We start from the raw sequence: 143,683 nt of genomic DNA, 5'->3' as shown, positions 1-143,683 counted from the left end.
TGAGCAGAGAGGGGGAGATTTTTTTTTCTTGTTCTCCCCCTCTAAAACAAGGTGCGTCCTATGGTCGGGTGCGTTCTATGGAGCGAAAAATATGGTTACTGCTGGGGGTGGGAGATGTGACCGTGTAGCAGCTTTGAAAAATCACCCTACCACCCCAGCCCCAGTCATCCCACCCCATCCCCCCAACCTCATTAATAATAATTAACATTTTCTGGAAAAGATAAAAAGGCACCACTACTGTTCATCTCAGTATTTTTTGTTTTTTTTTGTTTTTTGGCATGGTTAGAGCATTGTGCAATGAAAACGGAAATTGCTTAACCTATTGTAGTTAACCTTTCACTCTTGTTTGATTTAGCTTCTACATCAGTGTAAATATTGGAAATAAATAAGAGAAACTGGATATAACAATGGAACAGCCTAAAATGATTGAAAGTGTATTGCTGCAAATCATGGAATTATAAATGTTTGTTCTGTTCACAGGTACAGGGCTCTCACATTTGTCCTGACTTTTATGCTGTATGCTAGTTTCCACTTATCAAGGAAACCAATCAGTATAGTTAAGGTAAGTAACAAGGAAATATCTTTCTAACATATCTGACATCACACAAGGAAGTACATTTGAAAGCTACATAAAAGTGTTGTTACCATATGCGTTACAATACAGCAATAAAATGTGACATGCTGTAGAGTAATAAAAAGACATTAAAATGTTCATAGTGATTGAGAGCCCACGTGGAACATCCAGTTCTACAAGGGCTTCTGCACTGTGTGTACTATAAGTAGGTGTCTCATTGTCAAGATGCCCATGATCTGTGAAAATATACAAAGGCTATGTGTACAAAGGCAAATCAAAAGTGTCATTTATAGTGCTGTGAAATTGAAAATAAGTATGTACTCAGTCTTCAGATTTTTCCAGACTGTCTCCTCATGTTCAAAGCAGGCAATCAAATTCCTACCCAGACCATAATCATGTTGCTAAGGCTCAACATTTCAATCCATGGCAACCAATTCTATTGGGATCCAATTTGTGTCTCATCTTTACTCATCTACTCAAATTAGCTTTCTCTGTCCTAGCTAATTCACAATCTCTCTGTTTTATTATTTTGTTGTTTACACTCTCACTTCTGCCAAGGAGCTCAGGATGGTATACATAGTTTTTTCAAGCCCCTTCATCATTTTATCCTCACCACCCCCCACACCTGGTTAGCTTGCTCAGAGGGTGTGCTATTGGCTCAAAGTAAGCCAGTGAGCTTCCTGTTGGAGTAGGGATCTGAACCTGATTTTCCCTGATTCTAGTCTAATATTCTAACCACTACCAGACAAGCATGTTTCTGCAGTCCTTCCTCATCCAGCCACTAGAACTGTACATTTTAACTAGGTACAAAATGAATGGATCAAGAATAAGTATACCGTGCCCTCCAGATGCTGTTCGACTCCTAATTCCCATCAACCCCAGCCAGTGTCGCCAGTGAAAATATACTGTGAGAGTTGTAGTTCAGCTACATCTGGAGTGCACTGTATTGACAACCTCTGCTCTAATATATCATTTCTGCAGACTTGTTCAGCAATCAAATAACACTCTACGGGAACACTCACACAACCAAACCTCCAACATGGCAGTTATAGTGTTCCTGGACAACAATATGTAATTATATATATAGCCTAGACTATTAAAATAATATATAATTTCAACCTTTGAAATATTCCTCTATCACATTTCTTCAAGGCAATGGAGCAGGGCTGTCATGGATCTGCTGGATCCAAAACAAAACCATTCCAGCTAGACTGGAAATGGTACAGGAAAAAGAATGAAATACCTTCCCTCTCCACCTTTGGATACAGAGGCCAAGCCACACTGCCTCACTGCTCCTGACCGGAGCTTTGCATGGTTCTATTGTTCTATTTAAAATCTGCTTATGTTGACAACTTTCTGCCTGTATTTGATTCCTATTACTAGTCCCACTCTTTACTGTATGGAAAACTGACTCGAGGCATGCAAGTGATTGAGTTATACTCTGTCAAATTTTGTCTTTTATTGCTTATCCATAAGAAGGATGAGGCCTCATGGAAATTTGCAGTCTCTTGACATAACTAAATTTTCTTAAAAAAAAAAAAAAAAGCTTGCAAAGCTGGATTTCATTGAGGTTATTATTCAAACCTTTTTAAGGTGGAAAGAAAGCCTTTTGACTGGTAAATGTTTCTAAACAGCAAAACCTATTTTGAACAGGGCCAGTCCAGGATGTTTTGCTGCTTGAGGCAAAACACTCCAATACAGTCCCTCACAGTTCTGGGCCTGTGCTGCAGCTCTGCCTGTGCCCTCGCCTGCACCTCTGCGCCCCATGGGCACAACAGGGAGAACACAGAGGAGGTGGCGGCGGCAGTAAGCAGTATGTTCCTCGGTCCCAGATCTGCCGTCTGAGGCAACATGGCGGCGGCAGTAAGCAGTATGTTCCTCGGTCCCAGATCTGCCGTCTGAGGCAACAGCCTCAACTTGCCTCGTAGGTGGGCTGGCCCTGATTTGAAATATTCGTAAAGTAAAAATAGTATATTTGGTTCTATGCAATGAGGTGTTCTGTTAGATTAATTTTATTACTTTAATTTAGGGAGAACTACATAAGCACTGTAATACTCCACAAGTTATTGAGCATAACACCTACAAAGAATATGCCATCCAGATTCAGCCTGTTAAAAAAATTGCTAATGAGTCACGCTGTGGTTGGGAGCCATTTGGTAAGTAGTCTATCCCCCCCCCCCCCATAAACTGGAATATAATCTAAAGGAAAAAATTGTGTTGTTTTGTTCTGCAATTCCTCACAGTTCTGTGCACTCCTGCACATAACAACTGGTTTGTGGGGCAGGGCGGCTGGCAATAGGGGGAAGAGAATGCCCAAACTTTGTTATACAGTGCTAGTGGGAAACTCGGGCATGTTTGAAACTTCACCTGTGAAAATAAATCTTGTACTGTGCAAGATGTTCCACTTTTTAAATGCCTGGTATAATTCTGGAGACTATAATGAATGGCCGTTATATCAAGCTGATCCATTTATTCATGATGGTACAAACTATACAGGTATATAATTTGATTAAGCACAATTTGCTTACGGAGCAAACTATTGTTTTAACCTGCTAGAATCCCTCTTTGAAGTTGCAAAGAGACTGAATATGTATTGTTCAGACTTTTTAATGGCTATTTGTGCCTTAAAAATTCCATCTCATGAACTTTAACAAACATGTGTTCCTAGATAAGAGCAACTACAAACAGTTGTTGGGAGCCCTGGATTATTCATTCCTATGTGCTTATGCAGTTGGGATGTATCTGAGGTAAAATTCTTTTACTCTTTTAAAAATCCTTTTTCATGCTTTCAAGTTGTAAATATATGATTGCTTAATCTCTGATCTTCTACTGTGCTCAGTTGCTTACAAGCTTTTGAGGAGCAAAAGAAGGTCTCCTAAATATTATTCTCTTCAGTGTGTGCTCTAGGCTTTAGGAATGTAGATTCTAGAGTACAGAATATTCCCTATTACAGTAGCATACCAAAGTTGCTTAAAAAGGAACAAATTCAAATCCTGTCCCTACTGTGGCTGAGAAGAATCGATCGTGATTTCAGATGAGCACTATCAGCTCATGACTTCGATTCTTGTTACTGAATACAAACCAAAATGTTTGCCTTGAAATATGAAAACTGAATACAAACAACTCACGATAACTCAACTTTGTAAAGTTTCTCAAATTGTTCTTTTTATTATAGTGCTACTACAATGTTATTGGTAAACTTTGCATTTTCTGGATTTTAACCATAGCTTACTTAGCAAATGCCCATGTAATATCTTCAGATGTTACGGGTTATATATGCTCAGCATGCTTCAGAAATCAATCCCTTTTTATTTTGCCTGAATTCACAGTGGCATAATAGGTGAACGTTTGCCTATCCGGTATTATCTCACTGGAGGGATGTTTGCCAGCGGACTCTTCACTGCCATGTTTGGATTTGGTTACTTCTATAATATACACAGCCTGTGGTTCTACATTGTGGCTCAGGTAGGCACACCTATGTTTCTTTTCTCACCTGGAATTTTCAGACATGACCAAAAAAGAAAAAAAGAACTGCCTTTCTGGAACTGCCTCAAAATCCACTTAGTTTCCTATGACAACCTTTCCATAGCACCTCCTGTTCCAAAGGATACTGCAGGGGTGAGGAACCTTTGGCCTGAGGGCCAATCTTGACCTACTAGGGGTTCAGATTTGGCCTGTGAAGTTGTCTTCCCTAATTCATGCCCACCTGCCTCACATGTGATGTTAGTTGAGACATCAAGTGTGGGCCTAGTGAAGTTGTCTTCCCTAATTCATGCCCACCTGCCTCACATGTGATGTTAGTTGAGACATCAAGTGTGGGCCTAGTAGAAATGCAGCTGCCAATGCACAATCAGGAACTTTCAAATTGTTATGTACTGAACTTCTCACCCTGTTATCTATCTATACTGTAGATAATTTTCACTCAGGTTCACATATGCAAATAAGGGATTGAAAGTGATGTTCAGTGGTTACTGTTGCGTTGTAGTGGAGCTCTATATAAGCAGGCTGGCTGAACCCTTCAGTTCAGTTCTGTTCTGGCCTGTGAATAAACAAGAGCTGTTTGAAGAATTGTTGTGTCATCTGATATGTTCACCCACAACTTAACAAAAATGTGTTGGCAAGGGAAATCACTACTAAGTGTTGAACTGTTAGGAAGTCTATGACTTCTCTTTCATGCTGGCACACGAGCTGTGGAAGCTGCTCTAGAGGAGCCTTTCCCAATCTGGCACCCTCTAGGTGTGTTAAACTGCAACTCCCAGCAACTCACCATTGTCTATGCTGGCTAGATCTGATGGAAGTTGCCTTCCAAAACATCTGGAGAACAACAGATTGGGGAACGGTGCTCTAGAGCAGTAGTCAGCAAACTTTTTCAGTCCACTGTCCTGCAGACCTTGTGTGGGAGCCAGGCTATATTCTGAAGGGGGGGAAATGAACAAATTCCTATGCCCCACAAATAACCCAGAGATGCATTTTAAATAAAAGGACACATTCTACTCATGTAAAAACACACTAAATCCGCGGACTGGATTTAGAAGCCAATTGGGCCAGATCCGGCCCCCAGGACTTAGTTTGCCTCTAGAGCATTTGGGAATAAATGGATGGTCATTATTCACTTGCGATCAGTGGGACTGGCAAGTGGGGGAGGGGGGAGAGTTGACATTGCTGTCTAGGAAACAAAGCATATATAACAATGAGGATTGACTAGGCTGTGCAAGCTTTGTGGTCTTTGACTGATATGTTTAACACAACTTTGAATATTGTTTTTAACGTTGGCTTCTTGGACATACTGCATTATCTGGTGAAACAGTTGTTTCAAGATAACTATTGCAAAGTTTTTAAATTTCAGATGGCTAATGGATTGGTGCAAACTACTGGCTGGCCCAGTGTGGTTACCTGCATTGGCAACTGGTTTGGGAAAGGAAGGTAAATCTTTTATAATCTGTTTGTCTTGGGTGGGGTTGGACACATTGCAAACTAAGTGAAATAGTCTGCCTCATAACTCAGTAACTCACAGATTTTAAAAGCTATGTTTTACAGTGAAGTTGTGCCATTTAACATTCCTTGTTAGTGTAATCAAAGACAGTGACATATTAAGCGATTTGAAGTTCCTGAGGGAAAAGTGATAGCATGAGAAGTGTATATGGGGTCTTTGTTGACACATAGGCATAAAGGCATGTTAGAGGCACAACCCCCTTGATACTGAAGCACTTATCTGAGAATATAGGAAATGTCTTGGAGAATAAGGATGCCATTCTTCAAGACTGGTCACAGGTTTTGCCAGCCATACATACTGGTCATGTGCCTGTTCCTGTCTGCTGCTTTGGATTTGAATAGGAGCACTTCATGTTGAAGAAACCTGCATTTCAGGACTGCAGGGATGAGTAGCCCAGAGCAAGCCCTGAGACTAGACAAAGTGAAGCAACTGCTCCCAGATGTTTCTCTGGCTGCTTGCTTGTTGCTGACCTGGGCTGGTCTCATCTACCTGCCTTCTTCCAATATGTCATGGGGAGTGCTGCTTGGAAATGCTCTTCTCTAAGCAAGCAGGCAGAGAGGCAGACAGCATAGGTCACAAATGCTAGCAGGCACTGCTCTGCTCACATGATTCATGCAGGTGCTACTTCTGCTGCACTGTAGTTTTTTGTTTGAGCAGGTAGCAAGCGGCTGCCAGGCAGGGCGGTGAATGAATGATGGCAAGATGTTGGAGGTCAAAGCTGTGTTGTGCCACCTAGGCTGCCCTGCACCCTCTATCCTAGCCTGCTACTCTCTGGTGTGGTGGAGGACGCTATCCCAACAACAGTGCTAAAGTCAAATTCAGTTGCCATGCTGGTCAACAACATCTGAATGGGGAATGGGGAGCTACCATCTTGTCCTTCACCTTGGGCAGGCCAAATTCTTGGGCCAGTCCTGCATACATAGGAAAGCACATCAGAACCCAACACAAAATCTACCTAGACACCCCCCAACTCGAAGTATTTCAAGTACTGAAAACTTAAATGCACTAATGTCTCACCTGGGTAAAATGAATGTTGATGAGAAGTTCTAAAAGAGACCATTTTCCTTTGTTTATTATAGGAGAGGATTGATCATGGGATTATGGAACTCGCACACTTCAGTGGGGAATATTTTAGGGTCCCTAATAGCTGGCTATTGGGTGTCTACCTCCTGGGGTTTGTCCTTTGTGGTGCCTGGCGTTATAATAGCTTTAATGGGGATTGTCTGCTTCCTGTTTCTTATTGAACGTAAGTACCTGTTCCGAAATGAATTTCTGCAAAACAGCAGGTTCTGGGTTGCAATAAATGTAATTGATCAATATTGTTCATAGACCATACACACACAAAATCCTCTAGCTTGTGCTGCATTAAAAAAAGAGGTTGAGTGTGCATGCCGGGTAAGTGGATGAATGGAGCAGAAGAATGTGTATGTGATTCTGCAGTCTTATATCCTCACCTCCAGGTTTGGTTGCAAACCAAGATTATGGGTAACTTGGAGTTGACACAATGCAGTTATTAAAATTTGCATCCAGTCAGAAGCCTGCTTTCATGATAATCATGCATTTTTAGATATTGTGTGTTAGCAGCATTTTATAAAACAAACCATAAACATTTCCATGAGCGCTTGGAAGATATCCATGAATTTCTGTGTTTCTGTTGTGTTATTTCAGATCCTAGGGATGCAAACTGTACAAGTTCATCATCCAGTGTAAGTAATGACTTTTAGGGACCTCATTAATTGCATTTTCTCCATTTCCAGTTTCACAATACTAGTTTTCAACCAGCATATGTGGGGTATGGTGGGTGTACCTAAAGGAGAAAAGCAGATGGTTCAGAGTGAAAGCTGGGGGGGTCTCATTTCCCCTCTTTTTCTTGAACCTTCTGCTTGAAAGACTTCTGTACACCTCAAAGGCTTGAAAGCACTACTTTCCCGTAATAAACCTATGTGAACCCCTCCCCCCAAAAAATCTGGGGTGGAAAATAGGGAAGTGTTCATGAAACACACACACAAAAAAACCCCACATGGGCCAAGATGAATGGGCTAAATATGTTTGCCTCATGTGCAGTATAAGGGAAAGTATCTGAGTTTATGTATTACCAAGCTTTCCAGTTGTCATTGCAGTTAAAAGAGAAAAAAGATTGAAGCCTAATCCTAATGTTTATTTAGATGCCTCATTGACTTTAATAAGGCTTTCCTTCAAGTAGGATTGTTCTTAATATGTCTTATAAAAATATCTTTCAGAATTCAAAAAGTTACATGAATGGGCCAGATAGATACACCATTCAGAAACCAGAATTAAGCGCTAAGAAAACAAGCTTATCTTGGGTAAATCAAAAATACTTTCATAATTAGATTTTTCAAAGCTTGCATGAATTCATATTTAAGCAAATTACCTTAATGCTTTGAGGGAGGGGGGGATGACTGCATGAAGCAACATTTGCTTAATCACATATTTTCCAACTGTCCCTGTTTATGAGAGACAGATGTGACCTTCTGTTATCTGCCCTTGGTAAATCAGTGTTTCTATTTTGTCCCTTCTGCCTTTGGGAAGACTTGGAAGGTGTATTTTTAAAAGAATGTTAGTATATATGCACATGTGCATAAGCTTCCCTTCCAGCCCTGTGCAACTGCATATCCTGACAGTTAATTTCAGTGAATGTGTTTCAGTTTCAGCTATTTTATTGAATTAGAACCAAATTCATTGTGTGCTTAAGCAATGCATTCTCAAGTTTTTAACAGAGGACACTTACGAATACATGTGGTTTAGAAAGCATTGCAGAGAAATGTGGGTGTGCTGAGTAGCATGTAGACAGCAGCTTTCAGCAAGGAGTAATAATAGATCATTAGTATGAGAACAAGGGTGTTTTGTGTATGCAAGAGTGGCCCTGTCTTATCCTGCAAGATGTTGGAGGGCACGTAAATATGTATTTATTTGCTTCAAGTTAGCAGTGCAATAGGTATGTTTAGCAGTATCTTTCTTTCTGCAAAATTTATTGCCCAGTGGCTTATGCAATATCTTATTGATTGTAAAACTAACAGCACCACCCAAATGTGGATAATGATTTAGCTCTCTGCACACAGAGAACAGGGTACACAGATTCTATGCACAAAAACCTGGACAAGAAAGTTCATAATAGCCTGAGCAGTAGCAACTATCCTTGGCCAAGGTCTTCCACTTCTTCCTACAGACTCAGGGCTCCTCCAAGTGGCCTGTTTGTTCAGCATTCATCCTGATTTGCAGGCGCAAAGCTTATGGGGTGCTCAAATTGCATCCAGTCTTTATTGTGATTTATTTCTTTCTGATTTGTTTGTGGGTGGTTATATGAAAATGAGCATCCATCCTTCATTCATTCTGATTTGCTCATGGTGTGCTTACATGTCTTCCTATTAATCACCCTACACCAGCGGTTCTCAACCTGTGGGTCCCCAGATGTTGTTGGATTACAATTCCCATCATCCCTGAGCTCTGGCCTTGCTAGCTAGGGGTGATGGGACCCACAGGTTGAGAAAGGCTGCCTTACACTTTCAAATACATGAGATGTTGCCTAGATACTACGCACCAAAAACCCATAATCTAACGACCTACTTCCATATGAAGCTGCTATGTCCTACTGTCCAGTTAGTGTGTTTCCTCCTTTAAGAAAACACCTCTTGGAATGGGGCTAATTCTGTTAATATCTTGAGGAAAGACCTCCCCTAAGAAAGTACTAGCTAATAAGGCCATGTGGCATACGCTTGAAGAAATCCATACATAATGGCATTTTTGTCAAGTTGAATATGTCATATGAGAATTGGTCTTGCAGCAGGTAACATGATTCCATAAGTAAGTTTAAATTGCTTCAGCCATTGGTGTTTCAAAAGTAGTTTATGGTTCCAATTAACCTATTAAAATGCAAAATTATTTCATGTTAACAGTACATTAATATATGAGTGGCTTGGTTTATTACCTTCATTGAACTTGATGGGGTCTTTTGTAGGATCCAGAGAAGCACTGCCTGCTGCCTGACAATGAGAAGTGCAACAAGTCACTGAATCATAACAATGGAAGCTGTGAGGAAACTGAAAACAGGAAGTCTGCCATAAGTTTTTCTGGAGCTTTGCGAATACCTGTGAGTATACGTCGCCATCTTCAAATCTGGACTGAGGCTTGGCCCTTATCTTTTTCAGCAGATGAAAGTAATAGTAATAGCTTCTACTATGTCAGCTTCTCCAGTGACAGTAGCCATGCCATGGAAACAAAACACAATGCATCAATCGGAGGTACCTTTTCCCCTCACTGGTTGTGTGCAATATCTGAACCATGAACCAGCCTGGGCCTCGCAGTCTTCAGCAGTGGCGTAGCGTGGGGGGTGCAGGGGGGGCCAGCCGCACCGGGCGCAACATCTGGGGGTTAGGGGGCGCAAATCCACAGGTTAGGGGGTGCAAATCCACGGGTTAGGGGGCGCAAATTACTTGCCTTGCCCTGGGTGCTGACAACCCACGCTACGCCACTGGTCTTCAGCAAGGGCTTATGTGTGTCTCATCTAATGGAAATGTGGAGGGCAGCTACACAAGAATCGGCTTTTCCAGCTGTGGCTCCTCATCTGTGGAATGCTCTCCCCACAGAAACACAGGCTAAGACATTTTTATTTACAGTGGTGCCTCGCAAAACGAAAAGAATCCGTTCTGTGATTCTCTTTGTCTAGCGGTTTTTTCGTCTTGCGAAGCAAGCCCATTGAAGGATTAGCGGATTAGCGCTATTTTTTGTATAAAATGACTAAGAAACTCAATGATGAATATTGGCCTGAATATAAGCCATCGTACCTTTAAAATTGGAGGGGGGGGGAAGTATGCTTAAAAAAAATAATTATCTTCTGTTCTCTGTAGGGAGTTGTAGAATTCTCTCTCTGCCTGTTATTTGCCAAACTGGTCAGCTACACTTTTCTTTTCTGGCTTCCATTGTACATCACAAATGTAGGTAAGTATCTGTGTTTAAAGGATCATGTATATGCGATCCACATAAAGATAAACGTATTCTGAAGTAAGGTAAATGTAAAAAGGTAAAGACCCCCTAGACGGTTAAGTCCAGTCAAAGGCGACTATGGAGTTGCTGTGCTCATCTCGCTTTTCAGGCAAGGAGAGCTGGCGTTAGTCCTAAGACAGCTTTCTGTGTCATGTGGCCAGCATGACTAAACCACTTCTGGTGCAACCGGACACCATGACGGATGCCAGAGCACATGGAAATGCCATTTACCTTCCTGCTACAGTGGGAAGTAATGGCTGACAAAAGGGAGGATAGTATTATCAAGGTGGATATTATTCTTATTATAATTTATATCCTGCCCTTCCTCCCAATGGAGCCCCCTCCCTTTCACAGTGACAATCGGAGATTAAAGCAGGTAACTGGGTCTCTCGCTCACCCAAAGAGACCTCTTGTGTACCCAAAACCAGTGCTAACGATGATTGCATCCTCCTATCAGCTGATGTAATAGGAGGGCGGTCCTGCTTGATTTCGCAAGGCATCATTACTATACTTTGCAAAATGCTGCTTCTGCAGAGTATAGTAATGATGCCTTGCAAAATCAAGCAGGATACACACACCCCTTCCAACCATGTAATTGCTAATAGCAGCTTTGGAAGTTGGTGAGTTACCCTGGAAAAGAGTAAAGCACCCATTTCCAGATCACCATTTTTGTAGCCTTGAAAGTTGCCCCATAGGGCTTCTAGTTATCAAAACAAAACATTAGTCATGGATCTGCCACACCACATCTGGGTTTGCCCTGAATAACTTGGAACAGATACCTATTTTGTATGCGTTATAATATGTAACCTTAATTCTTAGTGCCACCTGCCAGCTTGTTAAACTTATATCTTGCCTTTCTTCCATCATGAACACAAGACCCCCACATATGGGGGCAGTCAGCCAGTTTTGTGGCTCCTGAAAAAAATCTAAGCAATTCCTGCTGTATTTTTTTTATTTCCTTCACTGACAGAACATATTGATGCTAAACGAGCAGGCGATCTATCCACACTATTTGATGTTGGAGGAATCTTTGGTAAGTTTGCGACTTAGTGTTTGATATTGCACACACAGAATCTATATGTTTCTGAATTGACTTGATATTCTTAAACACAGAGGCAAGAGCTATGGAGAAAAGCAGGTAGTGGGAACTGGTCAGACAAACTGAGCTGCTGAGCTGAGAGAGAGAATATTAAGCAGATGATGGTTTTTGTAGCAGGTGGAGCACAACAAAATGTAATACAATATTTAAACCAGTTCACATCTAAATACCTACATAACTAAGTCAGTACTCAAAACTGACTTCACCCATCACAGATCTCTACCTCTAAAGCCTTATGAAAGAAGTATGCAAAACAAGTACACTGTCAAGGTAAATTACATCTCAGTGGGGAGAGCGATCAAAAAGCCTATTCACAGGCCCTTGTACTCCTCATTCTGAGCAGAGACCACCAAGAGAGTCTTGCCTTCTGATTGAAATTAACAGTCAGGAATAAACAAGAGTATTATCTTTGCTATGCTCCATTTCAGACATTGGCAAGAAATGTTTTAATTTAACAAATTTATATACCGCCCTTCAAAAATAACATTCTTCCCAAGGCAATTTACAGACTATATCAACATATGGACAAAAAAATACAATTAACACTGCTTAGAATATATTGATCACCTGAACCCATTGTTTATCGAAACCAACAATACTCCAGCAAAATATAACATAGTACCAAATAATGCAACTACCAGAATTAGGCAAGATTATCAAATCTCCAGCCAAACCACAATTTATTGCAACAAGCCATGAAAAAAGGTGAGTTTTTAATGCCACTTGAAAGTGTCCAAGGATGAACCCTGCCTGATAGGGACTTTAAAGGTCAACACCAGTACTTTCAGTTCAGACTCGAGTGCCGGGCTCCAACCAATTTCTGAAGCACCTTTAAAAGGCAGCCTCATGTAGGTAGAGTGCATTATGGTAGTTTAGTCTGGATGTCACTATCACATGGGTGTCTGTGCTGAGGTCCAGTGGGAAATGACGGTGGGCATGTAGAGATTGAAACTGAAGAGGCTATGGGGAAATAGATTTGGGAGCATTCCGCATAAAAGTGGTAGCTGGAACCTTCAGAACAAAAAGGTTACTCAATGAAAGAGTACAGAGTAGGAAAAAAATGGGAATACATGAGCCCTACAAAGATTTGTCTACTCTAGCATCCTGTTTCCTTCAGGGACCAAACTGATACCTGTCAAGGCCTGTCAAGGTTTGCGCAGTGGCTGAGAGGGGCCTTACAAGGTTGGATCTCCCCCTGCGAATTCAAACTTATTTCTTCATCCCCTGAGGAGGAGATCTGAAACTTCCTAAGGTCCCTGGTACACTTTCTGAGGGACCACAGGAGTGTGTTCTAGAAGGAGGAGGAGGGCGACGACGACGACAATTTGTGCTTTTGGGTTTCCCACGGGTACCTAGTTGACCACTATGAGAACAGGATGCCAGACTAGAGGAGCCCTTCTTATTTATTACACTTTGATCAATTACACTGTAAAAATTATTGGTGATAGTATTACTGGCTTTATTGATGCATAATATATGCAGGGCACTTCTTTAAGAAAACAAAAGGATGCCCTTTATGGGTAGTGTCTAATGTAGTTGCAAACATGTCCTTACTTAAGATTCAGTTCCCCTAATCTTTTTCCACAGGTGGAATTTTGGCAGGCATAATATCAGACAGACTGAAGAAAAGAGCTACAACTTGTGGCATGATGCTTTTGATTGCAGCACCCACGGTACGGCCTGCTGTTTCAACTACAGAGATAAAATTAGATGTGTCTGCTAGCTGGTGCTGATTTAGCGATGGAGGGGTGGATTTTTAATGTTCTGCTGTTGAAACTGTTTAAGTGACTTTGTTCCCCACTGAAACATAAGATTCTCTTCCCCCTTGAAGGATTAGCCTTAACTAATGTGAAAATTACTATAAAATCCTAGAACTCGCCTTGCATCCTGCATAGCAGAGATCTATAGTCGCTTCGTCAGGCCTGTCGTCGGGTCCCTCAATGCAAAATAATGCAGATTTATTAATTGATACCCAGCAAAGACAACTGATCTTGTTATTGAAAAGTTAAAGTTTCATGATGAGTTGAGCTAACTGTTGCTTTATGTCTACTTTAGCTATACCTATTTTCAGCAATCAGTAAAATGGGCTTTGAGGCCACCATAGGTGAGTTCTCTGTTTTCTAGCGTTATTTTTTTAACCTATTTGGGATGATTAAAAATATATCTGGGAATGTATTTCATAATATATTATAAAATATAAGTACTGAACATAGGTCTAAGATGGTCGCTCCTAATGGTATTTATAGACCAGTTCTGTTTTGTTGTTGTTGTTTTCCCCCCAGTCGAGAATCATCTGCTCGTGAGAGCAGTGTAGCTCATGAAGTACAATCTCACATATCAATCACAGCAACATCAGTGATCTGGAGCCTAAATTGCTTCTCTGCTAATAGCTTGCCTTTTGCAAAAGCTAATGGGAGATAGTGGAATTAGCTCTACTCCCTTAATTCAGCGCATGTTGTCTTCGGTGTATAAATTCCTTACTGTAGTCTCAAAACATACACACAGAGGGGCTCTAGCCAACCGATAGTAATCATGTGAATGTCTGGGGGGCGAAGGGACAAAATATACTTCCATTTCTTTCTTCCTCACTGCATTTAAATATATTTCCTACTTCCTTACTTGGGACTGACAATCTGGAACTGGAAATAAGTAGTACAGATAATTTTCAGCCATAGTTTTACTTAGTATACCTAAATAGTAATTACTGCTTTGGAAGGGTCTAATATAGTAAGTAGATCATTGCAGTGTTGTTGTTTGTGAGTTGCGTGGTCACTAGTAGCAAATAGGAATTAGCCACTGAGGCTCGGGACTGACAGGCTCAGAAGTACAGCTCAGCAGCAAGTGGCTTGCAGATAGCATCCTTTGCTTGCAATCCTCTGCCAACTTATGTACATGTGAGCGGGTCCCACTGAACCTAATGGGGCTTAACCTCAGGTAGACTTGCATAGGATTTCACTGTGTGCCTCTCTTTTGCCTTTGGAGGTCTACTGGTTCTACTAAGGTCCAAAGTAAGCAGTAGCAGCAAGTTATTGCGTTCTGTGCTTGTTCTCACTGTGGGAGAGACAGGTACAAGGACCGATTGCCATCATTTGCCTCGCAGTCGGCAAATAAATGTGGCAGAAGGCAAGGCAGGGCAGATATGGCAGCAGTGTGTCTTATGCAGACTACAACACAACACTCTGCTCTTATTTGCCCCCAGTTCTTTCTGTTATCCATGCCTTCTCATCCTTTATTTCCAAGGCTGTGTTAAGTTGAATGTCTGCTCATCAGCTCAGTTTTACCAATAAGTCAAATGAGGATAAGAATGCCAGTCCCCTCTGTTACGTAACTTCTCCCATGCTTTCATTTCAAATATACACCAAGAACAATCCACTGGCTATTTATTACTGGGTGACCTTTTTTTTTTACCATATAAGGTATTTTGGAAAACAGAGCTTCCACTGTTTATAATTTCATAACTCGTCTGTTTGAAATAAATGTGCATTGATTAATAGATCTTTCACCCTCCATGTATTGTTAGAGCGAGCACAAATTCTGAAAATCTGCTTGTTGTGTTTAATCTCATTTCAAGTTATGCTGCTCATCAGTGGAGCTCTTGTAAATGGCCCTTATGCGTTGATCACAACAGCTGTCTCAGCTGACTTGGTGAGTATGTATCTGTCTTAATTGTTCAGGTTAGTTCTCATAATATATTAGTCTTTTTCGTTTTAATAAGAACAGGAACACATGAAAGGAGGAGGCATAATGTTCTAGAGAAGGACAGAATCCATAGGCCAGCTCTCCATTATCCTTGAAGTGTGTGAGTTGAATGGCCCCTTGAAGAAGATCCTCACTAATCTACAACTGGGTTTATGGTGGTGTATCCAATATCTGTATAATCCAATAGGAAACAATTTGAGAAGAATGAAGCTAGGAAAGGCTCCTGTCTTGACATAAAGCAAGTTCCAGTATATGGTTTTAAGGAGGAGTTCAGAAAATACATTTTATTTATCCTTTAATGTAAATATTGGAAAAGTCTTCTTTCTTTGCCGATCACTCGTAGCCAAGTAAGATTGTCTTCCATAAACACGGTTTTAACAATGAGTCCGTAGGTGACTGGGACACGGGTGGTGCTGTGGGTTAAACCACAGAGCCTAGGACTTGCCGAATGGAAGGTCGGTGGTTCGAATCCGTGTGAGCTCCCGTTGCTCGGTCCCTGCTCCTGCCAACCTAGCAGTTTGAAAGCACGTGGGAAGGTAAATGGCATTTCTGTGTGCTGCTCTGGTTCGCCAGATGCTTAGTGATGCTGGCCACATGACCCGGAAACTGTACGCTGGCTCCCTCAGCCAATAAAGCAAGATGAGCGCCGCAACCCGAGTCGGCCATGACTGGACCTAATGGTCAGGAGTCCCTTTACCTTTACCATAGGTGACTGTGGAGGCCAATTCTGGATCCACACGTCCTTCTACAGTGGGGACATTGGTTTCCGGGTGGGAGTTGATCATGGTGTGGATTTGCCAAGCGTACCTTCCTCTTAGCACGTTTCTACCTTGTGTCCTGAGTTTGAGTGTCTTCAAAGCCCATGACACCTTTGGTAAAGGCTGTTCTCCAACTGGAGCGCTCACAGGCCAGTGTTTCCCAGTATTGGAAAAGTACCCCAGTCTACAGTTACTCAATACAACCGTGTGTAAGAATTTTTACTTGCTGATCTGTGGTGGTAGTGGGACTACAAGATAGAGGAACATCAGAAATGGCCCAAATGCAAAAGCATTTAAGAGAAACTGTTGTAATGTCTAGTTTTGATTGATATAGGTTGAGCACCCCCAGATCCACCCATTCAGCTTTGTGAAACAAAGACTATTTATTTCATTTATATTCCACCTCTCTGTCCTAAGAGCTCAAAAAAGTGGAACTGTATAAATGAGAAATGATTGTTAATATTGCTACTATCTGTGCTAACATTATTAAGGTTTGAACATTTTGTTTTTAAAGGGTACCCATAAAAGTCTCAAGGGAAATGCAAAAGCACTCTCCACTGTTACAGCTATCATTGATGGAACAGGTTCAGTAGGTAAGCTTTCGCTCCCAAAATATCTGCCTTAAGAACAAAAGTTCAGTTGATGGGCCTAGTTGTAGAATGACTCTAAGTGTAGCTGCAGACCTGGAAATCTGTGCCCATCACCCCTCAGCTATTTTTCAATGGAAACCCAAGCACTTTCCTGGAACACATCAGAGCATTCCCCCCCCCCCCGCTTTGTCGCTTTCCCCAGAAAAATCCATCTTTACCATTTAATCAGAGCAAATGGCAAATCTGGTTTTCCACAGATGACCATTTGCTTCGATTCAGCGGTAAATAACTGGTTTTCGCAGGAAAAGCAGAGGGCCAAAAAAGAAAAGCGGTCAGACCTGGAAAGTCCAGACCTCTGTCTTGAAATTCAGAGCAAAAGTAAGTGTGGGTGAGCCCTCTGTCCTCTCCCATTTCAAGACGAATATTTGTGATTTCATGAAGCAGTGGTGACATACCTAGAAGCCACTTCCGAATATGTTATGGATGTTGAAATCTCAGGAACGTATAAAATATTATGCAGCCTGTCAGATGTGCTGCTTCTTGCACTGTATTGCTTTAACCCATGTGTCCTGTGTTTTAGGTGCTGCTCTGGGACCTTTGTTAGCTGGTCTCCTCTCTCCTTCTGGTTGGAACAATGTGTTTTATATGCTGATGATAGCAGATGCTTGTGCCTTGCTAGTAAGTCAAAGTATGGAATAGTACCATATTTCTGTGTCCTGTAGGCTCCTTTGTTAAAATGTAGAGTTCAGTTTAATGCGTTGACTGCATTGATTTCATAGAATCATCAAATTGTAGAGTTGGAATGCAGGAATCTCAACTAAACCATCCATGACGGGTGGCCATCCAACCTTTGCCTAAAAAATCTACAAGCGAGGAGAGTCACCACCTTCTGAGGGAGTCCATTGCACTGTCAAACAACTCACAACATCAGAAAGTTCTTCCTGATGTTGAGTCAGAATCTAGTTGTAGCTGTGTAGAGTTCTATTTAATACTTTTAATGTCTCATTTTCCCAAATGGCTTGATTTATATTTCCATTCAGGAGTGGAACTTACACAGTATATCACTGTTTTATAGTGCTTTTTTATCACAAAGGTACTATGCTGCAGTCTACATGATCAAATTTCCTCCTTAATTTTAATATAATTGGGTTTCCTAAAATAAATGTGATGATGTTGAGGTAACTTGTTCTGATTTTCTCAGCTCCATGGGGCGGGAGATGGACCTCATTTTTAAAAATACATGTAGAGAATGGGAGCTTTGGTCTCTACTTGTGAGGTTTGAATTGTTTTTGAGCATCTCTCATGCTATAAATATCTAAATGTCTGGCTACTGTTAATGCAAAAGTGAAAGTGGGAAAGAGGCACTTGAATATAAATGAGTTGTCCAGCCAAAATGGGTTTTTTATTCACATTTCAAGCTGATTGAAGCAATTACTGTTAGAACTTCTCTAAGTCTCCTACGTAGACACCATTAACAGATTATACACACACACACACACACACACACACACACACACCATATTTTTTGCTCTATAAGACTCACTTTTTCCCTCCTAAAAAGTAAGGGGAAATGTGTGTGCATCTTATGGAGCGAATGCAGGCTGCGCAGCTATCACAGAAGCCAGAACAGCAAAAGTGATTGCTGCTTTCACTGCGCTGCGATCCCTCTTGCTTTTCTGGCTTCTGAGCTTCAGAAATTTTTTTTCTTGTTTTCCTCCTCCAAAAACTACGTGCGCCTTGTCTGGTGCATCTTATAGAGCGAAAAATACTATATATATATATATATATATATATATATATATATATATATATGCAGGTTTTGGTGTCTTCGGGTGTCTTCCCGTGTAAGAGTTGGGGTGTCTAGGCGACGTTTCGACGAGGTCTCACTCGTCATCTTCAGGCTGGTGCTTTCGGCTTCTTGTTACTGGAACAGAGCAGGATCTCAGTGTTTGAGTTCCTATAAATACTGTTGAGGGGGTGTGGTATATAGCCTCCAACGTTCTGGGCAGAGGGGAAGTTCCCAGGTTAGTGTGTCTTTTCTTCTTTTGTTCCTTAATTACTTGAGGGATATCTTGAGTGATTTCTTGAGTGATATTCTGAGTACCACTTAGGTGGGTCATTAAGTGTGGATTAGTTGCTAAAGCTTTCGTGTCTTGACCTCTTGAGCTTGTGAAGAGTTTTTCTGAGAAGATGGCTGTACTGCACTTAGTTGTGCTCTGGCTTGGCTTCGTGTATAGGGGCGAGCTGTGGTTTTGTGCCCTGTGCCAGCCAGATCTGTGTAGGGATTGCAGAGGGGTGCAGCATCCGGAGGTGCCACTATGGTTTGGCTACTGGATGGAGTCTGTAATTTATCTGTGGAGAGGGTCTGGGTTTGGGTCTGGTGTGGTTGATTGGTGATGGCGTTCTGTGTGCCTCTGGTTCTGGTGTCGGTTTTTGTGGGGAGGGCTAATTTCCAGATGTCTGGCAGGCGGGACGTGTCGTCACGCTTGTTCATGTTGTGGGGGTGTTTCTCTATCTCGATGGCTTCCATGATTATTCTCTTGTGGTGATGTTCCATGTTAAAGAGCAATTTGGAATCTGCAAAATTAATTTCGTGTCCTGTTTCTTTCATGTGTTGGAAAAGAGAGGAGGTTTTTTCTTCTTTTTTGACGGCATTCTTGTGTTCTGCGATACGTGCATTTATTCGTCTGTTTGTTTGTCCAATGTACGTGGCTGGGCAGACTTTGCAGGGTATTTCATAGACCCCTTGGTTTTCCAACTGGATTTTATCTTTGGGGTTTCTGAGGATATTGGCTATTTTTTGGTTGGTGCAAAAGGCTGTTTTGATATTGTGTTTATGGAGGATTTTGCTAATTTTATCTGTAGTGCCCTTGATATAAGGAAGGAGGGCCATGCCATTGTTTTCTTCTGTGTCTTGGTTTTTGGGGGGTGTTTCTTTTTGGATTAGCTTCGTAACCCTGTTTTGCTGGTATCCATTGGCGATTAACACATTTGAGAGATTCTGTAACTCAGTTGTCAAGTGGTCTTTGTCAGCCAGGCGTTTGGTTCTAGAGATGAGAGTCTTGGCTACGGAGTTTATTTGTGCAGGGTGGTGGTGTGATTGTGCATGTAAGTAGCGGTTGGTGTGTGTTTTTTTCCGGTAGATAGTGTGTCCTAAGGAGCCATCAGGTTTTTTGTAGATTAGGACGTCAAGGAAGGGAAGTTGGTTGTTGGCTTCTATTTCCATAGTGAATTGTATTTTGGGGTGTAGGCTGTTGAGATGTGTGAGGAAGCTATCTAGTTTTTCTTTCCCGTGTGGCCAAATTACAAAGGTGTCGTCAACATATCTGAGCCAAAGTTTGGGTTTGTGTTCTGACTTGTCTAAAGCATTGGTTTCAAAGTGTTCCATGTACAAATTTGCGATGACCGGTGAGAGGGGTGATCCCATAGGTGCTCCTTCTATCTGTTTGTATCTTTGTCCATTGTGGATGAAGTACGTGTTGGTTAGGCAGTGTTTGGTCAGGTCCAGGATGTATTCGGGGGGATTGTATTTGTTTTGAATGGCTGTCAAGGCTTCATTAATGGGCACTTGAGTGAAGAGAGAGTGCCCATTAATGAAGCCTTGACAGCCATTCAAAACAAATACAATCCCCCCGAATACATCCTGGACCTGACCAACCACTGCCTAACCAACACGTACTTCATCCACAATGGACAAAGATACAAACAGATAGAAGGAGCACCTATGGGATCACCCCTCTCACCGGTCATCGCAAATTTGTACATGGAACACTTTGAAACCAATGCTTTAGACAAGTCAGAACACAAACCCAAACTTTGGCTCAGATATGTTGACGACACCTTTGTAATTTGGCCACACGGGAAAGAAAAACTAGATAGCTTCCTCACACATCTCAACAGCCTACACCCCAAAATACAATTCACTATGGAAATAGAAGCCAACAACCAACTTCCCTTCCTTGACGTCCTAATCTACAAAAAACCTGATGGCTCCTTAGGACACACTATCTACCGGAAAAAAACACACACCAACCGCTACTTACATGCACAATCACACCACCACCCTGCACAAATAAACTCCGTAGCCAAGACTCTCATCTCTAGAACCAAACGCCTGGCTGACAAAGACCACTTGACAACTGAGTTACAGAATCTCTCAAATGTGTTAATCGCCAATGGATACCAGCAAAACAGGGTTACGAAGCTAATCCAAAAAGAAACACCCCCCAAAAACCAAGACACAGAAGAAAACAATGGCATGGCCCTCCTTCCTTATATCAAGGGCACTACAGATAAAATTAGCAAAATCCTCCATAAACACAATATCAAAACAGCCTTTTGCACCAACCAAAAAATAGCCAATATCCTCAGAAACCCCAAAGATAAAATCCAGTTGGAAAACCAAGGGGTCTATGAAATACCCTGCAAAGTCTGCCCAGCCACGTACATTGGACAAACAAACAGACGAATAAATGCACGTATCGCAGAACACAAGAATGCCGTCAAAAAAGAAGAAAAAACCTCCTCTCTTTTCCAACACATGAAAGAAACAGGACACGAAATTAATTTTGCAGATTCCAAATTGCTCTTTAACATGGAACATCACCACAAGAGAATAATCATGGAAGCCATCGAGATAGAGAAACACCCCCACAACATGAACAAGCGTGACGACACGTCCCGCCTGCCAGACATCTGGAAATTAGCCCTCCCCACAAAAACCGACACCAGAACCAGAGGCACACAGAACGCCATCACCAATCAACCACACCAGACCCAAACCCAGACCCTCTCCACAGATAAATTACAGACTCCATCCAGTAGCCAAACCATAGTGGCACCTCCGGATGCTGCACCCCTCTGCAATCCCTACACAGATCTGGCTGGCACAGGGCACAAAACCACAGCTCGCCCCTATACACGAAGCCAAGCCAGAGCACAACTAAGTGCAGTACAGCCATCTTCTCAGAAAAACTCTTCACAAGCTCAAGAGGTCAAGACACGAAAGCTTTAGCAACTAATCCACACTTAATGACCCACCTAAGTGGTACTCAGAATATCACTCAAGAAATCACTCAAGATATCCCTCAAGTAATTAAGGAACAAAAGAAGAAAAGACACACTAACCTGGGAACTTCCCCTCTGCCCAGAACGTTGGAGGCTATATACCACACCCCCTCAACAGTATTTATAGGAACTCAAACACTGAGATCCTGCTCTGTTCCAGTAACAAGAAGCCGAAAGCACCAGCCTGAAGATGACGAGTGAGACCTCGTCGAAACGTCGCCTAGACACCCCAACTCTTACACGGGAAGACACCCGAAGACACCAAAACCTGCATTCCTGTACCCGTGAAAATCTACGAAAGCAAATATATATATATATATATATATATATATATATATAATTTTTGCTGCTGTAAGTGTGAAATCAGTAGTTATGCTAACATCCAACCTTGCTAGGGCCAAAAATATATATATCATAATTTCCTTTGAGGGAATCGTTTAAGTTCTCTGCAACAATTCCTAACTGGAAAACCCTCTTGCAAGGTAAACTTTGTCTTTGAGGATTCAGTAAGTTTTATAAAATCTTATATGTAGCTTAAATATGCAATTGTTGGCACCTAAGAATTGTTCATATTTAACCACCACCTCCCCACGAAAGCATTAGGTTACCATAGTAATATAGGTTTTAGTAGAAACTATCAAAGATAGAACCTTTAAAAGGCCGGGGTAGGAGCTGCTAGTATGCTTTGGTAGTTTTTTTGTGTCTTCACATTTCATTTAAGGAAGTGGTAGGGAACTGGAGATACTAAAATGGTTCCTTCAAGAGTTAATACATTGAATCCAATTTGTAAAATCAAGCCTCATTTATGCATAAGGGTTTCAATAATCCCTCCCCCCCCCCCCGCAACACACACATACACACCCTGAGTTGATAAACCTTTTCATCTCTGTTTGTAGCTCCATCTTCTGAAATATTACTGAGAGGACAGTCCTTCTTGGAGGGTGGCAAAATGTTGTTGTTGTTGCTTTAAAAAAAAACACTTTCTCATTGTGACTTTGCTCTGCATAATAATCCTTCTGTTTGTCTCGAGAACATTGTTTGTAATTTGAGAATTATTGCAGAAGATGCAGACGATTTGTGTACTTGTGCTCGTCAAATGAATTTAGTGCTGAGAAGGAACCACCAGCGACCATTGCATTGCTAGGTTTCAAGGAGCCTAGGGCAATTTGCCCTGAAGAGGCCTGAATAGCCAGTTACCCTGGTCCCTCCACATCTGCTGCCTGCTTTCACCTCATTCCCCTGATTGCCCCACTTTTTCTCAACACACCCACCCCACAACTTATCAGATGGTGTTGGAAGGGGAAGGGGAGGGGCCCTTTGCTACTGTTTTAAACGTTGTGTGGCAGCAGACACGCTGTTTAGTCAAGCAGTGGCTAAGCCAAATTCAACAGAGCAGGACCTTGGTGTGCCTGCCATCATTAAACTTAGTTTAAAAGTTTGCCAAAAGAAAAATAAATCCTTTCCCTTCTCAATTCCTCCTGGAAGGAGAGGGGAATGCCGTTGAAAATTCCAGGGCCACCTTTGTAGGCTCTTCTAAGCAGGAGGCATCAGGAAGGGGTTCATTTTTCTTTCTGTTCCTCTTTTTAAAACGGTTTCTCGTCGGCATCTAGCAGGCTGCTGAACCAAGTGCTTGACCTTTCCGGCTTCAGCACTGTGTACAATTTCCCAGAGTGCTAATCTCTGAGCAAAACCCTCTCTGGCATAACAAAGATGGCAACAGGGACAGCTGCAGTCAGCTCAGCAGGTGTTTTGCTGCAGAAGTGTTCTTAAATTACATGCACACAAAGCTCTTGTGTATAATAGTATCAATCAATCAATCAATCAATCAATCAATCCCCGCCCATCTGGCTGGGTTTCCCCAGCCACTCTGGGCGGCTTCCAGCAAAATATTAAAATACAATTAAAAGCTTCCCTAAACAGGGCTGCCTTCAGATATCTTCTAAAAGTCAGATAGTTGTCTATTTCTTTGACATCTTGTATCTCTAGTAGTCATTTACCCACTCTACTCTGGGGTCTCTCCAGTGCTTTTTTCCTTAAAAAAAAATATGTTTAGGGGTACTCTCATTTTCCTACTCATATTGAAATACTGCCCCTCAATGAGGGCAAACTTTGCTTCACAAAATGTTTAGGGGTATGCATACCACTGAGCGCTGCACCCCCCCCAAAAAAAAGCACTGGGTCTCTCCCTCACAGTTCCGTTATATCAGAGAGATAAACCTAGTTACTTAAGGAAATGATGGCGATACCCTTTCAGAATAGTGTAAGGACAACCTAGTTAGCACATCAATCCGTTTCCCAACAGGCTTACACTCCCTCTACTGGGCTCTTCAGCAATTTGCGGCTACAGTTTTTGCTTCTCTGCACTTACATTTACACTTGGTCTCAGACATAATACAGTGGTACCTCTGGTTAGGAACTTAATTCGTTACAGAGGTCCGTTCTTAACCTGAAACCGTTCTTAACCTGAGATACGACTTTAGCTAACAGGGCCTCCCGCTGCTGCTGTGCTGCCGGCGCGTGATTTCTGTTCTCATCGTGGGGCAAAGTTCTTAACCCAAGGAACTACTTTCAGGTTAGCGGAGTCTGTAACCAGAAGTGTTTGTAACCCGAGGTACCACTGTACTGTGCATGGTTCATTATGCTGCATATTTGGCTAGCAGATTAATATGTCATGCATTATACAGGGGCTATAGTGGGCTTTTGGTGACCAATGGATTAATTTATATGTCCAGTGCTTAAAAGGGGGCAGTTGTTTAAATTAGCGACTTCCAAAAACCTTTTGTTTGCCAAGTTCCCCATATGAAAAAATTAGATCCATTGCACATCCTGGCCCCTTTACACTAGAAGATGCGAATCTGCCACTAATCCATAAACAGCACTTTTATCCAGGTAACCCAAGTACCTCCTTTCATTTCTTTGCTTCAGGTACCTGGCCTACAGAGATGTAACCACATTAGTTTGTTGTAGCAAGAACAACAAAAGAGTATTGTGGCACCTTAAAGACTTATGTCATTATTGTGACATAAGTTGCCATGGTCTTTTGTCAGCGTCCTAAGAGAATTCATTCCCTCCAGTCTGCCCTCACTTTTGCCTGAATGCTGCCCAGTCCCTCACTTTAAGACACCATCTTTATTTACATGAAGAATTCATGTCAGGCGCCATTTTTGCTCTTGACACTGTTTTTATTTTATTTTATCTATACAGTTCTTGCTCCGCCTTATACGAAATGAACTTCGATGTAGTCTGGATCGCACCCTGTAAGTTTTGGCTTAACTTCCTGTGTGCCAATACATTATGTTTACATTATATTTAGCTAACATATCTTTCCATTCAACAACAACGTGACAATTTTCTTTCTTTTTCTATGTTTGGATTTCTGTACTATTTATCAGCTTCTCAAATAATTGTTTGAAAATGTTTTATTTGTTTATTTAAAAAATCTTTTAGTTGTTGCAAGAGCAGATAAGATGAGTCCAAATATCTCTGATACTTGTTTTCATGTTATTTGTCACCCTTTTTTAAATTGCAAGTTCTTTGCTTCCTAGGCTGTGGTCTAGAAAAGGTCTAGATACTCACGGTCTTCTTCCAGTTTGTAAAATGCCTTTTGCCAGCAGGAGTTGCTGCAGCAAACATCTCCTTCAGCACACGTCACTCTCTTTTTATGCATACACCTTATACTTTCCTACCACTAGGAAAATTACAAACGTGTGAAATTAAAGTGGAACTGGACTGTGTCCATATCTGATTCTGCAGCTGGTCTGAGGCACACTATACTGATTCTTGATAGGCCTGGACAGTAAGGAGTTTATAAAACCAATACTCTACTGCACAAAGTTTCTGTTTCATTCCATTTCAGGGTGCTAAAGATAGCTAATTAAGGAGCTTGGGCTCTAGATGATTTGCAGTATATGTAGCCACTCAGTATTGAAGAGCAACGGGAAGGGCTTTCCCTTACACTAGCCCTAATCCAGTGAGATAACATCCCCTTTTCCAAAAGCTATTGTACACCACTTTTGGGTTAGTTAAGCTTTTAGCAGCCAGGAGTGGGCATAGAAATGTCTTAGCTGTTTTATTTATTGATTATTGATTATTGATTTTATTTTATTGATTTCATTTATGAATCTATATATTAAATATGAATAAAGACCATGATGGGATGCGGGTGGCGCTGTGGTTTAAACCACAGAGCCTAGGGCTTGCCGATCAGAAGGTTGGCGGTTCAAATCCCCGCGACGGGGTGAGCTCCCATTGCTCGGTCCCTGCTCCTGCCAACCTAGCAGTTCGAAAGCACGAAGTGCAAGTAGATAAATAGGTACCACTCTGGCAGGAAGGTAAACGGTGTTTCCGTGCACTGCTCTGGTTCGCCAGAAGCGGCTTTGTCATGCTGGCCACATGACCCGGAAGCTCTACGCCGGCTCCCTCGGCCAGTAAAGCGAGATGAGCACCGCAACCCCAGAGTCGGTCACGACTGGACCTAATGGTCAGGGATCTCTTTACCTTTACCTTAAAGACCATGATAGATAATTATATTTAATTAAAACAGCTGTTCCTTGCCCTGAGCTATTGTGAGATGTCACTCGGAAAGCTAAAAGGCAATTAAGGGGGTGGTGGGGCTTCCTACTTCGAAGGTAGTAATTACTATATATCAAGATATATCAACTCTTGTTTCTTGACTGCTCATATCCTTCATTCTCTTATAGGTTTAAAGAACACTGAATTTTCAGAAACAAGTAAATTAAAATGATTGTTTTTTTGAAGACTTTGACTGTGTTCCAGAGAGCCTATTTATGACCCACTACCAAGAAGGAGGCTGCTGTGCTTGAAAATGAAGTAGGAGTGGGGAATCCCAGTTGCACATATTTCTCTGGATCCTGGTCTTTGTGGATTTTTTGTTGCTGATTTTTTTTGTTTTTTGTTTTGTTTTGTTTTTTGCATTTGAGCTGCATTTTCTGAACAGATTTGCACGATTATGGGAAGAAGGTTTCAAAATTCATCTCCATTCCTCCCTCTTTATTTTGCACATGTACCAATATCTCAGGAAGGAGAGTGTCCTCAAAGAAAGGAGCTGTTAACTATTTTATGGACTAACTGAGCCAAAGAAAATGCGCCTTGATACTAATTTTGTCTTAAGTAAGTTTTATGTTACATGATTGGTTTCATTTAAAAAAAAAAAGAATGCAAACAGATCTAAAGGAAATGGAGCTAACTTTAGATGCTTGTTTGCAGTGTGCTAAGAAGAATTAGCAAAACATTGAACAAAGTGTCCTTCATGTTATGTCTGATCTTGCTAAGAATGGCTGTTGCTGGGTATCTGATATTTATTCTGTTATAAGAAAGCAGGTTGTCCTATTATCCAGCATAATCAACTAACTTTTCACACTGTACAGTTTCAAAACGATGTTATTCTGTGTATCTAATGGGTTGGAACCTGAAGTGCCGGGTATATATGGTGGTTACTCTGCAATTGTCCAGTCCCCTGCTTCTGAACCTAATCTCATGGAGTCAGTAACTGGAGAACAGTACCCTTTCCTATTATTATTATTTATTTAATAAGCAGTACCATCTAGACTTCTGGGTAACGCTGATTAAAAAGAAGGGTCACTAGCCAATCCACTTATGGCAGGCCTTGTCTTATAAGGCTTAAAAAAAATTGTTGAGGGTGTTATCATAAGAAGCACAAGCAGTGTAGCATCTTTGGTCTCCTCTAAAATTGCTGGTCAAATTTGGTGGCCAATGATTGGTTTGGAGAGTTAAGATTGCTTTGGATCAACCATTCCAGAGTGCTCACTCTTAACTGTACAAGCCAGGATTTCCCCCTTCATTTTCTATATGCAGAAAATAATGTTGCTTGAGGCCTTAGTCACTCAACAATTGGGACCAAAACATTCTGCTGAGTATTTTCATTATGACAATTGGAATAGTCGCAATATTTTCTACAGCGTAAAAGTCTCAATTTGTATACAAATTGCATATTTAAAAATAATTTAGATAAATTAAGAAAGGAAGAAAGAAAAACACGTATATTTTATCCCAAAAAAGCACAAGTGTTAACTGTTTGTTGTAGTACTTTCCCCCCATTCATCCTTTTAAATTCCAGAGAATTCGAAGTCTGTCTCTGGTCTGCAAAGATGTATAATAGAACTATTTTATTTAAAAAGGGACTCATATTACATGCTGTTCAATTGTTTTAGTATTTTTCAATATGTATACTGCTACTGATGTATTTATTAATAAAGTTCAAAATCCAGTTTTTCCCCCTTTTGGACCATCAGGACTATGTTTAGTTTTTATTAAAGTTCATAAACTTACCTATTTTTCAAGAATTGTTTTCTTACTTAATACAGTGTACACCAAACTTGAACCACAAGGCAGAGGCTTACATGAAGATATGAATCCCATTATCAGTTAAGCCAGACAGAATTAGTGGATATATCTAAAGTCCTACATTCTGTATCCTCATTTCCCTGCTCATTGTGGCAAATTTCTACTTTAAAATAGCCATGGTTTTCGTAGTTATGTGTACAACTTGAGTAACCATAGCCATGGGAAATCTCAGACATGTAAGCCAAATTTGGCCTGGTGGAGGCCCTCCCTCACATCTGACATCATAAGATGTCATAAGATGCCTGTGGTTGAGCAGTAGATACATAGCTGCAAAGAAACAGCCTCAGAGCAGCTTTTAAATGCAGCCCCTGCTGGTATTGGTTCTGCTCAGGAGCTTTGCTTCCACAACAAACCCTTCCAAATGCAGGGCTTGCAGTAAGAACATTTACTGGAGTTAAAAGGTCACCTTTAAATATTTGTTTTCATGCTGTCTGCATCTTCGTTACCTTGCCATACCTGACATAGACTGACACAGTCTACTCACTTCTGATTTGTCCCATTGAACTCATTAAATAGTAAGCATGTACTGTATAGAATTTTTTGCCTAAATTTGTGACCAAATCAGATGTTATATAGAAGTTACATGAGCAGTCTCCCAATTATTATTTTTCTTTTGCTGAGTAGCAGCCATGAAAGGCTGCCAGCTTGAGTGGAAAAATGATATGTGATGGGGCTGCTCAATTCTTTCCTGTCCGGCTGTTTATTCTAAATTTCCCTTCCTGGACGGCTTTTTCTCCCTGCAAAGGAAAATATAGGTGCACCCTATATATTCTACCCAGTGTCACAGTGGGGGTGAGAATGATTTTGGGTAGGAAAATGGCAGAAAAGTGAAGGAATTACAAAAGAAACCCTCCTTCCTCTCCTCCCTGCCCCCCAATCAGCACACTATTCTTGTGCTACGGGGGGGGGCATGGCTAGCTGCAAAGCTACGTAAATGTCGGCATAATCTTATGTCTCTGAACACAATGCGGTGAAAATCGCATTGAGGGACAACCACAGGCTTTGGAACTAGCAAAAATTTTACACACCAGGAACGGTAATGCTTCAAGGATTTAAAGGACCTAGAAGTACGTTTGCACATTTTGATTTAAAAGAGCAAATTGAAGGCTCAATATCTGAGGCCTCAGACACTGATATGCCTAAAGGCAACAGTCTCTTGCAAAAAGGCAAGAAAGCGGCCAGGGCCATTTTAAGCATATCTGGCGCCGTGGTGCAAAGATCCCTCCAGTGCCCCCCACCCCACCCCGTTTCCCAGAGTTGACGACCTTTTCCCAAGCCTCTTCAGGGATCGCTCTCCTCCCGCGGAGGCTTGGGAAGGAAGCTGCACGTCCACCAGCTATATAGTTGACGGGGCACAGCTGGCAGGCGTGCGGGAGGGAAAGGGGAGGCCGCCGGCAAAGCTGCACAGCTCCCCCACTCGCTGGGGCGCCCCTGAGAGGCCAGCACCCTGGTGCAACATGCCAGTAAACCCAATGGGAAAGATGGCTCTGAAAGCGGCAGCAGCTATGGAGGCCGACTCAGATGCCTACATAGAAAGAATTCTCCAAGCCCTAAAGTGTGACTGGACCACTGCTTTGGCATCACTTGCACAGAAATTTGATGGCCTTTCTAATCAACTGAAAGGCATTCTCAAACTGCAAATGAAGCACTGAATCTTGCCAGCACTAATCAATCTGAAATACAGTTATTGCACAAGGCCATGGGAGATCTTGCCCTGAAGTTTGAGGAACAATCAGACAGAAACAAATGTAAAAACAAATTTGAAACGGAGGCCTACCAGAAAATCAGAAAGCGGGGGAGAGATGGCCCAATTCATGGTGGATTGGATACTTACCTTGAATATAAATACCCCCCCCCTGTCAATAGCAGATGTGGAGAGGACACATAGAGTCCCTGGAGGCCAAAGCAGAAGTGGTGAAGCCCCGTGTGATATCATCATCTGCTTCGAGCTTTATAAAGATGCCATATTTAAAGCACTCCGTAACATCAGGGACTTAAAATATAAAGGATCCAGCATCAACATATTTCAAGCCATCAGTCCAGCCACTCTTGCCCAACGATGTGATTTTTGCCCTTATACAGCTGCCTTGAAGGAGGTTGGCATTGCCTACCTCTCAAGCTTTACTTTCAAACTTATTGTCCAGCACAAAGGGAAACAGTGGATGGTAAGTGACAACCGACAAGCTGAAAATATGTTCTTGTGGTACCAATCACTGCTTTTCTTTTCCTTTGTTAAATCTATCCAATTTGCCCCCAATATTATTCTTTAATATCTCTAGGGAACAATCTGATTCCTGCTCTTTGAATTTATCCATACAAACTAACTCTCATTTGAATATTCATCTCTTTGTGATGGTTCAATTTTGAATGGTGCTGCCTCTCTCACTCATAATTAGTCATACTGGGATAATTGTAAATGCTTTAAACTAAGCCTGTTTTTATATTAGTCCTAATGTGTGAAGACCCTTTAATTGGCCTCGACTGCAGAGTCAACGAAGTCCCACTTATTTCAATCACTTGTAGCATAAAAAGCATAAAATGTCGAGCCAGCCATTCAACCTGCCAAATTTCTGCACAGCTTAATAGCATACACATTGGATAGCTTTCTCATGATAAATGCCTCCATAGAATAAAGTGGTTTGAAATAATGCTTGTCATGTTTACAGCTAACATCCTCTGTAGCCTTGTCAGTGAGCTCATGAGTGAATGTAAATCTTGCACAGCAGTAACAATTACCTATACGGTGCAACCATGTCTAAAGGTTGTTCTTCAGACACCAGTGAACAACTGTTCTTCTGCAACAGTTATATCCCTTGTCATTAAACATCCTCACTGACGAGAGCCCAAAGGTATGATCAAATTAGGGGTGAAGAACTGGTTGTCCTCCCCGTCCCATACTTTTCACATACAGATGTCAAGGCAAACTGAAGATGACTGGCAGTCCCATGTGGTCTAACATGAGATCTGTGGTGTCTGCGTGTATATCCTTTTTAACACTTAACAACATTTGGAGCACTGGGGTAAATGCAGCTCATATTTGTGGCGATTTCCCCTTAAAATGGATGAATGATGCTTCAGATCTCAGAAAGGAATTCAGAAATTCCTTTCCAAACTGATATTTCTCCCCTCACTCCCCAGATCCATTTGCTGATATATTTCACAGGCAGTTTGCTGCACCTTGAACAATTCCTCCTGTTCTTAGTCTTGGAAAAACTACATTTTTCAGGCAATTGGTCATAACTCCAGGATCAACTCAAGACCTTGAGGATGATGGTTTTAATAGACTAAAGTGACATCTCACCCCAGAACTGCATGGTGCTTATTTCCATTACCACTCCAATGCTGTCTGCCTGCATACTGCAAATGCTATTCTTAATAGGTTATGCTTTGGTTGATAGAGTCCAGCTGCGTACTTGTAAGGTAAATGGGTTTGGTGTTTTTTTCACAGAAAGCCTATGATCATAAATTGTATTCAGGCAATTCTCCTTTTAAGGATCTGGGACAGTGGCAAATAAGCTGGCAGCCTCTTTCTGAATGTGGTATTAGAATCCTCATCTGTTCTTTAGTCACTTTTGAAAATAGCTTTTGAAAAGTTAGCAGGGAACACCTTTTACAGCTAGACTGGGGAAGTTCAAGCCCAGGGCCAAATGGGGCCTTTCAGGTCTCTCTGCCTGGTCTTTGCAACTCTCCCCGGGCCAAGCTTTGTCCTCAGGTAGTTCTATCTGGCTGCTATGTGTCCTTGAACGGAAAAAGTGCTTCTCACTCGCCTGGATGAAGGGATGGCTGGGCGTGTGACTGGAATAGTCTTCAATATATTTTCACCTCTCCCCCTGCCCTTCACTGGCATGTGGCCCCCAGAAGGTTCCCCACAAAGGAATGTGGCCCTTAGGCCATAAATGTTTCCTCTCCCCAGATGATGTAATCATCTACATTTTTTAAGATGTATGAAATAGAGGCACATATATCCTTGTAACCTGCAGTGTCCATGTTTTGCAAACTCTGAAATTAGGCAAGGCAGGAGAGGGTCTCCACTAGAGCTGTGTAGTAATAATAATAATTAATAATAATAATATTTATACCCTGCCCATCTGGCTGGGTTTGCCCAGCCACTCTGGGCGGCTCCCAACAGAATTAATGATAATAATAAAAAGTGATAAAACATCAGGCATTAAAAACTTCCCTAAACAGGGCTGCCTTCAGATGTCTTCTGAAAGTCAGATAGTTCTTTATTTCCTTGACATCTGATGGGAGGGCATTCCACAGGGCAGGCGCCACCACTGACAAGGCCCTGTGCCTGGTTTCTTGTAACTTCACTTCTCGCAGGGAGGGAACCGCCAGAAGGCCCTTGGTGCCAAATCTCAGTGTCCGGGCTGAATGATGGGGGTGGAGATGCTCCTTCAGGTATACTGGGATGGGTGAAGGGACATGAGCTTGAGGGGTGTAGGGGTACAGGAAAAGAACAGCGGGTGCTCATCCCACTATGCCTTATTTGTCCCCTACAACTTTTGGTTCACTTCTATTTGACTAGTCACCGAAGAAATGAGTGAGTATCTCATCTGCAGAAAGGCTGTGTGTACTTTGGCGAAAGTGGAAGCACCACATTGCCTTTCCTCTCTGTAAGTGCAACAAGCCTTGCGCACTGGCATCGTTTGGCTGTGCGCTTCCCTGCCCCTGCTCTACCTTACTGGATGACAATGAAGGGGATGGATGTTTGAACTAGAAATGTCAGGAGGGTGCTGAATAAGTTGCAATATATACAACATGTTCCTCTGCTCATAAGTAATCCTGATTCTGCACCAAGAAGAACTGAAATCAATGAACAATATGAATTATGCAAAGAGGGCATACTTTATTCTCCTTCTGCTAGTCATGGACAGGGACAAGTCCCATAGAAGTGAATCAACCATCCAGAGCTTCAAATTGTTTAAGCTACTGACACTTACTTTCCTAGTTGTGGGCAATGAGCTCACCTGCTAACAGCACCATAGTTTTCCAAAGTACTGTAGTACTTTCCACAGGTTAATACTGTGTGTCAATGAAGCATCAACATTGGACAGCTGCTGTCTGTTTTATTGTGAAATGGTTTATTTCTTCCTTTAAGTTTCCAGTAATTTTATTTTTTCTAAAAAGAAATGACAGAGCCTCATTGTCATTGCGCTTGGCAACTGCTTAGAACAAAATAGCTGTGATTCTGAAATGTTACCTTACATTTTGATACGAAATTGCCTCGTTTTTCCTGGAGCACAGAAGAAAATGCACAATTTTCTCTGAAAAGAAAACTGTTCTCCCCTTTTTGAGGCACAAAGTGTCGCCATCAGTTCCAAATTTCCTGCCAGACAGGGTCAATCAACCTTTGGTTAATGGAGGAACTTGAGTTTCTCCATTTCTTGGCTGTCATCTCAGAGCAATCCAGCAGCCCCCCTTCAATTTAGAATGTTCCTTGCCAGCAGCCTGTAGAAAGTTCCAATTGTCTGTTAAGTCTTCCACTGCTTTTATAAAATGAGTCCAGACAATCTTTATAGCTGGGATTTCCCAGAAACACAAGGCTAGTGTGCCAAAATCCTGACCGTGTTCCCAGAGCTGGTCAGGATGTATTTCTCTTCAAACATGTCTGATTTGTGTTGCAGAAAGAGCACCATGTAGCCATTTAATTAAAGTACTCTTTGGCTCTTCAGCCAAATAATAAAGAGCTCCCAGACAAGCTTGCAAAGATTAGTAATAAGGAAATCTCTGCCATCAGCAGCACAGCAACACAATAGGGTGGTGCAGGCAGTTCCTCCACACACCCCATTCTCTTAATATATGGTGTCTCTTCCCATTGCCTATACACTGCCTATAACATCCAGCACTACCTCTCTGTTGGAATCCTGGAAGCCAAGACTCAAGTTTGGGGCAAGTACCCCCTGGTGAGAGAACCCGGCAGAGATTTAACAGTGCAAAATTTGCAGCAAAGAAGAGTGTGGAAATATGGACTATAAAACCTTCAGAATGTGCCCTTCCAGTGAGTCCCAAAATGTCACCTTTTAAAGGCTATTTCCAATCTATTCCGCTTCCATAGAACATAGATTCCATGTTTGGTAGGTCATAAAATGGTTTACTTACAAAACTCTTCATGCTAGTTGTAAAGGGAAATAGGTGTATAAAAGGAGAATTCCTGGATGTCAAGATGCAGGTTTGGGTTAAGTACTCTTTGGTGAGAGAATCCCAGCAGAGATTTACATTTTTTTAAAAAATAAATATGCAGCTTAACCACAACTCTCAGTTTGGAAGCACCCTAAGCCAAATCTTGTACAGCTGCAAATAAAACGTTTTAAAAGTGTTGTAAAGTGCAATATACAAATGTGACACTAGAGCTATGCAAAATTCGGTGTATTTTTCAAAACGTTTTCTAAAAAAGCATTTTCACAGCATTTTTAATATGTGTGTAGATTCCACCTTAATGCAGTAGTAAAACATCATACATTTGTGTCATGTTGCTAAGCCATAGTTTGACTTACAGTGTTGTGTGATCCAGCAACTTAAAAAGATTCGGATGTAACAATTTGGCAACAATACTATCTGGATTCTCCATAAAAGGCAACCAGAGTCCCACCAGAATCAGTTGGGGGAATGATGAGCAAATTCTGTAAAGGTATACTATACAAGATGAGAGACTATTACCTTATTATTCCCAATAAAATAATAATAACACAACCAGCAAAGTTGAAGGGCAGAAGTCAGATTTTGGAAGTCACGATCGCCACCAGATGATGTTATTGACCAGCTAGGGATTATGTTTTAAGAAATTGTCTACAGAAATAAATTTGAGCTGATAAAAAGCAGCTTTGTCCTTTCAAATTAGAATGTATTTACATTTCATGAAGACTGAAAACCAACATCAACACCATCTGAACCCTGAGTGCAGCTGTGCCCTAAGATGATGTGCATAAATTTCTGTAACTAAACACTTGGCTTGACTTTTTTTAATGGAAAGAGCAAGAAAAGGTGTGTTGTAACCTTGTTTTTGTCTCAGACAAAAGCTGTTTGAATCTAGTCTGAGAGAGTTTAATTTAAACTACAAGAGCAAAGGAAATGAAGCCCAAGAATTATTTGGGGTTTAAATAAGGAAAAGCCAAAGTGGCAGTAAGACAGCACCTTGAGGAGAGATTGAGAAAAGAAAGACAGGAGTATGAAGTATAATGAAAAAAGGAAATTGGGAATGGAGAACTGTAAGCGACAGAGGAAGCTAGATGACAGACAAAGGCTCCATTTCAGCAGGGAGAAAATAGGTTTGATTTATTTTTTATAATTTAGTGTGTACTTTAGCCAGAAGGTGGCTGTATGCGATGACGCATCTGAGCTTCCTGGAATCATGTGCTCAAAGGATGCTGAGCCCTTCATCTTTCTGAAAGAGGCATGCATGCTTGTATTTCAGATACTTTGTGTGTTCGGCTCATTCCTGGAAGCTGCAGCTCCAGTACAGACTTAAAAATAACAACAAGCCTTCCACTTCATGTTTTCTGCCAAAGACTCCAGTTGACTTGACTTGAAACACTCCTGAGACATTGTGCTTTAAGGTGCAAACATGCAGCAAATCCGAATCTAGAAAAGAGGTGTGGAAACAGCACTTTAATGAATGTCCCAGCTGACATGTGGCTGTTCAGTGAAAAGAATACAGGGAGACAAGTGCTCAAGTAAGAAATAACAAGATGAGGGCCACAGACAAACTTTTGTTTGCGGGGAAAAGAATCTGATAGGAAGATTGTTTGTGGCTGGGGTATGTGTGTGTGAGGGGTAGAGATAGGTGAGCTGCCCTGGTCTGAATTGAACTGGCTCAGAAGTAAAGCAAGCTATTTGGTAAAATATAAATTCTGACTCCAGAAGTCACGCACCTCCTCCCTCCAACTCAGCCCTGATCTCCAAAATGCCCTCTCAGCTGGCCATTGATCTTAAAACTGCTCCTTCTTCACTTCACACCTACAGATAGAGTGTCCTCTGCAGTCTGATTAAATGTGGTGCTGCTCTGAACCTGGGACAGGGCAGGGGGGAGAGAATAGATAAGTATAACGGAAACAACAACTTTGCCAATGGTTATGAATCATGAATGCCCAGTGCCGGATTTATGTATAAGCGAAACAAGCTATAGCTTAAGACCCCACTCTCTTGGGGCCCCAATTTTTTTTAAAGAAAAACAACAACTGGATGTACATTTCCTAAATATAAAATAAAAATAAAATAAAACCTACATACAGCAACAGTGTTGTGTTGTAGGCTCCTATGATGTAAGTAATGGGCCCCACCTGCCAACCTGCTCCCTAAAATCACTGGTTTGCTCATTTCTATATCAATTACTTTGATAAAATATATACTTTGTTATGTGCAAATGGCTTTAGATACCTATTAGGTCCATAAATCACCATATAGCATATATTCAACACAAAAAGCCGACAATTTGTTGTTGACAAAGGACAGCTGGACATATAAAGAGCCCCATTACCTTCAGCAGCTTAGGGCCTCATCAAACCTAAATCCAGCCCTGTGAATGCCATTAAATTTTTGCTTCCCTGAAGTATCAGCTATGCTTTACATAATGATTTAAGGGGACAGGGAGATGAGAAAATAGTCCTCATTAAATCATTGCATAAGGTATCTTTCTCCAGATGTTGTCACTCCCTACTCAAGATTTACTTCATGTTCACAAATCCAAGGGTAAAGAATGTTACAGGGTTGTTTGTTGCTGTTAGTAATGAATGGTTCTGACAAACAATCCTTATGGCTAACAGGATCAGGCCTTCAGTGCAGCAGCTACCTACTCTGAAGGCTCAGGATTAATTTCTTCAGCCTGCTGTCTCTTCCAATTACTGTATTTTTATGTGTATAAGACACCCCCATGTATAAGATCCTATGTTTTCAACCCAAAATTAAGAAATCAATATTTTAAACATCAAACAGATGTTTAATAGGAGCCTTCCTACAACCTTGTTTTCCAGTTGTTTTGCACAACTCCTATCAGCCACAGCCAGCATGGCTGTGCTGGCTAGGAACCATACAAGTTACAGCCACAAAGATCTAGAGGCTGCCTAGTTGGAGGCGGCTGCTATATAGGGATTGTCAACTATATAGTAGGGTTGCTATATTTCAAAAAGTGAACATCTGGACAAATAAGTTGTTGAGTGGTAGTGGTTGGGGGGGGGGGGTTTGCCAAAGTTGTTGAGCTGTTGAGCATTTTTTGTGAAATCTCAAAAAGAAAAATTGAGTTTTTCAGCAATTTTTAATGAAATTCATCAAAATCTACACTACCGACAGGGCTGCCATAGGTCCAGATTTTCCTAAACATTCCAGCGATTTCCTCCTGGATGCTGTTTATGAGGGTTGACTACCGGCTGTGTCTGGGAAATTCCAGGTGTATGGCAGCCCTATTCCAGACGTATGGCATATAGGGATCATCAATTAGACTTTGAGATCTTCAAGTCAATAAATGTACTGATTCCCCAAGTCCTTGTTGCAAGCTTGCCTGACTAGGGTGTGTTGTTTTGTTCATGTAGAAGCCAAGAAAACCAGCCTACAGTTTGCCCTACAGCTGAGCATCTTGCAGCCCACAGTCACTGTAATCTAGATCATTAGTGACATTCAGCAGATGGCATTTGGAATTAATTTGGAATGGAAGGGGAGACAGAGTACTGTATTCTATCCTGTTTGTTCCAACCTTGAAATTAAAGATAATACACTTAGATATCACTGTGTCATTTATTCCCAGGGCCCCCTTTCCTCCCAGTAGGCAGAATTATTTTAGGACACAGAACTATTTTAGCAGAAGTATGCATACAAGAATCTGTTTTAATTGGAGGAAGTGTAATGCCAGCTCCTGCTACATTGTGTCCTTATGATTTCAACAACCAATGCAGCTGGGAGCTAGTTGTACATTCAAAACAATGTTTAGACAGGTTTGCTAAAAGGATGGGTGTTGAGATTTCAGCATGGAAATTACTGACGCTAACTGTGGGATAAATGAAGATAATTTCCCCCCATCCTAAGTGGTGCTTTGTCTTCTGTGTCAAAAGCAGCTAATCAAAGCCTACTTTGCAGTACAGCATCACACTGATTGCCCAGAGGCTTCTGCAGCCAAAGAGAGTTGCTATGGGAATCAAGAGGGCACTTGGAGACGGGATCTGGGGCTTGGCTCTCTCCCGTCCATGGCTGCTGCGGGAGTCACAGGAATGAACAAAACGGAAAGGAGGTGGCAGAGAGGCACAAGGAAATGCATGCATGTTAAGAGGAGGGACTGCTGTAGGTGGAGACACTGGAATGGAGTAAAGCAAAGACACGAATGCATCCGGCAGTAGTGGCTCTGCTTGGCTTGGCTGGACCTGATTCCTGCCGTAGAGTTAACCTAGCAGAACTACAGGAAAAGTCTTGACGGTAGCAAGTCTTCAAAAAGATGGGATCCAGCTCATCTACATACCGGCCCAAGTATGTGTATTTGGATATCGGTGGAAGAATTCAGAAGGTACTTTTCACTCATTGTTTCTTTGTCGCTAGGATCACATTTGCATTAAACTGGAATCACTGTTCAGCTGCTGCTGCTGCTGCTGCTTTCCTTTTCTGTGCTGTGAGCTTTGATTGCATCCTCATTCAGCTGAAAATCTGTCACCTCTCTTTTTTGAAGCAGCCTTGAAATATGAATGAGTCCATTTCCGCACAATCTTTCATTTTGCAAATGACTATGGTAAATGGCACGAGAACTCTGAGAGCAGTCTTCTGGTTTCAGGATAGCAGAGATTTGGGGTGCCTGTGTGTATTCTTACTTGTTCGTACACTTTCTGTGTGCTCTACTAGAGATGTGAATGCAAAGTTACAGAGGAGTTTGGAGATCCAGCGCCAGTTCTTGTGCCAGCAGTTCACAATGTAAATACACAGATCCAAGCATTCGAGTGATTTTAGTAGTTTAGAGCAGAGGAAAGTGTATTAAAATTATACTGAGTTCCTTTCTGAAAATAAGGTCTGCTTTTCATGTCCTTTAATACTCTCAAGGTGACTTGTATGCATATTCATGCACGTGCATGTGTGTGCGCACGCACGCACACAGCAATAATCTTCTATCATAACTTCAAATATTGATTTAGTTGTGGTGGCATTAGCAATGTGTCAAAGTTAACAAAGGAGCTGAATTTGCAAGCTAACTGGGGCAAAATTACAGTCCATGGTCTGCCTTACCTGAGATGCCAGAGGGACCCCAAATTCTTTACAAGAAGCAATGATTTGAAAAAGCCAAAATGTCTTATTTTTTTAGCTGTGTACTCCAAGTCATTATGGAAAGAGGGAATTGCAGACGGATTGTTCGCCTCTTTCCTCTGAATATCTAATTAGCTATGAGGACTAATTTTAGGATAAGCATCTTCTCTTCTATTCTGCCTTAATATAGCCTACAGCAGGAGTCAGCAAACTTTTTCAGCAGGAGGCCGGTCCACTATCCCTCAGACCTTGTGGGGGGCCGGACTATATTTTGGGGGGGGGAATGAATAAATTCCTATGCCCCACAAATAACCCAGAGATGCATTTTAAATAAAAGGGCACATTCTACTCATGTAAAAACACTCTGATTCCCGTACTGTCCGCGGGCTGGATTTAGAAGGCGATTCGGCCAGATCTGGCCCCCGGGCCTTGCCTACCCATGGTCTACAGCTATGCCACTTGGGGGGGGGGGTCCAGAGATAGCTTTGTTCATCAGACTAGCCCTTTTCTATAGTTTTATAGAACCCTTGCCATGTAATAGAATGGGTTTGGGGCAGCTTTGCTCTCAGGAGAAAGCCTTGCTGCTGGGTCTATAGTGGGGGGAATAGCAAGGGTGCTAGTGGCAAGGGATCATGGAAAAATAACAAAAAGTGAATAATAATAATAATAATTTAATAATAATAATTTATTATTTGCACCCGCCCATCTGGCTGGGTTTCCCCAGCCACTCTGGGCTACTTCCAACAAAGATTAAAAATACATTAAAATGTCACACATTAAAAACTTCCCTGAACAGGGCTGCCTTCAGATATCTTCTAAATGCCAGGTAGTTGTTTATCTCTTTGACATCTGATGGGAGGGCGTTCCACAGGGCGGGCACCACTACTGAGAAGGCCCTCTGCCTGGTTCCCTGTAGCTTTGCTTCTTGCAGTGAGGGAACCGCCAGAAGGCCCTCTGCGCTGGACCTCAGCATCCGAGCAGAACGATGGGGGTGGAGACACTCCTTCAGGTATACTAATAATAATGCCTTGCCTTTTAAAATTGCAGAGAATAGGTGAAGAATGACTTTTAGCAACCCTGGCAGTGATGCAGTGCATATTCATACTTCTCAAGCGGTTTATACCAAATAAGGTGTTATGATGTCACAGGTTCCAAGCACAGGACACTCGCACAACCATGGTGATCCACATTCTTAAAAGGTGTTTGAGACTTCAGTTGAAGCAAAATACACCTAGCAGGGCCCATCCTACAGAACATGAGACTCTGATTTTCACGGGCTTCCAGTCCATTTCCAAGGACAAGAAGTGCTGGAAATTACCTTGAAAGCTATAAGTGGCTGTGGTACCCAGGAAAGCACCTCCCCCACATGATTCTGCCTACTGACTGTGGTCATCAGAAGAAGCCCCCCTCTCCTCAACCCATCACCATCATAGTTTCAGTTGGTGGAGATGCAGGGACAGACTTTTCACTTTTTCCAGGAAGACCAGTTGGCCTGTTTTTTGTTGACATGCTAGCATATCATCAACAGCATTTTTGCTTTTACTTTTGGTTTGGTTTAATCACAACCACTACTCCTGCGGTGCTATAGTGTTGTGTGATTGCTGCTTTGCAGTTTGTGGGTGTTTTTAAATGATGTTTTCCTTTATTCTTTTGGTGTCTTGTGAGTCACCTCGGGGACCCTTTGGCCCAAACGAGAGGGCAGAAGTATTTTGATTAATAATCACAAACCCTATTAATTACAATATCTGCAGTAAGCAGCGAGGTTTCATTTTCCCCAAACAACTCGGCATGGTTTTGACTGAAGAGGAAATGCAATTTCTCACTGTTAGGGGATATCGTCTGGATTCTCCACAAATAACACATTTCTCAGATGAAGGGAAGATACAATCTGGAAAGATCCTAAGGGTGTTTGACAGCATTACTATATCCCACCAGTATCAACTTTCTCTTTCCTGCTTCAGTTTTACCAATGGTCATTATAATGGGTTGTCTCAGCTGTTTGTGTCTTGGCTTGTCTGCTTGAGGCCTACCGAATCCAAATGAAGTCTGCTGAGGATAGGCTGGAACTGCAAAGATAAGCAGACAGCAGCAGGTAGCAGAAACCAACAACTGGGTGGTAGCAGGAAATCTGGTGAAGGACAGCTAAGAGGAGTATCTAGGTTATCAGGATAATGAATTTGCTGAACTGTGGATCAAAGTAGGCAACTTGCTCCATCACATGCCAGAATTGAACTGATTTCCTGTATGTTGATACAGACCACGGTATCTGAATTAAGCTCCAGCCCTCCTTGGTAAGGAAGGAGTCCTTAAACAGTCTATGCCCTGGTCAAAAGGAGCAAAAACTTCTTTGGTGCTCTGTGGTTTGTTGAGGTCCCTCTGGCATCTCAGAAAAGAACTGTGAGGCCCTGGACATTTGGTGAGGTAGATCAGATGGCAGGAGCCTGATTGTATGGTCAGGGCTGCTGGCTCCTTGGTCCCTTTCCAACAGTGCTTCTTCCTGTTTCACTGGGCTGCAGAGGCAACATGGTATCTGTGTCCACTGGGGACTAGAGATGCTTTCACGCCTTTCTCTGAATTAGTACGCTACCTGTATCTGGCAGATTCTGATCATACACAGAGAGATGCAGCAATTTTGCATGCTCATTTAAACCTTCCAAAGCAGGATGAGAAGATGCAAAATTGTAGGTTCTGCTCATGAGAAACAATTCAGATGGCCCATTTGCCTCAAGCATCTTTGGATCTAGAAACGAACTTAAGCAGCCAATTATTAGCATGCTGGTCATGTGATTTGGCCCTAGTTGCCCTCATGAATACATTTTAAGCATCCCACAAACATGATACAGTGGTACCTCAGGTTACATACGCTTCAGGTTACAGACTCCGCTAACCCAGAAATAGTCCGGAACGAATTAAGTACTTAACGTGAGTGTCAGGGAACTGACATCGGAGCCAGAGGCGGAGGGAAGGCTCCCAAGTGATGCTGGAGAGGGACCCAGCAGGGAGAGAGGCAGCTCATCAGCTGGGGAAGGAAATCAGCGCAACACCAGGGATAAAGGTGGGCAGATGAGGGAATCGGCGAGAGGGCTCCAGGACTCTTCGCCGAACACCAGCGGGGAGAGCACGGGTCCTCCGCTACCCACACCCTCCCTGCGCAGAAGACTTCTGCGCAGGGAGAGTAGGAGGAGACTTGGCGTCAAACAGCTTTTATGCTGGAAAAGGTTTAAGAAACGCCCACTGACGGATTCTGCTAGCGACTGAAACAGCCACGAAGTGAAGGGCTGTCCAGACAGAAAGGTTTAACCAGGCAACCTAGCCAGGAGTGGCGGCAACTTACGCACGAGCAACCCCTATTATTATTACAGCGAGGTACCACTGTAGTGGGACCGAGATAGTGTCCCCTAAGTGCAATTATTTAAAATTAAAATTAATATCTGGAATGGTTAGCTTGATGTTATGGCTATGGCTTGCAAGCCATAGCCAGGTCTATGTGAGGGCAGAAGTACTGCTTGTCCTTTGCCCTTGGATCATCCTTCATTCTAAGCATGTATAATATATGTTGATGCATATAAATTTCTTAATCATTCTTTTTGACTAATATGTACAAGGCTTCCAAAAAGCAAAATGTCAATCCCTCTCTAATGTTTGGTCTTTGTATCTATAGTGATTTCTCTGTGACTATCAGCTCCTTATCATGAGCAGAGAGAGGTATCTGAATTCAATTAAAAAGAACGACCCTGGAGCATTAAAAACAACTTATTGCCGGCTTATTCCAAAATCTTGATTCTATGCCTCCTACCAGGTACAAAATGTCATATACTTTGAAAACCCTTCATGCAACACTTTCTAAATTGTCTCCCCACCCCACAAAAGAAAATAATAATAATTTGGAGTGAAAACACACACAAGCATCTGGCTTTATCCCAAGACTACTCTCTGAAGAGCACTTATATTATTGAAGGACTTGGAAGATAGACAGCTGCCTGAAATTCTAATACAAGAACTTGCTGTCTAGATGTTATCCGTTTCATTTATCAGTGGTGAAATTCTATCTGTATGATGCTTGGGAGGGGGGAGCAGAATCTGGGAAGTCAGGAGAGGCAGATTCTATCTCATTTAGTCAGGGTTCAGTTAGAGGTAATGCTGGAGATTATTTTTCTCCCTGCATAAAGATATAATTAAAATAACTTGAACTTTCATCTCCCAAAGAATGTGGTTGCTGGTGGGAGCTCATTAAATGAATTCTAAGCTATCCTTCGACTTGACCCCACAGGGAGGCAAAGTCCTCCTTGTGCCATTGTCCCATATATTTGAAAGGATTTCACTGCAAACTGCAAATCACAGCACTTCATACATTACAAAAGACATGGGCATAGGAGCGTGTGAGAGGGCTACAGATGAGTAATACCATATATAAAACCCCTATGAATGCATGGATCCAATTAGAGGAAACAAAATAAAATAAATAAAATAAAATAATTCCTTCCAGTAGCACCTTAGAGACCAACTAAGCTATTGGTATGAGCTTTTGTGTGCATGCACACTTCTTCAGATACACTGAAATAGAAGTCACCAGACCCTTATAATATAGTGAGAGGGTGGGGAGGGGTATTACTCAGAAGGGTGGTGGGAATGGGTGATTGGCTGATAGGTGTGGTAAACCTGTTGATGACTGTTAATGACTGCAATTGGTCTTACAGGAAAAAGCAAGGGGTGAGATGGCTAAAAAATAGCTTCTCCTACTGGTTTCTTTGTCTTGTGATTCCTGATATCAGATTTATGTCCATTTATCCTTTGGCGTAGGGTTTGGCTTGTTTGTCCAATATAGAGAGCACTGTTGGCATTACTCACGGACCAATTAAAATGGTGTTGTTAAATTACATACGGTATTTACAAAGGGAATGTGGCATTCTAATAGGAGTAGGGGTGTTCCCCTTTTCCATCAGAAGGCCCTGCCTATTGGCCCCACTGCTAGCCTTCATTTAAAAAACAATAAATGGGGGTGTTGGGAACTCTGGACAGGTATTTAAGAAGTAGATTTTTGGGAACCAACAGTGGAAGATGAGAATGTAACTGGGTGTATTGACTGACTCTTCAGTGATACATCTTTGAGAGTTGACCAGACAAATTGTATCTACCTCCTATCAATATGGGGTGCAAAACGTGAGAAAAATATTCCCCCTCTGCCCCCAAAATAGGGGAGTATGGGTTAGATGGCAGAGAAGAAAGCCTGCATGATAAGATGTTAAATAAGAAAAAAAGCAGTAACCTCTAGAAGCAAATAAGCAGAGGGGTTGCCTTCCTTCTGCCATTAGAAGGGAAAAATAGGTACATTACAAATACCAGTAAGAAGGCAAGACTGGTGGGAAGGCGGGGGAATAGTGTGCTAAATAGTCCTCAATAGCCACTTGTCAAAACAGAACATAAATACCAGGAGTGGAATTAGAAATGCAGACATGCATTCATTAAGTGATTATCCAATGAGGGAGAGCAAAAGGGTCTATGGTACCATTCAGCAGGCGCCTTTTGTTTTAACCTTTAAGAGCCTGCTGAAAACTATTCTTATGCTTATGCCATCAATTAAGAAAACATATTTCCAAAACAGTTAGTTAGTTGGTGGCCTCTGTTTTTAAATTTTGATGTGGTTTTTTATTGTATATGCCTATTCTTCTTATAAACCACTTTGGTATTTTTATGATATAAAGGTAAAGGTAAAGGTACCCCTGACAGTTAAGTCCAGTCGCGAATGACTCCGAGGTTGCGGCACTCATCTCACTTTAAAGGCCGAGGGAGCCAGCGTTTGCTTCCGCAAACAGTTTTTCCGGGTCATGTGGCCAGCATGACTAAGCCGCTTCTGACAAAGCCAGAGCAGCGCACAGAAATGCCACTTACCTTCCCACCGGAGTGGTATCTATTTATCTACTTGCACTTCATGCTTTCGAACTGCTAGGTGGGCAGGAGCTGGGTCTGAACAACGGGAGCTCATCCCGTTGCGGGGATTTGAACTGCTGACCTTCCAATAGGCAAGCCCAAGTGGCACAGTGGTTTAATCCACAGCACCACCCGCGTCCCTTTTTTATGATACAGCAGTATATAAATACTTTCATAAATTTATTTATTTCATAAATACCACTTGACTATAAAAAATATAAACTGAGTTTAACTAGGCTCTAAAAGGCTAGCAGCATTCTTTCAAAGCAGAGCTGGCCTGCCAATGAGGCAAGGTGAGGTGACTGCCTCGGGTGGCCGAATCCCCAGGGGCTGCAGATCCGGCCTCCAAGGAAAGTATTGCCTGATGCCACCATGCATTCCTAGGAGGCCAGATCTGCTGCCTCTTCAGCAGCCTCCCCCCATCCCATCTCCACAGCATCCTCTCAGCAAATAGGAGGTGCCATTAGTCTCCTCCCATCCCTAGGGAGGGGATGGTGAGGGCTGCCCCCTGGGACCTCCAGGGTTCTGCACCCACCTATCACGATTAAAAGAAAACCCCTTTCCCCTTGCTACAGCCTTTGATTCCCAGTTCAGCCATCAAGTAAGGTTGATTTGATCCGCAGTGTTGATCTTCACTCTGCCTCTGTTTCTGATGTAGATTCTTCCCTGGTGGGCGGCAGGGTGCGTGTGTCATTTTGTGGTTTGCCTCCGGTGCATTGAGCCAGCCCTGCTTCAAAGGCATATTTTTGGTGCGATTAAAACTGAATTAAACAATGTGATGCTTTAGGTATTTGATGTTTTCAAGGAATAACAAGTGATAGCAGCATGGCTATGTAGCTCAGTGAAAATGGAGGCAATGTTTCCAAGGCTGGGCACATGAATAATCTTAACCAGTAAAAACTGAAATGTATTGTCTCTCCAAACTAGTAAAATGCTCTTAAGTTGCCTGGAGATGTGCAGCACGCTCTCTTCCCATTTCCAGCCAATTTGCAAGCTTAAAGAGGCAATGAGTGTATAAATAATAATTTAAAAAATCCTTATGTGAGTAATTGGTAAGTGCCCCCACACGTCTGCAGCTGTAAGATGCAGAGATGCAAGAGGATGCTGTGGAGATGGGATGGGGGGAGGCTGCTGAAGAGGCAGCAGATCTGGCCTCCTAGGAATGCATGGTGGCATCAGGCAATACTTTCCTTGGAGGCCGGATCTGCAGCCCCTGGGGATTCGGCCACCCGAGGCAGTCACCTCACCTTGCCTCATTGGCGTGTGAACCCAGAATGCAAAAGGACATGCCAGTCTCTCTTCTGCTTGCATGACGAAGCTGTTCTGTGTATCCTGTTTCTAAGTAGGAAACATGAGGAAGCCCACTGTGGAGTGGGATGGATTTCTGAGATTCCCTTCTGAAAGGGTCAAGGAACAACTTTTTAACTACCGTAATTCACACTCTATAGGACGCACCTTTTCCCCTCCAAAAATTAAGGGGAAATGTGTGCGCGTCCTATGGAGCGAATGCAGGCTCCTTGGCTTCAGCAATAGCAACGTGAAGCCTCCGAAGCGCAGAGGGAGCGCTCCCTCCGCGCTTCGGAGGCTACGCATTGCTCTCGCTCTCCAGGCTTCAGGGATAGCCACCTGAAGCCTTTGGAGCACAGCGGGACCTCACGCTACGCTCCAAAGGCTTCGGGTTCCTTTTGCTAAAGCCGGGAGAGCAAGACTCTCCTGGCTTCAGCAGAGAGGGAGAGCTGCACAGTACCCCTTCAGCAAAGCGGGAGGAGAAATGGAAGGGGTTCCGTTTCTCCTGCTGCTTCGCTGAAGGGGCGCTGAGCAGAGAGGGGGAGAATTTTCCCCCCCTTGTTCTCCCCCTCTAAAACAAGGTGCGTCCTATGGTCGGGTGCATCCTATAGTGCGAAAAATACGGTGCATTGGGACCTATACATATAAAGTGGGTCTACACTGAACAGGGAGAAGAACCATGTCACCTGCCCAGCTTCCAGTGTTGTCCATCTGGATTAGTCCTGCCCCAATGCACTGAGTTGTAGACATCTGACAAGGATGACTGTGCTAATGGGTCCTGGTTGTATGGAGCACTTATGCTTGTAGGGGCAGCTCATTAGATGCCTACACCTAATAGCAAATGCTAGGGGATTGGGCAGAGCCCAGCTGAATGACAGGGGGTGTGTCCAGTTGTGTGCCCCTCCCAATGGTCACTTGATAACTTCATGTGCTTAGGGCGACATGTTATGAAAAATTACCCAAGTCCACCTCTGATTGTGGTTCACACTTCCTAGACCAGTCTGCAGTATAGATGCTCATTTTGAAAAGAAGTTGCAAGGCTTTATTTTTCTTTGGGGTCAGCTATGTACTGAAAGTAGCACAGCAACCTTTCCAGGTGGGTGCTTCCTTTTTGGGAATATAACAGCCCCTTTACAGCAGATTGCTATTATTTTAAAATAATAATAATAATTCGGCAGTTCATATCCTGAGATGCTTATCAATTGCTTTATGAATCATGCTGCTTACCTGGGCCATTTGCAAAACCCCAGGGTAGGATAAGGCAAATGAACTTTCATTAAACTGCACTGTAGCATCACATATATTTATTACATGCCTTGATTTGGCTTAGCTCTCGCCTCTGAATGCTTGGGGAAAGAAAAACAGATGCTAAGTTTATTATGTCCTCCAGTTTTGGTCTTAATTAACCAGGATAACTATCTGACTTTCATTTGTTCCCAATTATATTACCATATCCCACTTATATTGCATTAATTCTGTTCAATGGTAATTGATTTCAAGGCTCAGTGGCCCAGTACATTTCAGAAGTTCATTCTAAGTTCAACAGCAATAACATCAGATCCCAATTTATTGCATCCATCAGCCATTAGCAGATTGGTAACATTCGGTCTGTCTATTCATTTGCTCTGTCAGTCCCTCAGACCACTGTCTGCTGGGATGTTTCCTTCTGCTATGATTGCAGGAAGATTTGTATTTGAGTTATTTAAAGAAAAATAAAACATTTCTTTATTTCTATGACTGTAGCTAGATAGGAAATATCAAAAACCTGCCTCTGTAACAACCAGAACAGCCCATTTGTTCAAAATGGGGTTTTGCTTTTTTAAAACCACCTTCTGTTGAGAAAGATGCGCCCCTGAGAGATGGGCTGTCCTGAATAAATTGATTTTAAAAAATGAAGCCCGTGTGAGCTTTTATTTATTTATTTATTTTTACATCAGAAATGTTTTAATGGGAATGAAAGGAATGTGTTCAGGCAGGCACAAGATGTCACTGCTATTGTTCTCGTTTAGCTTCTTAACAAGTTTATCCAGTGTTTCTCCTCTGAGGGGGAAGGGTGAGAGGAGGTGTTGAAGGAAATTGGAAGATGAGATAAAAGTTTAATATTAAATTATAATATGATATTGATAATAATTAAACTTGGAATAGAAAAGGGGATAAGAGGCGAAAGCTATTGCAGGAAGGAGAAAGAAAAGAATGTAAAAGGACCTTGGAGGAGGAATGGTTTGTTTAGGGGGAAGGGGGAATAAGTTACAAGTTGAGGGTGAAAGAAGAATGGGAGAAGAAATTACAGAGAATGGTAAGACATTCTGAGAGGCATGAGGAGACAGGAAGGGAAATGTTTTTGTATTTTTAAGGCTTCTCTGCTTAGTACCTCTGGATAGCAAATTCTGCCTAAAATGGGGACTGGACTGTCACAAAAGCTCCAGAGCAAATGTCTGTAGATAGCTTCAGAAAAACTGATTTTTAATTATAATGTTCTCTCCTGAACTTCTCAGTGACTCACCTTCCTCACCACCCACCCACTCCACACACTTTTGAGGCCCAATCCAGTACAGAAGTATTATAATGTTAAACCCAGGGCTTTTTTTCAGGGGGAACTTACCAGAACTCAGTTCCGGCACCTCTCAGGTAAGTTCTGGCACCTGTCATGTAAGTGCCATTGCCATTATAAGAGAAACAGGGACGTGTTCATGGCACTTTCCCCCCTAGAAAAATAGCACTGCTAAACCCCCTTCAAGGCTATTGGTACTTCCCTTTTCATAGCAGCTATAGCAGCACTGCTGTTTCTTGGCAGCACATAAAACCCTCAACTGTTTTTTACCTCAGAAGCTTAACTAGTTTTATATTGGCAATCTTCTCCACTAAGCCTCTGACTGCCAGTTCCCGAGAATCACACGAGGGGAGATCTCTGTTCCACTCAGGTCTTGCTTGTCGGCTTCTCCCAGGCATCTGGTTGGCTACCATGAGAACAATATGTTGGAATAGATGGGTCATTCGACTCATCCATCCGTCTCCTTTTCTCAGGCTAAACACTTCTGCCTCAGGATTGACTGATCTTTCAAACTCTTTCATGCAATTTCCCTCTTCAGCATGGCTTCACTTTACACATAGGCTTCAAATCTTCTGGGAACAAAAGGACTGAGTTAGTGGCCTGATATCTCTGGTGGTGCTAATCTATATCACAAAAACACTGCCTTGTCTGTCACTGGTGCTTTTTTGTGAGCCTATATGAAATAAAATGATTTTGTTTATTTATTGCATAGATAAAAACCAACTTGCAAAAATTACAGATTGCTTCTGTGTCCTCTAGCAGTTTACTGTGTCCAGCTTGTGTGCACATGCAAATTATGCAATTCAAGTTGGTGAGGCTCAAATGCACCAACTTAATGACAATTTCATCAACTTTACTCTCCTGTTAATGTTATTTCTAAAGTTTGGCTTGGATTATCAAACTGCCCTATATTTACTTCTTCTCTTCTCAGACATAACCATATAAAAGAACTTGAAAGGCTTGCAAGAGTAAAGAATAGGAACCATATCATATTCAGTCTTATGAAAAATCAAATAAATGAAAAAATGTTAGGTAAATTAATGCTTTATCTACAGGGTATAGAATAAGATTGCCTTTGGAAGTTCTCTTTCTTCATTTTCTCTTAATTGCTTCTATTTCCTTTGGAAGGTGGCCTTCAGTAAATACTGTAACTCAAGAGATATCATGGAACTCTTCTGTATTGCAAATGGTTTACCAAGGTAAATATTTTTCCAGCGCAGTTCTATTTTTTATGAATGCTACTTGTGTTACTTTTCCAAAGGGCTTAAAGTGACCCCAACTGAGTATGAGTATTCTGAGGACTACTATGAGTGTGAATTGGTTGGGTATCTTGCTAGCTATGGCCTTTTCATAATAAGGAAGAAAATAGGAATCTCACAATGAAATTACAGCATGGAAAATATAATGTAAATATATCGCTTTGTTTGTTTCATTTGAAAACACTGTAATCTTCTCCTTTTGGTCTGAAAAATGGTACCCACAAGCAAAAAACATCTAAGTAACAACCACAAATAGAACAACATACCTGCATAAAACTCCAAGGAGACCAAACTCCTGATATAGCTCTGAGCAAATGTCCATTGGGATAATAGCATGATGTCAAAAAGCAGGAAGAGAAGTTCATCTAAATGCTGAAAATATGATAAAGAGATCAAATTTGTCATTAAATTTAAGTGTCTTGCTATTGTCTACAAGCACAAACATGAAAGATAAAACAAAATAAAACAATCAAGTATATAATATACAGCAATCCAATACATTCATTTATTTATATTTATATAAAAACATTTTTATACCATCCTCTTAAAGGTAAAGGTAAAGGACCCCTGACAGTTAAGTCCAGTCGCGAACGACTCTGGGGTTGTGGCGCTCATCTCGCTTTACTGGCCGAGGGAGCCGACGTTTGTCCGCAGACAGTTTTTCCGGGTCATGTGGCCAGCATGACTGAGCCGCTTCTGGCGAAACCAGAGCAGCACACGGAAACACCGTTTAGCTTCCCGCCAGAGTGGTACCTATTTATCTACTTGCACTTTGATGTGCTTTCGAACTGCTAGGTTGGCAGGAGCAGGGACCCAGCAACGGGAGCTCACCCCATCGCGGGGATTCAAACTGCCAACCTTCCAACAGGCAAACCCTAGGCTCAGTGGTTTAGACCACAGCGCCACCTGCGTCCCGTATATCATCCTCTTACAAAATGTTAAATGAATATACAAATAACTGCAAATAACCAGAAGCAAAACAGAAGCACCTTTACTGCATGCTTGATAGGAGGTAAGGAGTCAAATGCACCTGACGGGAGTGACAGCTCCACCACTTGGGTGCTATTATGGATGCTTTTCAAAGGAGCCCTTCCTGCCTTTTATACCTTCCTTGAGCTCCTCCAGATGACCTGTTAACTGAGCATTCACCCTGTTTGCCTGCACAAAGTTTACATGGAGATTATGCAATGTTTGACCTTTATGGAGCATTTGTTCTGATTTGCTTTTATGGAGGTTATATGTCTTCCCACTAATCAGTTGTCTATCCCACACTCTTTAGTACATTTGCCTCTCACTTTTGTAACCACAAAAAAGTTGGGTGGGGAGTTAAGTGGCTCTGTTGCACCAGAGTGTTTTAATTCATGTTTATGCGCAAATCTACATTTCCAGAATGCGATTCAATCCCTCCCGCAAAACACTGACATCCTGGAAGCAACTCTTGACTCTGGATCTTAGACATGTTTGTAACTTTCATGTTCAGTAATATGCATTCTATCTGAGCTTCTGGTATTATGGTTTGGAATAATTTTAAAATTAGAACAATGCCCTCTCTCCCTCTTATTCACTATCCAATCCTGCAGCTTCTCCTGCCTCGTAACTCTCGTCTCCCGGCTGTTACAGGTTCCTCCAGTTCATTTATCCCTGCCTGCTCCACCACCGGTGGAGAAGTGGCAGTGGCATAAGCGCTGATTTGGGGTGAGATGGTGCTAATTTCTCATGAGATCTCACTAAAAACATGCAAGATCTCTCACATTCCACAAGATCTCACATGTTTTCAGTGCTGCTTCACCACCGGTGGCAGAGAAGGTGGGGCAAATGGGTGACACCTTGTGGGCTTCCACCATCTGAAGCAGTGGCCGCAACCCACCTAATGGCTGTGCTGGTCCTGTCTGGACTGTCTTGTTCCTGCTCATGTGTCTGCCTACTCCCCTTGAGAGAAACTAACATTGCAATTTTTATTATAATCAAGTGTTATATAAAAGTTGTGAAATAAGTAAATAAATTTAAATCTCTCTCTCAAGCACAAAAGCAGGGGTGAGACAAAAAATTTCCCTCTCTGAGAGCAGGAACATTATTTTCATCTTCCCAAAATGGGAACTAAACCTGGACCTTATTTTGGATATCAAGGACATAGCACCATCACATACTTCTGTTGGCTCTCAAACATCTCTCCATCTTCTCAACAATGTGCACAGAAGTGGGATACAGTGCCATCCATCACTACTGACATCAACAGAAGTCAGCCATCGACTTCCTTTAGATGTGGTTGCTGATCTGGCCTGTGCCACCATCATGCTCTTTGGACGGCAATGCTGGTTTATGTGGCTCACATCCCTGTATTTAGAGTAGCACAAGCAATAGCAGATGGCACAGTAGGGCTGCACTGCTTACTCCCCAGCCGAATTACTGCTGGATACCAAGACTGGGGATGACAAGGAGGCGACAAGGTTGACAGAACCACCCCATTCCTCCCCATTTCCACCCTGGTGTGGAGCAGCGACCCAGCTGAAGGGTGAGCAATTTAGCCTCTCCCATGCCATCCGCTACTGTTCACTTCAACAGAACATGCACTGATGGAACCTTTTGAGGGTTGGATCATCCAGTTAGAAATGCGTCATACTTTATCTTAAAGACTCATTGATAAACAGTATGTAAAATGTTAATAAGTAACATACGGTTTTCTAAATGACTAATAATGTTGTTATAGAATCAGGCAGGTGACTAGATTATCAGTGCTCTTCTAATGTCCTTAAGGTAGGGCCGGCCAGAGAACTTCTGGCGCCTGAGGTAAGATGTGCCACCACTGAGGAGGGAGGAAAGGCAGTGTAGCCACTGTGCAGGAATGTCTGCTTTTTTGTGAGTGTCCAAGACACTCTACTAGGGCTGCAGGGCAGACAATGTGGCACATCTTTCTAGCCACTTTCCACCTCTCAGAAATAGCTGTCTCGTTCTGCCTCATGGTACAGCCCGCCCTGTCTTAAGACATGTGCTGTTCACAGTCACCCATGTTAACCATTCATAAATTGCCCTTGCATTAATAAGTAGAGCCTTGTATAAAGCTTTGCAAGTCTGCAGTGCAATCAAGTCAACGTTCCTCACTGTTGCTGCTGTGTGTGCCTGCTCTCTGCTTCCATCAATGTAGGTCAAAGCACATCACCAACCTGTGCTATGTTGCCTTAGAGGTTTTAGTTAGCCATCTAAGCCTTTCAGGAAGAAATTCATTTTTCTCACAAACATGGATTCAATGTTTTATTTCAGTTCGTCAACTCAGAGATGCCAGGATTAACCTGCCTGGCAATTGTGAGCAATATTTGACCCAGAAAACAGGTCCCCCTGGCCTAGATATGCATGGGCTGGATGTAGCAAGAGAAAGATGCTCAGCATATGCTCAAATACACTCCTCTCTGGAGACCCTGCAAGTGCCAGAGAAAATAGTCATAATGCCATCAATTCCCAAATGCGCAGGTGCTCAATCTGTTGTTTTAAATGTGAAAGAGATCTGACTGGCATCCCAGAACACCCTCCCTACATGAAAGCCACTATATAGGGCAAGTGGAATCTGTTCCAGATCACAGTATCTCTCTATCCAGAACATTAAACCCCGTAGAGATGCAAGAGGCAAAACACTGAGAGTCTGATGTAAGGAAACTCATGCCGTGTGAAAATAGAGAAGCAAATAATCTCAAGGAGCCACCTTTGATTTTTCTGCTTCCTTCTCTTGTATTCACATGTCAGACAGGGATCAGGGCTCACCTGCAATGTCAGACATACCTTTGGCATTTTGTAAATAAATGCATCGTGATGAAGCATTCTGGAATGTGCTAGAAAAGGTGCTAGCATGGACTGGGAAATTAGCCATACTAAAACAAATGCAGTAATGTCTGACCTTGGTGGTATAGATTTTTTATAAGAAATGAAGTTTTGCCTTTTAGAAGCAGGCTTACACATGAACAGCCAGTGCAGATGCAGTGAAACTGAAAGAAGCTGAAGAAACCTTTGTCCTTGTTTATTACTAATAGGAATGCGCATAGGAGAAAGCAGCTAAGTTTCATAATAAGTGAGGGTCAGGATTGGAGCTCTCTTTGAGGCCAGCTGGGGTGACCTGAGGCCACTTTAACCCTTAGTTGCCTATCCCTCTGAGAAGACCTCTTCTGACTGTTATAGGAAGCAAGGAAAGGAAAAGCTTCAAGCTTACTCATTGCACATTACAGGGAAATGTGAAAAAAGATACGAGTCACCTGTGTTTCCTCTTTCACCACTTCCTGTATCATAAGAGAGAGTGTGCTCAGATTAACAAAACAATGCAAAAGGTATCGCTGTTTATGACAAGTATCAAAGAGACAGCACATGCCCGTTTCAGAATTTTACAGCAGGAATGCTCCATGTAATGAACCAGACTATCTCACTGGATATATATATTTGCTCACTACATATTAATTCTACCTTCTCATTTCCATCCATGTCACTAGAAGCATACAGATGAACCGTGATACAGTCAACAACTGCAGGAAGTGGCAATAGGAGCACATTCACAAGCCATGTGCCGCTTATGGAGTAGCCACACTCCCAGCAGCCATGCATTCAGTGCTAGTGCAGAAGGCAGGCTATATGCATCTAGGTGTACAGGTAGCCCCCAGTTTATGCAGGGGTTGCATTCCGAGGCACCGCACACTTTGGTGAAATCGTGTATGATTGAAACCCATTAAAAAAGCCTGGAAACACCCTGTTCCGCCCCAGCCCTCTTTTAGTGACATTTCAGTGATGTCTTTATGACATTTCCGGGTCACTTCAAGGTTTGATGCACATATTGAATGTGCTTAAATGAGGGACTGCCTGTACATGCATATGCCTCTTCCACACAATCGAGAACTCTTAAATGGTCAGGGTTCTTGTTTATGTAGATGAGGCCTGTAGGGCGTAGCTTCAGTTGGGCATTCCCAAACTAGATTTGTTCTTCTCTTAAATAATCTTAGCCATTTTCTTTCTTTCTCCCAGGTTGCAACATTTGCTTGATTTGTCAAAACAAAGATAGTAACTTGCAATTAAGTGGACGAGGTGGCACAAGAGACTGGTTAAATAAACATAGCTTTAAACATTGTTTTCCAGGAATACAACCATTTCACTTTTCACAGTAGATGACTGCATGGTATCCATTGATCCTACCATGCCAGCAAACTCAGAAAGGTATGTATGTTTTCCTATAACCAAAGCAAGTCCAGAAGAATAATGGTATTACTTATCAGTTGTCTTTTATTTTATTATTTTATTTTTGTATGTAAGGCATAGATAATATGCAATGGAAGACAGCAAACATTTACTAAGAGTTTTCCCCCAGATCAAATCTCGTCCCAAAATAGCAACAGTCACATGCAATAAGGAAAGTGATTACACTGGAAATACACTGGAAAATGTGGGATAAAAATTGCTTGATACCACGCTGTGTAACCTCCCTGCTAACAAATCAAAATGAATGCTCAACCAAGTGCCAATACCATCTCACCTCCCCACAAAGTCTGTGCAACCAAATCAGGACAAATGCTCATTTGTTGTTAACAATTTATCTGTAAGTGACCTAAAACTAATACAGCTCTAAGGTTCCTTTATTTATTTTCCCCCTTAAAATTATATGCATGATTACGGCATGTGTGGTTAGATTAGATTGGATTATTAGAGCATATATCTGTGGAACAAAATGCTGCAACAAAACAGTTAATGTGAAAATGCTTTTTTTCCGTCCCACTCAGTTTCCTCTGGAGACTCACATTTCCTAATCCTCCTTCTACTAGGAGAAGCAAACCAAAACATTATTCTGCACACAGACATTTTTGGAGGTGTGTACTCATTAATGCATAGCCCAAGGCTCTTCTTTTCCCAAAGCTCTTCATAATTTTCCCAGGCTTCTTACAATCTGCTCTGGTCGTGTTACTTCCCCCGCCCCCTGCCCCACTGCAGTTGCTTGTGCTGCGAGTTTTATTCACCGTTTTCTTCCCAGTCTATTCCTTGTGCTCAAGCAGGGAATGTGCTGCAGTGATCAATTAATGTTTGTGTGGCTGCATGTGTTGTCGACGCTGCTTGAACACAGCCAAGAGCCTGTGACACTCAAGCGGGAAGGTCTTTGCGAAATGTATATTCTTTTCCTAATTAAATTTTGAGCATAACCAGTTCTACAAGCAGCCCTTCTTCCCATGTTTCATGACGCTTGCATCATTTGAAAATGCATGCTTTAACTTCCCTTTTGTCTCTTGCAGAACGCCATACAAAGTAATACCTGTGACCACTGGACAACAAACAGGTAAACTTTATTTTGTCCAAAATCAACTTTGGCATGTTTCTCAAGTTTGTAAATCCATATTTAAATGGACTGTTGAATAATATTTCACCTACACAGGATTTAATCCAGAATAAGTTAGGTGCCTTTAAATCAACAGAAGACTTCACTTAAATCTCCTTGGTTTTAGCTCTGCTCATCAAATTTTCGCTGTGGGAGCTATGTTTTCATAGTATCAGCCCATAAATCTGCTATAACTTCTAAAGCTCTTTAGTACTGTGGTGGGAAAGGCTCTCAGAACTGGCACGCACATAAACACAAAATCTGGTTGCCAGTGTTTAAATTTTACAGCAGGTACCCATGGAATGAACTTGTGATAAAGCAGTGACCACAGCACTATTGCAACTCGTAAATGGCACCTAAGTTTTGTTGGAGTTAATGTTTGCAACTAAGGGCATGTCCAGGCTTTTGCTATTCTGTAGATAGTATTAAATCACAAACCAGGAATTCAGATTGCACAGTTGAAGTGGATTTGGTTGTCTTGCACAACGAACCAACTTCCTCCAAAATTCAGGCTTTTCCCAATCAGGAAAGTGAGTGGAAAACAGTGGAAAGTGTGAGATAACAATTGCTCAATGTAATGTGAAAAAAATCAGAACAAGTGCTCAAAAAGTAGCCAACTTTGCATATCCTTCCTGAAAACTTTGTGCAAACGAAACTTGAAAAATAGTCAGTAGACAGGTGATCTGGAAGTGATGAGGCTTGCTGGAGCATTTCTGTTTTGAACTCAAGTACAAAAATGCCCAAGTTCAAATGGCAAAAGAAACCACATCCAGTTGCATTATTTGTGAATGGCACACACATATTTAAATGGCTGCGTTTTCCATGCAAGAAGCACAGAATTTTAGCCCAGTCCTTTGCTCTGGGCCAAAGCCATTAGTGTTGAGTGCATTAGTAAACGGACATTTAAATACTCATGTGCCATTCACAATTCATAGTACCACATTGTAGGGTGTTGTTGCTATTTTTGCCACTTGAACTTGGATGTTGGTCATACATGAGTTCAAAATGTAAAGCGTGGATCAGCCCTTCATACTGAAGGGTGGGTAAAGCAATTATCTGATGATAGTGATGATGATCATTAAAACATTTGAGGGGGGGGGTTGGTAAGAAAAATTGTGTTTTACAGTACCTTGGCCCCAATCCAGAGGGGGAAAAAACAGTGAAGTCCCACCAACTTCAGTGAGACCACCAGAACTAACTTTCTGTGGATCAGGGTCATTATATTTGCTTTTGGGTGTTCAGAGGCTGCCACTTGTGTTTTCAAACTTAAGGGCTGAAAAGGCACACTTCAAGAGAAAATATGAGACTCTGGGGATTTCAGCTGAGAAAGGGAAAGAAACCTACATGCTGAAGGCTCCTAACAAAATCACAAAAGCTGGCAGGCATGGAGCAAGCTAAGAAAGAAAACAGATGGCAAAGGAGAAGGCCAAAGAGGTAGTGTTTCATAAGCAGAGTTATCATTTCAGAAGCAGTTAAATTGCACCAAGCCTTTCCACAGAACTACACATGTAAGGGGAGAATACTGAAAATGTTCAATTAAAATGGAGGCAATTCCAATGCAGAAGTACTTGTGGAATGGTTTTTTAAAACAATAATAATAGTTCCAAACAGCAGAAATGCTATTCTCCATAGTAATGCCTCCCCATATATTAAGCCTCTTTTGTTTATTTTTTCTTAGTGCTGTCAGTTATTGATTCCTTTATATTTTCACTCATTCTTTCCCATTTCTGGATGGGAGACCACATCTAGTCATGGTGAAGCAAGGGGTTGAGTGGGAAGAGCAGCAGCCATAGCAGCATGACCACTGAAACATTTTCTTTTTGGTGTCTGCTTAAAAACCTTTTTCAAGTGAGGAGCGCTGCTCCACCTTCTCACCATTGTCACCATGTGCCTCTTCAGAAGGAGAGCAGGTGATGAACAGGCAGTAACAACAAGAGTAAACAGGGGCAGGGGGCTTTGGGGGTGTGCCCCCTGCAGGACTGTGGCCTTCAACAGGTGCCCAACAGTTGCCTTAACACCAGCCTTGCTGGTGTGGAAAGCTCTGTAGGAACAGGCCCGGCTCACCCATGAGGTGGAGTGAAGCTGCCGCCTCAGACGGTGAAAACCCTTGAGACGGTACTCCTGTGAGTGCCCTACCCGCCCTGTTGCATCCACTAGCAGAGAAGCAGTGCAGCATTGGTGCTGATTTCCAGCAAGTTTTTGCCAAAATCTCATGAGATATTGTGGGGTACGATGATCTCACGAAATTTCAGTGAGATCTCACTGGAAATTGGTGTGATCTCACTGGAAATCAGTGTTGATTTCTCCACCAGTGGCACTTCCCATTTCTCCCCAAGAGGCAAAACAGGACATCCTGCTGCTGCTGCTGCTGCTGCTGCTGCTGCTTAGGAAACAGCACCTAACAAAAAAAAAACCTTGAACTGAAACATGAATAAATGGCTGTACCCTTTTTGTTCCCTAATGGGTTATGAGGTAAGAGATGGCAGAGACTGAAGTATTCATCACTGCTTCTCTATGGATCATTAGCTTCTTATCACATTGCCAGCGCATGTCATAGTCTCTTCATCTTACCTGGAAGCATCCTTGTCTACAGCTATCAGTTGTCATGTCTATGCCCTTCCAGTGAGCATGCAAAGTTATCAAATAATTGACAGAAAACAAAGACGACAACAGTTTATCTCCAGGGACCTCAATAGGAATAGGAATGTTGGATCAGTAGAGATTTATACAGCTGTTCTGGTAGGAGGCTTGTGTAAGACACTGGGAACATGGCTCTTGATAGATGAGCCAATTTATGGTGTTTACGGCGCTTCAAGGGAACCCCACAGAGTTTGTTTAAAAATTAAAGATCTGCCCTATTGCTCTTGTGCCAGTTTTGCGATCTGACACCAAGATTAAATTGTCTAATTATGTCAAGACATGACACATTTGGATTAAGCAATAATGTTTTGCTGGCAATTTCATCTCCATACAGAACACATCTCTCTCTTGTATTGACTCACAAGGCTTAAGATTTATCACAACAGTGCTGGAAGCGGGGGTGGGAGGACTGTAGACAACACTTCCATTGGCCTGGCTCCTGATTGCTCTTTTGAGTAAGGCTTTTCGAATCTCAACCCAGCCACGTGAATTATTCCCAGGGAGTGGTAAAAATGAAAACCAGAAGTCAAGGGTAGGGCATTAGTGGTATGGAGTGTTGTTTTGTGTGCTTGGTCTACTGCCCAGTTGTATCTGTCAGGTGATCATGCCAAAGTTCATTCACAATCACTGCATCTGTAATATGAATTTGTCCAGCTGGTCATGCTGTGTCACAGGTCAAGCATAATTTGCCTGAGTTGTTATTATTTGACCAGGCTGCTTTGCAGATATATGCACAAACGTCCTTGCTTTTGCCCCTTAATCTTGATGATCACTGTGAATCTATGCAAAATACAAAGGCAGTTGCGCACATATATATATTCGTTAGTGTTAACTCTTTAACCTTTGGTGAAACTCTCATAGACAGCTGTGTGGCCAAACTGTGTTGCCAAACTAAGCGGCAATTTGGTGATTAACATCTCCATATGAGCCAATTTCCCAGTCGTTTCCTGCAAAATCGAAATCTGGATCAAAAACCTTCATGTGTGTTTTGTGTAAAGTGTGGAAGTTTATATTTACAAGTGACTCTCTTCAGGAAAGGGTGTTTTGGTCACGCTGTGACCTGCAGAGTGTCATCTAGTGGTAAAGTGGAAATGGGCCTTCTCTGTGGTGGCACCTACTTTTGGAATGCTCTCCCCACCTGGTTAATTGGGAGGCATCAACTGTGGTGTGTTTTGGATGCTTGCTTAGTTTATAGATCATTAATTCTCAGTAATTTGATTTTCTGGATATTTGTGGCTATATTTTGTTTTAATGTATGTTTTAGACCAGGGATGTCCAACAGGTCGATTGTGATCTACTGATAGATCCCTGGGAGGTTTTGGTAGATCGCGGTCGATCGCTGGGTCCCTTTCCTTAGCGTTGGTAAAATCGAACCCAGCCCTGCCCCCTTGCCCCATCCTCCATTGCTCCATTCCCCAGCAAAAAAACAGGGCTCCTCCATAAAAAAAGCTCAACAACTTTGACCTGCACCCCACAAAATCGGGGGTAGATCACTGCCAGTTTTTAATTCTGTAAGTCTCTTGGGAGTTGGCCCCCTCTGTTTTTTAGACTTGCATGAAAAGAAGAGTTTGCTGGGTGAGGCCAATGGCTCATCTAGTCTAGAATCCTGTTCTAGACTATTGTAAACTGCTTCAAAATTTGTAAGCGGTCTATAAATTAATTATTTTAAGTAATTAAATGTGCATGCATGCAGCATGCATGTGCCATCATCATACGCTGGGAGAGTTTCTCAGGAAACAAATGAGCTTTTCTCCATATTCTGCAAGACAGTTAGTAAATGAAAATCCAATTCCGAATTAAGTCAAGACAAATTTGTGTTGTGTAGACGAAGCCATTTCAACAGGGATTAGTTTTTTCACTTCTGTCAACAATCCCATCTCCCACAGGACTCTTTAAAGGTGGGGAAAAAATTGTCCTCCTTTACAACTGCTTACCCTGAGCGCAAGCCATTGATTCCACACCATCCACACAGGGTGGATAACATAAGAAGCAGGGAGACAGGTTTGCCCATGAGTCATACTTCTTTCTCTTGTATTCTTGAACAGTGCAGTTCTGCACAGTCCCTTAATCAGACCAGCTGCAGCTACAGTCTGTTCCCTACAAAACTATTCCAAGTGGTTCTTTGCAAAGGTAGCTGTGAAAGACCTTCAAGAGCATTTGAGGTATGTGCCGCTTCATTACAATGCATGTAAAATGAAAACCTGCATAGAACTATACTATACAGGAACATAGGAAGCTGCCTTATGACAGACCAGGTTGTTTGTCCATTCTTGCCTATTTTCCCGGGTCTGTCCCATCACATGCTAGCTGATCCTTTTAACTGGAGAATCTGGGGGTTAAACCCAAGACCTTCTGCATACAAAGCATGTGCTCTACCACTGAACTTTCATCCCTAATTCATATTCATTGTAGCATTAAGGAGCTTGTTCAGTCAGTGCAAGCACCTCTGCTTGCCCTGCAGAGCAATCTCCCCTCCCCTCTTCCCCTACCCCATGCACTGCTCTGACGGTTACCCTGACAAAGACCCTGAGCAAATTTGGTGGAGATGTGAGGGGCGGGGGGGGGGGAGGTGGAGAACTCTTTTGTGCTAGCAAGAGTCCTTGCACTATTGAAACGGGGTAGAATCTGACCCACACTATTCTGCACTGTCTGTTGAACTTTCTGGAGCGCATCTTTATTATGAGCCGTGTTTCTGTTTGCAGAATTAGCATACATCTGAAGGCTAACGTAAGTTGGCCTTTGAGAGAGGGAGGTCAGAGAATATGCTTTGTTCCCACACTGCAGGTGTTGCATCCACAGCATGGGCCTCTGCTGAATGTTATGCACTCATTCTGGGAAGAGCTCCCATTGACGTCAGACTAGAGAGACCTTGCTGAGAGTACGACATGCACAATAGGGAGTGACTGTGCAAAAGACACCCACACTGGAAATTCTGGGTTTTCCTTTGCAGCTGTAACCTATTAGCAGGCAGTCCTGCAAATCACCCAAATTTCACTCAAGAATATTGCATAGTGGTGGGGGTGGGGTTGCATTTGCAAAAAGAAAAAGAAAAGAAGAAGCTTTTGAAAATATTCCATGCGTATATCTAAGATATTTTGGAGAAAGCAAACTGTACAACTGTGGTCCAAAAAAGTGGTGAAATAAATTTTAGGTGCACCATCGAAGTGAGCTGAAATAGGAACATTTTAAATGTAAGTCATCTAAAATTTTACTTTGTTTGTTTGTTTATAAAAAATTATTTATCTGCTAAGTCATAAGATGTATCCAAGTGGTTTACAAAGTGTAAAAAGTTGAAAAACCAATTTAAAAGTGAAAAATCATTTTGGGAGGATGAACTCAACTCTAAACTGCCTGCACAGGTCTGTCACAACAGAAAACTTTCCAGCAGGTATTTAAAAGTTGGCACAGAAGCCTTCTTATCCTTCTTTTGAGGACAGATGATGATGATGATTATCTCTAATTCTTACCCGCACTTCACTGTAGGTTACAGCAGTGGTCTGATAGATCTCAGTACTGACCTGGGGCTCCTTTCTGTAATGAAATATTTCTGTACTGCATGACATACATGCATAAGAAGTCCTAAAAGCATCACTCCTTGTCCTCCAGAGCAGAGCTTTGAACACTATCTTTGCTGGTCATAAATATTTACTGAACTCTGGGGTTATAAAAACATCCATCTTCCGCCTTACTGGGCTACAGATGGTGATGATACCAACTACTCGGGACTATATGCTGGAAAATTACTGCCGGCTACCAGTGGATTGTTGCAGTATGAACTCTCACAGACTGTTGCAAAGAAGAGGAATTTTCCCATAACAATTTCTGCCACAGTCTTGAGCAAGTGTGCCTTAGTTTCATCCAAACCGCATTACTGCAATGCACTGCATGTAGTGCTGTCATCTTGGAGAAGTGTCCAGAAACCTCAGCAGCTTCAGAACATGGCAGGCAGAAATCTTGGACTACCCTTTTTGCAGCAGCTTAATGGACCTCCTGCCTATTTCCAGCTTCAATTCAAAGTCCTGGTTATGATCTTTAGAGCCTTGGGCACCATCTCTCATCTAAGCATGACCATTCATTAAGCTCAACAGGGGGGTGCTCTCTGCGTGCTCTGCCAACATCTGCAAAGGCCTCCCTGCAAGAAGTGAAGTTACAGGGAACCAGGCAGAGGGCCTTCCCTGTGGAATGCCCTCCCAGCAGATGTCAAGGAAATAAACAGCTATCTGACTTTTAGAAGACATCTGAAGGCAGCCCTGTTTAGGGGGGGGGTTTAATGTTTGATGTTTTATTGTGTTTTTATATTCTGTTGGGAGTCACCCAATGGGCAGGGTATTATTATCATAATCATCATCTGAGGGATGTGTGACTGGAATGCAAGACAGGGCCTTGTCCGTGGTTGCACCACTCGGGGTTTGTTCAGAATGCTAATTGTCAAGGGAGGGATTTTTATCAAGACTGCAGGGAAGATTGAAACCTCACCTCACCTGCATGCTGTGCTCTGATGATTATTACACACACACACACACACACTCACACTCACACACACACACACAGAGAGAGAGAGAGAGAGAGCCCTCTGATAATTTGTTTTTAAAAAGAAGAAAACCAGAATATGATTGCTTATCATGTCATTATGTAACATGTAGTTAGGCCTTCTTTCAGACTCCTCTGAGAAGTGCTCTCCATTTGAATTGCCTGCCAAGTAGGAAGCAGGAGCAAATCTCCCACACATTGTTTCCTGTCTATGTACAGTGCTGTTTGCCTCAGCAATGATACATACTATGGTGATTTTAGAACTTGGACCGATGGCACTTCCAGATGACATGCTGATTGCGCATTCATCCTGATTCGTTTGCAGGAAGGTTAGACCACGTTGGCTGTTTAAGGAGCATCCATTTGGAACCCTTTGCCAGAGAGGTTGGATGACGTTGTGCCAAAGCATGTCTTACCCAGCACTTTCCAGTCCACTTCTCCATCCCTTTCCTCATCACAAAATAATCCAATCTTCTGCATGTACTATGTCTGAGCACCTTGAGCTCCTTGCAGGGAAGGTGGGATATAAATAAAATTTAAAAAGTAAGTGAGTTTGTCATATAACTCCTCCCAGTCACTTGTAGTTGCACAACCTGAATTTGTCAGTATGTGATTGGATTCCACTTTTTAAAAAAGCAAAAAACAGCAGGCTGTATTATGTTCTTAATGGTCAGGGTGAGGGATTTAGTCAACCATGTGTGTTACTTCACGTAATAACTGCCCTTTTGTTTTATTTTATGGAGCACCTTTGCTGCTGCGAAGGAACCTGTCTGTGCCCTAAGGCAAGCATTAGAGGCCTGCACTTTAACTATTCACTGAGACAAGTCAGGCAAGCTCGGCCCTCCAGATGTTTTGGGACTACAATTCCCATCATCCCTGACCACTGGTCCTGCTAGCTAGGAATCATGGGAGTTGTAGGCCAAAAACATCTGGAGGGCCGAATTTACCTATGCTTGTGCTAGTGACAGGGCCTTTTAAGTGGTGGCTCCTATTTTCAGTGGTGTCCCCATCCATTGTGATGTGTGCTTGGCTCCATCCCTTGAGGATCCATTTATTTGGGGCTGTCTTTGAGCAGTTTTATTAATCATGCTTCTTGCTTATACATGATTGTTGTTTAGGTTTTACAGTTTTATTCTATTGGCTTGGACTTGATAGCAATTTTTCTGCAGGCCGAAGAGTGTTTTAGAGGGTGTGTTAAGCGACTTATTGTTGCTGATCTTTCTCTTTTTGTGATAAGTTTTAGTTTTGTTATTTCAATGTCATTTGTGATTTATTGTATCGTATCTGAAAGCCACCTTGAAGAGACCTAATGTGGACAAAGACACAAAGAATTATATTTGGTGATGCTTCTTTGGACAAATCAAAGTGCACTTCCCAGCTATATTTATATGTGGGGAAGGGGGAATACATAGTGATCTAGCTCATTAAGGTTGCCAACTCTTTTTCTGGCAGGGTTCCTGTGTCTTTTAACAGGCGTAGGAAAAGAAGTAGAAATTCAGGTGGCAAAGCTTACCCCAGGCTGCACCTGCTGAATTTCCACTTCTTACATAGCTGTAAGTTGGCAACCTTAATGAGCGAGATCACGACCCCCCTCCCTTCTTTGGGAAATACACAAGTGGGACCCTGTCATGAAAATAAAAATTGGCAACCCCTATAATTCCCAGAGAAGCTTGAGAGTGATGCCAATAAAAATTGTAGAGCATTCTGCAAATAAAAAAATGATATTTTTATATAAGTAGCTGCATTCATTGGAAGATTGTTCCCATTTCACAGATAGTGATATGAGGTCTAGAAATTAAGTAAACAGTTACTGTTGATGCAAGGGAAAGGGACCTTTGTCTCTTTAAGACAAGAGGAACTGCTAGTCGTATATCTTTACTGTGTTGTGGGGTTATAAAAGCATACGTCTTCGTTCTTTTATTACATCTATAAACATCAGGCTGCAGTTGACTGTTCCCTGGATTAGAATGTCCTAGCACTTTAAGTGAGTTTTGACAGCGAGAGGGAGGGAAAGTAGTACTTCTAGGGGTGGGTTTTTTCCCTTTCTTTTCTTTTTTTTAAAGTGGATTCTTTTTATAGGAGCTTGTCACTTTCTTGTAAGCTTCAGCCGCCGCAAAAGTTCTGAGAGGCAATGAAACCAGGATATACCGGGTTCAGAGTTTGTTCTTCTTTGGCCTGTGTATAACATTCTGCTGTTTGTGAACGGTAAGCAGAAAGGAAAGTTTCGTGGTTTTGTTGAACACATTATTTATTTGAGTTCAGCCATTTGATTTCCAGCAGAGGTTTAAGCTGCTTTTTTAAAAAAAAGTGAAAGCTATTTACTTATCTAGAACCAGTCTTTCTGTTTACTGTTCTGATTGCTGCATTTTAACAAAAATGAAACAAAGTGCTTAACTTTTCAACTTAAAATGAAACAAATTGCTGCTTAACAAAAATGAAACAAAGTGAAACAATGAGGGTCTTGTATTTTAGTTGTATTTGGATCTACTTTGATTTTGTGCTTTTGAAGCTTTGCTGGATTATTCCAATTTTGAGGTTCGTAGTAGCTAAAATAGAATATTTGCAAAAAGTAGGGGTGGGGGACAGAGTGATATACCTTATTATGTGCATCAGGACAACGAGAGAAGGCATGCCTTAATAAGAGCTGTAGCCAACTGGAATATTTTTTAAATATTAGAATGCAATAATTCATCAGATATATGATAATTCAACTGTGTATTAATCTCATGAATATCTTCTTAGTATTTCCCCCCATTAAGACTAGAGAGAACAAATGCAGGAAATTGCTACTTTAATTTTATCCTTGCATTATGATCTGGGCTTAGTAGCATTCAAAATATGGTTGAGTTTTACTTGAGCTGTTAATTTTGCTCTTACATAGAACACTGCAATCTGACTTTTAATATTTAAAAGCAAATTAAAACAAGTAATTTTGTATTAAACATCACATTTTCTAAAATAAGCAGCTGCAATAAGCTATAGCAGCAGTTCCCAAACTTTCTGAGTCGTAGAGCACTTTTTGGAAGAGAAATTTGTCATAGAGCACTATCGTCGTCCTTATGCCAAAGGCACATATTTATTTAATTTTCTTTCCAATTTCTTCATAGAGCACTTGGAGATGCTTTGCAGAGCACCAAGTGCTCCACGCAACGCAATTTGGAAACTGCTGATCTATTGTCTTTGGTTTATATTAGGAAGGTATATTATATACCTCTGATTACCATATCCTGGAGGCATGAAGCTTCCCAGAGTTGGCTACTGTTAGAGATACAATGTTGTTCTGATTCAGCATAAGCATTTCTTGCTTTAAAAATATCTGTGGTCTGTGCATGATTTTGAAGCGCTTTCTGGTGGTACATCTCTTCCAAGACCAACTTGCAATGCCTTCCATGCAGACAGAAATTACCTAAGCTATTGTACAAATGCAACCCTGTTCCTAGCTTAGGAAAGCCTGCCTCTCTGAAATAGCAACTAATTTTTTGGGGGTGGGGGGGTTGATTCTAATAGATACATGCACATGAAACTGTTGTATCAGAATGTATCCTCCATATACATTTCCTCAAAGTGTCTGGCAAATCCCTCATGGCCAGCCGTGATGTGCTCCAGGAATCTGCCCCAAGTGCAGGGTAGCATATCCACAAGGGTAACTAGACCACAAGGAACGACTCTGCTGGCTGACTCCTCAGGGATGTGATGGATGCAGCAAAGTATGACTTCATTGCTGACCTCACTGCTGCACAGTGGGCACAATTATGTATCCTATTATGTGTTGGATCAGCTTCATAGCAAGGTTTCAACCTTCATCCATCCCACTCCTTCAACCGTAGCTCCTCAAAATACCAAGGAGAATTGCAATCTCCATGGTCCCAATTATGTCAGTGGCCCTAGGAATCTCACTGTTCCACAGTGAAATAGAAGCACCGAGAGGATCACTTGGTCAAGCCACTGTAATGTCCCCCAGAGCCATCAGAAATCCATTAGAATTTATCAACCTCCAAGAGTGGACCACCCCAAGCGGTCCCTTTCTCCTGCAGGATGCAAGACCAAACCTTACCAGGAAGTGGTCTGACCATGACAATAGGGCAGCATCTAGCCCTCCTGTTTCCAGACCACCACCCTTCCCACTTGGAGCAAAGGCCAAACCAAGGATGTCCCTTGCTCCGTCCTATAGGGCACATTACAGAGCAAGATTGCACTGTGTTATAAGAAAAACTTGCTCCTTTTCCCTTTTGGGGTACCCAAGAGCCCTTATAGAGTCCTTAAGTGGGTTCACTATCGGTAGGAGAAAATAACAGAGGCCAACCAGAGAATATTGAGAAGCAAGGCAGCTAGTAAGCCTGATCTTTATTAAACTGTTGCAACAGGGTGCTTGCTCCCCCCCCCCCCACGCAGGAGGGAGGAGGAACCCAGAACCATGGTGTGTAAGCCCTTATATAGACTTTTGAAATTACCACCCTGTAGCTCAAGTAGCTTAAGACTACCCCCCAATACATCAGTCATACATCACAGAAGAGGCAGTCTACAGCAGAATCCTGTCTGGCAGGAAACCAGTTAATGGGTTTACCTCAGTGGTGTCCAAACTTTTTGAAGATTTGATGAAGTGAAGGGCCGTGAGGGCCAACCAGAGGGCCAAATTAGGCCCCCGAAATGGATTTTGGACATGCCTTGTTTACCTGGACAGCCTGGCCATTCTTTTGTGATGATAAATACATAATTCCTGAGTCCAGGTCACAGGCTTACCCTATTCATACACAAATGTGCCCTTAAGGCGGGATTTGTGAGCACAGAGACAATGGGGAGGCTTTTCCCGTTTCCTTCCAAACTGCAGCGTAATATTTGAGGCCACTGAAAGTGTCAAAATGGCTTTAGGACTGTTTTCCTGTACTGCTTCAGGCATGTGGTTTATATATTTATGTATGTGTTTGCCTGGTACATTTATGAACATTTATTTTATATCTGATAAATTCTCATAACAACTGCAAGACCAGAAAGGAGAAAGCAAGCAACTGTAATATTTTAAAATCATAATATTTATGATTAATAATAATCATTATTTATAAAGGACCTCAAAAGCTAGGTGCTGTCTGATGATTGAGTTAAAAAGAAGAAATCCTACCTGCAGTCTTGCAGTCAAAGATAATATAGGTATACAATGGGGAACCAAACTTTGCAGGCTTTGCAAATGCGGTGAGGAAAATTGAGCGAGAATAAGCGTTTGAAACATGAATAAAAGCACTTCAAACCAAAACAGTACAAGCTTTTTCTACGGCATGGTAATAGATCTAACAGATAACTTTCAGACCACAGGTATTGGAAACAAAACACCAGTGCTCTGGCTTTCAGGACTGCTAAACACAACTGAGAGAACCTGAGTAGCAGCACACCTTTGTTTCCTAATCCCCTGCGGTAGACAAAGTGGCTGAGAGTGTTTCTCCAGCTGGATGCAATGAGCAAGGAACAGCAAAGGGAAATTTGGGTTCTACTGAACAATGAATATACTGATAGGAGTTTATGGTTGCTAGACCTTTCCCTGGATTCAGTAAGTTTAATAATTTAATCAAAGTTTAGGGTGTTAAAATGTGTGCCAGACCACTGTAAACCCTGGATCTAACAAGTGTTAAAAGCTAATTAAGACAGCCAGAGATTAGAGAACTGGGAGCAATGTGAGTTGGAAGCTGAGAGTAGGGCATAATGGGACGGAGAAACAAAACAACAAGCAGGAGAGTCGGAGCAACGTTTGAGAGAAATGTTCGATGTCCCTTTGAATCCAAGGCTGTGGCTACAGGAAAAACCAGACCCTTTGGGAGTGTTAATGCTATGAATCCCTCAATCGTAGGCTCAGGTTGTATATATTCATAAATAACCCCAAGATCATAAAGACTCCACACAGTCTCTGCTGTGCCTCATTCCAAAGGCAAACACGAACCCTGGGTAAGTGCCTGGAACTCCTGGGCTTTCGTAGTGGTCAGAGATTGGTTTTGACGTGCAACAATACAGAGCTCTCATTGAAGAAACTTGCACAAACACTTTTGATCCTGAGGCCTTATTAGGTATTTTTATTTTTAAATATGATTGTTACACAGTTAGGCCTTTGTGTACCTCTTTTGCAAATGCAAAGTTTTTTCCATTACTTCCCCCAAAAAAACTGTGCAGGGAGAATTTAGGGTCAGTAGGCCAGGGCTGCCACAGCAGGATGAAGTGACCTGCTTTGGGGCACTGTGATGGGGAGATAGACGGAGGCAGAAAATAGTGGCTGAGATTTGCAGCAAGATTTTATTATTAATTATTATTATTATTATTATTATTATTATTATTATTATTATTATTATTCAAGTGTTGGCACTATAAGGGACCAGAGGGCACTATTTGGGACCATTTGGGGCAGCGTGCAGTATCATCTTGGAGGCTGCAGTAAATAATAATAATAAATTTAAAAGCTGCAAAATTTTCATACGACCCGTTTTCAGAAAAACTTTCCATGTGTTTGGGTACATTCATGAGCCCAGTCTGCAGTATAGGTAACCTGACCCTCTGCTTCAGCACCACAAAAAGCACTGTATTTCAAATGCAGTTGCCCTAAACTTTGTTAAACAGCAACTTGGGGGGGGGGGATTCCCTGGTCTTGAATGGGGTAACTGTGCCCCTGAAGGACCAGGTGCGCAGCCTGGGAGTCATTTTGGACTCACAGCTGTCCATGGAGGCGCAAGTTAACTCTGTGTCCAGGGCAGCTGTCTACCAGCTCCACCTGGTACGCAGGCTAAGACCCTATCTGCCCGCGGACTGCCTCGCCAGAGTGGTGCATGCTCTGGTTATCTCACGCTTGGACTATTGCAACGCACTCTACGTGGGGCTACCTTTGAAGGTGACCCGGAAACTGCAATTAATCCAGAATGCAGCAGCTAGACTGGTGACTGGGAGTGGCCGCCGGGACCACATAACACCGGTTCTGAGAGATCTGCATTGGCTCCCAGTACGTTTCCAAGCACAATTCAAAGTGTTGGTGCTGACCTTTAAAGCCCTAAACGGCCTCTGTCCTGTATACCTGAAGGAGCGTCTCCACCCCTATCGTTCAGCCCGGACACTAAGATCCAGCGCCGAGGGCCTTCTGGCGGTTCCCTCATTGCGAGAAGTAAGGTTACAGGGAACCAGACAGAGGGCCTTCTTGGTAGTGGCACCTGCCCTGTGGAACGCCCTCCCAGCAGATGTCAAAGCAATAAACAACTATTTTACTTTTAAAAGTCATCTGAAGGCAGCCCTCTTTAGGGAAGTTTTTAATATGTAACGCTGTACTGTTTTTAACACTGATTGGGAGCCGCCCAGAGTGGCTGGGGAAACTCTGCCAGATGGGCGGGGTATAAATAATAAATTATTATTATTATTACTTAGCCCAAGTCTGATCAGTGCTGATGAGAAACAGCAATGTAATTTACATATTAATCCTGTAAGGATAAAGCAAATGTTGAGGGTGACTTGTACCCCTTGGAACCCTTAAATTTCATTTAAACAGGCACCTGCTGTTAGTTTGTCTGAAGCAAGCTAATATCCTAGTCTTGATAAATCAGTGCAGTACCACTGCTGGCACATGTTCAGTTACCATCTGTAATAATCTCCAGATCATTCTCTAAAGTGCTGTTGCTTGGTTGCTGTACGTTTGATGTGTTGGCATTATAAGTTTCCTTCTGTGTCTCTTCTTTCTGAGTTTGGAGGATGGGGTGCAGCATCTGTAGGTCTAATTATCTTTCCCTCTCCTCATCCATTTCTGCATTAGTATTATATAAACATCTGAAGTCCTGTTCAGCATCTGAAGAGCTGCCATGTTCCTAGCTGATACCTCCATTCTGATCCTATTTATTTTCATTTTGAAAGATGTTTTTCAATGAAACCAATGGCTCCTATGCACTATCTGGTTCTCTAAGCAGATTTATTCAGAAGCAAGCCCCCATTCTTTTTCCACCAGTGGAACTTACTGTGTAGCAAGAGTGATTGGGACTGAAATCCCAAATGAGCTGTAAACCTGAATGCAGTCAAGTAAACACCTTTGAACACAATGGAATTTACTTATCAGCAAACATGCATAGAATTGCACTGCCTTGGTACAGAGTGCTTCAATTTATTATTTTGTTTCTTTATTTTAGGGTTGTTGCTTTTACCCTACACTTCAAAACAAATTAACTTCAAAATGAATTACAAAGGTAGCATGCACTAGAAAATTAAAAACAAAAACAAAAGTTGCTAAAATGAATGAACAATATCCTATAAATCACCAAACAGAAGCAGCACAGTTTGTGAATGGGAAGCATCAAATCATCAGCTGAGATAAAATAAACCAAATCAAAAAGTCTGTGACAAAATGAAGTGTGGCTTTACCTTGGCAGGAAAATGGCTTCAAAGTAAGTGTCAGACAAGTTTCTTTGCAGAGAGCACTCCATGGGCAGGGTGCCACAATCAAGGAGGTTTATTTCCTGTTAGCCATCTGTTGTACTTGAAACTGGCGCTGCGTTAGAAATCTCTCCCACTTTTTGTTAATTAACATACTCCAAAAAAAATTCAAAACTGCATTAAGAAAGTGTCAGAAAGAAGATTCTGGTGAAATCATCCTGGGTGGGAGGTATGGTTTTGTACTTGCCATACTTTCAATGTTGCCAAGGGCTGTTTGTGAGGACCCCTTCTTTCATTCTATAAATGGAAGCCTCTTTTGTAGGGGAAGGCATTTTTGAGAAATCAGATGACATGTTTTGGCACACCACTAATTCAGACAGTGGAGGTACTCAGAGGAGAGCTCTGCTGAAGACCTTTGAGTACAGGTAGCGGGTAATATTCAGCACTAATCCTTCTCAGAGGAGACCTATTGAAATTAATAAACAGTGGGTCTACTCTGCATAGGACTTGGTCGAATACAAGCCAGATGATTGTTTGGGTACCCTGCAGTTACTTTCTAAAATGCCCTCATAGCATGGTGATATAGTACCTTCTCTTTTACCTATAAGCAATTCATGAAGTGGTTTAAAGTTCGTAACCAGGTCCTGTTTATTGAACTTGCCTTCCAATTTGTTTGAACAAAGCTTGTACAAGGGACACACTGTATCTACTGTTTACTGAGCATCCATGCTGATTTGTGTGCACGAAGGTTATACAACTTCCCATAAATTAATTGTTATTCCACACTTTCTAGTGTGTTTTCGCATCACTTTCCTTACTTCAAAAGTCATTTTCTAAAAAGTAGTTTTTAAAAAGAGTCCCAGACCACTTTAATCTTCTCTAATTGCACAGATCTAAATTTGCCAACGTGCGACTGATCCCCTCCTGCAATACAGTAACAGTTTGGAGGCCGCCCAGGAATTTGTCAGGTTTTAATATCGTTGTAAATTTTGATTTGTTAGCTGCTTTGAGGTTCTTTGGAAAATTTGGTGGCATTATACGTCCATGAAATGAATGAAGCGCAGACATAATATGGCCATACTTTACATTCATCTAATTCAGCCTCACAGCAATAATTTGAAGTAGACTGTTGTTGTTTTCATTTTATAGAACAACTCAATGAGGGCAGGAGAAAAATGACTTTACCAGATTCAACCATCATATACATAGTACTATGATTTGAACCCATGTCCCAATCCAATATAGTATTCACAGAACCCTGTGTGCATTTCTTTTTTCTGCTAAACTAGTTTTCTTATCTCAACAAATAACTGGTAGGTGTAGCAGATTTTGTTCCCACTCTGCCTAGTACTAAATACCTTTATTCCTACAGGTGCTTACATATGCATTACTGAGAGGGAGAGGGAGGGGGGGAGAGAGAGAGAGAGAGAGAATAATTTGAGGAACTTTATGCATTTTTCTACTCTTTCCTTCCTCCTTTCACCCTTTTTAAAAATCTAAGCATGTGTACCTATTAATGAATAAGGTCATGTATTTGCTTGAGAATGGAAAGTGTATTTCACTGACTATCAAACTGTAGTGCTTAAAAGCACATTACGAGGGTGTTTTTGAATGGAAAAGCAAAATTGATGCCCCCCACTGCATATTGGAAATTGCTGTTACTTTCTGAAATGCTCTCATCGCATGCTGATAGAGCACCTCCTCTTTTACCTATAAGCCATTTATATTTGGTTAATCAGAGGTTTGGATAAGCTTGACTGCTGCCGCATAGAGAGGTTTGGGGGAATATATGCTGAATTCAGATTAACTGGAAGATTGGCATAATAAAGGTTTGCTGATTGTGCTTTAATGTAGTTGTTTCTTTTAGGGGTAAAAAGAAAGGCAAATGCAGTTCCCACTCCCCAATAATACCTTCAATATTCATATATGGAGTAAGGGGTTTCCCCCCCTAAGGTGACTATTATGAGTCTACATTGGTTTGGTTACATTGTTGAGAATGTCATTTATAAAGGCTATCCATCTTCACAATTCAGAGCACAATTTAGGCTGCAATCCTATACCTACTTACCTGGGATACTAGACTGACAATGGCAACTTTTTGCAAGTATTGATTGGACGAGGATAGCCAAGCTTATTTTCTTTGCTAAATATGCCATTTTTAAAAAAATTCTGTCTGTGTGGAAGCTGAAATAGGTCTGCTATCCTCCATCTTACATTCATTCGTCTCCCATTACTTTATATTTTAAATAGAAAAAGAGGAACTGTTCCAGAATTTGCTGGCGCAGGTGATCGAGCAATTCTCCAGGTAATATTTTTATGCAATAGTTTTAGTGTAATTATATTTCTCCTTGCATTCATTTCAACACTGCAGTCCCCAAACAGTTTGCTTTGAGATAAATGCGCCAGCTTTTCCCTCATTGTTCTGCATAGTGAATAGGGTATGCCTGAGTCATTTAAAAGTTTATACAGGCTAGTCAAGCAGAGAAAGATGAATTAATTGAAGGCTGCAATCCAGAACCCAATGGGATTTTCCAGTGACTAAACATGCAATGAATTCACTGGACTCCCCCCCCCCCCCATCTTGTAACTGAAAGGAAATAGAATTCATCTACGTATGCTGCATTTTGTAAGAGGGATGCAAAATTCCTAGCATTGTTCTAACTAAATAAGAGTGCTCAACTCCTTAGCTCCTTAATAAACCACTTACATGATTGCAAAATAAAATACTGTAAAGTAACATAAATGAAGCCACAGAGAAAATATAATTAATGCTGCTGGAATAAAGATCAGGTTATTATATTAAGAAAGGAAACATTAATTTACACATACAGACTCTTTAGAAATGTAAAGATAGACACACCAGCCCACACACCCTGTGTGTGAAACCCAGGAAAAACAGAGCTTCTAAAATGGAGGTCAGCTACTCCATTTATTTATTTCATGAAGGGAAGCTTTACATCCCATTAAAGTAAGCAACTACACATAGATCAAGATTCCCCTTTATGGCAATAGCTTGTTAGCACAGTGGGAATTCTGCTATTTGTATATTGGAATAATTTTGCCTATAGCTGATCACTAGACCAAAGCAACAACTTATTAATGGGGCATCTGCACTTACTGGGTTTAAAATAATAATAATGTATATTTAAATGGATTCAAAGTCTGAGTTTTATATTAATATTTTCCCCATCAACAGAATTCAGGTTTGTTATAAAGTCACTTATTTGTACAGCTATCAAAGATGTGCATGCATTCCTGTTTAATTTTTTTCTCCCTCCAGGGTATTTAAAATTGATGAACTGAAAACCGACGTAGATAATCACTTGGCAATGCTGGAAAAAAGAGTTGAATGTGAGTATTTTTTTAAAAAACAAAACATAAGCAATTGAAACCTGGAATTAATTTTGTGTCAGTTTGAGATGGTGCTGAGCCCCAGAGGTACAGATATATCTCATTAGGACCATTCCTCCTGCCTTTTATCTCTTGTAAGGTACAAAACTGGTATACTGAATAGTGAGGGGGTGAATCTACAAAATATAGAATTACTCGTTAAAGTAAAAGTCTCAATTTACATTTTGCTTCATTCTGTTACAAGGAATACCTGGAAAGAATTATATAGAGACCCACCTCCTGTAATTGCACCCAGTTTGTAAATCAATCCAATCCATTAAACTGGAAAGACTCAAGTCCCCAGACCAGGTTTAGGCTCCTGTGCATGCTTGACAAATGTAGCAACCTACGACACCCATACATCCTCCTTGAATTATGCCTCCTCTACTTTTTTCTTCCTACTTATTTTTTTTTTTCGGGGGGGGGGTGATGCTCTCAGGCTTCATTCTCATGCTGCTGCTCTCCCAGATATAAAAAGGGGAATGGGAGCTGTGCTCCTAAGACGGCCCATTTGCAGCACAAAAATGCATTTTGCTCAGTCCAGAATTGCTCATGCTTCTCCTCAACATACTGCTTTCAGTCCAGATTGATTCTCTACATCCTGCCACCCAGAAAGTTTACTTGATGCACATTTGAAAATCCTCCCTTTCATTAGGCTATTCAGAAGGAAGTGGTGATTACAACATTGTTGAGCAGGTGTTATTATTGTACAGGCTGCTTTTGATCTAGCTTTATTCTAGAACCTGCCATCCACAATGGTGGGTGCAGCTACTTGATACGTGTTTGAAAACCCTTCCCTTGGTTAGGTTACCCTCATCGTTTCCTCCCTGCACTTTCCTCCAGATGAATGCATAAGATGCTGGTGGTTGCCATCTTGGTAGACACTCAGCCATAATGCCATTGGTCAAGTGTGAATACACACAAACACCCCTATTGCTGGGACTTCTTACACCTGTTTTCACCTGTTGTCAACTGGGCACACTGGGGGTAATAATGTAGATTCAATCTGTAATGACCTTTTATTTTTGGAATGAAACCAGTTTCTCAAGAAGCACTTCTCAGGGCAAAAAAAAAATATGCAGTAGATCAAGATTGATGGCTTTTGGCAAAGATATAATTCTCTTGACTCCTACCTGCATTTCATAGGCTGGCTACTTTCTGAAGCCTTCCCCCCAACCCCACCCCACAAGTGCTGCTGAAACACCTATATACTATTTCCTTTGAAGTTCTCAGTGAGCTGGTGGTAACCATTGACATGCACACGAAAGCTTATACAGTGGTACCTCTGGTTAAGAACTTAATTCATTCTGGAGGTCCATTCTTAACCTGAAATTGTTCTTAACCTGAGGTACCACGGGCCTCCCGCTGCCGCCGCTGCATGATTTCTGTTCTCATCCTGAGGTAAAGTTCTTAACCCGAGGTACTACATCCGAGTTAGTGGAGTCTGTAACCTGAAGCATTTGTAACCCAAAGTGTTTGTAACCTAAGGTACCACTGCACCCAGAACAAACTTAGTTGGTCTCTAAGGTGCTACTGGACAATTTTTTAATTTACTCCAGGTAAGTATTAGGTAGTCTATTACCTTGAATATGCAGGAGGAGGAGAGAGAGAGGCAAACAGCAGAGACAGGTTTGCAACCTTATACATCTTGCTTGCCAATGTCATTGTGGGAAGTAGGGGGACTAGATGATTATATGTACACAATGAGATAAGCAGACAGAACAGAGAGAGGGAGATTGGGGAAAGGGAGAAAGCTTCCTCAACAATCTCCTGGTTGCTAAATGTGGCATAGTTCATAGCCTGGCAGATGGACAAGAGTGGAGACAACAACCCTAAAATAGCACAACCACTGCCCACCTGAATGTACAGCCAGGATGATACTGCTGCGTTTACTCAGGAATAAGCCCTATTACACTCAGTGGGACTTACCTCTGAGTAGACATGGACTCAGATACATTCGTCACATTAATACTTTGAATGCGTTATAAGCATAGAACACCAGATGGCGCCAGAGAGCAAAAAGGAGTTTATATGGATTTTTACGTAGGCTTTTTTTTTTTGTAACGATTTATAACGATTTCTGACATATTTATAGCGTTTTTAACCAGTGTCTAGATCCACCCATGTATAGGATTGCCGTTTACATTAACAAGTCACAGAGTCTTCCGAGTCTTCGCCCACTAAGTTTATGTCTTTATTAGGAGTTGCACCAGACATCTTAGCCCCCTGAGGTATCAGAACATCTCAGCATCAGATTAATATCTGCTGTTCCATGAACTAGCTTTCTTTAAAAAATCAAACCTCTCCTCAAACGTCTAGTACACACACAGTATATATATATATGTCTGAGGGTAGGCAGGCAGGCAATTGAAGAGATTAGTTTAGCACTATGAAAAGGAAAATCCTTTGAAAACATTTTGTTTACAAACACAGTGGAGACCACTGGGTGGTATTCAGCTAAGTTTTACTGAGAGTAATCCCACTGAAATGAATGAACCTAATTTAGTTGTTGCCATTAATTTAATGGATCTGCTCTGTGTAAACCCTGGTTGAATACCACCCAATGTACCAAGAATATATAACCTCTGTTCATTTCCATATAGTTTGCATAGGAGAATCCAGTGCAAGGACATCCAGCAGACAATTTTGCATACATACAGTCCTCTGCTACTGTTATTTACATGTGGAAAGGTATGATGGCTTAGCTCCCCAGAATGAGATTGTGGGTACTTTGGTGGTTCTGCTACTTCCCTGCACTGAGCAAAGCCATGGTTTGACCTAGAGATAAGGGCAAACAGGGCTGATGTCTTCCACGGTCTTTCACAACTTGCTCTTCTTTAGTATTCCTCTTTAAAAGTGGGGGTGAGTGAAATAAGTTTCACTTCATTAAAGAGGTAATAATAATTTGTGAAAGCAGTGGATTTATGAAAAATGAATTGACATACTGATGGCAAACTTGGCTTGATAGCAATCAAGTTTGATTTCAATCAAGCCTGACTCATTAAGAAATGTTTTCCTTTTTACACACTATCATTTCTCATTTCCTTTCTTCATTCACCTATTCAAATGCAGCAATCACATTTGCATGTATTATGGAAGCTTCTTCTTTTCAGACAAATATGAAAGCTTAATGTCACCCCTGGAGCAGTTCCACTTGACTTGCATTACACAACACATGGGAAGAGCTCAGGAGGATAGTTGCCTTTTTATTATTATTATTAGTAGTAGTAGTAGTAGTAGTAGTAGTAGTAGTAGTTTATTAATGCTTGGGCCATAGGCCATTCACACATAAGGTAGATGGGCACAGTACGAAAACCAGTAGTATAAAATACTGCATAACACCTACCTAGAATCATATATAAAACCGACATCTTGTGTTCCACAACACATGGGAGTAGGAGGATATTGGCCATTTTATTATGACCAAATGAATCCCAATTAAACACTTGTAAGTTTCCTTGAGCTTCCTAGGTACCAGCTTGAGCACAGCAAGCAAGCAGGCTGTGAAATTATCCTACTGAGTATGGTGTACACTTAATGCAGTGCCATTTTTTAAAAGTCCTTCAGCAACCAGATAGCAGGAAAAAACCACTTATCTATTCAGATTGTATTAAGCTTTCAAGGCTACATGAAATGCATTTTGCCACCTGGACACATAACAAGTCAAACTTTTTGCCCTATGCCATACATATACAGGAACAGGATTTCCTGTGCTGTTTTCAAACCCTGCTTGATATTTAAAGAACAGCATCATATTTTCAAGTAATTATCAAGAACTGAAATTACTTCCCAGTTCCCAGATTAGGTTATGAATCTCACAGCTTCCTCTTTCATGTCACCTGTTCATTTAATAGGGTGCTTTAAGCCCAGCAAAGCACATTTGTCACAATACAATTACAGCTCTTCTTATTGTTAACATATCATTGCAATAGCTTTGTCAGGCGCTTCCATCTATTCATATTCTGAGAGAGACTCTGAAAAACAGCAAGACAGCTAAATATTGCTGTGTACTGCTCACAATAGGTACCATGACTGTGAGTTTTTTGGGGGGGTCTCCTAAAATCTTGTCAGTTTTAATGATTTATGATGTTTGCCGTACATGCCTGCAAAGGAATAGGTCTCGGACAGAAGGACCATTGAGTCACTGGCAAACACCACCGCTCGGTGCCTTTTGAAAAATCTGCACAGTTACTGAAATGAGATCCTTCGGGTTTCTCCATGGTAACCCCCCTGTTGTTTCACTTTGTTGACAGTGGAAGGACTGAAAGTAGCGGAGATTGAAAAGTGTAAGAGTGATATTAAAAAGATGAGGGATGAAATGGCAGCGAGAAGCACCAGGTAAGTTCTGCTTTTCTTTTCTTTTTCTTTCGTCTTTGAGGAAAACAGCCTCCTCAGAGAGATTCCTGTATTAAGACTCTTCCAGTAATCCTAAGAAAGCTTACTTGGAAGTAAATCACATTGAGTTCAGTGAGGTTTACTCTCCCAGGTAAGTATGAATAGAATTGCAGCCTAATAAACAAATTTGTAATGCTTGATGGTCTGGGGTTGTTGTTGTTGTTTTTAAAAAGCTGTATAATTATGAGTATAACAGCATGTAGTATTATGAGTTGCGGGGGGGGGGGGGAGGTAGGCTGTATGCAAGATCCTTCTAATTCAGGGGTAGGCAACCTAAGGCCTGTGGGCTGGATGCGGCCCAATCGCCTTCTCAATCCGGCCCGTGGACGGTCCGGGAATCAGCGTGTTTTTACATGAGTAGAATGTGTCCTTTTATTTAAAATGCATCTCTGTGTTATTTGTGGGGCCTGCCTGGTGTTTTTACATGAGTAGAATGTGTGCTTTTATTTAAAATGCATCTCTGGGTTATTTGTGGGGCACAGGAATTTGTTCATTTTTTTCTTCAAAATACAGTCCAGCCCACCACATGGTCTGAGGGATGGTGGACCAGCCCACGACTGAAAAAGGTTGCTGACCCCTGTTCTAAGTCCTAGATCCAGCATGGATTCCATTGCTGGAATAGCCAGGCCAGCCTGGTAATGGCCTGCTAAGTATGAGTCATTAAGGGAACAAAGGTAGTGTCTCTGTGCTGCTGGACAAATGGGTGGCCTCCCTCTCTCAACTGTCTGCTTGTTAGAAAGACAAACAGCCAGAGTGGAGAGTTGAGTGATGTGAGCTAGAAGCTGGATGAAAAAGCTGCAGGCTGGAAAGTCAGAGAAAGAGAGGCATGGCTGATTTGTGCTGGAATCCAAAGGCTGTGGCTATTGGAGAAGCAAGACCTTCTTGGGGTGTTAATTCTGTGAGCCCCTCCATCATCGGCTCAGGTTGTATATATGTTTAAATAAACCACTTATTGAAGAGACACTGCAGTCTCTGCTGTGCCTCATTTCTAAAAGGAACCACGGGACCTGGATAAGCACCAGGAACCCCTGGAATCTCGCACAACTCGGAGATTGATGGTGGTGTGCAACAATACATATATATGAATGATACTTGTTTTATTTAAACAGACATGGCGACTTAATGGTTAAACGAGCTCATGCCAGATGACTGGAAAAATAACTCTCATAGAGAGATTAACATCTTGGTTTCCCTATGTTTACCCATCCGGTAATAAAGAATTCTGGCCTTAGTTTTATGCGAACAAAAACTTATTCTGCCAAGAAAAACATTTGTTTGGTAAAGAGGCTCTCTTATTTTAAACAGACCTGCTCAGATATGAAATGTAATCTGAGGAAATATCACAATATACACACAGCAACTCCTCTTGTTATGGTCTTGTACTATGCAACGATGTGCATGCTATATTTTAACCCCAAAAGGAGGTATTTCCTTTTCAGCAGAAGAAGCAGAAGAAGCTAGTCTGCTAATCTGATGCGTTACCAAGTTTGGAGCTGCAATTAAAACAGGAGCAGAAGCAATCATAGCTTGTAATGGCAGGCTGCAACAGCTGGTACATTTCGGCTTTGCTGTCGCCGACATATCAGAGCAAGCATGTCGGCAGCCAATACATGATTAAAGTTGTTTAAGAAAAGAAGATAGAAGCAGTTCAGAAGGCTGGTACTGCTGGGCAAAGGCATGGCAGCTTTGCAAACTTCAGCCCACTTAACTGTCCAATCTTCCCCTAGGAAAGCCTGGGAATTATAGTGCTGTGATGTGGTCTATGCTCACAATACAGAGGGTGTGTAAGGTGTTTAAGGAGTTCTTCATGTCATCAGTGATGCAGGCAGCTTTTGCTAAAGTGTTACTTGTTTATATCTCACTATAGAGCTGGAATGGACAATTTCAGTTTCTTTCGCTTTCCTACTTCTCCAATCTTGAGTTCTCCACATTTCTGCAGCAATATGCCTTTTTCTATCATTAAAAAAAAAAAAATCCTCACAAAAATCCATCAGCATTTTGGTGCAGATTTATTTATAAACACGTCTAATATAAATATTTTTGCAAACAGCTTTTACAGATATAATGCATTTGTGTATGCTACTTTCACTAATTTATGCATTTTCATGTGCACTTTCCCCTAATAAATGCATGTTTGTACATTTTGGTTGGAGAACTATGTCATAAAATTTGGAGAAATGTGAATTTTGAAGGGCAACTGTGTTTTGGTTCACATATTGGTTTGAGAAGTGCAAATTAGCTACTGTCTCATTCAAATGCAAATAAAATTATATTTCTCTCTCATCCCTACTAAAGAGGTACAACATGCGTGTGTTTGATCTGGAGAAGAAGTCTTCAGTTTTCCCCTTTTGGACACTGACTTTTTCTCACTACCTGTTTTCTCCCTTGTTGCTTTTTCCCCAGAAAGAAAGAAACTAATAATGAAGATGCATCTATTGTTAATATTGTCTACTAATTCCTTTTAGCAGAAGCTAAACTCGACTCTCTAGAATTCTAAAACCTGGCTGCTTCATGATTCCACCTCAAAGTTCCCCTAACCCTTCTTCCTCCACAACTTCTTTTATTTGCATCAATGTTTCCAGGGCTTACACAGTTGAGTCACTTACATTTTGTATTTATTAAATAACAAAGCCTGTAATTCTGAGAGGCCCCAAAGTGCAAGCAGCGTGCCTCCTGAAAATTACTGACAGGATGCAGGATGGGGGGGGAGGGGAGAGAAGCGAGAGAGATGTAATAAGCAGATCCATGAGGCATCTTGAGGCAGCCACGTCTGAGGGGCCCCTCTGTGGGAACACCCACCCACCCACCTACCCATACCACTGCTGCCAATGAAGCGAGGAGAAGCCGCAGTGGCGGCTTCCGGGTTCCAGCGAGATATTGTGAGAGGCCTCCACAAGCTCTCGCTGGGGTCTCATGAGATCTTGCTGGAATCTGTAAGCAGAAGGCACACAATCCCGGTAGGAGAGGTTTCAGGTGACAAAAGGGGATGAGCTGCCCCTAGTAATGAGAAAAGAGTGTCAGGATCATTGAGCATCTGTTGAGGCCTTCACTCTAGCAACCCCTGGAGCTCTCTGCCACTCTCTCCTCCTCCTCCTTGTTGTCACTGCCTTTTCACCTGCCTTCTCTGAGAAAGTGAGCGGCGAGTGGTGGATGAAAGAGTGCAGCAGCCTCCCCTTCTCTGTCTAGGTGCAGGTTGGACTCAACAGGAGAGGGGATGTGGATAGGCAGGGGCAACATCAGAAGGTATGAGCATCTCGTACATGGACCCCACAGAATCTGGACCCCACACTGGACAATACGTGGAGAAAAGAGGTCACTAAGTGACTGAGAAGTGAACGTGGGATATAATAGAGGCTGCACCACAGGAAAAAGCAAGGGGGCTGCTAGACTGATCCAGAAAATTAGTCTTTTGCTAGCCTAAAACTGAGGGCCATCCATTCCCCTTTCATTCAAAACACCGAATCAATAGCCACAGGTTTGGCATTTCACCCAGAACTTAAATCTAGCTGGTTATTCTAAGTAGCTAGAAGAAGAGTCTTGCTCTGCAAAGATACACATGATTGCAGCTGATGTTCCTTCACCCCTAATTATTACCTGTCAAGTGGAGCGTAATTTCAGCTCAGATTCTACTGGTTCAACTTGTACTCCACCAACTTTTTTGAAGCTTTGAGAGGATGAATAAGCCAAAGTGCACACATTTGTCATACAGTATGTTTGCTTCCTCAATTGAAGCAATAAAACTTGTTTCCATTTTCGCAATCCAGATTTCAGTCTGGTTCTGAGGTGTTTAAATGGGCACATCTTGGGGATCTGGTCTGACAATGGATAGCACACAACGCCTCCCCCAAATTGGCCACTTTTGAGTATTTCTATAATCCACTGGGCCTTTCACTTAAGAAAAGAAAAAATGGTGCTGCGTCTGACAGCAGGTATCATTTTGCTTTCAGGAAAAGGTGTTAGCCTATGTCCCTCTAAACGGCATTCACCGTACACCCACTTTCACACTCCATCTTTTCTTCCTATTTCACAAAGATCAGTGTAAAACACTGGCCATATTCTCCTCTCACCTCCCCACCTTCACAGTTAAGAGCACATTCTTAAAACATCACAGCTTCTAAAGTTTGTACTGTATCCCACCCACTGCCATTTGCCGCCTAAGCAGATGGCTTTTGCATTAGCAGCTGGGCCTGAGACATTGCAACAAACCTTGTCAGTATACTCCAGATTGCTGGGGGCCTTTCATTTATTCCGTTGCATGAAAGGAAAAGGATGTGCTCTGTGTGTGTGGCATTTGTCCTGAAGGAAGACCTCCGTAGAATTTAGTGATTAAAATTACAAGTAGCTTTGAGTTTCCTAGGCAACGTGGCTCCAGCTGTTTGAAATGACGGCATAAGCCAATGTTGACTTACTGCAGAAGGGTCTTGATCCTTGAGCTGCTAAGCAAATACTCGTCTCGAGTTGGACTGAAAGACTTCCGATACACAATGCTGAGGATTCATTTTTCAATTTTGAATTCTCTTGTTCCGATGCTATCTCTGTTTTCTTTAATGCATCTGCGCTCTAATTGGGGAAGGAAGAGAAATATGATTCCGTTTGCATTTGAAGGTGAACCTAATTCACTATGTTTGAAACAATATTCAAACCAAAACACAGCCATCCTTTGGATTCTATACTTCTCCAAATTTTGCATTGCAGTTCTCCAGCCAAAAATGCATATATGCATATACTAGGGTAAAGTGTTTTTTTTTTAATGATTACTTTAAAGGGCATATATTAGTGTAAATAGCATACAAAATGCATTACATTGGGGGAAAGTGCTTTGCATACATGAGCATATTAATGCAAAATTGCGTACAAAAACATATATATTAGAAGAAATTCACACTGAAATCCTGAGATTCTCATGAGGACTTAAAAAAGAAACTGATGTGGAAAAATGAGAAACTTTGAGAAACTGAAATTGACACTTGTCTCCATGCCTAGCCCTAACCAACAGAAGATGACAAAGTTGCCAACTGCCCACTAGGTTCTAATCTGACCAACAGGCCTAGTATGCCTTCAAAGGGAACATGACAAGCAGAAATTTGAGCTGTATATCTCCCTCTCCCTCAGGTTTGAGATGTGGTGATTTGGAAAGCTGTGCCTTATAGAATTCCAGTCTCACAATTCAGCAAAAAGTCAGGAAACCCAGAGAACAAATGATAGTACTCTTACTTTTCATTCCAGTAGGCTAAATTTCAGCCACTTAAAAGTTAAAGAGGTTTCTGCACACACAACACATCTCTGTGTCCTCTATCTGGACTTGCAAGAGGCATTATCAAAGTTCAGAGATACTGTACATTCCTGCCAGGCAAAAGCACCATGAGGACCTGGAGCAGGGCTGGTGAGGGGTGTGGCCTAAGGGGAAGAGGTGTGGCCTGGGAAAAATTCAAAGGGCTAGAGACCTGTACAGTGGTACCTCTGGTTGCGAACGGGATCCGTTCCGGAGCCCCGTTCACAACCTGAGAGGAATGAAACCCGTGTCTGCGCATTCATGGGCCGCGAATCACCGCTTCTGTGCATTCGTGTGATGTCATTTTGAGCGTCTGTGCATGCGCGAGTGGCGAAACCCGGAAGTAACCCGTTCAGTTACTTCCATGTTGGCGTGGGATGCAACCTGAAAAGATTTAACCTGAAGCGTCTTTAACCCGAGGTATGACTGTACTGTCACATTTGGCCCCTTGACCTGAGACTCCTCATTGCTATATTAGGGAATAAGTCCTACTGAACTCAGTCAAACTTCTTTTTGAGTAGAAGTGCATAGGTTTGTGCAGCATGCGCTATAATGTAAGTATACATCCACTGGCGGACGAATGGGGGGGAAGCGCCCACGGTGGCACAATCCTGGTGGGGTGCCATCGTGGCTGCCCCCCCCCCGTGCTGGGTGCCCCCCGCAGGCGACATGCCGCGTCCCCAGGATGCGTGTCACGCCCCTGTGGGCAGCGCACCATGCCCCCAGGACATGCACCACGCTCCTGCGGGCAGTGTGCCACGCTGCCAGGATGCACGCCACACCCACGCCTGCACTCCACCCCTGCCCCCCCCGCCAGAGTTTGAAGCTCTGCCACTGTATACATCTCTTGATTTTTGTGGTATTTTAGGGTTTTGCTTTCTTTCACATTAAAAAATGGGTTCCTGCGTGCTCAGCGTGAGTGGGCCATGTTTTTCCTGTGACGCTTAAAGGACATTTTCATGTCTGAAAATACCTGGTAGAAACATCTCCCAAGAGCTTTGATCCCTTATGAATGGATGTGCAAATTCCCTTCAAATACAACATTACAGGAGAAGACGTGGTTGATTTAGAGTTTCAGTGTAATGTGTGGAAATGGCCAGCTTTCTCTAGATTGTGTTCCATGGTTTCAAATTCAGTATAATAGTATTTTGCACGGCTGCAGCATTTCTGATTTTGCTTTGTGGATCCAAAGGTGAAAATCGTTTGGTCGGTTGGTACTGAAAATCAATCTCACGTCAAAGGAACTAGTTTATTCATATTTGCTTGGAAAAATATATACAAAAGGTAAAGAGGGCTGGATTTTGTTTTTTTACACAGGACCAACTGCCCCTGTAAATACAGCTTCCTGGATGAAAGCAAGAGGCTGGTGCCCCGAAGGGATGTTCCATCCTATCCCAAGGTACACTGCAGCACATAAGAGTTCAAAATTCTGTTTTACAGAGCAGATAATCACGTTAGTTAAAAATATCCTTTCCATCCTTTGTTTTTTATGAGAACATTTTCTACTCAAATGCTACCTAGATTTTCTCCATAAAATCTCTTCTTCAAGTTTCCATTTACTTTTCTACAGGTGATTCTTAGATTCCATTGCTCCCATGCTGATGTAAAATATTTAAATCAACAAATTATTATTCCATTATTATTATTATTATTATTATTATTATTATTATTATTATTATTAATTAAATTTGTAAACTGCCTTTCATTCAAAGATTTTAGGGCCGTTCGCAGCATCAAATGCAGAATTAAAACATAACAAAAACAAAACTTTCCCATCACCCCCTCCCACAAACACTTTTAAAGGGACAAATCAATTACAAGTCACATATCTATGAAAGAAGGTTCCCTGATTTATTTATTTTTTAAAAAAATATGTTGAGTTCCTATTCCAAGTAGTATGTTTGGGCTGATAGATGCTCATTGGGGTATGTTTCACCATACTTTGAAGTGGTAAGGAGACACACACTTGCTATTTTATTTTAAGAACTGAGGTTCTTGAAAGACACATTTAGCATCACATCTCGCTTGGCCCTAATTCTATATTTTTCAAGCTCCTTGTAATTACTTCATGGTGAGGGGGAGGACCAAGGGTGCAGTGTCGGTTGTCAGTTCCTAGGGTGGGTGCGGGTGCGTATGGTTTCTGTGCTGGGGGGGCAGCCCAACCCTCGCTGCCACCAGAGCAACTCCACCCCCACTGGAGCAAAGTGGGGTCATCCTGAGTCGCCTGTGCAGAGGGAGAGCATGCCCAGTCGATGCAGCCCTTGCTGGACAGAGATGAGCCCTGGACCAGGCTGTGTTAGGACATCTGGTTCATTTCCCCACAAAAAATGTGCACCTGGAACCATAGCCCCCCTATACCCCCCACACTAAGTCCCTGGGACAGACAGTGCAAAACCTCGAAGACACTGTTATAATTCATATATTTGGGGGTTGTTGCCTGAACTACACCCTCAGTTAGCTCTGGTTCAAATGAAATCCTATATAGAGGGTACGTTAGTTACTTACTTATTGAATTAATTGGGCTGAGTCATGAAGATGGGTGACCTACAAGAGAAAATATGAAGCGGGTGTTGTTGAGAATCGTATTTCATAACAATGCCTCATTTTCTCTGCAGTACATGCTTTCTCAGGAGACAATAGAAGCTCTTCGGAAACCAACCTTTGACGTCTGGCTATGGGAGCCCAATGAGGTAATGCTGCCCCATGGAGACAGATTCCTGGTCCCTCCTTTCTGTAAATGTTTGTTCTGTGGGACTCTTAGGAGCATTTGAGAATTGGAACCTAGACATGGTTGTGTTACAGAAACCAGAATGAAAATGTACAGATAAATACAAAGTGCTCTTCAAATAAATGAAAACTCTAAGAAGGCTTAGTCTATAAATAAATGCAACCTAAAAAATGCTAAGTACTGGAACTAATCGGAGCAGCGGAGCATGTTAAAAGTACCATAATGTGAGTAGACACCTACTGTATCTCAAAACCAGGTCCATTTACATAATAAACAATAGGTAAAGCAGGAATTTCTTCAGACAGCAGATAAGCAAAAAGCACAATTTACTAATCGGATCAGTGTTGTTGTTTTTTTACCTTAATGTGGTTCAACTAAGAATTCTATAACAGAGGTCTTTCCCATTATCATTTGTACTTTGAAGTATACTTGGTTTTGAGAATGTCTTTTCACCCAAAAGCCTTTCTGTAGCTAATTATGGACTACAAAAAAGTGACTCACTTTGCAAATGAAAGGGGAAATCTGATTTGTACTAATTTGAATAAAAAGTTGGCTTCAGGCAATCAATGAAAATGAAAAGTCTGTATATTATTTTCACTGTATTTTATTTTTAAGGCTAGCTAGATTAGTGTTGTTTGCCTTCTTTGTTGTTGTGTTTCTAACCAGAATGACTCTGTAATGAATTTACAAAAGGAGCTATTCTGGCTAATCATCAGAATGCAAACAACTCATGGAAAAGTGGAATGTGCAACATATTTTTATTTTTAAGATCTGCAAAACCGATGTAGCAGCTTCATCATATTTGTTCATGTCTTTATAATTGCCATGAGTTTGCACGAGGATCAGTTTGCTATGACAATTCTCCTGTGACAATTTTAGTTAAACAAAGCTGTCTCTCTTTTTTATGACATCTTTTCCAAAATAGTTGGGGGAGGGGACTTTTAGATACAAAGAGAAAACAGAAAAAACCTTTTTCCTAGATTGTTTTATTGGTGGTACAGACAGCAAATCACATGATTAGATACAAGTTGCTAGTAACACAACATATGTCATCTTTATGCTCAGGAGCAATTGCATAAGCCATTATGTGAAGTGTTTCACAGGTTCATTTGGATAGGTTCACCTTTTTGTTTATTTGCAGTTTATATGAGGTGTTTCAATTCACGTTGCCACTTTCCCAGGTTTCTGTGGTGCATTTTTGACAGTGTTATAAATCACAACCCTGTTGCATCATTAAAGTGCATAGCAAGAACACAACAGCCTTCCGTAAAGTGTCTTTAGAATTAGCCCTTTGCATTCTACCCCCCTCTGGCCCTCCTAATGTGGCATGTTAAAGGACAAAAATATAGTAGTGTTGCCTGTGATGGACTGCAGGGAAGGAGATGTACTTTCAGCTCAAATGCTGGCTCACCAGAATTCAGCACTGGAAAAAAAGAAAGACATGGCCTATGTTTGTTGTCTTAATATAGTTTTTTCCTTGTGTATGTGCTGGTCTGTGCAGCTACACAGCTATGTTTGCTGCATGGAGAATGCAAGGTTAAAGAAGCTACAGGAAGACATCCAAGTTTTAGGCAAGGCTTGCCTTAGAATGCTTGTTGCCAACTGCTGCTGTTCTTCTTTGCACTTACAGCACTTGCAGAGAACCTTTCGCCCTCCAGACGTTGCTGAACTACAACTCTCCTCAGCCCTAGCAATCATGGGCAGTGCCTCAGGATGGTGGGAGTTGTAGTTCAGCAATATCTGGAGGCCCAAAGGTTCCCCTCCCCTGACTTACTGAGTGTGATTCAAAGTCTTCATAGAATTTGCCATGGATTAATGAGCAAAATGAATTATAGGTTTTTATTTCGTGTAGCAAGTGATTGGGTTGGACATTTTGGTCCTTCGGTCACAACTGAAGCTAAAGTAGGAATTGCTCAGTCTGCAGAACATGAGACTCTTAATCTCAAGGTTGTGGGTTTTGCCATGTTGGGCAAAAGATTTCTGCATTGCAGGGGGTTAGACAAGTTGACTTTCATGGTCCCTTCCACATGTAAAAAGGTAAAGGTAAAGGTACCCCTGCCTGTACGGGCCAGTCGTGTCCGACTCTAGGGTTGTGAGCTCATCTCACTTAAGAGGCCGGGGGCCAGCGCTGTCTGGAGACACTTCTGGGTCACGTGGCCAGCGTGACGAAGCTGCTCTGGCGAGCCAGCACCAGCGCAGCACACAGAAACGCCGTTTACCTTCCCGTATAAAGCGGTACCTATTTATCTACTTGCACTTAGGGGTGCTTTCGAACTGCTAGGTGGGCAGGAGCTGGGACCGAAAGACGGGAGCTCACCCTGCCACGGGGATTCGAACTACTGACCATACGATCGGCAAGTCCTAGGCACTGAGGTTTTACCCACAGCGCCACCCGCGTCCCTTCCATATGTACAATTCTATTATTCTCTTCCATTAAAAATAAGAAATACCGGTAGTCATGCCTCAGTTTTTTATACATATGGGTTTGTATCCTCTGTGATGGTTAGATTTCATTCCTAAGGGCTTTGGGTGAACAATGTATCGTTATGTTTTTAAACCTCAGGTTTTGGCCTCAGAGATAATGACTTGTTCATCTAGATTACCCAATGAATTCACAAACTAAGCATCCCATTTCTAAATTCAGCATTCTAGATGAATTCAGCAGTGCTTTTAAGTCACAGACTTAAGTGTCTGATGTGTTACTGATGTACACTAGTGAAAATTATGTAATAATAGGAGAATTCTTTCTTTTCTCCTCCAGATGCTGAGTTGTTTAGAACATATGTATCATGATTTAGGATTAGTGAAAGACTTTAACATCAACCCTATCACATTGAAGCGATGGCTGGTAAGATTTAAAGAGCAACTTGTATGGGATTTAAAATATTTGTGATTTTTTTTTAAATGGGCATATAGTCTCATATATTCAAAGATTTAAAAAAAAAATGTGTAAGCAGAGTATAACGAACACTTGTCCAACACATAAAGTATATAGAATACATATTATTCTTAGAACAAAAGGATTGCCATTCTGACACCATCCAATACTGACATCAGTCAATCCCTTCTTTAAACAAAAAACTTAAATAAGCAACCCAATCAACAGTTGTATCCAAATTAAAATGCCTGGTATCAAGTGGCAACATTTATTATTAGTATCAACAATAACAACAACAAGAAGAAGCTTATCATCAAAAGTATGACTTGTTTATCTGAAATGTCTCATATGCCATCAATTTGCATCACTTTTGCTTTGAGCTGTATCCATTAATTAAACTTAGCTTGCATTCGCAACAACATCCAAATGAGCCGAAAAATCATTCAACAATTATACTACCTAATGAGCAACTTTATAAAGATAAAAAATAATACCTGCCTGCGCCCTGTCTCACCAGAGTGGTGCATGCTCTGGTTCTCTATCGCTTGGACTACTGCAACACGCTCTACGTGGGGCTACCTTTGAAGGTGACTCAGAAACTACAACTAATCCAGAATGCGGCAGCTAGACTGGTGACTGGGAATGGCTCCTGAGACCATATAACTCTGGTCCTGAAAGACCTACATTGGCTCCCAGTACGTTTCCGAGCACAATTCAAAGTGTTGGTGCTGACCTTTAAAGCACTAAATGGCCTCGGTCCAGTATACCCGAAGGAGTGTCTCCACCCCCATTGTTCTGTAACCAACAAAGTTGTGGCCTTAATTCACCTAAAATACTGGTGCTGTCCATGTGTCTCATTATTCAGAAAATGGGGGAGGGCTCGGAGCCTTGACACACAATGTAATGGAAAGGAACAAAACGCGTGCACAAGTTGGTCTTTTCATCAATATTTTAACTCTTTACCTACATGGTGGAGGTCACAGTGCCAATGGGAGGGGGAGTGTCCAAAACTGAGAAAAACAAAAAAGTGAGCACAGCAGCAACAGGGGAGAGGGGAGAAGAAAAAATAAGAGGAAGAGTCAACCCTCTCCTTATTTCTGCAGTGCCCAGTTATCTTATTAGCATGGTATGGGCTTGTAAAGCACAGATTCCAAGGGGCTATAGTGTTGGTTGGGAGGATTACCGGTAAATGCCAAATGCTTGTTTTCCTTATAAATGTCTCCCTTTTTGTTTTTAGCTGTGTATTCATGACAATTACAGAAACAATCCATTCCATAATTTTCGACATTGCTTCTGCGTTACCCAGATGATGTACAGCATGATCTCTCTCTGCAGTCTCCAGGTGTGTCTTTCTCTGGCTGCATTGGCTTTCTCGCTCTCTAGTCCTCCCCCCCCACACACACACACACAAATTGTGAAATCAATAGTCTTCTGCCTATAATAATGTATTTTATCCAGAAGTGATGGTTGTTGATTATTGAAAGACATGTAGTTGTGCCAGGGAAACCACCATTTTTAATCTGTTGGCATTTGAGAGGAGAACCAAAGGGTGAACGAAATGAGTTGGGATAGCTCAGTAGGTAGAGCATGGGACTCTTAATTACAGGGTCATGGGTTCGAGCCTCATTTTGGGCAAAAGATTCCTGCATTGCAGGGGATTGGACCAGATGGCCTTCATGGTCCCTTCCACCCTACAATTCTATGAACTGAAACATAGATAGAAATCTTGGCAAGTTCAGGAGTTCCTGAATATGTAAACCTGGAATGCTCCACGAGAGGTTGTAGGCCCACAGCATAATTCTGATTGGGCTCCACACCTTACTGAAGCTCCCACCAGTTTTGAAATACATTTAACTCAGTGGTTCCCAACCTTTTTTTTGGCCATGCCCCACCTAAGCATCTCTAAAATCCTGATGCCCAGCCCCTGTGAACTCCTATTCAGGTGGGGGAAGCCTAAAACGCCATTTACTGTCATTCTGAAATTGCCCCCCTGTGGGGGGGGTGCCCCACCTTGGGAACCACAGATTTAACTAGATGATACCCCAAATACATGATTGCATTGTATGTTGAGAGAGAGAGAGAGATTTTTAAAATGGCAGCAGTAGTGGACCCTGATCCAGATCAGAACCATGGCATGGGAGAGGGGGATTACCGTATTTTTCGCTCTATAACACGCACCCGAACATGACACGCATGTAGTTTTTAGAGGAGGAAAATCCGTAGGCATGCCACCCGTAGGCATTCCCTCCATAACACGCACAGACATTTCCCCTTACTTTTTAGGAGGAAAAAAGTGAGTGTTATAGTGCTAAAAATACGGTAACTCCTGCCCTGTGCCATTTTCCCCAATGAACACTGCCCCCTAGCCACTGCTTGTGCCCATAGCTGTTAACTCCCAAGGCAAATAGCATAATCAATCCCATTACACTGTCCAACTCAGAATCAGGGCTTCCTGCAGCTGCTTTTTTAAAAATGACAATACTATATGGGATATTTAACTTATCTATCTTGGCTTCCTCTTCCATCCAGCTTCAGTGTGGACAAAGTGCCTTAACTTCTTCTTGCACCTAAGTCGGAGGAAGGGATACCAAGGCGGTACTTCTGCCCTTGCTGAAGTTGGTAGGAAGGTAAAGGCAAGGAACTTTGGCCTTCATGTTGTCCTCCCTTGTACAGCAAAACTGGCAATGGTGTCTAGCTAGTGACGATCCAAACCTGAACAGCTTGACTGTGGGTGGTTTTTCTCCTCCCTCCCTAGTTACACACAATATTAGGAAACTGACCCTTGCTAATAAAAGCAATATTTGGGTTCTTACCTCTGCTGGGTGGAGGTCAAATTTGCATAAACAGATTAAGTGGCCTATAATCAAGACAACCAACAGCAGTCTGTGGCTAAAATCAACTGGCATTATTAATTCAAGTAGGCCCTGGTTGTTATCCCAAGCAAAAAATAGAACCTAAGCCTTTATTCTTCACACTTCTCTTCCAAGCTCAAGTAGTGCATGAAATGCCCAAATAAATAGCTTTTTATAATTCACACAAATCTTGGCATAATTTCTTACAAGATGAGAAACCTTTGACTTTAAATTAATTTTATCCACTGTTGAGCAAACTCCAGTTTCTCTATTCCATCCTGTTGTTAATTATGCATCAGAGGCAGGGTTGACGACTTCACTGTTGTCGTCATTATAGATTTAGTCTAAGTTATTAAACTGTGCGCTGAACCCTAGTTAGAACCGCACATTTTGAAATGTTATATATGATTTCTTTATTATAAAAGCTGTTTGAATTAACGAGCTGCATTTTCTTCTTCTTCCTGCTTAGGTAAAGCTTTCTCAAATGGATATCTTAATACTAATGACTGCATCAGTGTGTCATGATCTGGATCACCCAGGATATAACAACACGTATGTATCCTTTTTGTGTGTGAGAAGAATGATTAGGAATGTAAAGTACTAGCAGGAAGTGTCCGGTGCTGCCCAGGATAGTGTAATTTGTGAGTTTGGGCCCATCACACACAAAAATTGGGAGAGTCACACCATCTTTGCCCAACATCAAAACATCAATGAAGACTGCTGCCCCCACTTCATGAATTCTCATGTCATATTTGACAGTGATGTTATAAAGAGACGGCTGAACCTATAAATAACAGGTGGACAGACAGACAAACCACTTTCCAAAATTTATAGTAGATATTCGGGCAAATGCAGACCAAAAATAAAACCTGAGAAATTTATTTTGGCATAAACTTTCCTGAGGTAGAGCTACCTTTGACATGCACCTGACAGGGTGGGCTCTGGATCAGAAAAGCTTATGCCACACATTGCTTATGTTTTTAAGGGTACCACACAAAACCCTCCAAGGTTTTGTTACAAGAACAGACTAACACGACTATCCCTTTGGAATTTGTCTCATTTAAAAAAGGCTTCACTTGGATGTGGGAGAGGCTCTCACATCTAGGAGTTCAGAATCCCACAAATTTCAAAATGCCTTCAAACTACAGATGAGCACCTTCCCTTTGGGCTGATTGTGCATTTCTTTCTATGTGTTTCCTTCACACCAGGTACCAAATTAATGCACGGACGGAGCTTGCTGTGCGCTACAATGACATTTCCCCGCTGGAGAACCATCACTGTGCTGTGGCTTTCCAGATCCTTGCGCAGCCAGAATGCAACATTTTGTCCCATGTTGATAAGGAGCAGTTCAAACGGATTAGGCAGGTATGGGTCAGAAAGATGTGGCAAAGTTCCTGTCAATGTGTATTAGTGTCAGAGAGCATCTGCTAATGAAATGCCTGGGCTCAGTCATGAGACATGTGGAGAAAATGTAAAGTACAGTGGTACCTCGGGTTACAAACTTAATTCAATCCGGAGGTCCATTCTCAACCTGAAACCGTTCTTAACCTGAGGCGCGCTTTCACTAATGGGGCCTCCCGCTGCTGCCGTGCCACCAGCGCACGATTTCCGTTCTCATCCTGGGGCAAAGTTTGTAACCCAAGGTACTACTTCCAGGTTAGCAGAGTTTGTAACCCGAAGATTTGTAACCCAAGGTAGCACTGTATAGAGTGCCTATGAGCTTGTCCAGAGTGATTGCCACCATTCAAAACCTTTACAACCAGACCCCCAAAATCTGTAATTAGATCAAATTGATAGGCAGTCTTAAACCTCAGCATCTCTTATTTTGGAAATTAAGCATTGGTTGTGGTTTGAGAAAATAAGCCAAACCTGGTGAAATAAGCACCTCCCATATCATGGTCACAAACTGCTCTTTTAAATTGTGGTGTTCTGGGGTTCTTGTTTTGATTCTTTTTTTAAAAAAAAGGATTATTTTAAAAAATGTACTTATAACTTTCTGTAAAGCTCTGAGAACCTGTTGAATGGCAGGATATAAATAAAATAAAGGATGCGGGTAGCACTGTGGTCTAAATCACTGAGCCTCTTTGGCTTGCCGATTGGAAGGTCATCAGTTCGAATTTGCGTGACAGGGTGAGATCCCATTGCTTTCTCCCAGCTTCTACCAACCTAGGTGTTTGAAAGCACACCAATGCAAGTAGATAAATAGGTACTGCTGCAGCGGGAAGGTAAACAGTGTTTCCATGCACTCTGGTTTCTGTCACAGTGTCCTGTTACGGTAGAAGCAGTTTAGTCTTGCTGGCCACATGACCCAGAAAGCTGTCTGTCGACAAACACCAACTCCCTCGGCCTCAAAGCGAGATGAGCGCCACACCCCATAATTGCCTTTGACTGGACTTAACTGTCCAGGGGTCCTTTACCTCTTATCTATAAATAAAATAAATATCTTTCCCCACCAATTTGAATATCGTATGTGCCTTGATCAAATTGCCTAAGAACACTGATACGTTTTTTCAGTGTTGCAGCTCTTGGTTTTAAACACCAAATGTTTTCATTTTTGTAAAAGCAACCTTGGGACTCCCAATTCTGAATCAGGGGCATAGTAAGGAAGGTCATATCTTTCCCTCCTTGCACCTTGGCCCCAGTCTAGAACACACACAGTAGCTATTAGCTATGGGGAAGGAAACTTAAAAGCCTGACAAATTAAGCCCGCAGGTTTCCCATTGTGTGGCTAAGAGCAGTTCTAGGGAGCATCTGAACTGAGGCTTCTCAATGTGCCTCTCCTTTCCAAAAGACAAAACAAATGTGCAGCTTGGTTTTTATCTCTAGAGTTTTCTCCTGCTCTCCAGCATCTTCCCAGAGTCCAAAAAAAAAGTGTGATAACTTGGTACAAAACTGTTAAATGGGTAAATTGTTGGAGTGGAGAGAAGCATAGGCGAAGTAGTGGCATTTCTACCTTAAGAAATATAAGCGTCTTACAATATTGTGGGTTGGTTTGTTTCACATAGGGGATAATTACATTAATCCTAGCAACAGACATGGCAAGGCACGCTGAAATTTTGGACGCTTTCAAAGAAATACTGGACAAGTTTGACTATTCAAATGAGGAGCATGTGACCCAGGTAAGACAATATTCTCTGTTTTCAGATGTTAAAGGGGGGGACAGGAACAACAGCCTGAGTCAAACAATGCCAGTGTGGAGGCACCAATGTGGGGGTGTCACAGGACATGTCATGTAGCAGGAGTAGAAGCTGAAAGTTCAGTACAAATACAGTACAAATGCACTTTAATAGCAAGAACAGCTTATTTCTGTGTACAGCCACAGCCTACTGCCAGGTTGGAGGTGCCCTTATTTTCAGTGCTGACATCTCACTGAGAAATGAAGGAAATATTGCTCGGTAATAAGTGCGGGTAAACATGGCAGATTTCTTACCACACTGTAAAATGCTCTCCTCCTTTCAGCTAAAGATGGTCCTGATCAAATGCTGTGATATCTCCAATGAAGTTCGCCCAATGGAAGTGGCAGAGCCATGGGTAGACTGCTTATTAGAGGAGTATTTTATGCAGGTAAGGGTACATACACCCAGCGGAACTGCCGTAGTAGTTCATGTTTCAATACAACAGAGCTGGAAGTTATCCAGTAACAAGGCCTGACTTTCTAGTTCCACCAAGATGAAAGACCCTTTCTCAGCAGGGTCTTGAAAGTGTGTCATTCTGATGATGTACTTTGAATAAAAGGGACTGTAATTGACTGTAATTTGTAGCCTAAAAGGGCAATCACAGCCCAGAAATGCAAATGTTAGCAGATTGCTGCCTGTTTTCTCTAACAGGGCTGTTTTTAGGAGTTAACTCAGCATGTAAACCATCTTGAAACCAAACAGGGACAAGGACTTTGTAGAAAATGTCAGCTAAATAAGCAGCACCATGTAGGTTAAGTTTGGATTATTTATATCTGTGACTTTGAACCATTCATGACTAAGCCTATTAGAACTGAAAAGTTGGGTGTTTTTTAAAAGAAAGGCGAAAAGAAAAAGAAAGAAAGCGCTGTGATCATTTCAAAAGGACAATCTCATTAGTGTTGGAAAAAAGCGCCTTATGGTGCCACATCTTTATCATTTCTTACCGGATTTCATTTGGAGATGACTGCAGGAAGTAACAACAACAAAAGTAGCAGTCCACTTGCCCTCTCAAATCCGTCAACACGATGTGTATATACAAGCTGTGGCAGTTGGCATCACACCAAGTAAGGCTTGATCGTGATAGGCAGCACAAAAAGGCAGGTCTATTACTTCTTGATTTAACATGTTCCCAGTGTGGAAAATTTAAAATACAGCCAAAAAAGCCATTGAATAATAGCAGAAAGAGGAAAAGATGAAAGAATGTTCACTTCATTCATTTGCAGAGCAATCCTACACTGTGTTCAGTGGGCCTTATTTCCAGATAAGTGTGTTTAGGGTGCACATAATCTTCAATGCTGAGAACCCCCAGAAGATGTCTCTGCCACCCTCCCACTTTTTTTCTAATGCCCCAAATTTCTGTAGGTCTGAAAATCTTTCGGCTGCATCTTTCAAATATAAAAAATCTTTAAAATAATACAGCATAAACAGGTCACACATAATAACCAATTATATCATTCCAAATTGGATAAATATTGACCATTGGTTTGAATTTGCTTAATGTATTGCTACACTTTGTCCTAGAGTGACCGGGAAAAGTCCGAAGGCCTTCCGGTGGCCCCTTTCATGGACCGAGACAAAGTGACCAAACCTACAGCACAGATAGGCTTCCTGAAGTTTGTTCTTATCCCAATGTTTGAAACTGTAACAAAGGTAAGGTCAAAGAAGTTGATTGATCAAAAGCCCTTGGATCAAGTGCATTTTCTCATAGCTTTTTTGAGGGGTGCAAGAACCCCAAATACACTTTAATTGCACAACCTGGATTTGCTGGTATGCCACTGAAACCCACCCACAAAAAAACTGTTTAGAAACACCCAATGTGATTAGCAATCATCTCATAGGTGTTTACAAGCAAAATACAACTTGAAGGGATGGAAGGCTATATCTTCCAGTACCAGCTGCAAATCCACCACAAGGAAAAACTTGTCATTAGCAAGCATAGGAGTGGGGGGGGGGGGCAGTACTAACATTCCAGGCTTTTAATAACTCATTTATACAATGCTAGCATGCTGAATTTTTCTCATTTCAAAACACATAGTTATTGGAAACCAATTTTAGTTTACGTTTCTTGCTTTGTTTTAGCTTTTTCCAGAGGTTGAAGAAGTATTGCTCCAACCACTTTGGGAATCTAGGGATCGCTATGAGGAGCTGAAGCAAATAGAGGATGCTGTGAAAGAGGTAAGGCAAGCTTCTGTTTGTGGGATTAACAAGGACAACTGCAGAGGCTGAAAAGGCAACACCCAGACTCCCTTAGATGAATCAGGATTTTGAGGTTTGGCTTGCAAGAATTCTCCTAATACAACACATTTTTATATGCCATTTTCACAAATATATGCATTTTTGCACATACTTGCCCAACTATATGCATTTTTGTGTGCATTATTTGTTTCAAGAAATGCTATACAAAATTCATATAAGTGCAAATTTTATAGAAGTGCAAATTTTGAAGGATAGCTGTGCTTCAGTCACATATTGTGCAAACTGGTAGGTTTGTGTTAAATCCTAACCAAATCAAATTTCTTCCCATCCCTATGTCCAAATAAGTATGTAGGAGTACAGCCTTAATAGTAAGTTGAGGAACAGGTCTAATGTAATGGGAACTTTTGAACCAAAGGGTATAGCTGATTCTGGCTGTGAATACACCACAGAACACGAGAAGCTTTTCTAACTTCACTTACAACTGTGCTTGATAAAACAGGCTTTGTGATTTTCACGCTGAAGCAAAGATTCCTACATTCTTATGTGTAGTGCTATAATGCCCTCTGGAAGGAAGCCACCACAGGTTCCCTTCGATGCCAATAAAACAGGGATGTACAAATTTCATGAATTAATTGGTTCATTTAAGCATAGTAGCATAGCACTTCTGGTAATAAGGCAACTAATAGGAAAATGATGCATGCAAAGCAGAACACATGCGGAGCAAATTATAGCTCTCCTTTGTCAAGTGCTTGTGGCTCCTGCTGAGGCAGTCAAATGGCCTTTGGCTCGCAGTGGCAAAGAATGAAGACAGAGTAGTCCTTCTGAGTGGCAGAGAGTAAGCTAGCCACTGACAGACAAGCCTGCTTTTAGTTTTTCAGCATTGGCCCCAAATGATGCCCAATGTTTCATCTTGTAATCTTTTCACTATGGGCTTTTCATTCTCCTAGCTTTATTGATCTGGCTTCCTTCCAAGTTAGATTTTTATAGCGATCATGTTCCATTTCTTCCCATCTCACGAGAGCTCTATGAGATCTTACCAGAAGGTACTGCCACACAACTCCAGTAAGGCTTCAGCAGTGGGGCAGGAGACAGGGGCAGCAGCTTCCCGTTTTGCCTCGGGTAGAAGAGCTTGGATTTGATATCCTGCTTTATCACTACCCTAAGGAGTCTCAAAGCGGCTAACAATCTCTTTTTCCCTTCCTCCCCCACAACAAACACTCTGTGAGGTGAGTGGGGCTGAGAGACTTCAAAGAAGTGTGACTAGCCCAAGGTCACCCAGCAGCTGCATATGGAGGAGCGGAGATGGGAACCCGGTTCCCCAGATTACGAGACTACCGCTCTTAACCACTACACCACACTGGCTCTCTTGGGTAGCAAAACGGGATGGGCCACCCCTACTCAAAAGGCAGCTCACACTCTCATGCATTCCCCACTGGTGCCTGCGTGTGTTGGGTTCCCAGAGGAAACTAACAACCAGAGAGAAAAATAATGGTTCCTGTACACCCACCACTGATGCTGCAGATCCTATGGGGCACATTGTAAGGAAACTCCACTGAAATGAACAGATTTCATGCACTGATGATGATCATATTTGCGGGGTTGTGCCAATGACTCGGTGGCTGCTATATTGACAAATCAGATGCCTCATGACTGCCATTGTTAATTATTCCATTCTACTCTTAACTAGTTACAGAAGAAGAAGAACGAAAGTTTGGCAATTGGAAGCAAGGAGAAGTGAAAAGCAAAGGCAAGGCACATCAGGGTAATTATCCCTCTTTAAAGGATACTTTCACATTAAGAAACATGGTGACAACATTTAAAACATTATATAGAAAATTGCCAATGGCATGAGGTGTTTTCAGCAAAAAGTTTGATAAAATCCAGCTAATTTCTCTGCAATATATTGAACGTATGCTTGTGAAAAACAAAATAAAATAGAATTGTAATGCATTTTTGACCAATTATTTATACAATATAAAACCAGTAATGAAAAGCAGAGAGAGAGAGAGAGCGCCCTCTCGAGTTGTTAGGAGAGTCCTAGTCCCCTTACAGAACTACAATTACCAGAGTTCCCTAAGAAAAGGGATTGATTGTTAAAGCACTCTGAGAATTGTAACCCCGTGAGGCAAATAAAGGTCTCTCAACAACTTCCAGCAGCCTTAACAAACTACAGCTTCCATAATTCCCTGTGGGAAGCTATGGCTCTTTAAAGTGGTCTCTTAGTGCTTTAAACGTATGGTGTAAATGTGGCCAAATAGGGATTAACACAGTTGCTGTGCGTGTGGCTTAAAAGATGTGCTGAATCAGCACGTCTGAGCCCTGCCAAAAATTATTCTGAGTGGATGAGACCTCATTCTTTGGGCCTAACAATGTTTGTATTTTAATTCCAGCATTATAATGGACACAAAGATCCTTTAGAGGTTTGCCAAGTCTAGCTAAGCATCATGGGATTACACAGGACTGACGGAGGATGAGACTGAACAGCTGACACTGCCACAAGCACTTTTTCCAAGTTCCTTTTTTATATAAAAAAAGAACCGTAGTATTTATCCTTATGGATGCAGACAATAAGGAATCTCTGCTGTTGTACATTTTTTTAAAGAAAAAGTAATCTTCTAAATAATATATTCTTATACCAAAAAATGGCTGCTGTAATTATTCTCTTTTTAAGATTTTATATGTCTTCTTCTTCTTCTTTTTTTAACTGCTTCTGGTTGTCATATGGAGATGTATTGGGGAAAATTGTACTTTTTAAGCTTTGTTTTAGAAATCTTTTAAAATGTAGTGTTGTGTAGCGTTAAAGTAACAACAATTTATCTCAATATGTCTGTGTACGATTTAGAAGTGTCACCTTGCCGAGGGATTTGACAAAACCAATAGCAAGCTGAGAAGCTTAATGTTCTCTTCTCTGGTCAGCAACTATTGGCCAGGAAAACCCTTCAGGAGGGAGGGCAAAATGATAGCCCAGTCGCCCTAGTCCCTCTCTGCATATGCTGTTCCCCCTTTTGTTTTTGGATCAGTAACTGAGGAGTACAGATGATGGTCCTTTAGAGAGACAAATATGGCCTACAGGTTTCCAGTTACCTTATCCCTGAGCACTGAGAGAATTGAAAAGGCCCCCAAGTACGTTATGAACATGAAGCAGTTCCTGTTGCCAAAGCTTGACAGGTCTAGCACTGTAAACTGCTTGGATAGGAACTCAAATTTCAGACGAACCAGAACTAAGCTAATCTGTGTTCCTTCTTGGAAGAGTGGAGTGATATTTTCACAAGTTTTTTTTATTTTACTTTATTTACATTTCCTGCATCATGTTCTGGTTTAATGAATGGGGCATCTCAACTAATCAGCTAACCGAAAACTCTGATAAACTGACATTATATTTGCCTACACATGCATTGGCAAGAATCTAGTCTAGATTTGACTAGATGCTATGTACAACTGAGATTTGTTTAATGGCTCTATAATTATTATATTTTTCTGTGGAGAATATACCATACACCCAGTGCCTGAGAAGGGTCTGTGATGGTGAAGGACTACTGGCATGTGTTTTCCATGCTTACAGTTTGAGATTCAGTCTCTGAAACCTCCACAATTAAAAGCGTTTTGAGATGTAGAGCTAGGAAAAACTTTTGCATGTGGCCTTCAAGACCTACTTGGGCAGATTAATACAGCACTTAAATTCACATGGCAGCTTTTATTGGACAAAAGCTGGCAGCCATTTTGCTTGGATGGGAATTGCTAAAGTTAATGCTGACAGTGTGCCCTTTTAATACTGAACAATGAGAGTTTGGGACCAACGTATCCAACTGAAATGGGCATGGGTTGTTGCTCCCAGGTTACAGAAAGGAACGTTGGGCATGAAGAAACTACAGTGGTACCTCAGTTTAAGAACTGTCCTGTTTACAAACGATTCAGTTTACGAACTCTGCAAAACTGTAAATAGTGTCCAGGTTTGCGAGCTTTACCTCAATCTAAGAACGGAATCCGAACGGTGGAAGGGCACCAGCGGTGGGAGGCCTCATTAGGGAAGTGTGCCTCAGTTTATGAATGGTTTCGGATTAAGAACGGACTTCCAGAACGGATTAAGTTCGTAAACTGAGGCACCACTGTAATCTGGTTTGTGCAAGGTCCCCTAGAAAGCCTATGGCAGGGACAGGACTTAAGTGCCAGCAACTTGGGTGCCCTGAGCATTCACATTCAGACCCACAGAAGGATTGTTGTGCAAAAAAGAGGACTGGGGAATCCTACATCTAGTGAAATTTCCCCTTCTATTCTCTTAGTTCTCCCAAAGTCTAGAGACACACCAGTATTCAAGTATGAGCCAAGGGAGATATCCTTTGGTGCAACTTATGGTCTTGTATGCCTTCCACAGCATCCTGTTGGAAATGTACATGAAAGTAAAGCACAAGACGCAAAATGAAAGGTGTGGCTTAAGAAAGATGCCTTGGATTTGCTCTGGGAGAAATGTAAGAAATCCCGTTGCACCTCTATGTACTATTCATGTACCTATGTATATGTTTTAAATGGAGTATGCACTGTAATTTCTACATATGCTTTTGTTAGGTTGCTTTTAAAGTGAGTTTATAAATCTAGAGTAATGCATAAGGAAGGCGTTGCCATCCAAGGAAGCTCGTGTCTCTGTTTGAAGGGCACATGTACCCAAGCCATATGCCTGTGAGCTGCAGAGCTGCTTTCTGAGTCTCAGTTTGGATTTTAAAAGAAATTGTGTAGGTGGGTGCTCAGACTTTCTTCCATGCAAAACAGGAGATATCTTGCTAACACTCAGGCTTCCCTTACCAAAGGATCTCAGTGACTAACACCTAGCTCTCCAGCACTGAATAATAACCGTGCCACCTTTAAGTGTGACAAAACATTTTGGAACAGCAAACCTTTACTCTTGTATTGTTTGTGTGTAGATGTTTTTTTCTTGCTGATGATAGCTCTCCAATATGTATTTTGGGAGATGGTCCATTACTGCATTTTGATCCATTTCTGTTGACCAGAAATACTGTTCGGCCTGCTCTGAAATCCACATGGGATGTGGACAGGCATCCTTAACCAGAGCTAGTAACTTTCTAAGCATTCTTCTTCCTGAGTCACACAACTGAAGAAGCAAGCCGCAGATGAAATCTCTCTAGTTTATTACATGCTGTTTGAAGGCACCTGTTCATTGAGTGAACAAAATTTATTACTCCAAACTGTTGTAATTTCTTTTTCAAACAGAAGTAGAATAAATCTGATATTGTCTTCAGCATGGTTGTATTCCTGACATTTGTCAAATGTCCCTGAACTACTGCTATTGTCATCCCAGTATACAAATCAATGTATGTGGAGAGGAGGAACTTGGGACTTCAGATCATTAGCTCAGACTTAGTGCACAGTGGGGAATTAGCTATCCAAACAAAAATCCAGAGCTGAGAATCAAAGAAAACACAGTTTATTACAAAGCAGAAAGATTGGTTACTGTTCGTGTTGTTACAAAAATAAGACGTTGGTTATTCCAGTTGAACAAGCAGTTCTGGCATTACATCTACCAAGTGGTAGAGATTGGATGGATCTAATGTCAAGTATAAAGAGAGAGAGAGAGAGAGAGAGAGAGAGAGAGAGAGAGAGAAGTACAAAAGGTGCCAGACAGACATGCATGGAGCTGATTAAAGAGGGGAGTTGGAATGCAAATACTACATACTGCAGTGCCTTGTGAGCACCTGCATGAGAGCTAAAAGGAAAGACAGAGGGAGGGAAAGAGAAGCTGAAGCACAAATATCACTTATTCCAAGGAAGTAGGTGGCCTTCCACCCTACCAGTTCAGTGGGCAGTAGCTCCCACGGGCTTCTAGTACAGTAGAAATAAAATTACCGTACTTTTCCATGTATAAGCAATGTTTTTTTTACTGTAAAATAATGTTCAAAATGAGGGGGACGTCTTATACATGGATAGTGCAGATGGGGAATGAGCGATTGGTTGCAGCCGCTAGCAGGAGCTTGTCAGCGGCGATTGTGTGTATGATTGGTGGCTGCAGCAAGGGCTGCTGTGGATTGGCTGCTGCTGTGGCAATTGGGCTGATTATTGGTGGCTGCAGCAAGGGCTGCTGTGGATTAACTACTGCTGTGGCAATTGGGCAATCCCCCCCCCAAAACTGAAAAAAACTGGGCACTCCCTGTGACATTAACATATGAAAGTGCTGGAGGTGAAATAGTTAAACAGGTTACCCAATCAGAACCCAGGGGGGTGGAGTCAGAGGGACTATAAAACCAGCTCTGGGAGGGGTGAAGAGAGTTCGTTGGGAGGTTGGTTGGAGTGGGAGTGAATTGGGATAGAGTCTGTGGGTAGGTTGAGTTAGTGTAGCGAAATAAGCTGAGTCAGGAACTAGGAAGACAAGTAAATATCTGAGAGGTGGTTTAGTGTGTGGGAGCAGGTAGCGGAAGTTATAGGTCTGGATAGGCACCCCATGATTGTAATGGACCGATACAGTTTATGAAACCACACGCTTGTTAAACTGCAATAAATAAACAGAAGTTTATGTTCCAATTTAACCCTGACTGGACTCAGTATTGTACCAGGTAGGGCCTGGGTGGTGGCAGCGAGAAATAAGGTGGTGGCACAGGGATCAATAGATGGTGAAGCGTCCGGGTGCTGTGTGATCACTCCCAATCCAACCTTTTTGCTCAACAACTCTGGGCCATCTCCCCCCATTTCTTAAATTGGAGGCCCCCAAAATAGGGGTTGTCTTATACACGGGGGCACGTTATACATGAAAAAAATACAACAAGTACAACTACTCTTGTCCCTTAGCGAAAAGGTATGCGTGCCCACAAGAGAGCCATGGAAGTCTCTTACAAACAGGGCTCATTTACTTGGGTCCCAGTTTGCAGTATGACTTGGTTGGATTTGGTTGACATTTTCCTTAATGGGGAAACATTAGAACCTGTCAAGTGGAGAGAAGTGACAGCTGTAGGCTGTGTAAGTGGCTTAATTGGGATTTCTTCCATTAATGCCCTTAGCAGACCCAATAGTGCTCCTAGCAATCATAAGGTGGCATGTAAAACATATTCACACAATTTAGTGTCACAGTAGCATGAAGAGGCCAAACAATATTTTCTCATTTCTATAATTTCAGTTCTAACCCCCCCCCCTTTGTTTTTTTAATGGATAATGCAGCTCTGCTTAAAGAAGGTTGATTTGCTTCCCAAATGAATAAGCTGATTATATCATATTATAGTGCACTTGTGTAGACAGAACTGTCAATCTGTCAGCTTGTCATCAGACTCTTATAATCTTAACTGTTGAATAGTTTGTAGCTGAGCACTAATAATGGCTTTCCCCCTCACTGAAATATCTGCATCTTAAAAAGGTTGTGCAACAAGCTATCAACAGGCAAGCTTCAAAGTTTGATATACACATTTTTGCTATCGTTTTCCCCTAATACAAAGCATTTCTAAATTATATGTGCATTTTTGTACACATGGGTAGGAGAATTACATCACAAAATTCAGAGAAATAAAAAATTTGAAGGATAGTTGCATTTTGGCTTGCATATTGGTCCAAATTAGAGAAGCGTGAATTTTGTAGTTTCTTATTAACATTAAATTTCTTGCCTATCACTACTGTCAGCTGTCTCCTGCTGCTGTTTTCTGTAGATGCAATAGAGGCGGTGAAGAAAGTCGTCTTCACCGTTGCTATCCCCACTTGGTAGGCTCGACATTGAGCTCCAACCCGTGCCCAGTCAGCTTCAGAATGAGTTATCCTCCACAGGCTCTCTAGCTATCTCAGTGATTGTTTCATTGCCCTCAGATCCACGGAAAACCATGGGGCTGTCCAGGCTCCATGCAATCGGAGAGGGCACTTCAGAGCCAAGCAGTCAATAGCCCTGGTTAACTCCACATTCCAGCTGGCCACCAGGGGATCAGCTGAAAGGCCATCAACATGGGATAAAGCATCCCCTACCACTCTTGGAAACCAATTGGATCCATTAAGTGGCGGGGGCGGACCCCAGGCGGCATACAGCTGGAAAATCAGGGTGCCTTATAGGCCCTTCTCCAGCATTGGTAACCTGTGGCCTTGCAGATGCGGCTGAACTACAACTACAGTCATCCCTGGCCACTGGCATACAGGGGAAGTCTGATGGGAGTTGAAGTCCAACAACATCTGGAGGACCACCTGTTCCTCACCACTGAACTCTGCTGAAAGTGTGGAACATATTACTAGCAACAGTAGACCTGGTCCTTTTCTCAGCTGCCCAGTGAATGTATGAAAAAGACTCTCGTTCCTCCTCAAATGGATCTGATGTACATCCTACATGCACCCAAGCCCCACAATTCACATATATACAGGGAATCACCAGCACCTACATATCCGAACTGCAGGAAATGGCAATCAAGGGGCCTGTGCAATTTGACAGATTTCCATGTACAAGATTCCCATTTTCAATATGGACAGAGAGGTCCCTGCTTTATTCACACCACTGAGGTCTGATTTTGCATTCCTATGCCAAGCCGATAACACAGGAAGCTGCTAAGCCATCCGTCAACAAGCAATGCAGGGGGGGGGGGGAGAACCAGATGGAAACGTTGTGCTTCCCCTTAAGTGGCTATTGGAAAGTGACACGTAACAGGAGATTCCTTGTAAAATGAAAAATGCTCGAGGTGTATAATGATAGCCACCTAACAGTAACATGTGTTCTTCTTGATAAGGGCTCCTTTTGTGAGGCTGAGTATCCCAATCAGTCTGAAGCCAAAGCTTTGAAATGTGCAGCTGAGGAAGCACATGGAGCAAAGTGAAAATGGGCTTCCTCAAGACTGTTTTTTTAGAGGATTTTCCAGTACTGTTTGCAAGGAGTAACACCTGTGTGATTAAAGTTCAGACTGGAGTAGAATCATGGCCAATAAAGCACTGCAAAGCTCTGAAAACAACCAGTCTTCTAAACTATTATACAATGGAATAATCAGATGGTATAATCAAATCTAGGCAATTGTTAACAAAACTTAACGTATTATGAAAAGAAGCAAAGAAGGATGAGCACTTAATTTATTCATTTTTAAATGGACACTATTTAGAAATCACCAGACTGCATCAATCCAGGATAATGCTCAGCCATAATTTTTTTTGCTTATTTTTTCCTTTGGCATATATAATTTTTCTTGTTCTTTTTTCTTGTGTTTTGTTCTTTTTTTCTTATTTTCTATCAAAGAGAGAATCAATGGACGAAGAGAATTGATATAGCTCATACTATTGAATAAACAAATATGAGCAGTCCTTGTATTTAAAAAAGTCCAGACTAATTTGACCTGCTGCCATACCTGATGGTGGCAGAAGGGCTTGTAATCAGGGAAAGGAACCAGATTTTTAATGAGAAAGTCACTCACCTATTTTTGAATAGTAGATGAAAATACACTGACATAAAAACCGACTTATAAGGCACAGCTATAATAGCTTTATTCATGATCCCACTAGGGCAGAACCACACTAAGCATTTAAGGCTTATTCACTGCACATTCCCAAAGCATCCTGGGAAATGCAGTTTGTTAAAGGTGCTGGTAATTGCAGCTCTGTGGTGGGGAAACTACAGTTCCCAGAGTGCCATGTGCTTTAAATGTGCATTGAATAAGCTTTATATGTACTTCAGCTGCTGCTTGGGGAAGCTCCATTCTGTGATCACATCTTAATTCAATGGGTGCTCTGGCCCACTCTGCAGCAGGGATTTCCTATATTATTATGAAATCTGATGTTTCTAGATCTTCCCGGTCTGACATTTCTGTTCTTACATGGAAACCTTCTCCAACTTGGTACCCTCCAGATTTTTTGGGATTGCAGATTTACTAATGCAAATTGCCTTGAGATGTCTAATGAGAAGTGATCCACAGATATCATAAATATCAATAAATAATACTAGCATGGATGTGCTAAAGGCTTGGGCTGATAGGAGTTGCAATCTGGAGGGCACCAGATTGGCAAAGCTTGTTTATGGGACCGATCCACTGCTATGAATCACCTCATTACACACAACACATAGGTAAACTTTTTAGTGCTTTAGTACATTTTATTAATGTAATAAATACATTATTTATTTAATGTTAAACCACAGAACCTAGGACTTGCCGATCAGAAGGTTGGTGGTTCGAATCCCCATGACGGGGTGAGCTCCCGTTGCTCGGTTCCTGCTCCTGCCCACCTAGCAGTTCGAAAGCACATCAAAGTGCAAGTAGATAAATAGGTACTTCTCTGGCGGGAAGATAAACGGCGTTTCTGTGCGCTGCTCTGGTTCGCCAGAAGCGGCTTTGTCATGCTGGCCACATGACCCGGAAGCTGTACGCCGGCTCCCTCAGCCAATAAAGCGAGATGAGCGCCGCAACCCCAGAGTTGGCCACAACTGGACCTAACGGTCAGGGGTCCCTTTACCTTTACATATTAAATTAAATTGCCATTTAATACAATACACTGGGTAGAAGTCAATATCATGCTATTACAACCGTTCCATCCGCCACATGCAATGATCCCCCCTCTCCTTCTCCCACGCTCTTTCTGGGGGTCCTCTCATCCTCCCCAGAGCCAATTTCCCCAGAGCCAATTGCAAGCTGAAGTCCTTACGCAACACTTCCATTGGTGTGGAGTATTAGATGAACCCTGCACAGTATGTACTTTGAAAACAATTTTTGTTTCCTGTTATCTGTTTTGTGCCTGCACTAGTTAAAGTGAACAGCGCTGCCTCTCGTCCTCCACACCCTTTCTAACCTCAAATGTATTTATCTCCCTAAGCCCTTGGGGAGATAAATACACGCCGGGCTCGAAAAGCAACTGAGGTGATGGAACCAACGCAAGTAGTTAAAATAAACTAGGTCTGCAGTTTTCTTTTCAACTGCTGCTATTGTTGTGATAGCGGCCCCCTTCCGTTCAATTACAGCATGCACAATTTTGCACCTGCAATTAATTGCCGGCATTTATCCTTCTAACTGTGGGCTAAATTGCAGCTGCAGAAGCAGAGACAGTAACTGAAATGCCGCTGAAGATCAGACTAATATATGCCTCACACATAACTACACCAGACTTAATTCTATGCTTCGCAGGCTTTTAAAAACCTATTATAAGGTAATTAATATCAAATCTACTTCTTCAGCCGTCTTTCAAGCTGAGGATACTCTCAGGGGTTCTTTGTCACCTGAACAATCAGCAAGAGCCACACCAGATCTCGAAAGTCTTTTTGGGAGCCCAATCAGATGTGTACGAGTTTGTTAAACATGAGCTGGGGTATAGAGAGAGGGTGGGATAGGTCAACTTTTAATATAAAATGGAGTGCACCTGCCTTGCTCACTATTGTGCTTTCAGCTGGTTTTCCCCAGCCTACTTCCTTTGCTGAGGGACAACAACCTTCCTCCTCTCTCCACCAGGAGGGGATAAGTCCTACTTGGGTCACTCAGCTCCCATGGAGCAGGAGTAGAACTACTGTCTCACCCCCACCAGGTATGCAGTGGGGGCACACCTGTAGAAGGAAGCCTGTCCTACACATGTAGGGTTGTTCACACAATGAGGAGAACCTGTGTACATAGATAAAACTCCCCTTTCCAGACAAGGCATGTTGGTGGGGTGCCAGCAAGGCCACTGGGACGAGGGGTGCTTGTGACAGCAGCTTTGTTTTCCAACTCCATGGAATTGTAACAGTGTGAACTGAATCCCTGACTAGGGCTACAGTATGTGCAGCCTGTTCAAAAAGGCAGGCAGCTTCGAAAACTTATTATTTCATGGACAAAAGCTGTAACTTGCATGGCAGAGTATTCCACACACGCTACTTTTTTCTGTCCAAAGGACAGTAACCAAGCCCTTGCACTGAAAAACCAGGCAACTGGCTTAGTACTGCTTCTGAAATATATTTCTGACATATTGCACCTGGGGCTCTCTCTCTCTTTTTAAAGAGAATGAATACATTCTGGAATCTTAAAAAAAAAAAATACAACTCATGTGCTCATAACAAATGCAACATCTACTATATTTCATGTGCTTTATATTCATTTAAGCACACAAAGCACTGACCTAACAATGAAAAGAACAAAGAGCACCAGCATGCAAATATTCTCCTTTATCCTTCCCAACAAAGAATCCACCTATTTGCCTCACAGAATGCGGGTGTATAACTAAGCAGTGAGTGCTTAACTAGGAAGCAGCAGCTCTGACACAAACAGAACCGTCAGAATGAGAGTGTGTGCTGTACCAAAACATGGTCACAGACTCTTTAATAGACCCTTTTAAGTTGCAATTTGAAGTTTCTTTAGAGCACAGCCTTCCGCACGACGACAATCTCATTTGGAATAGTTTGGACAAAGGAAAGGGAAGAATTACCTACTTATAACTGAACATTCTGATTACAGGCACCAATCTGCACAGCACAAAATGTGACAATTGTTTGGGTGAGTGTTCTGAGCATGGGTTTTATCTGGAGCAGGACACCCAGGCGTTTTGATGAAAACTCTTACAAGACAACAAAGGAGTCTGGGACACTCCAAGATTTAATTGTGATACCACATGGACTACTTTTTGCCAGGAGCACAGCAAATAAAAGGAATTGCAGATTGCTACTGAACTACAAGGGTTACTTGGCAGTATCTTCCATGGTTTTCAGAAAGACAATACCCAGCTATTGCTTTAAAAGTTCACAGGTTAAATCACTGTTCTCCAACAAAGTAGTTCTGTTAGCTCAAGGGTTTCCATTTATGTAATGCAACTTGTCCACTTCCCACACACCCTCCGGAGGGTTGGGGAAAACTACAGAACAGATTTAGGGAGCATGCATATATTAGCGAAAATACACTATATTTGGGGAAATTGCTTTGCAAAAATATGTATGTTAGGCAAAACATACACATCCCAAACAGTGAATACTTGGAGAAATTCACTAAAATGCTGGACTATCATGAGGGCTTTGTAAAGAAAATCACAAACTGATGTGGGAATGTGGAGAGCTGAACTTAAGACCGCAAAAGCCATCTCAGACCCTATGATCTGCAGGTAAGGCCAGGTTACCGAGGACAACCCAGCTGGCAGTGACCTATGACTGGGCCTTTTCAGTGATCGTTTCCCATTTGTAGAATGACCTTCCTATGAGGCACATCTGTCTCCATCACTGTCAACCTTCAGGTTGAGAAACACTGCATTAAATTACCAGGAATATTCACAAACCAGAAAATAATCCTATTGAGGTCAATGATTAATCAGCTCAGTAATGGTACTGGCGATCCACAGCTCTCCACTCCTGCTCACGTTCACCACTGCTTAAGATGCTGCTTGAAACTCAGGGCAAACTTAACAGGCTAAGATTCAACACTGTGTGTAGACAAGCTTTGTGTAACAATTGCAAGTTGAGTTCAGAATCTACCTCAAGGACTTGGATGGCTCCAAACCAGGAGCTGCGCATGTCCTATGGGGGTTTAGACTCTGAACATTACAAACGTCAAAATTCCCTTTGGTTTCAGAAGCAGTGTGGACGGCAATGACTTGCTGCTCGAGAAAAGGCACCGCAATGGTATGCCGCATGCAAATAACCGCTTGTGCAATTGTTTTGATCCAGGTCTGGAAACCCTGTCCATTAGACATTGCCAGCAGGAGCCTCATCAAACCTACAGCCTTTTCTCTCGTCTTTTCCTTGATTGTACTATGCGCAGTTTCCAGGTTCGTTCTCAACAGGCCTCCTGATGAGAAATACCATTCAAAAGCAGCTGGGGCAATCACTACCTGTAACTGTCTCAGTCTTATGAAATGGAATTCTGAATACCTTGAAACAGCTGAGATGCACAGGCAGAGTCTTCTAAGTGACAGAATACTGTGACCACATTTTACGGCTTATTTACAGCATATCATTCATTCAGTGATATGCCGCTTGTATGCCAGTATGGTATATACTGTATCAGAACACTTCAGTGCCTCTCACATTCTAAAACAGAATCTATGAAATAAAATCCTTTAACTTTGTATTATTATTATTTTTTAAGAAGACACTCAAGCTGGCAAGTTGCAGTCTAAATCACATCTCAAAAGTATGGATACTTTTTCCCATAGCAAAAAGGTCGCCTTAATTTAGTTCAAAAACAAACAAACCAACCCACCCATCCAGCTATCAATCAGAGATTCCTTCTAGAGAAAATTGTCCCATTGTCAAAGGACAACTCCAGCAATAGAATCCCATTTTTGGTCCGGTAGGTCACCAGACTCATCCTACACTACAAAGTAGGGTAAAAGGTAAAGGAGCCCTGGATGATTAAGTCCAGCCAAAAGCGAGTATGGGGTTGTGGCGCTCATCTCGCTTTCAGGCCAAGGGAGCCAGTGTTTGTCCACAGACAGTTTTCAGAGTCATGTGGCCAGCATGACTGAACTGCCACTGGTGCATGGAAGACCGTGACGAGTGTCAAAGTGCCTAGAAATGCCATTTACCCTCCTGACGCAACGTTACCTATTTGTCTACTTGCACTGGCGTGCTTTCGAACTGCTAGGTTGGCAGGAGCTGGGACAGCAGGAGCTCACCCTGTCGCAGGGATTTGAACTGCCAACCTTCCGATCAGCAAGCCCGAGAGGCTCAGTGGTTTAGGCTCATTGGTTTAGACTACAGCGCCACCCACGTCCCAACACTACAAAGTAACTCATTACCTTCACTGTGAAGATATTGTGTTTCCACCAGTTTAAATGCACTGGAGATCTGTGGTTATGCAGGGACTCCACAGTTATGATTTGTTGCACAATGAAGTCACATTATGAAAGGTGAGCTCTGAGAATTATCCAAGGATATTTTGGATTTGGTCATGTACATCCTTAGCTAGTAACTAGAACAGTCAAAAGGATCGCTTCCAACTGGAAGGGGAAGCTAAACTCCAGGGTTGTGTGGCACAATGGGATGCAGTGAGCTCCCCAGACACCCCTGGGGAACATTGCCAGGATTTTTGCCTCGTAAATCCTGGTTTTTCCCTGCCTGAACCTCCTTGCTGTTGACAGAGGACAGCAAGGAGCAACCACCATTGACTTGTGAAGTGACCGGAAACCTCCTCCATCCATTCCTGCTCTCCACCTTCTTTCTGGACAGAGGAGGACTGAAGGACATATGGTAGGAATTGTTGGGTGAGCTTTAGGGGCCTGTACTTGACAAAGGGTTCTCACTATGGCTTATGTGGCACATGTACGGAAGCAGAGCCAAGAGAGGCTTTCAGCTTGGAGGAGCAAGTTTTGCAGTGTTTCTTCTTCCCCGCCATGCGTCACGATGTCATCACCCAATGACATCTATGCTGACAGTCAAGGCAAGCAGCTAGAAAGAGTTTACAGAGGACATATTTATCACTGACAAGGTAAGGAAGTGTCACCATAATAAGGCTAGACGTGTTAATATTTGCACTTTGTGGAAAAAATCAAGCCAGCTTGTTCTTCAGTGTGCCAAGTGATTCAGTAGTTCTCAAACCAGCTTCTTCCAATGCACTGCAAGTCACAACCCAATTTTGCACTGCGCAAGGATGCTGCTCAGGTTTTGAGCTTCTTTGTCTGCCCATTTGATTCATGCTGCGGGTCCTTTCTCTTACTCTTCCGCTGCTGAAGTCTCTCTTCTTTCTTTTGGAGGTAAACAGCCATGTTATCAAAAGAAGCCTTGTAGAGATTTTGATAGCAACTTTCTTTGCCAACTGAGCCTGTAGAAGAGAGAATTGGAACAGGCTCATAGGCATGTGCTTTCCACACACTGAGGGTCTGTTTTCTGTGCAAGTCAAGAAAAGAGACTTAAAACCTTAAAATCTGAATTTGCACAACCAATAATAAGCCAATGTGATTACTAAAGGGGCACTGGGTGCTTTGGGAAGGAGAAAATAGGCAACTACAAATACTAAGAAAGTGAAAATTGCTTTGTTAGATTAGACCATGGTCTTGGCTTTCTGTCTTGAACTGTGACCATGATTTGGGGTTTTTAAAATGACATTAATTAGTACGCTGCCCCGTTACCCCACAGAATGCGTTTTAACAGAAGCTGATCTGGCTCAGAGAAGATAATAAAAAATAATAATCTACATATCTATTAGCCTTTCCACTTGACTGGACAACGTTAAGGCTTTGCTAGATTTTCTTTTCAGCAACAATTCATTCAAGGTTTAAATATTCCTCTCCCATCTCGTAACAGAAGAGAAATTGTGATCGTCTGCTGAAGAACTATCAAAGCTGGAGGGGGGCAGACAGCTATTAACATTTTGACAATAAAAAGATAACTACCTTTTCCATAGGGGTAAAGACACTAATTAAGCATCTGGAACAGGATTCAACTATCAAGCTCCCTTGTGCTAATTAGCTGCAATAATCACTGTAATCTTAATAGCCCCTTTCCCCCAGCTGCTGATACACTTAGGATCTCTGCATGGAACTATAATTTGAGATCTAGGAAAACTATTTTCTGTGTTCTCACATTATTCAATGGTTCTTTTGTGGGTACTATCGATTAGCAGGATTTTTTAGATCTCACCTGACCTCAGCAGCTCAAGGCAGCATGGAACAAAAACCAAAAAAGAGCCAGCTACCAAAGTATATTACTTTCTACCTTCAGGGAAATCTTTTTCTCAATGCTGAGGAACCTTAGCATCTTTGCTACATGACCCCACCCTGTTGCAAAGGATTCTGGGAATGTACACTCAGTCCAAGTGCTTAGGCTATTGGACCAAGACAAAGGTGTACCCATCACAGTCTTGTGGCTATAAATTGCAAAGTTGTGTAGTGGATAACAAGTTGGGGGGATGATTGCTTATCATTACAGATTTTCTCAACATGGGAATTCCTGGTTAGCTTTCAAATTATGTTAAATGTAACATCAATTAGCCTTTGGCCAATTAAACAATCTATGGCCATTTAAACTGTGGGAGGGGTTATTGGTTTTGTTCTTTACTGTTATATGTATTTTTGTATTTCTATATTGTAAACCACCTTGTGAACCTCAGATGAAGGGTGGCATAGAAAATAAATCAATAAATAAATAAATAAATAAATAAATAAAACCACCACCCTGGTTTTCTAATACCCTTTCCACTCCCATTCTCCCTCACATAGTTACTCCAAAGGCTTGCCCAACATAACCAAATCTCAGCTGACAGCAGGGATGGGTGAACTTCCATGCAATTCCACTCACAGAACCAAGCCTCCTAAAAGGGACAAGGCTCTTATCTAAATCTAAAAAGTTACTTTTTATGAATGCTGTGAGATGCACTCTCCTCAAATCCTACCTTGACACCCACTTTAAACGGTGTCTCAACCGCCTTACCTTCAAACGCTGTCCAGTTGTCACGGATGCACTTTGACATTTTAATCAACCCTCTCTCTTCAGTAGAAGACTGAAAAAAGGAAAGAAGGACAACTCTTGAAATCCCCATATTAAGCACATTGATTCTCATACAGGGAACCATGTGCTGGGCACAGCCCTCCCAAAATCTTCCATGATTTGCCCCAAACCGTGTGTGTGTGTGTGTTTCAATCTTTTCACAAAGAGAAACTGACAACAAAAGAAGGAACAGGCATTCCACTCGTATTTTCAGATAAAGAAACCAAAGTAGCCCTATGTCACTGTTATCTTGATCACCAGCCTGAGCTCTGGCACTGTGCCTTAGGCTGCTGTATATTGACCAGCATGAAAAATAAAAATGAAACATGCTATTTGATTGGGCAACCATAGCTGCACCATGTTCTTCTCAAGCTTGGGAGTGTTTATTAAAAAGTGGTAACACTGTCAAAGGATGTTGCCAAATGGATTCAGCCAGTGCTACCTAGCCTAATGTGCAGATAGTAAATAATTGACTCCCAAGCCAGCTCCAGTTCAATGCCCTTTTCCTGTAGGAGTATCCCAAAGTTCTTTGCCTGACACCATAGAAGGGGAAGCACACAGTCAGCTGCAACCAGAAGGTTCCCTCTCACCTGCCATTGGCCTTTCACAAGTTGGTAAAACAGAAGAGGTGTCTGCATGTCCTCCTGAAGAATCCAGAGCCCCCCTGTTTTCTCAAATGCAATGGCCCAGCCTTTGCAGATCAAGGGGATGTTCTGTTTGTGAATGAGTTTCTGAGTCTCGGGGTCAAGCTGGAAGATGGAAACTGTGGGAAGACTTTTCAGAAATGATCAGTAATGATTAGGGCTATCATTTTTACAGAGCAAATTTTGCACGCCAAGATTGCCTAGCAGGTTAAAACACGTCAATCAAAGCTCTTAGAGACCTTATGTAAAATGATGGTTGATTTGCCCTGAATTTCACATAAGGCTTAAATGTACAGATTCCTTCCGGTCATGGCCAATGCATGCAATATGATCACCTCGTAGAGCAGGGATGGGGAACCTGTGGGGCTGGACTACAGTTCCCTTCATCTCTGATCTAGGGCTGGGGCTGATGGGAGTTGGAGTCCAACAACATCTGGAGAGCCAAAAATTTCCCATCCCTGTTGTAGAGGTTGCTGTAAGTCAGGGATGTCCAACCAGTCGAAGCTCAACAACTTTGCTGATGCCTCCTCAGAAGAAGCTCAACAACTGTGGGTTTCCTCCCCAAAAAAATCTCAACAACTTTGGGTCTCACTCCCTGTGAGTGATTGTTTATAAGGTCCCCTTATGGTTCTCCCTGACCAAGAAGAATGTCCAGTTCATGGTAGCACACATCTCAGATATATGCAGGAGAACTGCCCATGTTCTAAGAGATTTCCAAACATGCCGTGGATACAACAAAGCTAATGTAGCGATACGAGCATCAACCAAAATCATCTTCATTATATTATATTAACTCAGACAGGCTTAATATTATTGAAGCAAAATATCATTATCATGAACAAAGAAAAATCCACATTCTAGGTGGCCATGACTACGCTGCTTCCACAGTAATTTTAAAGCAACAGATATCTGACAGGCCTAATAATGAAATTATGTAATTTGGCTGTTGCTTCCACAGTAATTTTAGATATTCTTTTCCTCTTACCAGTCATATAAAATGCCAATGTAATTTCCTTCACAACAATAGGCTGTCCTGGAGACTGCATATTTCTGAGGAGGGAAAAGGAGATGCAATTAGAAACCTCTCAGGCAAGAGAGTTTGTAGGGGAAGAGATGGTAACAAAGGGAAAGCCTTCATGTCAAATTCAAAAGCCCTCTTCAGGTGTTCAATGGTCCATACTCAAACTGGATAGGGAGTTTTGAGTATCTCAGCCCTCTCCTCTCCTTTCCAAGTTGAGCATGAAGATCCGGAGGGGGGGATTCTAACTGGATTTAGTTGAACGTGGTTAGAATCCTTCCCACAACTAGGAACTATGTACAGTTGCTATAGCATAACGGTTGGGAGAGGAGGAGGTGAGGCCAGCAATCATGCTCCCCACCCCAGTGGGGTAATTTTTGAGTCCACCAAAATTATTCTGAATGCCTGAGGACTAAAGTCTTACACTATTCGCAGCGAGAGTCACACATCACAGCCAAACTGCACAGCCCCCTTCCACATTCTTGGCAGGCAGGCAGGTGTAAGGGAAGAGTAAATGTGCAAGAGTGAAGGTGCCCATGACCATATTTAAATGGTGGATCCCAAGTATGCAAAAGTGTGGGGGGAGGACACAACAAAAAGTTGTGTCTAACACCCAGCACCAGTGCAACCAATAAGAGAAACCTTAATTACCTTCCTTAGCTAGACTGGAAGCTCTCATTGTGGTATTCAGGGTTGGCCCGGCTTTCCTAGATATTATTATGCTGGGATAATCTAGCTTTATACTTGTGTGAGGTTAACAAAAAGAAAACAGAAATATTCTCAAATTTAGTTTTCAGATTATTTTTGCCCGTGATTTTTGTTTGCATGTTTGGTTCTCTTCTTTGCTTGGACACTTAATGCTGGATGATGACCCACAGCAAGCCACAGTTTGATCTAATGGGTTGGGTGCCTGCCTTCTTCTCACATTATAACTCAACTTCTGGATGCAATTGCTGCCATTACAACACCAGCCCATATGCCCCTTAGGAAGAGAGGTATGCAATTTTAGCATGTCAGATTGCAATGTGTATGCACGTAGACAAAAAACCGCCCACTTCATATCATCAATTCAAGTAAAAAGAAAAGGTTGACAATTAAATGAAGGATGAAATAGATTCTGAAGTGTTTTTTAAAAATAAATAAATCTGCAAACACCCGAAGCTATTTCACTCCAGACCAACAGCTTTTCAGAGCAGCGCAATGGTTTTATTCTCAATGTAATCTTGGAGAGAAAGGCGGCCAAAAGGTTTGTGGTGCTTTGCACATCGTGTTGCAGAACTACAAAAAGCCCTCCTTGTCATTCTGGGATTAGATTTTCTGTAGTTTAAAATTTACTCTCACCTCACCTACACATACCATTCTGAAAGCAAGTTTGCCTGGAAAGACAGAGAGAGAGAGAGATTCACATGTTCACAGAAAAACGCATTACCTTCTCATTTGGGGGAGCCTCAGATGTACTCAAACTATTCAGATGACAGCAGTGCACTTCCTTCCCACTTTTGTATTCCCAGAGCCTCAATGTGCAGTCCTGGGGAAGGGGGTACAGTTCAAAAGAGAGAGGCTGATTAACACCGCTTCTATCAAGAAGACGACAGCCATACATGTATGCACACACTCTCAACAGAATCGGATACCTGAGGCCCCTTCAGATGTTGTTGGGCCACAGCTCTTATCAGCACGGCCAATGGTCAGGGATGATCAAAGAGCCAAGTTTTAAATCCCCACACAGCCATGAAGCTCACTGACTGAGAGACAATGACTGGTCCAAGGTCAATGCCACAGGATTGTTGGAAAGATAAAAGTGGGAAGAGAACCATTTATGCCACTTTGAGCTCCTTAGAGGAAAATATGGGGCAGAAATACAATAGTGATAATAAAATAAAAATAAAAGAATGGGAGTTGTAGTTGAGCAGCATGTGACAGATCACAGGCTCCTCAGTCCTACTCTATGAAGTTAAAAAGGCCTATTCTTAAATGCATTCAACTTTAAATGGCAAAACCACCCAACACAAAAATGCAGCAGTGTTCTGTGAACATTCACTGTAGTTATGTTTTACATTTCCTTATTATGGTAATCAGGATTAGATGATCCTAAGAAAGCACTTAGAAAAGTTGGTAGCTTCCTCCTCACCTCCCTAAAGGATGCTCCTGAGAAAAGTGTTTAGAGAAGGAACATAAAGCAACTACAGTATTTTACCCTCAGCAAGGGAGGAAAATGTGTAAGCAACCTACTAAAATTCCAGACGTAAAATGCCTCAGACAACATACATACCCCAGAAGCTGATAAGAGAAGTTCTGGATAGTTTGGTATTACAAATATTTTGCTGACAAATCTAGGAGAGAAAAAAAGGTCAATGTTTGTGGTGTACATTCCTAATGCAAGCAAAAAGTAATAAAGTGTGAGGTGAAACATCACCATAGCAACAGAAGGCTCTACACTGGATTAGATCACTATGTTATCTTTTAGGTCAGGAAAAAGGCACACGAACCAATTTACTACCAGTATCACTGTTTAGAAAATAGATAAGAAAGAGCAAAACCCAAACGATGAAAAAGTGCCAGAGCAGCACATTATAAAGAGTTTTCTGGGACAGGGGATGATTGTAGTGCAGTATCCAAATGTACTCAATAATGAAAGCCACCTGACATGAATTTTGATTAATAGAGAGTTGGAAAGGCTCCACTGCGTGAGTTTGTGTAAGTGGGAGCTCAACTCCTAATGTTGTCCTTACCTGACAAGAACCAAGAGCTACAAGGGATGCAGCATCTCATCCAGACCAGCTCTTTGGGCTTAGAGAGCAATTCATGAAGAGCCTGGACAGGTGCCTGCCCAACCTCTTCTTAAAACTCTCTAGTGTGGGTTGGGGGGAATCCACAATCTCCTCAGACAGCTTAAGGGTAGCCATCGTGGTGTCCTCTCAGTGTTGCTGGACTCCAGCTCCAGCCAATCCCATGAACCCCAGCATGCATGGTCAATAGACAGGGATTGTGGGAGTCACAACATTGACAGGGCACCCCATTGGCTAGCTTGCTGTGTAGCACTGATCTTAAAATATGTCTTCCTACCTCCCCTCTCCCCGTCCCCCTTATAAACAGGCCGCTCTTCCCTTTTCCTCATGTTGCAGACTTTCTACAACTGCACTTACTCTCTGTGTCCCAGGCAGAAGGACACAATGTTATGTGGTGCTCTAGTCAAACTAACTCGTATCTTCTCATCACGGTCAGCGGTCAGGATATACTGGTCATCGGGACTCAGCGCCTAATGACACAACACAGGTCACCATGAAACAGCCCAGGAGGCTTTGCGGCATGTAGACACATATGGGAAATAAGCACACACCTACCAGTCTGGTTTCAGATTGACAAGACTTGGGGGGGAAAGTCTACAAAAGCTACTAGTCTTGAACATTTTGCTGGCCTGTTTAGTCACACTTGTCTGTGCTTATTTGTAACACACTGTGACACACAGAAAAAACTACATTTTCTTCCAAATTACAAGTTCTCCTGAAGTGAGTAAGAGTCCCCTGGAGATGACCCTTACTCACTGCAGGCAGCAAAACTAGGGGTTCTTGACAATCCTCCCACACAAAACATAAAAATGTTGGTTAAATTTATGATGCAAGCAAAAGATGGGTAAGTTTTAAATAAGCAATAACCAAATATAATAATAATCTGGCTGTCTATCTGGTTTTACTCAGAGCAGACACATTGAAAATAATGAACACGACTAACTTAGGTCCCTTAATTTTAATGGGATTACTCTGAGTAAAACTTAGTTGACTATCATTCATTGTTTTCAAAGGAGGTAGCTGAAACTTCATATTTAACAATAGGCTTACAACTCACTTATTTTGGATATCTTAAACATTTTTATACTATTCAAACCCATTCAAACCAAGTCTTCTAGATTGTTCAGAAAACAATATAAAGGAATAGTCAAACACAAAACACACATTTATGTTGAAAATAGTTTTGTTGAGTTCACTGAACTTTTTCCACTGTAACTGTGCAGACCCAATGAATTCAGGGGAAATTAATTTAAAATGAACATACTTAGGACTGGGCTGTATATTTATGCTTGGGGCTCTTTAAATAAACAAAGATGGTATTGAACCAGAAATTGCATACATACCACATCCAACAGAAGAGACAAGTGACCAAGTTCAATTGTTCCTGCATTTTCAGGCTCTGTTGTTGAGTATGAATAGACATCACCTGATTTGTCAGCAACTAGTATCTTATCTTCTGCCGCTGTTATAATCAGGGAAGTACATCTTCTAATGACAGACCTGGAATGAAGAATTGACACTAATTAGGGTCCAAAACTTCCTCTTTGGAAGATTAGACTTTATAACTAAATTATGTTTGCATATCACATTATGATTGCTAAATTTGGGGGCAGGAAGGCATTTTCCCAGAGAATGGCCACATAATTTGCATGAAGATCTGCAGAAACTGAAAGAAATTAACAATGTGTTTTGATCATGTCACAGACTTTATAGCAGACCAAACCTATATGTATTGACTCCTTACTAATAAGTACCTGAAAAGGGTTTTTGGTAGCCAGGGGAAATAAGGCACTGCAGCTACAGAATTTTAGAAAGCCTGCCCTTTGGTCTTTCTGGAAGTGGTAACAGAAGATCTCAAAAGAGAAGGGCATAATAATCCCAGTGAGAATCCAGCACCAATGGAGTTTAAAGGGTATGCATGCAGCACAGTTCTAAATCCTAGGAATAAAATTCATTCATTCATTTATGACCACTCTTAACCTGACCTTAATCTTAATCCCAATTTAATCCTACTCTTATTCCCATCACCACACACTGGACTAGCAAAAAAAGGACTCCTTTGCTTTGTCCCTATTTTTTCCTAACTTTTAAATGAATATAATTTGACACATTCACCCACAATGTAGTCTCTTTTTAGAGCTGAAAGGAAGTATAGAAACATTTTTTAAAAATAAATAAACTTCTGACACCAAAATAAATTTCTGTTCTTCATACTGGGTTGGGAGGTGGGGTATCTGAATTACAGAATGGATAGAATGTATCAAGTCACAATATAGAGAGTTCATGATCAGGTACCTGTGAAATCTTGCACATTTTTAGTGAGGATTATCATGACTAAGAACAAAGTGATTGTGAAATCATCTGAGTATCAAAAACAACTTGCAGTGTAGTGCAACAAAGTTAAAAAATTATGTTACGGGGCTGCTCTTCAGCTGTAATTTTCAGAGCGGCTTACAAAAAAACACATAAAATAAAATAATACAACCAAGCAAACAAATAGCAGGCAGCTAAAACCAGCATAAAGATAAAGCACAGAATGCTAAAACCAGATTTTATTTAATCTCTTTAAAAAATTCCAAAATTTAATCACCAATTTAGCTTAAGCCTTTTGTGAACGGAAAAAAGAACTAGGTGCAGTGTAAAGTTTTAGACTTGGGTGAGGGAGATCTGAGTGACTTTGACCAAACAACATAGGTTGCCCGTCCCTGCACTAGAGGAAGTGAAGGACACCAATAATGGGTAACTTTTCTATCAGTAAAGTTAAATATATCTGATCAGTTACAGAAAATGATCAAGAAATGTAAAGAAGTTTGTCTTAAAACAGCTCTTATTTATATGTGGGTACAAATATTTCTCCTGAAGTGCCTTCCTTTCCATACCTTACACTCAGACACTCCCAAGACGGTTTCGTACGAAAAAGGATCAGTCGTTTGTTGTCATCAGTCAGAGCAAAGTAGGTTCCTGATGAAGAAAACGTGCAGGCAAGGATATCGTTACTTGCTTCACCCACTGACTTTCCGTCATCTCTAAAAACAATGAGAAAGAAAAAAAATATTCAAGACCTAGAGGTTTTGCACCCAGTTACCTCAGACTGCTAAGAACAGGAATTACTATTTGGTAGGTTTGATCAATATAACATTTGTTTATTGACTAGAGTATCTGTACTACTAAGTAAATGGATACCTTATGGAATTATGTTTTCTATTATTTCAGAGGGTATGCTTCCTTCCACAAGTGTGCAGTAAGATCAGATTTTTAAAAAACTTTACACACCAAATCCTTTCTTATAAACAATGGTGAAGGCAGCACTCATGGTCGAAACAGAGATATCTATAGCCCACCCCCCAATGGCAGATGATGGGGTAGCAGCAAAGAGACCTTCCTTCTTATTTAAAAAAAAACATTTTACGGCTAGGAGGCAGCCAGTCAGGAATATACATATTTGCAGATATTCACTGTACTATTTTTACTTTAAAATAGCTGAACAGTACAGTGTGGTGTAGTGGTTAAGAGTGGTAGACTCGTAATCTGGTGAAACCAGGTTTGTGTCCCCGCTCCTCACATGCAATTGCTGGGTGACCTTGGGCCAGTCACACTTCTCTAAAGTCTCTCAGCCTCACTCACTTCACAGAGTGTTTGTTGTGGGAGAGGAGGGGAAAGGAGATTGTTAGATGCTTTGAGACTCCTTATGGTAGTGATAAAGCTGAATCCAAACTCCTCTTCTTCAGTACTCATTCCCAAGTAAATGCACTGAGCATCAGGGCAGCAGAAGCAAGCACCATTTTATCTGTGTAGGTGCTATGATTTAAGTGAGTTTTAAAAATGACAAACTGCATATGCCCAGCACACTTTTTATTATTAGGGTAGTCAAATAGTTTTTTGCTTGGTATATTTCTCTAACTGATCAGGGATGTGGAAGCACTTGTAAAGTGTGGAATGGTGGTGGAAGGGAGAAATATTAAATTATGTAGTTCACAACTGAAGAAAAACACACAACCATTTAAAACCCCATCCCATACCGGACTATTGAGTCCAAGGTTTAGAGTCACTTAGCTGCATCACTGCATATAAGTAGTTTGTATTCCTCAATTTGTTTTTGTATTTTATGTGACATTGGTGGTAGCGGCAACATTTATTTTCAGCTACAAACAACAACTCTAAGAGATGTAAATGTCATTCAACAGAGTTTCTGAATAAATGGGAATGCAGCGGATTTCCTACTGCAGATTAAGGAAAATTTAAACAGTCTTACCCTTGATTCTGTTGAAGTTTCTCTGTTGCTGTGGAACAGTCATAAATGAAAATATCTTCATTCCTGGAAATTATATAATTACATCAGGTCAGTATTTTCCAATAAGCATAGTATCAGTTGTGTCTCATCTTACTTACCATGCCTTTTTAAACAGTAAAATTTCAAAATTAATGAGGTTTTCTGTTTCATTTTATTGCAGAGGAACATATAGACATAGAAAATACTAGGGCAGAAAACACAGAGAAGTTTTAGAATCTTTTATGAAAAGTATCTTTTACATGGTTCTTTTTTTTCAAACTTCTGCATTATTACCACAGATGTCAGTACCTCTATACAGTAAATGTAATTAAATGGTCCATTATTTATTGGCCAGAGACTGATACAGAGCTTCCTTATAGCACAGCTTTATACATGTCCACTCAGAAGTATATCCCATTGAGTTAAATGGGATTTACCCATTTCACAGTTCAATTACAGAATCCGTCTATTAAGAGGGATCAGGTAGTAACCATGGGAAGTTAGAAAACAATAGGAATGGAGACCTATTGTCAGTACTAACAATACACTGCCTACCTAGAGTAGCTGACTCAAAATAAAGCAACTCATTATATAATATCTTGAAACCCAAGTGATCATATATTTTCAGAAGAGCAGTGGGTAATACATTCTCCAAAGCAGAAAATGTGCAGAAAATAAGAAGCAGAGAACGTGCGTACTCTGATTGCTTTTACTTCTGAAAGCATTATCTATTTTGGAACCTTTTTAGCAGGAAAAACATGTAAATTCAATCATCCTAAACCTATAAGGATGGAGAAAGGCTGTCCACCCTTTCATCCGACCAGCATTTCATTTGTCGGAAGAGCACTGCAGCCTATTTCCTCTAATTATATAGATCAGCGTTGTCACTCAACTTTTCTAAGCTGACCAGCATTATGCACACTGACCAGCTGCCTGGATAAACTGTGTACACACTGCCACCGGTTACTGATCCTGCTCCACTGTGAGTATAAAAGGGGGGCAGCTTTGAAGCAAATGATCAGAATTAAAGGGTGCACCCGGTTACCGCTTTACACACTCCGTTAAAGAAACACACAACCCTTCTCACACAGCCGCTGCCTTACAGCGGAATCTTAACCGTGCCTACTCAGAGTAAGTTCAATGGTAAATGCGGTTAGGGCTGCAGTCTCAGCAGATATATAGACAAGACGACGGGAGAGCGAGGCTAGAAGAGGCTGAACAGGAGCTCCTCGGCCCGGTTTCACTCACCCAGGCTCTTTGTAAAGGGCCGCCAAGAGCTTGGCTCCGCCGGTGACCACCATCAGGTCCCCGCAGACCGCCAGCTCCGGGGAAGAACCCGCAACCCCGGCGGGGTCAGCCGCCTCCATGCCCGACAACAGATCCGCGTGCGGGAAACCACACAGCCGTCGCCGGCAAATGACGTCTCTGCGGGACTCCTTGGCAAGGGCCCCTCCTCCCCAGTTGAGGAACGGGAATCCCCACCTCTCCCTCGCCGTCACTCAGCAGCTCATTGGATACTGCAGGGAATGTGGGCGGAGCAAGACCCTTGACAGAGGAGGGACCTTTTCCTCCTGGGCGGAGGTTGCAGCAGGGACGAGGTTGGGTGGGACGCTGAAATGGCGACGGCTCTGCTAATCTCCTGCGGCCGTACTGCCGTGCTCAAGGTAACCGAGGGTGAAGATCCGAGAGGCGCTTTCGGGCTGGCCGCTCCGTCGCCACAGTGCCGTTTATAATGTTTGTGCCCGTGGACAGACCTTGTGTGCGTCAGGATTCGACCTGACGTTTCCGGGTTGTGCAGCTTGAGTCAGTGCATTATTCCTTGGCAATAAGTTTTGCTGATTTCAGTGGGACTTACTCCCTAGAAGATGGCAGTAGGGCAGGCTTCCTCAGCCTCGGCCCTCCAGATGTTTTTGGCCTACAACTTCCATGATCCCTAGCTAGCAGGACCAGTGGTCAGGGATGATGGGAATTGTAGTCCCAAAAACATCTGGAGGGATGAGGTTGAGGAAGCCTGAAGTAGGGTTTTACCTGAAACTTCAAAGCCTGCAGGGTAATGGGCAAGCTCTTAGCTGCCTCTTTGATTTTGGCTTCTCATGCTATTATTTATTTTTATTGATATTGAATGGAGGAGGCTGTCACTCAGAGGTAACGCCCAGCATTTGCATCCAAAAGATCTCAAATTCAGTCTGGCATGTGTAGGTAAAGGATCTCTGGTAGCAAAGCCGGGAAATAACTTTTCCCGAGGCCTTGGAGAATAGGAGAACCACTGTAAATCAGACTAGAGCGTGCTTGGCAGATTACATTTTCATTAATTTAGGGAGAAAGATGAAAAAATCAGATACCAGTAATTGCTGTTGCCTGTTGCTGTATTGTTCTACCTCACTGAGGGCTGCTTTGCTGACACCCTAGCCCTCACTCATGGGACAAGTGCTTGCATTTTATTTCTAGAACACGGATTGGATGAACCAGTCCTGATTGCTCCTGGGCCACATAGTGCCTACTGTGATTTTTTGCAATAAATGCAGGTCTAGATGGATTTTCTGGACCCTGACTTGACCAATCAATATATTTCTTACTTTTTAAAGTAAGAGAGTGCATCCTACATTACCTAATGCTGTTTAACAACCCTAACTAGTATAGATCATCTGACTATGTGCTGTTGCTTTTATAACCTTAAGCCTTAAACTTCCCAAGGGGGCTTGGTGGGACCTGCACCCAAGAGCCTTATTTGAATGCCTGTTACCTCCTCCTACATTCTGTCTTGGGACTCATGCCAGATGCAGACACTTTACCACCACCCACCACCACCTGTGCTTCAGCAGTAGATTCAAGGGAACCCCCAACTATGAACTCAACACTGTGACACGCACACGCACACCCGCCGCATGGAGTTCCTTCCATCAGCTTAGGCTAGTGGCCTACTTGCAAACCTATCCAGTAAGGATAACTTGGCTACAGCAATCTATGCTCTGGTAACCTCAAGTCTGGATTGCTGCAATATGTTTTATGTGGGGCTGCCTTTGAAAATGTTCAGAGCTTGAGTTAGTTCAGAATGTGCCTGGCCAACTGGTGATGGATTTGAGGCAACATAAGACATGCCTGCTGGATCAAGCCAGTGGCCAGTGGCGCAGCTATAGTCCAGAATCCTGAGGGAAGCCTGCAAGTTGGACATGAACACAACAGCATTCTGCCCATCTGTGATTCCCAGCAACTGTTATTCAGAGGCATAATGCCTCTGACAGTAGAAACAGAACATAGCCATGAATTTGTCTATAAGAACAGATAATATAACACCTAGTCTGTTCCAACTTCGCTAGCTGCTTGCATTGCTTCCAAGCCCAATTCAAAGTGATAGTTTTGACATACAAAGCTCTTTCCTGCTCAGGACTCCAGTATCTTCTGGAATGCCTCTCCCTATATGAGAGATCCATAGATCTTTCTTTGAGGCTCTTCTCCTGGCCCCCTTCTGAGGGAGGCTAATGACAAAGGAGAGGGCCTTTTCAGTTTTGGCTTTGTATCTGTGGAATTTGCTCCCCACCGAAGCCTTCATTGACATCTTTTTGGCACCAGGCAAAGGCTTAGCTTTTGTCCCAGGCTTTTGACAGACTAAGACGATATTGCTTGTTGTTAGTATGCTGCCAAAGCTTCCTGTGGCTATTATGGGGTTGTTGGTTGCTCTGTTTTATGGTATAATATATTTGTGATTTTGGCAGAATTGTAAGTCACTTGGAGTCCTTCGAGTAACAAGCAGTCAACAAACCAAATAATAGAAGTAGTAGTGCAAGTACTGACATGGTTAGTCTGTGTTCATATTCCTGTTTAACAGGTGCTATAAACTATAGGTTGTTGTGGTGCAGGCTTTAAAGCCTTATAGTTGTATAAGGCTATAAATTCTGCAGTGAGTAAACATACTTCAGGTATGTTTAGTGTCTCTTGCCACTTTTAGACTACCAGTAATTTCTTCACTGGTAAAATAATAAAGTTCCTTACAGCCCAGGTAAAAGACATGGTGACTTTATTAGATGTTAACCTACAGTAATGTAATATTGTACAATGATGCAGAAGGTGTATGTTGTTGTTGTCTTCATTCTCTCCCACCCGTACCCCAAATTGTACATTACATTCACTTGTCAATCAGTTCTGTATTTGGAGCAGGAGAAAGAAGCACACTTCAGTGTGCTAGCACCAAGTTTTAACATTCCACTTAATTGCAAGGCATCCGTAACCATTTCCATATATAATAATAAAAAAGCATTTATATGCACTGTACTGGTTTCATCTGCACAGAGCTGTGTCAAAATCCTTATTTGAATGTAGAGTCCATTTACTTGTACCAAACTTATGCCCCTTTACATGAGGCTGGAAAAAACTAGGTATAGTTGTACAGGTGCATAAGCATTTGATATATATGCCTAGGACCTGAAGTAAGAATATTTGTTTGAGAGTAAGGGTGTCTTTTTATATTTCTAAAAGTTTGTACATGTTCTATGTGAATAATTGTTGGTACAAATGGGTATACATGTGGCAACATAGGCTTTTGTTAGCTAAGACAACATTTCAGATTTCATAGTTTTCTTAATTTGCACAGTTTATGCTCTGGAAGGAATTGCAGGGAGTGAGTGGTCTGTTTTATCACAACTGCTGTACATATATGCCTGATTTTTAGTCATATTTGTCTACATTGTGCTTTAGACTTTTTGTAGCCTGGGTAATTATAAATGACATTATTAAATCAAATGTCTTTCTAATTATTACAGATTTTCTACTTATTTCTAATTCTTACAGACTTTTAAGTTGCAAGCATGGGGGCTTCGAAGTGTACCTCCTGCTGTTTCTCTCTGCACCAAACCAGGGGGTGATAAGAAAGTCTCCAAAAAAAGTAAGGTACCTTTTCTTATTTGTTAATTATGCAAGTTATAAGATGGTTTGCATAACATTTTGTAACAATATTGATCAAAGGTTTGTTAGTTTTAATGGTCTGCAGAATGTTAAGATTCAGACTTTTAAAATTACATCTGGTGGTTATTACCATATTCTAGGTATTCTGTAGAGGACTTGTATAGCAACTTTTAAAGATTGTATGCCACAGGTTGTTCACCTAAAATATCAAGGTTTATTTCTAAAATAATTGGATTATTCTAACATCTTTTAAGAGATTAAAACATTCAAAGCAGCAATACTTGCAGCTGTCAACCTATTAAGCTCCATTTAACAATTTCAGTGTAATAGACAGAAGGCAGATATTTTAGGAGAAAATGCTCTCTATAATTAGCCTTTAGAACAGGAATACTGGACTACAAGTCCCATCATCCCTTATCATTGGCCATGCTAGCTGAGACTGATGGGAGTTGGGAGTCCAACAGCTCCAGGAGGGCCAGGTTCATCTCTGCTGTAGAGTTTAATGATTTCTAACAAATGGATGACAGGAAAACAGAGCACAAGGAAATTAGCCAACCCAATAAAGTTTACGTTTCTCACTACATCAATGCCATTCCCAGCAGCTCATTGGGTTTTTCTTTATTTTTCTTTCTTTGCAGTAAATTTACATCACATGCCTTGCCTGTATCTAAAATCATTTCAGGGGAATATTTAACAGCATTACCAGCTCCAATAAATGTAAGGTTTTGGTCAGAATGTTGGGAGTCCCTCAGCAGTGTTTTTCTTAGGGAAGATAGAGACAGTGTATGGGAATAATGATACATGGTTGTTTTGTGAAATACATGAGTGGGCTTGTTTTATTAAACACGTTAAGATGTGAAACCTTTGCATGCAGCTTCCAATCTCCATTAAAATAGGTTTCAGAATATATACATATAAAACTTACACATTTGGTTGGAAAATCTCTACTATCGGGTTCCTTGATTGTTTATTAGCAGTTGCTGATAGAATTCTCCATGCATAGTGAACTCAAATTGACCAACAGTAACAAAATCACTTTCTAGTCTGCAGTTTGAGAAGGGTATTGGTACCACTCCTGTAGTCTCATCTGTCATTCTTAAATGTTACTTTAGGGAAATTCAATACCTTAATTTGATTCTCTTTAACACAGTATATTTAAGCTTTTTAATACATTTTCCTTGTTGTATGTTACTGTGCACTGAATTTAGACTGATTGCATACGAACGGCAGGGTCCACACACAATCCAGGCTTGTTTGTGTAATCTTTGTGGGTTTTTTAGTAGCTGTGCTTGGCTAAACTTTCTGTTCTTCCAGACTCTGTTATAACTATTAACTTGTAATTACTAGGGTATCTTAACATACAAAAGAGTATTTAGAGTTTGGAAAGTGCAACAAACCATTGACATGTATCTTTCTTCTTTTAACACTCTTAAAAATTTACTCTTGTCCTGTTAAATGTACATGTCTTTGGGCTGTAAACTCCCTGTCTTGCCTCCTTGAAAGGAATTATTATACGTTTTATTATTCCTGGCTCCTCAAATTCGTTAGAGTGACCTGTAAAAACTGACACAGGAAGAAAACACATCCTGGTTTTTCCCTGGGGCCCCTCATGCTGTGGTGGAGTAGTCATCATATTCTAGAGATTGAAGAGTGTGCAGTATACTTGTTCTTTTGCACTGATGAAGGAAAACAATTTCTCGTGACTGTCATTCATGGAAAATAAAAATGGATTACACAGATGTTGCTTTTCTGATGCTAATGGAATTGAAAATGCTAGTTTGATATCTAGTATTTTCCCCGGACAGGAATGTAAGCACCTTTGTTATTCATACCATCCTTGTGCTTTGCATCCTTAAAAGCTCTGTGAAAACCGCTTTACAATATATCAGTCTGGTTATCAATGACAATTATCATTCTTCAGTTGGAGCAAATTCAGTAGCACTTGAGGAGTATGTGTGGGTGCAAGAATTAAGTGTGGAGAACTGTGGTGCTCTCAGTGTTGCTACTTAGAAAGTAGCTGCAATGTGGCCATTGACTTTTAAGTTACAAGTTTTGTTCAGTCCCTAATTAATTTTCTCAACGCTAACTTCACTTATCAATAATCTGAAAATGAATAATTCTGCTACCATGCTTTAAATACTGTCCTCTTTTCCCCAGTCTTTAATGATGGTTAGTTCTCATTTCCATGTTGATGATTTCATTCTTTCTTAGCTGTCTGAACTTCATAGCATGTATGCTACTCTGGCTTAGTTTTATGCTGTCTTGCTTATTTAATGTCTTTTGGCACTCTCTGCTAAGGTTTCTGTTAAGTGCTCTTGGTGCAAGAACAACTTAGAATAGGATTAATTTTACTGTTCCTAAGATCCAAACATACTGATTCCCTGCATTATGATCACATACTTAATTGATTCACATACTTGATTCCAAAATACAAACTTCTGTGATTAATTGGTGCTCAGACAATTGGTAACAAATCAAGGAAATGCACCCAGCACATTACAGAGGAGTCAAAAGAAAATGTGGTCCTCCCCTTTTCTTCAAGGAATATTGGGTGCACTTCCTAGATCATGAAGTCTGCAAAACATATGGGGGGAGTCTTGGCCAGTAAATCTTCCTTCTGTCTCTTAAGGGCTTGCATAAGCACTACATCTTTTTCATTGATGAATATTGAACAAGAGGTTGTCATATAATCAATGTATGCAATTCACTGCCACAAGAAATACTGATGGTGGCTTTTAACAAGAATAGATTAATTGCTGTAGGATAGGTCTATAAATGGTGGCTAAACTTGTGTATAAAGGCAGAATGCTTCTGAATGTTAAATACAAGGGAAGGTCCTACTCCAGGAAGCACCACTGAAAGGCAAAATATTCATTCTGTATGATAAACAAATACTGGAAAAGGCAAATGTTTTCTTTTCCATGTAAAACCATAGGAGGATCGCACTCCCAACAGATTATATTGCTGCTGTTGAAAGTTTGTTTGAATAAATTTCTCACAAAATGTGTTGAATGTAGTTGAGGTACTTAGATACTGCAGTGCTAAATATACTCTTCACACTGCTAAGTGTGCTCTTCACAATGCACTCGAGGAAATAGGAAAGTGTTTTCATCCACATTTCACAGATTGGAACAGAGTGTTTCTGATGAAATGATGTTCACAGGCAGCGTGGCACAAAGAGGAGGAAATAACCTTCATGTTCCTGTGAGAGAATTCTGCAAGCAAAGGACACTTTTTGACATTTTTTGTATGAAATGCAGCGTGTAATGGAAACTGAGCTTCCAGACTGGTGTTTATACCAGATAACTTCACAACTATTAAGTAGAATTCCATATTAATGGGTGTGTTTGAAGCGGTTTATTCCAAAATGATATTGTTCTTTGCCATTTTGTAGCTGTAATTGGCACCAAAGGAGTGTGTGAAAACAACAGTTGAATGTCGTTTAAAAGCTGTCTCCTCTTTTCCACAATTTACAGATAAAGGTGAGATAATTAACACTAAACCTGATGCTGCTGTAAAATTAAAAGATGAAGATCTGAGGAAATACTTGGCTAAGAAAACTGTGGTAAAATTTCCTCAGAGAGCAAAGCTTCCTTCTCTTGAGGGACAGTCTGTTGTTTCCTCAACAGCAGGCTTGGGGAAGAAGAAGGGAGATGAAGAGACATCCTCTTCCTCAAGCTCTGAGTCAGATTCTAGCTCTGATTCTGATGAGGAAGATTCTGCCATCGAAGATACCATAAAAACCAAAGTATCATTTCCAAGTCGAGATCCCCCCTCTTCTGGTGATAGAACGAAGAAAGCAAAGATAAGAAGCGAAAAACACGTTCCCCAAGAGCAGGTCAAAGGCAAAGCAGCCGAGAAGCTCCCTTTTAGTCCTGGATTCACAGAAAGCCCCGCGAAACAAAAGGAGGTGCATCAGACCACAGCCGGTGACAAATTGTTATGGTCAGATTTGTCAAAGTCTGCCACAAACCGAAGATACGAAGAAGCTCGTTTAAAGAGCACTGACTTTGGAACAAAAGTTGCAGAGAGTCAGAGGCCAACAGACGTAGCTAAGCAGCTGGAGGCATCTCTCCCGGAAGCGTCACCCCTTGGAGCAACTTCAAGTACATTGTCTAGAACTCAGTCAGTGCCTCAACAAAATGCAGCTCAAAATCTGACTTTGCCAAGGCAGGGGGGAAGTGTGGCAATGGAGGCACAAAAGACTGACATGCAAGGAAGAACTGATGCTGTGCCACAAGGAGAGGTTTTGGGTGGCAGAGTGCCAGTGGCAGAAACCACAGTGAAGGAGGAGATTGCCCTGGAAGCAGGAGTTCAGACTGAACAACAAAGCACTATACAGGGTATCACTTTATCTTGTTTCTTCTACACTGATGTGCTGCGGGGGCTGAGGGCTGTTTATGAGCAAAATATATTGTACTCTTGAGTACTGACGTTACTGAAAACATTCTGGAATCTCTTCTGCTCTTTTCCAGAGCTTAATGCAGTTGTTTTTGCAGACTTTTCTGCTTTGCTGATGAGTTCTTTGTCTAGTTCTTTGCGCTTCCAGTCGTCTTTTCTTTGATTCTCCTGCTTGGCTTTTAGACTGTTGGTGGGAGGAAGCAGTACGTGTTTTCACAGCATTCTTCTGTACCAGTGATTATAACCATCAGGAAGGGAGGTCCTTCAAAGCCAAATTGAGCCGAGTTCAAATAGGCTGCCTTATCAAAATCGGAATTTTGCTCCACTTTTGCTAGAAGCACAATGAGGCTATTGAGCAATCTATTTTGTAGTCTCCTGCCCAGCACTTGCCCTCAGGCTTAACAGCTGATTTTCTACTGGGACTGTCTGTTCCTCCAGTACTCTCGACTCTTGTCTTTTTCCTCCTTTCACAGTTCTCTTGCAGATGTATAAGCCGGCTCTGCTGTGCTGATGCGATCACAAGGAACAAAGTTAGCTTTGGCACCAAAGGAATGATGGGGATGCTATGCCTTCAGGCTAGCAAAGATATCGCTTCGGAATCCAGCATTAGCAACAAGGGACATTCACAGCACATGCCTTTCTCTCATATCTTCTCCCCTAGTAATATATCTCTGATACTGGAACTCCCATACACATTTGGTCTTGTAATGTTTGTAGACTATGAGGGAGTCCTTTGATCTCAAAACACACCAAAACCTCACAAGAAATCAATTCTTCTCTCTCTCTCCCCTCACCCCATCCCAATATGTCGAAGACTGGATAAGTTCACCCATTCAAACCATGTTCTTCATTATGTCCTTCCTCTTCCTGTGTCTTGTATTTTGTAGTACACTCATCTTGTTCTTTTTTTTTTTTACTAAAACATTCTCTCCCCAATAATTTGTCACTCTATAAGGCAGAGAAAATAATACCCAAGCCAGTTGAAAGGTGACTTCTACATGGCATGAAAAGTAAGGAAGCCTACTGGAAGAAACTACCGTATTTTTTGCTCTATAAGACTCACTTTTTCCCTCCTAAAAAGTAAGGGGAAATGTGTGTGCGTCTTATGGAGCGAATGCAGGCTGTGTAGCTATCCCAGAAGCCAGAACAGCAAGAGGGATTGCTGCTTTCGCTGCACAGCGAACCCTCTTGCTGTTCTGGCTTCTGAGATTTAGAATATTTTTTTTCTTGTTTTCCTCCTCCAAAAACTAGGTGCGTCTTATGATCTGGTGCGTCTTATAGAGCGAAAAATACGGTATTTAATTGAGTGCTAATTTTACACACACCATTACTATGAAGCTTCCCAAATGTTCAGGCTTCTGTGTATCCAGCAGAGGGCAGTGGTGACTAGAAGAAGCATTGTTGAGACTATATACTGAGAATGCTTTGAGCCTTTCATTTCTACTTGGTTGTAGCCCAGGAAAAATTGAGATAATGGCAATTAAGCGTGGAGGAAGGGAAGGTTGGTGAAACATGAAACCTTAAAGCAGACCGTATTTAATTGTCAAGTTGTAATTCAGTGGAAGTTATAGTGGAACCACTTGATGCTGATGTCAGTCTAACTAAAAGCCAAATATGGTGTGGGTTTCTGTACAGGGCATAAACATTTTAAAGTCCTATTGATTTCAGAGGAAAAGGCTGCAACATATGCTGAGTTTTCCCATTGTCAATCAAGTGCTTGGCTATGCACAAAATCTTTTGCCTCTCTAACACTAGGTGCAAGCTTTTCTGCTGTTTCCATTTTCTATGTCCTCCACCTACTGACCAAGGCATAATACAGAGCATAGAGGGGACTCTGTATATCTTAAAATAAAAATAAAAATAATGATCTAAAAATATACACGGCTCATTGTTAAAGGCAGGTGAATGAGAATGCAATGTTGAGTAAAATATTGAGTTATATAAACTAGTTGTGGTCATAATAGTCTCCAATTTCTCAATTTGGGAGATGCTTCCTTGGGAATTTTTATATGTTACAGGCAAAGGAGCACCAGTCTTGTGTTTCATGGCACTGACAGGGTTCTTATTGCACTGCACTGTTTTTGTAGAAGTTTATTGAAGGATGAACATCTTTTGGATTTTGTGAACTTAGTAGGGAGCTAAATACTCTGAGGGAGGTGAAATGCAAATATCTTTTTAATATAAATTTTATAAAGTTTTAATTAGATTTAGATTCAACAGCAAACTCTCTTTGATTTTGAATACTCCATTGGAAGTAGAAAGCTGTGGAGTAGTTTCAAAATCTGCAAAAATTCAACCATTGAGCCCTTGATCCCAAAGCAGAACATTCGTGTGAAGGGGAGATCAGTGCTGTGAGCCCAGAGTGGCTGGGGAAACCCAGCCAGATGGGCAGGGTATTATTATTATTATTATTATTATTATTATTAGTCTGAGCTGTGCTTTCTTGTTTTTCACAGCAGCACTTCTGCTGCCAGGGAAAGACAGTTTCTTGCCCCTAACAGTGAGAATGGTTGTGATACAAATCAACAACAAAGCTTGAATTGCACGTGTGGGATAGTCTCACATGCACATGCTCCAGTTTTGAATCTTGGCATTCGTTTTCCTGACTGAGAATATTAAAAGAAACAAACTAACCTTCGCAAAATCAGTTGCAGCTAGATGTGTACCTTTTATTTTATGTAACTTAAGGCATTGATTGCTACATGTTCAAATTCAAGTTATGTTTAATATAGTATATTTTTGATTTCTCATAAAATATCAGTGGTTAGCTGCTGTTTCCAGTGACAGAGAAATCTCCATGAAATCTGACTCGGCCAGAAATAACTTGGTGTTTATTTTATCTCTGAATTCACAAGTATATTTTCTCCTCATAGAGGCCGAGCCGCCAGCTGAAACTGCTCCAGAAACATTTGACATGTCTACCTACAAGAATCTGCAACACCATGATTATACATCATACACCTTTGTGGATTATGACGTTCAGCTTGCAAAATTCAGGCTGCCTCAGCCATCCTCTGGGAGAGTATCTCCACGACATTGAATTAAATGCAGAAATGCACAAACAAATTAATTCTGACAATGAAGGAAGATCCATGCTACAATTAAAGTGCTGCAAATGAGTTTGCTGGCTGTCAGTTTTTTAAACACATGGAGCCCCTTTGAGAAGTTACAAAATCAGGTTCTAGTTCTAACAATAATCTCCCACTGTGTATTCTCAGTGGCACACTTGCATTGCTTAAATTATCGGAAATATCCCTGCCTATGAAATCCATTCAGATCACCTATCAATTGAGACTAAACTCAAATACAGTCATACCTTGGGTTAAAGTCACTTCAGGTTGAGCGTTTTCAGGTTACGCTCCGCGGCGACCCGGAAGTAACAGAACGTGTTACTTCTGGGTTTCGCCACTCGCGCATGTGCAGATGCTCAAAATGACGTCCCGTGCATGCGAAGAAGCGGCAAATCGCAACCCGTGCACGCGCAGACGCAGGTTGCGTTCTGCTCAGGATGCAAACGGGGCTCCGGAACAGATCCCGTTCGCATCCAGAGGTACCACTGCAAATAATACTGCATTTTCAATACAGCCAACTCCCGGTTTATGCAGGGAGTTGTGTTCTGAGGAATCGTGCATTTATGTGAAATGCATATATTTGAAACACTATCTAAAAAGCCTGCAAACACCCTCTAAACTTCTGGAAACCCTTGAAAAACCTCTTTTAAAACTCCACTTTCATTTTTTCTTTTAAAAAATTAATATAATGAAACTTCTTTTGCTTGTGTTTAGAAATATGTAGACCAAGATGAATATGAAGTTAGCTAGTTGACTCTGCTAGCCACATATAGCTTTAGGTAGCTATAACTGGCCTAGTGGGACTAATTTGAAGTGTTTCATTACTAGTTAAAAGCAAACAAGATGCCATATGTGAGCTGACTCCAGGCTTAGGCTGCAATCCTAACTAGGCATACTCTGATATACATCCCATAGAATTCAGTGGGGTTAGGACTGCAGCTTTATTCAAACTTAGAGTAGACCTGTTGAAATTTGTGGGACAAGTTGATTGTGACTAACTGAAGTCCAATTGATTTTAGAGGGTCAATCAATCAATTAATCTTTATTGCAGTCAAAGACCAGAGAGCAACGTTAACAGCAACAACATATACCACATCATAGCTGTCAACTTTCCCCCTTTTTTAAGGGAAATCCCCTTATTCCGAATAGGATTCCTCGCAAGAAAAGGGAAAAGTTGACAGCTATGTACCACATCTGCATGAAAAAGCAGGTCTACATTAAGCATGGCTAACTCTGGATCCAACTTGCATATGTCTACAACTGTTCATGTGTCAGCAAGTGAATAAGATGCATTATGTGTTGAGAGAGATGAACATAATTTTAGAGCTGTGTTCCTTTAGCATTCAAATTTTATATCTCTACTTTGCCTTTCTCCTGCCCCCCCCCCAATGCCTGAGGTAACTTAAACAACGGACATGTTTGTTTGTGTCTCATTGCTCCACGTTGTACAAACTATTGTTAAAACTGGAATTAGCTTGCATGCTCCAATTCTGCACATTTGGGAGAAGGAGTTCAGAAGCTTCCAGTTTTGTCTAACACTGGTTTATTGCTTCATTTGGACCAATAAAATGTGGTTAACATTAACAATAGTTCTTTTCAAATCAGCCAACTTCAGACCATAGTTACTACGTTGGTTTGTTTTAAATTTCCCATAGTTCAGATTAACCGCAGTACTTTGTCCGAATAACGTGGCAAGCTATGATTAATTAAAAGCAGAAATGAAAGCATCTGAAGTCCTCCCAGAAACACAGAAGAACAAAAAGGAAGTAGAGTCCAGACTGAAAGATCTGTGCAGCTCTTTAATGCGTGTTCACAACACATTAAATTATGGCTTAGTGTGATGTGCAAGCCATGCCAATGTTAAATATAATTAAAAACAAATTTTATTGCTGTGGGTTGTATCAGATGACACTAAGGCTTTTGTCACTGGAACTGGGTTGAAACAATTAATTAGAGACGACTTCTTCCCCTTGCAATCTCTCCCCCAAATCTGCTCAAGAGGGTTGAGGGACTCTCCAGAGCAGATTTAGAAGGAGTGCAAGAGGGAATTGCCCAAAATACTGTGTCTGATGAAGCAACCACAAAACCTCCAACACAGCGGGCAAAAATAAGTCATTTATTAACATTTCTATCCTTCTTTTGCCTAAAAAATCTCACTGTACCTTAAAGAGGCCAAGGACATAGAGGGACAAGAGGAGCTTAATAACAAGGGGGATCTGTAACGGCCTTTGTTTCTCATATTAGAAGTTTTCCAAGAGCAAGATTAAGCAAACTGAGGGCTGTACAGCTTCTTCCTTCCAAGGCTCAGGAATGTTCCTGGACCATTGGTCCTTAAGTCTTAAAAATCCCCTTGGTTTTTTTGTTTTTTTTTAAATTTACACTCTGTAAGCACCTGTTGGGAGTTCTGGACTTATACTAAAAATAGATGCCATTTTAAATAGAAGTTTGGCTGGGTATCTTTGTGCCTTTTAAAACTATCTATAAAACAGGCACCCTTTTTGTTCCTCTCTCTGAAATTTGGCAGGTCTTTTCCCTTGGAGGGCAGTAGAATGAATACCTTTAAAAGTTGTGTAGATTGGTATTTTCCATCCAAACTTGCCAGCAGCAAGAAAGTGTCTGGATCTTCCATCAAAATCAGTGGGAAATAAATAGGATTGACCAGATGGGGAAAACTTGACATAAAATGAATGTCGTTCTAATTAATTAAAAGTAAAACAACAGAATGTTATTAAAGAAGAAAACAGAGTGGAAAACACACACAGCTTCATTTCCACCTTCCCCCAATTGACATGCCTCACTATGTTCATGTGTGTATGAAATTTAAAGTAGCCTCTGGTGATTGTTAATCCTCCTGGGCCAAACTTGCTTTCAGCCTTCTTCATCTATTTTATGTAAGAGAAGTTTACCAACATGAATTAATATTCATTTATATTAAACGTTTGTGTGTTTCAGCAAAACTACTGTCTGCTGCACTACTGCCTGAACAAGACTGTACTATGTCTACAAAATACACAAGTGTCAAAAATTCACAATGTTCCTTAACATGAACAGTTCAGTCGGCTAGAGCATGGTGCTGATAATGCCCAGGTCGCAGGTTCAATCCCCGTATGGGACAGCTGCATATTCCTGCACTGCAGGGTCCCTTCCAACTCTACAATTCTATTATTCTTTGAAAGGCAATGTTGCTGCAATAAATTCAACTCCAAGGTAACAAACCAGCCAACAGATACTGAGGAAAATAATGGGATATGTCCAAATATCACATTGATTGATTGTCCCTTTCCAGAGCTTTCTGAACAGCTGCACTGCTTGACAATCTTACTGCCAACATTACTACAGCTCTGTGACACCACTGCATGCCCAGGAATCTCCAAAGCATTAAATCTTCACACTTTGATGGCCCGGATTCTAATACCACCCATGCAATGCTCCATATTAGATTTTTCAATTATGTAGCTTAATTTCTAAAGTGATGCATTGGTCCAAAGTCCTATTAGAGGACTTCCTTGCTGCTCGAGTAAGCCGTACATAATGTTAATGTACTTTTCATTTTTATTACATACATTTTGCCACTTGTTTTAGGATTAGAAAAAAATATATATGTATACTTTGGTTTTATATCACACCAAGGAAAATGAATTGCCAGTAAAAGCAAGCAATTTGGGCTCTATATGCACACAAGAAGCTTACTGAGTAGGAAAACAATTTCCTAGACTTACTTTCCAATTGCAAGCAGACTTTAATTGCCTTCTGTTCGAAGTAGACTTTAAAATGTCTTGTAATCTTGCATAGGCAGCTGATGGATTCAGTCTGATGTTTTGAGCGATAGTGAGAGCATTATTGAAATGCAGTAATTAAGATAAAAACTACAAGCTTCCCTATTTTCATACTTAATTCAAAATTAATCAAAATAACAAAAGAAATTAGGAATGGTTTTGCAGCTGTTGAATTGACTGCCTGGGTTTCCACTCCTTTTTCTCCCCCCATCTGTTGTCTATTGCCATACCCACAAAATAGAAGCTATTTTGAGGTAGGAAACTTTTTCTTACATCTTTAGTCCCATTACAATAAATGTAATTGGGACTTTTAAAGATTAGTGTAATTATACAGAGACAGTGCTTGCACCTCATGAGAATATTAAAACTAAAGTTTTTCTATAACGGATAGATTGCCAAAACATGGTACACACTTAATTCAAAACATGATTAGAGAAGTCTGAAAATGAATTCTATCTACCCTTGTCTGCCCAAAGGTTGAAGCTATGTTATAAACTTAAGCCAGGGATGGGGAACCTGTGGCCCTCCAGATGTTTGGGGGGGGCCACATCGCCATTATTCCTGACCATTTGCCATGGTGCCTGTGGCTGATGTAAGGCGGAGTCCAATGAAATCTGCAGGGCCACAGCTTCCCTATTCCTGACTTGGGCTGGTTGCCCAGTAATTCCCCCCAGAACCATGATAACAATAGTTCTGGGAGCACGGTGGGGCTTAGAGATCGATCATTCAGAATTATACCAAGATGTAATTATTGCCAGGATTCTGTGCAAAAACATGAGAGTCCCAGTGATGCAGAACTGTTAGATACTTGTGAGCAAAAGGTTGTCTCTTAATACCATGCAATGCTTCAGCAAGGAGCAAGTCAGTTAGTGCAAGCAGTGGAGGGTTGTGGAGCCCCCTTTCAGGCATGGAGCAGCTCTTCAGAGAGCAGCAGGAGAGTTTCAAGTGACACACAGTTGAACTATGGTATGGGCTGAATCAGACAGTACAGCATCATGACAATTTACAATCTGGGTTTTCTTGATTTCTTCTAGCAGGAAAAACAGCTGCGAAGGGAAAGTATGGGTGAGAGAGAACGGCTTGTCACCATCCCTTCCTCATTTTGGCTCACAATGCCTTTTTTTAATGGCCTCTCAACTGCTTGATAGGAAGTGGTACTAACTGCATTGTAATGTGGGTTTCTGGTTCATTCCTCAGGTTAGAAGAGAGAAACTTCATGCCAAACATTGGGGTTGTATGGGAGCTCACTCCCTTGCCTAGCATCCCTTTTGTATAAGTTTGCTGACAAGCAGTGAGCACTAGGATAATTCCATTTTAATACAGTGGTACCTCGGGTTACATACGCTTCAGGTTACATACACTTCAGGTTACAGACTCTGCTAACCCAGAAATAGTACCTCGGGTTAAGAACTTTGCTTCAGGATGAGAACAGAAATCAGCGGCAGCAGGAGGCCCCATTAGCTAAAGTGGTGCTTCAGGTTAAGAACAGTTTTAGGTTAAGAACGGATCTCCGGAACGAATTAAGTACTTAACCAAAGGTACCACTGTAGTTCATGTTGGCTTTTGTGTAGCTAAACTGACTGAAATCCGCACAGCCTTGATTAATTTCTTTGGGAATCAACTTGAATGTGACACAAGGAAGGACTAAATTAGAGAAGAGGCGAGGAGTTGACTTACTATTCTCAGTCAAAGAAGGGGATTGGCCCAAGAAAACCTGCAGGAAACTGTATTTCCTTTGGTGACGCCTTTTATAGAATGCCCGGGGTTACATAATAAATTGTAAAGTTCTCAGAAGCTTGGGCAATACCCAAAGTCTGTAACTGGAACTATTAAGGATATATTGCCTATTGGAAGTATCAGATATTTATTCAACTGCATATAATTAAATTAGAAAAGTGGAGAGGCCCGCTCATATTGTCACTGAAAGACTGCTAGCGGTAATACACTAATATATAAGGTACAATTCCATGTAATGGATAGTTTCTATCCCATTTCCAAATGACTTGCAGATGTATGGCTGTTGCAGCTGTTGCAGACCTTGTAATAGCATTAGGCTCTGACTCAGTCGTTGGTGCCAATGAATTCTGGCAGCGAAATGTGTTTTGATATTCCCAAGAAGGGAACCACAGTCAATAACAGGCTAATGAGGAGAAACTAAACCAAGAAATGATAAGGCAGCTTTCATCCCACCAAGTTTTTAAAGCTATATTTCCTCCTGGGAGAAGAAGCTTATTATTAACCCATATTTACTGAAATCTACCTTTGAAGGACACACTTGAATGTGTACATTGGCTCATGAAATATTTTTCACTCTTATTTCAAACTCTGTGAAAACA

At 41.7% G+C, this 143,683-nt stretch overlaps 4 protein-coding genes and 2 long non-coding RNA genes across 20 annotated transcripts in view; 4 read left to right on the top strand and 2 right to left on the bottom strand.

The window, feature by feature from the left end:
- The window catches only part of SLC37A1 (solute carrier family 37 member 1), a 41,920-nt gene extending 13,831 nt beyond the window's left edge, over nt 1–28,089 (top strand). For 4 of the 8 annotated variants that reach the window (XM_083500447.1, XM_083500444.1, XM_083500445.1 and 1 more), the window contains exons 3-20: nt 481–562; nt 2,604–2,730; nt 3,243–3,321; nt 3,904–4,039; nt 5,421–5,497; nt 6,647–6,813; nt 7,236–7,273; nt 7,808–7,891; nt 9,544–9,675; nt 10,433–10,523; nt 11,539–11,601; nt 13,255–13,340; nt 13,723–13,771; nt 15,239–15,312; nt 16,639–16,717; nt 17,295–17,392; nt 24,986–25,038; nt 26,482–28,089. In XM_083500447.1, coding sequence (XP_083356573.1) covers nt 481–562; nt 2,604–2,730; nt 3,243–3,321; nt 3,904–4,039; nt 5,421–5,497; nt 6,647–6,813; nt 7,236–7,273; nt 7,808–7,891; nt 9,544–9,675; nt 10,433–10,523; nt 11,539–11,601; nt 13,255–13,340; nt 13,723–13,771; nt 15,239–15,312; nt 16,639–16,717; nt 17,295–17,392; nt 24,986–25,038; nt 26,482–26,497 — 1,531 coding nt within the window. In that variant the 3' untranslated portion in view covers nt 26,498–28,089. The remainder of the gene's footprint in view (nt 1–480; nt 563–2,603; nt 2,731–3,242; nt 3,322–3,903; nt 4,040–5,420; nt 5,498–6,646; nt 6,814–7,235; nt 7,274–7,807; nt 7,892–9,543; nt 9,676–10,432; nt 10,524–11,538; nt 11,602–13,254; nt 13,341–13,722; nt 13,772–15,238; nt 15,313–16,638; nt 16,718–17,294; nt 17,393–24,985; nt 25,039–26,481) is intronic. The other 4 variants (XM_083500450.1, XM_083500448.1, XM_083500449.1 and 1 more) reach the window with 1 other exon arrangement.
- A 9,912-nt stretch (nt 28,090–38,001) lies between these two features.
- PDE9A (phosphodiesterase 9A) lies at nt 38,002–104,419 on the top strand. Of its 7 annotated transcripts, XM_083500476.1 has the most exons (19): nt 38,002–38,651; nt 50,271–50,341; nt 55,508–55,585; nt 56,650–56,693; nt 74,532–74,586; nt 75,562–75,632; nt 79,925–80,009; nt 86,656–86,737; nt 87,954–88,028; nt 90,828–90,914; nt 92,182–92,286; nt 94,266–94,348; nt 95,005–95,161; nt 96,802–96,915; nt 97,256–97,360; nt 98,494–98,622; nt 99,052–99,147; nt 100,856–100,930; nt 101,559–104,419. In XM_083500476.1, the coding sequence occupies exons 1-18, from the start codon at nt 38,583–38,585 to the stop codon at nt 100,904–100,906; spliced, it is 1,557 nt and encodes a 518-aa protein (XP_083356602.1). In that variant the 5' UTR covers nt 38,002–38,582; the 3' UTR covers nt 100,907–100,930; nt 101,559–104,419. The 7 variants fall into 7 exon arrangements, with proteins under 7 accessions (XP_083356602.1, XP_083356604.1, XP_083356603.1 ...); XM_083500478.1 differs by lacking the exon at nt 50,271–50,341 and having other exon boundaries at nt 38,003–38,651; XM_083500477.1 differs by lacking the exon at nt 55,508–55,585 and having other exon boundaries at nt 38,003–38,651.
- On the bottom strand, nt 80,020–135,615 carry LOC310705720. The gene is made up of 2 exons (XR_014525464.1): nt 135,525–135,615; nt 80,020–80,473 (listed from the first exon to the last, which is right to left on the bottom strand). It is a non-coding gene; the product is annotated as an uncharacterized lncRNA (long non-coding RNA).
- LOC310705719 lies at nt 104,776–105,701 on the top strand. Its single transcript, XR_014525463.1, has 2 exons — nt 104,776–105,401; nt 105,456–105,701. It is a non-coding gene; the product is annotated as an uncharacterized lncRNA (long non-coding RNA).
- Nucleotides 111,119–126,624, bottom strand: WDR4 (WDR4 tRNA N7-guanosine methyltransferase non-catalytic subunit). 2 transcript variants are annotated; one of them, XM_083500493.1, is made up of 11 exons: nt 126,449–126,624; nt 125,183–125,245; nt 123,810–123,956; nt 122,274–122,430; nt 121,288–121,400; nt 120,414–120,474; nt 119,571–119,669; nt 118,109–118,173; nt 117,070–117,253; nt 116,423–116,492; nt 111,119–114,815 (listed from the first exon to the last, which is right to left on the bottom strand). In XM_083500493.1, exons 1-11 carry the CDS (start codon nt 126,565–126,567, stop codon nt 114,652–114,654), a joined length of 1,242 nt encoding a protein of 413 aa, XP_083356619.1. In that variant the 5' UTR covers nt 126,568–126,624; the 3' UTR covers nt 111,119–114,651. The 2 variants fall into 2 exon arrangements, with proteins under 2 accessions (XP_083356619.1, XP_083356620.1); XM_083500494.1 differs by having other exon boundaries at nt 123,810–123,891.
- On the top strand, nt 126,708–137,619 carry NDUFV3 (NADH:ubiquinone oxidoreductase subunit V3). The gene is made up of 4 exons (XM_083500495.1): nt 126,708–126,864; nt 129,986–130,079; nt 133,576–134,442; nt 137,374–137,619. Exons 1-4 carry the CDS (start codon nt 126,817–126,819, stop codon nt 137,538–137,540), a joined length of 1,176 nt encoding a protein of 391 aa, XP_083356621.1. The 5' UTR covers nt 126,708–126,816; the 3' UTR covers nt 137,541–137,619.
- The last annotated feature ends 6,064 nt before the right edge of the window (nt 137,620–143,683 follow it).

This window comes from Podarcis liolepis (assembly GCF_965112155.1).
Source record: "Podarcis liolepis genome assembly, chromosome: 4".
In the NCBI taxonomy this organism is placed as follows: Eukaryota; Metazoa; Chordata; class Lepidosauria; order Squamata; family Lacertidae; genus Podarcis; species Podarcis liolepis.
The sequence above is the reverse complement of the archived record's forward strand: the minus strand, read 5'-3'. Positions and strand labels throughout refer to the sequence as shown.

What these genes read in the sequence shown, in the direction of transcription:
- NDUFV3 (XM_083500495.1), top strand. Translation starts at nt 126,817, where the DNA reads ATGGCGACGGCTCTGCTAATCTCCTGCGGCCGTACTGCCGTGCTCAAG. An exon ending in GCCGTACTGCCGTGCTCAAG is followed by an intron (nt 126,865 to 129,985) that starts GTAACCGAGGGT and finishes TAATTCTTACAG; the next exon opens with ACTTTTAAGTTGCAAGCATG. An exon ending in ACAACAAAGCACTATACAGG is followed by an intron (nt 134,443 to 137,373) that starts GTATCACTTTAT and finishes TTCTCCTCATAG; the next exon opens with AGGCCGAGCCGCCAGCTGAA.
- WDR4 (XM_083500493.1), bottom strand. Translation starts at nt 126,567, where the DNA reads ATGGAGGCGGCTGACCCCGCCGGGGTTGCGGGTTCTTCCCCGGAGCTG. An exon ending in TTCTGCCTGGGACACAGAGA is followed by an intron (nt 120,475 to 121,287) that starts GTAAGTGCAGTT and finishes TTTCTCTCCTAG; the next exon opens with ATTTGTCAGCAAAATATTTG. An exon ending in TTGTGAAAGGCCAATGGCAG is followed by an intron (nt 116,493 to 117,069) that starts GTGAGAGGGAAC and finishes TCCTTTTTTCAG; the next exon opens with TCTTCTACTGAAGAGAGAGG.
- PDE9A (XM_083500476.1), top strand. Translation starts at nt 38,583, where the DNA reads ATGGGATCCAGCTCATCTACATACCGGCCCAAGTATGTGTATTTGGAT. An exon ending in AGTTCAAACGGATTAGGCAG is followed by an intron (nt 95,162 to 96,801) that starts GTATGGGTCAGA and finishes TGTTTCACATAG; the next exon opens with GGGATAATTACATTAATCCT. An exon ending in TAGAGGAGTATTTTATGCAG is followed by an intron (nt 97,361 to 98,493) that starts GTAAGGGTACAT and finishes ACTTTGTCCTAG; the next exon opens with AGTGACCGGGAAAAGTCCGA.